The following is a 144,179-nucleotide window of genomic DNA, read 5'->3' on the forward strand; positions in this document are numbered from 1 at the left end:
AAGTACCAGTTATGATGGCAAATCAAGGCGCCAGAGATCAGTTCAAATTTGTAGGGGAAGAGAGTAACACCAATATCCATCTTGAAACATTTCTAAGAGAATTTACCCTGTGGCCACACTAGTGAATTACTATTCATATCTCAGATGAATTTCTTATATCTTCTCTGTCCAATTAAAAACTCATGAGGGAAGGCCTTTTATTGCCTCTTGGTGAGGCACGCAGTGTTTATAGAATAGATGGCTTTAATATATACTTTTAGTTCAATGCTGGTCCAAGTGTTAACTGATACCAAAGCTCCCCCTGGTGGAGGGTAAGATTATAGATTACATATTTACTGTTAAGTTTTTAAAACTAAGATTAGGGGCACTACTAAACCATTCAGGTTGTTTGTATTCAAAGTGGAAAGAGCAAATTAGTTGATAATGACATCAAGTCTCCTTTAAATCATAATATTACTCATATAACCAAAGTTATTATACTTTAAATAGCCAGAAATACTAATATGGTATCAGTTCTTGAATATTTACCATATGAGATTCATATAATATCCTTGAGGACTTTTAGATTTTTATGCTGTAAAAATACACCATTATTTTCAGGTACCCTCCCTTATGGAACCATGACTAGGGACTTCACAAAGAGACATAAAAGCACACCTATCTCCCTTTCTGACCGGATACCTTTCCCTCTAGCTCAGCAATGGCAGACTTCTTTCAGATAGCAGTGCATATCTCTGATTTCAGCTGGTCCTGCTCTGCACACTACGTGTACCAGAAGGGCATTTTTCTTCACAATTCTACCTTTATCCCAAGCGGACTGTATAAGATGTAACAAATCCAGTACCTGTCATGTTCTAAAACAGAGGACATGGAGTTCACACTACTCCTCGAGCAGACTGGAACTTGGGGAGTTATTCTTACTTAAAATAATTCCTACTTAATCTGGCAAATAACTACATCATCTATGTAACAGGTAATATCTAGAAATGCTTGCTCACTTATGAGATACTTGTCTATGATTTTAAGTCCAAAGGAATGTTTGAGAGGTGTGTTTTAAAGCAGAATGACTTTAGAGGACCTTAAAATATGCCACACTGACCTCGATAGACTGGCCCTAATGCTTCGCTTGTTTTTTAAATTTATTGCATTTAGGAGATTTTGGCCCCTCAGTCCCAGACATATGTATAACTGGATCAGCAGAAGGTAAGTATTAGGTAACTAAGTTTATTAGAAACTTAAAAGAATACAATTTGCAAAAAAAATTTTTACAATATTTTAACATTTTCTCAGGTTGGTCAGAACTTACATTTGAAATCTGATCTTTAAATGTCAATTTAGTAACTGATGGGGCCGACCACACTCCTGGAAAGTCTCAGCAAGGCGTGAACACTACTTCACACCCAGTTGCAATGAGACAGTGTCTAGATCCCTGAGCAATGATTTAGACTTTCTAGGACTGGTCTCCTTGATATTCAGTAACAAGGCACAGGGTTTCCCAAGCTTCTTTCCTTCTCCAGTACTTAAGTGGCTAATGAGCTGTTTCGCTCTACTTCATGGCATACATAAGTCATACCACTCTAGGTCCATGATCTACTTAAGCCCCAATTTCTGTAAAAAATGGAAAAAAACTGGGAAGGAAAAGAAAAGCACCACTATACAGCCAGCTAAAATTTTAACTTAGCAACCTTTTCCACATGACCACCACTATGCTACTTCTTGCACAGTTGAAGAAAAAGCAACTGACACATCCTTTATATGCTTTTTCACTTTCACCCACTTCTCTTAGATACTTCAGTCTACAATACTATAAAGCAAATCTGAAAATTTTACATAACATTTCATGGTGGACTTACACTCAACAAATTAACAATGGCAAAAGGATTTCCTTGATGAAATTACAAGCTGGGGAAGACTGGAAATAGTAAAAGTTAAACCCTGATACAGTGTTAAACTTATCTTTTTACATATAAAAATAATACACAGTGGGATATTTTATTCAATAAGATACAATCTTTAAGAGAGAATATACAAAACTATTGTATGTAGTATGATGTATTTTACTGTATAATAGGAATAAATATATATAGAACAGAAAGTGCGAGGTCTGCTCATAGAGAAATCACCATTTACTTAGGGGTTTAAAGCCAAGTGCTCTGCAAGTACCAGTCAGAAAGGAGCTACTGCTGCATTTAAAACAATGTGATCATTATAAAATAAAGGCCTTAAATCTATAAACAATAACAAAAACACACAAACCAAATGAAAATGTACTAAAATTTAATCATCCATAAAAGCTGTAATTTAATCTGACAGTAAAACACAAGAAGCAATATTAGAGTTGGTTTAGTATATTATATATTTTAGCTTTGAAAGCCATAGAAATCAGTATCCCAGTTTTTTCCCTATAAAAGACCCATTTTTTCCAAAGCATTATGCACAAACAATTTTAATTAGAATATAATGACAGAATGATATTTCATAATTTTTTAAATATAAAATGAAGTCAATGACTCAAAAAAGTTATCTGCTGCAATGAGTTTGAGGGGAAATTTTCATAATCTATACCATTACAGATATAAAGTATAATGGTTCAACTTTTTAGTGCTTGACAGGGAGGAAACATGATAAAAAGGTCAATATGAAATCATTTGATTATAGTAGCAATATCTAACATTTGAAATGCATCCATGCTCTTTTGTATAATCATATTAGAGTCAAGTATATTTATTTTCACATCTGTTATAACTGCTATTGCAAAGGAGAAATACTATTGTCTTATTTTCCAAGAGATATACACAGAGCAATTCTTTTCTCCAGGGAACTTGTGCAAACCAATATAAGATCTAAATTCTTCACATAATATATAAAACAGGAGAAGCCTCTTCAGATTTATTTTTTGAAGTCTGGAATGCTGGCACTTTCCAATTAGGCAACAGTTCTTCATTCCTGTAATCTAGAACATTGAATAGATACAGATATATATATATATATATATATGTGTTTAATCTCTTAATGTCAGAAAATGATAGTAAATAGATATCTAATATTATAGAAATTATTTTAGCTGATCATTAGATAACTAAATATATTAAACAGATATAGTAACAAGGTTATTTTAAACTCTCTTTTAAAATGTTTTTTAAAAATAGTTTTATTGTATTTAGTGTTTCACAATATATCCGGCAGTCCTGACTGTATAGAGGAAAACAGTGAAGATTTCTACCCCATTATCACCTTATTTTTAAAAGTTCCTTTTCTACTAAGAAAACAACTCACGCCTGCATCAATTTTCCATGGGAAAAATCTTTAATTCAACCATTTTATGATTATTATATTAGGGTCGTAAGTATTATTAAGTGTTAGCCGTTCAGTCATGTCTATTTCTTTGAGACCCCAGGGATAGTAGCCTGTCAGATTCCTCTGTCCATGGAATTCTCTAGGCAAGAATACTGGAGTGGGTATGGAGTGTATAGCCATTCCCTTCTCCAGGCGATCTTCCCAACCCAAGGACTGAACCTGGGTATCCTGCATTGCAGGCAGATTCTTTACCATCTGAGGTACCAGGGAACTCCATATCAGGGTTACCTCTTCCAATTTAGGCTAGGTCAAAAAGACATGATACAGAAATAGCTGATGCCTGTTTTCAAGGGCAGAAAATTCAAAGTAAGATTTACTATTCAGCAGAAAAGAATTAGGTTAAAGGAGTAATTTCCTGAAGACGAATTTCTTTCCTCTGTTTTCAAAAGTAGGACATATTAGAAACAGACTAACATGTTTCAATATGATTTTGCCTCACGGCTAAGGGTAGATAAGCTGCCCTTAAGGTTCACATACTCTTTCTAAAAACACTTAGTTGCTGTTTAAATTTATTCTGTATCTCAGTACCTTTTAAATGGGATCAACATGGCACTTCAAGCCTGTAATCACAGCAAAAAGCTCTACAAAGTATTCTGATTACTAAGTGACTACTATTTGGTATTATCAAATAGGCAGAGAGGTCCTGGGTAACATTAAATATATTGAAGGCTGAATTACCTATCAGAGTCTAAGAATTTATGCAACCAGGATGAAAGTCTTATTTCTAGATTTAAGTCTTTTCTCTAAGGTAAAACTCATAGTAATACACTGTAGTGTGTATGAATGAATATTCACAAGAGGCCAGAAGATGGCACCTCTTCCTTGAAACATAAGCTAAAAGGACACTTTCACAGAACTGGAAATTCAGTGAGAGTCAACTAAGATAATGATAAAAATGAGTCAGTCAACTAACTTATAAAAGAGTTAAATACATTTCAGAATAGGAACTGGAGTTCTCTTTTCTTTTTACCTTTGTACCCTTACCTAAAGAAACACAAATACCAGCAATTTTATCAAGAGTCCTCTTCAGAGAGCTGATGATTCATAGTTACTGACTCAAGATTTCACTAAAAGCCTAAAGTAACCATGTGGCCAGAAGCTGTTTTTCCAAAGTCTGACTACCAGAGGAAACCTAAAAACTTTTCTGCTTTCCCTCTACTTTATTTCAAAAGGGGGCATAATGATTCGGTTGTTTCCCCTAAGAGAGATTCGTTCCTATCTCTAAGGAAGCACATTAGTTAATTTGGTGCTCTGGAAGAGGTAATCTACTAAATGGACCCAAGGGACTTACAAGAGTTAGCACAGCCAACTCTCAAGTGGGGAGCAACAGACTTCCCTCTAAGTGGACCAAGTTTAGTAACAGTCCCATAATTAGCATCAAATTACATCATAAACCCCATGAAAATATTCTTTCATGGTATGGACATAAGTTTGAGTAAACTCCAGGAATTCATGATAGACAGGGAGGCCTGGTGTGCTGCAGTCCATGGGGTCGCAAAGAGTCGGATATGACTGAGCTACTGAACTGAACTGAATGTTTATAGAGTTGATGAACATAAGCAGAAACTGTTCAGGGGATTTAGGTATATAATTAAAGAAAAACAAATAAATGGCCCCACACAGCCTGGTTTCCCACTTGACAGGCAGCTTCAATGCTGCCACTAATTTCTCTCCAATGGGTTCACTTAACGAATACTTAAGTGCTACTTCAAGTCAACTACTACTTAAGAGACCTACAGAAGAAACATTTGAAAGAAGTCAACCCATGCTGCTGTTGCTGCTGCTGCTGTCGCTTCAGTTGTGTCCGACTCTGCGACCCCACAGACGGCAGCCCACCAGGCTCCCCATCCCTGGGATTCTCCAGGCAAGAACACTGGAGTGGGTTGCCATTTCCTCCTCCAATGCATGAAAGTGAAAAGTGAAAGTGAAGTCGCTCAGTCGTGTCTGACTCTGTGTGACCCCATGGACTGCAGTCTACTAGGCTCCTCCAACCATGGGATTTTCCAGGCAAGAGAGAGTACTGGAGTGGATTGCCACTTCCTTCTCCAGAGACCTACAGAAAAAACATTTGAAAGAAGTCAACCCATACCTGAGAGGAAATGACTACTAAAACTAAACTGACATACCGCCACACCCAGCAGAATTGCTCAAGTTACAAAAACTGGCAATACCAAATTTGGGAAGGATGTGGAATTCGTAAACTGCTAGTCCAGGTGTAAACTGGTACAACTACTTTGAAAAACTTCTTAACAGTTTCCACTAAAGCTAACCACATATACAGTGTACTGTCTGGTCATTCAATTCCTACATACAGAAATGCATATGCATACATGTATATGTGCATAAAGACTTGTACAAGAAAGTGCACAGGAATCATACTTGTTCCTGAAAAGAACTCAAATGTCCATCAACAGCAGAATACATAAATATACTGCTAGTGTAGTCATACAATAAAAATAAACTACTGCTATATGCATTAAGGATTAGTCTTAGAAACATTTTTTAATGAAATAAGCCAGACACAAAATAGCACATTACATGCTTTTGTTGCTGCTTAATTCAAAGAGAGGCAAAACTCACTTTTTCCCCAGATGAACCACTGTTTCACTTCAATTCAGTATGAACTTGGGTGTGAACTTGGAAGGCTTTCTATTCATTCAACCACTATTTTTTAACACATTCTCTACTAGGTACTGGGGGATCCTCTGGAGCAAAACAGACATGATTCTTGCCCTCCCTCAGACAGCCTAGAACCTCATTGAGAAAAAGACAAATTTTCCAACAGATGAACGTATCTACAAGTTATATAACACATTTAAAAATTACAGAAGCCTGGAAATACCCCAATAGGTGAAGTGGGAAGTGGTTAATGTTGGGGAAAGCCCAACCTAAGAGGATGAGAAAGGCGTTTGTTCTGCTTTTAGCACCTTACCTGGCTCAGAGCTGCTGCTTACTGTGGGTCTAGAGCAGCAGACACGATTTCTTTTTAGGCTTCTTCTTTTCCACTGGTGTTTTTCTATTTATCTGTCTGACCAGGTCATAAAATATCTAAATAAAAGCAAGAAAAAAGTAGTACTTATTCAACCAATATTTGAGACCTTTTTCCACAAAACGATCTTGATTCTGTTAAATATTAGTCTGCTTTCAGGTCTGTATTTTGCCGCTTTAACAGCAGGTCTCAGAAGCTCCAGCTGATTTTCAGTCAGGGTAAAGCAGGACTAATCTATTGACAATGAGAGAAATACATTTGCTCTTAGATATTCAATAACAAGTTAATAAAAATAATTAGTAGTGAAGAAATAAGAGAAGTCACATTCTTCACGGAATCTTCTATGCTTCACAAACCTAATTATACTTGCTTTATTTTTTAAAAATTTCAAACTTACAGAAAAGGTGCAAGATTAGTACCAAGAATTTAAGTATTTTCTTCACCCATATACACCAATTAGTGATATTCTGCGAAGTGTATATTTTTTCAAAGAGGAAATGCAGATGGCCAACAGGCACATAGAAAGATGTGCAACATTGCTAATCACAAGGAAATGCAAATCAAAACAGCAATGAGACACTACCTCCAATCTGTCAGAATGGCAAGCATCAAAAAGAATACAGATAACAAATGCTGGTGAGGATGTAAAGAAAAGGGAACTCTCATATATTGTTGGTGGGAATGTAAATTGGTGCAGCCACTCTGGAAAACAGTATAGAGGTTTCATAAAAAACTAAAAACAGAACTATCATATGACCCAGCAATTCCACTCCTGGGCACATATCCAAAATGAAAAACACTAATTTGAAAAGATACATACCCACCAATGTTCACAGCAGCATTATTTACAAGTGCAAGATATGGAAGTGTCTACTAACAGATGAATGGATAAAGATGTGGTGTACATATACAATGGAATACTACTCATCGTGGGCTTAATTGCTCAGTCGTGTCTGACTCTTTGTGACCCCACAGACTGCAGCCTGCCAAGCTCCTCTGTCCATGGGGATTCTCCAGGCAAGAATACTGGAGTGGGTTGACATGCCCTCCTCCAGGGGATCTTCCCAACCCAGGGATCAAACCCAGGTCTCCCACACTGCAGGCAGATTCTTTTACCTTCTGAGCCACCAGGGAAGCCCACTACTCATCACAAAGAATAATTAAATTTTGCCATTTACAACAATATGTATGGACTTAGAGGGCATTAGGCTAAATGAAATAAGTCAGACAGAGAAGACAGATATTGGGTAATATCACTTACATGTGGAATTTAAAAAATACAGCTAGTGAATATAACAAAAAAGCAGACTTGGGTGCAGAGAACAAACTAGTTGTTACCCATGAAGAAAAGAAGCTGGGAGGGGCAATATGGGGGTAGGGGGTTAAGAGGTACAAACTATTAGGTATGCTATAAGGATTTATCATACAACACAGAGAATATAGTCAATATTTTATAACTATACTGGAGTATAACCTTTAAAAATTATGAATCACTACACCATACACCTATAAAATATAATATTGTACAGAGAGCATGCTCAGTCGCTGTCATGTCTGACTCTGTGTGATCCCGTGGACCAGCTCACCAAGCTTCTCTCTCCATGGGATTTTCCAGGCAAGAATACTGGACTGGGTTGCCATTTCCTATTCCAGGGTTCTTCCTGACCCAGAGAGTGAACCCACATTCTTGTGTCTCCTGCACTGGCAGGTGGATTCTTTAGTACTCCTCCATCTGGGAAGCCCAATTTTGTACAGCAACTAGGTGAAAATTAAAGTGTTAGCTGCTCAGTCATGTCCAACTCTTTGCAACCTCATGGACTGGAGTCCACCAGGCTCCTTTGTCCACGGAATTCTCTAGGCAAGCATACTGGAGTGGATTGCCGTTCCCTTCATGTCTCCTACATTGCAGGCAGATACTTTACCGTCTGAGCCAAGGAAGCCCATACAGCAACTGTACTATAAATTTTTTAAAAATTAATGGTCCCAAGATCACAAGCCTAAATTAATTGTTGAGGGGGGTACCACTACCAAACAATTTATTCAAAGCAATAAAAGTGCTTCATTTATATTCTTTTCCTTCTGGCCCATCCTACTCAGTTCCATTTTCTTCAAACCATTTAATTCTATTATCTTATTTCTAAGAAAGCTGAAAACATAAGAGTTTATTAACAAAATGGTAGTTTCTGTTTCACAACTCCAAAACCCTCTAAGAACTTAATATGCATAGTGAAAGTTGCTTAGTCATGTCCCATTCTTTGAGACCCCATGGACTTTACAGCCCATGGAATTCTCCAGGCCAGAATACTGGAGTGGGTAGCCTTTCCCTTCTCCAGGGGATCTTCCCAACCCAGGGATTGAAGCCAGGTCTCCCGCATCACAGGCGGATTCTTTATCAGCTGAGCCACAAGGGAAGCCCATACTTATTATTATGCCTAATATGCATAGCCATAAACAATATCTCATTAGTTCCTCAGCTTTAATACATAAGCTATAAAGTGAAAAATAACAAAAGGATAAACTAAAATAGTAAATTAATCAAAACCACATTTCTTCATGCTAGCCAGTCTGGGTTTCTGGTACTAGACAAAATGATAACTAGTTTTGTTGTATTATCCTCAAAGATTTCTTTGGCAAATGGTGCCGACCTCACAGTAGCAGCTGGTTCAGTGATGACAGCAAGTTCAAACTATGGTTATTTGGTTAGATATGCTGAAAGTCCTCAGCCTAGACTCTTCCTCATCTTTCTGAACTACAGAAAAATCTAAGGGGAACACAGAATAGTTCCTTAATCCCTCTGTCATTCCTCAATTGGGATGTCTTGATTCCAATTATTATTCTAGCATCAGCAAAGAACAATTCATTGCTGATTAAGACTGATGTGATTCTGATACAGCTATGTACTACTTTCAGAACACAATTTGTTCACAAAATGATGTGAACAAGTTTTAAAAAATTATATATTATATATTCTACGATATAGACAGTAGAGAATTGAAGAGGGCAATTTAATTAAGCAGGATGTCCCTGTATGACCTCAAACTTGAGCCCAAGAGCTGAACTGTGTTAAAGTAGGATCCTTCTATCTTCTGGCACTCAGAAATCACACATGTATTTCCAAGGTGTTAGCTGTCTGAGAAACTATTAACTACCCGTAAAACTCTATAGTTGGATTATCAGGCTATCAAGATAGAAATATTAAAAGAAACAAGTTATTATACTCTCAAGAATTTTTAGCATGACATTTGTATGTTTTCCAAAAGAATAAAGAGCCTTAAACAGCTAATGTGTTTCACTTTGTTGTATCATTTTTCTATTTTTATTTTAAAAACATGCATGTCAATAGTTGACTTCAGTGAGGCTACTGGTTTCCAACGCAGCAGGCCTCTGAGGGAGGGAGGCCATCCCAGAGGGAGGCTTAGCAGCAAGTAAGTTCCCACAAACAGGTAATGCTTGAAAGGTAAGGAATGTCTCGTGTCCCCTCTGGTCCCTGGACCCTGGCCCAGCTCAGCTCTAGCCGGGCCCTATGAAACCTGTGGGGGTACCAGTGAGGGTGACCACAGGGATGCAGGAACTAGATCCAGTCATGTTGCAGATGGTGACCTGACACTACCATTTCCTTAGCCAAGCTCATCTATCAATCTTAATGTGCATTATCTCAAAGTTATCTCTTTGAGATAATTCTCAAAGAGTAAGACTAAACCAAAAATTAAAATTATGATTAGCCATGTTTTTCAAGATAACATCTAATTCTACAACAGAGAAAGCTGAAACTGGAAGCATTTCACACTTCCTTTCATTACTTGGCAGTGAATTAGAAGTAAGCGTTGTTGAAGATCACAGCAGAACTTGCCCCTCACTGGTATGTAAACTTATTCAGGGCATGACCAGTGTCTGTCCAGATGAGTGTTACTGGTGCCTAACACAGGGCCAGGCACAAAGGAACATGATGAATACTCACTGAATAAATAAAATCTGTGAATTTCTTATTTTTATGTATTTATTTAAGCTGGTTTTACCTGAAAGGCAAGCTTTGACATTCTTTATTTTTGTAAAACAGAGGATGTGTAGCAAGCTTAAATTTTTTTCATGCCAGATGTTTAAAATAATTTGGTCACTGTCTACAACCATAATATCAGTCAAGAAAAAGAGACTGAAAGGACCAAAGGCCGGAGAGGAATGGCAAGCAAAAACACACAGAAGCCTCTGATGTCCTAACCCAGCCTTAACTTTCACCTATGTGGTTGTTGAACTCGCTGACTGACTACCTGTGATCCTATAAAGGGCAAAAGAAAGTCAAAGTGAAGTCGCTCAGTCGTGTCCGACTCTTTGTGACCCCATGGACTGTAGCCTACCAGGCTCCTCCGTCCATGGCTTTTCCAGGCAAGAGTACTGGAGTGGGTTGCCATTTCCTTCTCCAGAGAATTTTCCTGACCCAGGGATCAAACCCGGGTCTCCCGCATTGCAGGTAGATGCTTTTACCGTCTGAGCCACCAGGGAAGTCCTAAAAATAAATGGCAAGCACACTGGCAAATGAGAACTTTTGCTCTACTACGAAGGGAAAGAAGTCTATTTCTTTTTTTTTTTTTTTGGTTTTAAAACCTGATGTTAAAATTAACAAAAGCAAGGGAAGCTCTTAACATTTTGCTTGGATGTGGTGGTGGCAGTTGGGAACTACACTCATCTTTTAGGGATCCAGTGAACTATTGGCCCTTTACACTCAGGCAGACAAGCTTACTTGTTAAGCATTCCTGTCCCCAGCTGTGTTCTCAGGATAGCAGAATGCTTAAGTCATGGACAGAAAAAGCCTTGTACACCTGCTCTAACAGGCCTAAAAGACAGAGTGAATTATAGCTCTGTATCCATCCACTCACACAGATTCTTCCTTTTGAGTCATACACCAAAGGAAAGCAGGACTCAAATTACATGACATCTTTCTGTACAACATAAGTTCGTTATAGTAACTACCTTGATTTTTGTATTTTTCTACTGAATTTTACAACCTATTTACACCCATCTGCATAGTTAATTGTTGTAAGACAGGGGTGATGTGCCAATTTTCACACACCACTTTCTGGTGTATCATTTAGAGGCTGAGCAGGACTTTAAAAAACACTTTCTTTAACTTAAACTTCCCCTTTGCCAACAAGGTAAATATATGTGTTCTCACTATAGCCATCAAAGTGATTTTATACAGAGAAGGAATACAGTTTCTAGGAATTACTTAGTGTTTTCCATAAACTGATGAAGATTGCTTAAAAGAACACTGCTTTTTCTTTTTAAAAAGTTGTTTTTGGCCATTAGCTTGAAAAAAGGGAAAATTAAAAAGGCACTCATTTGTGCTGCCTCACAGCTGTTGGTTACCTCATTAACGTTGATCTTTGACTTTGCAGAAGATTCTAAAAAGGCACAGTTACACCACTGTCTTGCTAAATTCTGACCCTGTTCTTTGCCAACTACTCGCTCATCTTCCAGGTCACATTTATTGCCAACCAAAATCATTGGAACCTGTGAAAGGAAAAAACATATAATAAGCAACTAACATACTTGTTACTCGGCTTATAAGCAAGCAACTACCCTCCACCAACTAAAATGTGTTAGGACTATTAGGTTCACCAAAGAAAAGTGAAAGTGAAAGTCGCTCAGTCAAGTCAGACTCTTTGCGACCCCATGGACTGTAGCCTGCCAGGCTCCTCTGTCCATGGAATTTTCCAGGCCAGAATACTGGAGTGGGAGCCATTCCCTTCTCTAGGGGATCTTCCCAACCCAGGGACTGAACCTAGGTCTTCCACATTGCAGGCAGATTCTTCACCGTCTAAGCCATCAGGGAAGCCCATAAGCTTCACCAAGTGCTTTAAAAAAGGTATATGTATGTGTGTTGGGGAGAAGATCAAAGGGGAAGAGACAGAAAAAAATGGACAAGATTCTACCACATTGATCTGCTAAAATTATTTTAAGAATATAATCCCAAAATTATATTATGATTATATTATATTATAAATTAATTACATTATGAGTCTCATGTGGACTCATGCTAATGGCTGAATTCCAAGTAGAAAAATATGAAGGAAAAGGAAACGCCTGCAATACAGAGAAGAACACACTCAATGGTCTGGGTGTGTCTTAAGTGCCTCAACTCACAGGACCAACAAATGTCAAAAACATGGCACAACCAACACAGTAATAAGTGTTACTTCTAGATCTGAAAACTACCTTAGGTGCGACATGAAGGAAGAGTAAGACTAAAAATAAAGCCACTGAGCAGCTATGTCTTCATCTATGATTCAATCTTTAGTTTATCACATGGGATAAAGAGATCAACATTATCAGAGTTCAGTGATGTGCATGTAATTGCCTATGAAAAGAGAACTCTCTTAGATGAATTAGTCATGGGAAGAAAGAGAACTATTCATTAGGTTATGGTTGGTCATGAGTCATATAGTGCAAATCCCTTCTGCCTACAATATTACCCAAAGTTATGGTGCTGAGCAGGTGCCTGTGTTCCCATTAATAATGAGTGAGAACACACAGAAATAGAAAGGAAGATAACATATGAAATTTTATATCCTAACTTATAAAACTTTTGAAAAGGAACTCTGTAACTGGAAACTGAGACAAACATGTAAAATGTAGATTTCACCTTTGCAAAAAGGCACAATGTTATTCATCAGATAAGAATTCCAAAACAGTATATTTTACAATAAAAAATTAACATTAAAACTCTGAAACAAAAATAAAATGATAAAAATTCAGTTAATTAAAATATTTAACATAATTCAAAGGAAATAACTAAGTAAAAACTGTACCGACAGAATTTTAGAAATGGGAACATAGCGTTACGGTTCTTGATAATGTTCCTTGAACACTGTTTTTGACATAAACTATCACCTTTCCAAGCAAAACCTGAGTCCCCCCCTTCTGCTACCAAGTATTCTTTGACTCCTTTTTTCACTACACTTGTGACCTATGTAGCACATGATGGGTCCTAAGTGCAGCGGAGAAAGAAGAACTTTATATACGTGTCCTTCATTTCATGGGCTTCATTTCTAACCATCTCATCAGCACATCTGTTGGTGTTTAGTTGCTAAGTCGTGTCTGACTGTTTTGCAACTCCATGGACTGTTGCCTGCCAGGCTCCTTTGTCCATGCAATTTTCTAGGCAAGAATACCTGAGTGGTTTGCCATTTCCTTCTCCAGGGAATCTTCCTGACCCAGGGACTGAACCCGTGTCTCCTGCTTGGCAGGTGGTTTCTTTACCACTGAGCCACTTGGGACGCCCTCTCAGTATATTATCTGTAGGTAAATTTAGAAAGCTTAAAATTGTTTTTGGTTACCAGGACTCTTTTAGGCACAAGGTAGATACCCTCCAAATCCTTACTGACAGAGAAAATGGATACTTTATATTTGGCCACAGAGAGACGGCCATACTCTATATATAGAGAGAAATACTTACATCTTCTGTGTCCTTAACTCGTAAAATCTGTTCCCTCAGGTCTTGTAAGTCATTAAACGTGGACTGAGCAGTAATAGAATATACTAGTGCAAACCCTTGGCCGTTCTTCATATACAAATCCCTCATTGCTGTAAACTGCTCCTATAATAAAAACATGCAATAAATTATAAATATGACTCCTTAAATGTACTGAATTGAAACAATAAAATGGAAACAATTTAAATCAGAATAATAAGTTAGCTACTGAATTCTTTATTACATTACAGTGACAGGAAACCTAAGACATGATACACAGCTTCTGGAAAACCTGAGGTCAATGTTCCTGTCTCCTAACTAAAAACAATAAACTGTAGAATTACAAGGGAAATATTAACCACTTTTTTTTTTTTTTTGGCTGGGCTACTGTGGCATGTGGGTCTTAGTTCCCTGACCAGGGATTGAACCCATGCTATCTGCAGTGGAAGGGTGGAGTCTCAGCCACTGGACCACCAGGGAAGTCCTCACTTTAATTTGTTTTTGTGTGATTTAGAAAAACTGTATATAACTTTTTTATATATACAGATTTTAATTAAATTATTTTGTTGCTACAGAAGATGATCTCCAAGGTAGTGTTTTCAGAAAAGTTGAAGGAGTAAACCCTGATGCCCTCCAACATTAACAGGTTGGGGAGATGAAGCCAAATCAGGAAAGGAGACTTTGAAACAATGAATGATACTGGGAGAAAACCAAGCAAGTATTGTTTCCTGGAGGTCAAATGAATAAAATTTTCACAGAGAAGGATAATGATCTACTGAATCAAAGGTTGCTGAAAAAGTCAAGGGAACTGAGGATATATGTGAGGGATGTATTCTGAATGACAGACCATGTGCTTGAGGCTACGTAAAGAGGGACTTGAGGATATGAGGGGTAGTCAAAGGTGTTAGAATAAACAGACTGCAGGTTCCAGAGAAGTTTATGGGTTTGAAAGGAAGTGAGCTGGAGAAACAGGATGGTGAGTGAAGAGCAAGACACTTGAAAATGAAATTCAGGATGGTATTACGTGATTGGTTATCATACTGTCTAGGGTAAAGACCATGGGAATGAATGACTGAAGCACAGTGGAAGTTAAAAAACTGACAAGCCAAGCTACTAAATCATCTATATTACCCATAAAGATTGTATTTGGATACCAAAATCACCAACACTTTGGACTAAAGCAGTGTTGGAGAAAGTAAGCAATCCTAAAAAAGAAAGAACTGATTTAGAATAAGATTAATGAGCATCAACTACTTTCCAACCTTTATGCAAGGCACTGGGGATAGACAAATATACAGAAAATTATAATACAGTGTGCTGACTGTTAGGATGGGAGAAATACAAGATATTTGAGAAAATAAGGGAGGAAAGCTTCCTTAATTTGGACAAGAGGAAGAAGAATGTCCTCACAGTTGTGGAAGCTGTGAAAGGAAGAAGTAGAAAGGTTTTTTTTAAAGTTTTTTAACTGTTGGGGTCTTTGGAAACAAAGGAGAATTATTGCTGATTCAGAAGCTAGGAAAATTGGGGGTTGGGGAAAGTGGCAAGAGGGAGAGACCTCAATTCAGCTGATACAGGGCTCCTGTTGGAATAAAGATCCATTTTCTCACAAAAGGACAGAAAAATATGGTATAATTCATATTCTAATTGCTCCAGTCTTCTCATGTTTTTTGATCTGAAACTTTCTGACCATTTATAAAATTATAATGGTGGATATTTGTGAATTTTAAAACAACTTAAAACATTTAAGAATGCCATTCATTTTAGAGCATTGCCTAATAGGAGAAGTCTATGCATATGGAGAAAAAAAAGAAAATCATTTAATGTGTGCATTTTTTTGTGGCAGAATAAAACATCATTAATTAATTTAAAAACTTAAAAAGGTAATGACAAGTGAAGATAATGAAAATAAAAGCAAATACATAGAGTTCATTAACTATATTATAGGTATTTTGTGCCAAATGATTTATAGCCACCATCTCATTTGATCAATGTTGTTGTTTAGTTGCTAAGTCACATCCAACTCTTCCGCAACCCCACGGACTGCAGCCCACCAGGTTCTCTGTTCATAGGATTTCCCAGCCAAGAATACTGGAGCGGGTTGCCATTTAGTTCTTCAGGGGATCTTCCCGACCCAGAACCAAAGCCGAGTCTCCAGCATTGGCAGGTGCATTCTTTATCACTGAGTCACCAGGGAAGCCCCCTCTGATCATTACAAGCACCCTATAATGTACTATCATCATTATACTCATTTGAAGATATGAAAAATGAGGCTTGAAATAATCCTAAAGATTTTTGTTAGAAAACACTTATCCCCCAAAAAAGAAAAGAAAACACTTATCCATCACCAGCCCCTTGAGATGTTAAAATGCTAATAAAAAGCAAAAACAATTTTTAAAATAAATGAATTACCATGGTATCAAGAGACAGTCTTATTTAAGCCCAGAGAAATACCTATCTTAACTAAAATTATGGATTTAAAACACCTTGAATACCTTTTTTTTTTTAAGAGCAGTAATAGCATAATCCTCACCTCAATACAGGAAAAAAGAAACAACACGCAGATTCTGTAGGTGAACTCAACATACAATTTAATAGTGAAATGTGGGCATTAAGTACATCAAAGAATTTAATGCACATAAGAAAATTTAAGAAGTTCTACATTTAGAGACTTAAGTTCTTAATCAGAACAAATGTTTTTACTCAGAGGAATCAATCAGGTGACAAAAGCCTGTTTACAAATTAAAATCTAACCAGAAAAAGGGAGAGAGAGAGAAACCTCTTACCGTCCCCGCTGTATCCAGGATTTCCAGCATACACTGTTGGCAGTCTACTTCAACTTGCTGTTGGGGTCAGCGTTGGGGGTGGAGGAGAATAAAAGTAACATCAAAATGTCAGTCTGTTTTCCTCCCACCTCTTCACTCAAAGTTCCTATTATGACTTTCTCTAGCAGTTTGTTGTATTGGTGGAGACCTAACTTGATGGTATAATAAAGAATAGGAGGTCTCAAACACATTCTACCAGGACTTTTAATGCTGAGTTTAGGTATTTTTCTGACCACTGAAATATGAACACTGATTTCTGTTATTATTAGAAGGCAGTGGTCATATTCTGCAATTTAAGAAAAACAGCAATAAACAGGTATAGTTCTAAAAGGAAAAAAAAAAACAGTGTAAAGTATGTATGTTTATATTATCTTCAAAACAAGGCACAAAAGTACCAGGTAGCTCAAAATATAGTCAAGATTTGGGGGTAAAGAAAACTCTGACCACTTATCACATTCAAGTCGTCAAAGTTTTACTAAAATATGCCCCAAATTTAATACAGAGGAAAATTTAAGTTGAAGAGATAAAGGGAACACAATAACACTGAACTCATAGTTCTCAAGACTTTAACAAAAAGGCACTTCTTTGGAAAAGCTGTGTGCATAAGGTGAAATTTTATGTACTAAATTCTGTTTTCCCAGGGTTTTAAAGAAGAGGAGAAAGCTGGCCAAAAGAAATTACCAACTATTAATGGTTTGGAAAATTTTTAATAAATACGGGATTAAGGAAAGTGCTTCAGCACTCAAGGTACAGATCTCCGTTTATAGTTGAAGCTTTAACCAGCAACTTATTTGGGGGAAACTTCAGTAATGCAACACTCTCTTCTAAAAATAAACTTGTTAACCTAAGGACTATTTTAAACTGCTTCTGTGTCAAATAAAGGATTGATGAAGAGGACCATGAGCAGTTCTACAAACTCACACTCCACCACTTATGGGACTAATGTGGTAATAATCTGCACAATCTGTGAGGGGGCATGTTCAATGAATAATAGTATTAGGTCTGTGGTTTCTCAATATATCACAATTTTGTTTCCAATTTGCTGATAATGAAACTGCTCTCCTCACAGACTTAATGAACTTAATTCAGCAAGAGTTACAGTACTATTTAAGGTAAATTCTAAAACATCTGACAGTACAGCCCTTTCTTATTTGTTGAAAGGCAGATTTAATCTTTTGGATGGGGGCACCTAGCAGGCTTTCTTACAACACTGTCTTTTCTACCCCATAACATACTTGGGAAATAAAATCAAGAAAGTTCTCCACAATTCTAGCTAGTCTTATAATTAAATAAAGCAACACTTTTTGTCAAGACCAACTATTAAAATTTATCTTCCTTTTAAATAAGTGTTACTTTTCAGAGAGTAGTTTTTGGTTCACAGCAAAACTGAGCAGAAAGTACAGAGCTCCCATATATCCCTTTCCTGCTCCTTGCTATCCTCACCCGTATCAGCATCCTGCCTACATCAGAGAGGTACATGTGGGAGGATCAATGAACCTACCTACATCAACACATTATCATGCCAAGTCCATGGCTGGCCGTTTTACTCTTGGTGTTGTGCTTTCCATGGGCTGGGGCAAAAATGTACAGTGCCATGTATCCACCCTTATAGAATTATACAGAATCCAAATATAGAATTTTTTAAGTCTAAAGATGGAATATTTTTGAAGTTATTTAATTAAACAAAAATAACTTTCAGTCACAGTATAACTTCAAGCATAAAGTGATCTTAATTTTAGTCCATAAAAAGAATAATTAAAAATATACCTAAAAAATATACTTATTTATATGCAATTTTTCTACATTAAGAAAATTCCCATCATTAATTGCATACATTAAAGAAAGATTAACAATCAGTAAGAACACAGAGCTCTCTATAGTTAAGCAGTATTCTATCTTGGTGAAACTTTTAAAAATAGATAGAGTATCTGTATCATTTCTCAAAACTATTTTCAAAAAAGCTATTCCATGGGTACTTGTAAGCATGTGTATACAAGTTTCACATTTTACCTTTCTGTAGGAATCTTCTATCGTTGGGTCATATTTTTCAACAAAAATTCCCTGAACAAATTGAACTGTCTAGAAAAAAAAAAAGCAGATAAAAGTTAAGGACTTAAAAGAAAAACCAGCCCCTCTTACAGGTCATTTAATGTCACAAAGTGGTAAAGATTAAGTGAAATTATGTGAAAACTCTGGGTGAACATGCAAACATAAAGTATCATTGTTTTTCCATATAAGAACACACTCATAATTAAGAGTATATTTATGAAAGGAGGTGGTCATGTTAAAAACTGTCAGCTGACATTACACCTTAAAATAATTACTATATTAAGCTTTAAAATACAACCAGGATACACATAAGGACATGGATTCTCATTCACTAAAATGTGAAAATTTATCAGTGTTTCCTATTACCTGCCTTTATATATCTATAGCAATTTTTATCTCATGCCCTCAAAGGATAGAGGCAAAAGTTATAAGTTTTAAAAAGTTTTGAAACAACCTTTCTAATTGTGGGGGGTAAAAAAAAGAGGGAATTAAAATTTATTGAGTTTATTAAATTTATAATCACAGTCACATTTCATATTCACCCCAGAAGTAGTTATTTTCCTCTTCTGCCAGCTGAGATTCAAATGTCATTCACACTTCAATTAGCCAGAGGAATATTTTATACACTATTTTAGCTTGAACTAAATAGGTCAACTTGAATATAGTCAGCTTCAACTATCTATAATTGTGGTTCCATCTCCTCAGCTCTCATTTACTCTTCAATCCACCCAGGATGGTTATGGCATCATCACCTTACTGAAGCTGCTTTGATCACAACCAGCAACCTCTGTGTTATGACTTCTGTGCGGTCATGTAAAGGTACTCTTTATAGCCAAGTACAAAGATAAACATTGTTCCATCTTGGATCCTTCAATCCTACCTACTCTTTCAAGGTTGAGAGGTGCTCAGAGCACTGTCCTGACTTCTCTCTCTCTAGTCCCTCCCTAGACAACCTCATTAATTCCTATGGATTTCTATTTTTAATTAATTAATTTATTTTAAAAAGGTAATTCATGGACATAGGAAAAAACGTAAAAGACACAAAAGCATATGTAATGATAACTAAACCTATTTATTACCACTTTTTCCAATTCTATTCCCAAGGAAGTGACTGATATGCTATTTGTAACTTACTGAACCTTGCAGAAACAGTGTCTGTTCTTTTGTAATATCTCCAACTTCCTTTCTTATCTCTATGAAGAAGACTGTGACTATTTTGTTCACAGTTGTAACTTTAGAGTCTGATGTTGTAGAAGCTCAATAAATAATAAATAAATACAGCATGTGTACAAAAAATGACCTTTATGCTACTTAAGTCTGGGGTGGGGTAGGATAGGAATTATTCCACTGGTACCTTTAATGATCAGTCTTCCCCATTAGAATGTAAATTCCTTAGAAATGAGAATAATTTCTTTCTTTTAAATCACAAACACTAACATTTGACATATAATAGGTAGTTAATAAATATTTGGTCAATGAAAGAAGAAAGAGCCACCATCATAAAAACACACATCCATGGTTACTGAATGAGTCTGTGTCCCCTGGTGAGCCAGATACTAGGCATATAAAACACTGCCACTTTTTCTCTTTAGTGACTAAAAATTGTAAGGCAAGAAAATATGAACGTCCTTTTTGTATTATATTAATTCATTATAGTTAGGTGGCTAACTTACCAGAGCAGACTTCCCCACGCCTCCTGAACCAAGGACCACTAGCTTGTACTCACGCATGATGTGGTCTGTTTAAATACTGACAATCTGAAAGAAAAAAGTCAAAGATTAATAAACATGCTAAGAATAGCCTAAGAATATACAACTGTTTCATAAAATAACATGAGATTTTCATTTTCGTTTGTTTGTTTGTTTTTCCTGAAAACTATCCAAAGTTCTGACCAGAGGTCTTCTTTGTTGAAAAATAGGTAATTCATGGGAAATCCCAGAATCCTCATATATTTTTGTTTTGTTATTTGGTCGCTAAGTTGTGCTTGACTCTTTTGTGACCCCACAAAAGATGCAGCCCGCCAGGCTCCTCTGTCCATGGGATTTCCCAGAGACCGAACCCATGCCTCCTGCACTGGCAGGTAGACTCCTCACCGCTGAGCCACCAGGGCTCTCCCATTCGTCCTTTAGTACAGAAGCAAACAAACCAGGGCTTCCCTGGTGACTCAGCTGGTAAGGAATCCGCCTACAATGAGGGAGACCTGGGTTGATTCCTGCGTTGGGAAGGTTCAGAAGATCTAACTGAAGAAGGGAAAGGCTACCCACTCCAGTATTCTGGCCTGGAGAATTCCACGGACTGTTCAGTCCATGGGGTTGCAGAGTTGGACACAACTGAATGACTTTCACTTCACTAAACAAACCCTAGAGTACAAAAAATACTCTGTTCAGTTCAGTTGCTCAGTTGTGCATAACTCTTTGCGACCCCATGAACTGCAGCACGCCAGCCCTCCCTGTCCATCACCAACTCCCAGAGTTCACCCAAACCCATGTCCATTGATGATGGCATCTGTGATGCCATCCAACCATCTTATCCTCTGTCATCCCCCTCTCCTCCTGCCCTCAATCTTTCCCAGAATCAGGTTCTTTTCAAATGAGTCAGCTCTTCCCATCAGGTGGCCAAAGTATTGGAGTTTCAGCTTCAACATCAGTCCTTCCAATGAACACCCAGGACTGATCTCCTTTAGGATGGACTGATTGGATCTCCTTGCAGTCCAAGGGACTCTCAAGAGTCTTCTCCAACACCACAGTTCAAAAGCATCAATTCTTCAGCGCTCAGCTTTCTTCACAGTCCAACTCTCACATCCATACATGACTACTGGAAAAACCATAGCCTTGGCTAGATGGACCTTTGTTGACAAAGTGATGTCTCTGCTTTTTAATATGCTGTCTAGGTTGGTCATAGCTTTCCTTCCAAGGAGTAAGCGTCTTTTAATTTCATGGCTGCAATCACCATCTGCAGTGATTTTGGAGCCCAAGAAAATAAAGTTAGCCACTGTTTCCCATTTCCACTGTTGCGCATCTATTTCCCATGAAGTGATGGGACCAGATGCCATGATCTTAAGTTTTCTGAATGTTGAGCTTTAAGCCAACTTTTCCACTCTCCTCTTTAACTTTCATCAAGAGGCTCTTTAGTTCTTCACTTTCTGCCATAAGGATGGTGTCATCTGCATATCTGAGGTTATTGATATTTCTCCCAGCAATCTTGATTCCAGCTTGTGCTTCTTCCAGCCCAGCATTTCTCATGATGTACTCTGAATACAAGTTAAATAAGCAGGGTGACAATACACAGCCTTGACATACTCCTTGTCCTATTTGGAACCAGTCTGTTGTTCCATGTCCAGATCTAACTGTTGCTTCCTGACCTGCATACAGGCTTCTCAAGAGGCAGGTCAGGTGGTCTGGTATTCCCATCTCTTGAAGAATTTTCCACAGTTTATTGTGATCCACACAGTCAAAGGCTTTGGCATAGTCAATAAGGCAGAAATAGATGTTTATCTGGAACTCTCTTGCTTTTTCAATGATCCAGCGGATGTTGGCAATTTGATCTCTGGTTCCTCTGCCTTTTCTAAAACCAGCTTGAACATCTGGAAGTTCTCGGTTGCTAAAGACTGGCTTGGAGAATTTTAAGCATTACTTTCATAGTGTGTGAGATGAGTGCAACTGTGTGGTAGTTTGAGCATTCTTTGGCATTGCCTTTCTTTGGGATTGGAATGAAAACTGACCTTTTCCAGTCCTGTGGCCACTGCTGAGTTTTTCAAATTTGCTGGCATATTGAGTGCTGCACTTTCACAGCATCGTCTTTCAGGATTTGAAATAGCTCAACTGGAATTCCATCATCTACACTAGCTTAGTTCATAGTGATGCTTCCTAAGGCCCACTTGACTTCACATTCCAGGATGTCTGGCTCTAGGTGAGTGATCACACCATTGTGGTTATCTGGGTCGTGAAGATCTTTTTTGTACGGTTCTTCTGTGTATTCTTGCCACCTCTTCTTAATATCTTCTGCTTCTGTTAGGTCCCTACCATTTCTGTCCTTTATTGAGCCCATCTTTGCATGAAATGTTCCCTTGGTATAGTACAGGAGACAGGAATCAAGACCATCCCCAAGAAAAAGAAATGCAAAATGGCTGTCTGAGGAGGGCTTACAAATAGCTGTGAAAAGAACAGAAGGGAAAAGCAAAGGAGAAAAGGAAAGATATACCCATTTGAATGCAGAGTTCCAAAGAATAGCAAGGAGAGATAAGAAAGCCTTCCTCAGTGATCAATGCAAAGAAATAGAGGAAAACAATAGAATGGGGAAGACTAGAAATCTCTTCAAGGAAAAAAATACTCTACATGCTTCCAAAAAAGAGCTTAAAAACAAGCCTCAAAGGATTCAGTCAATCTATAGAAAACTGCCTGTCAGGACAAGTCCAAAATTTTTTTAAAGAAGAAAAAAAAATCCCACCATTCAATAATATAAAATTTACAATATCCCCAACATCCAAAAAAATTAATACAGATGACAAAGAAAATATGAACTGAAATTAGGGTGGAATGAGTCAATTGAAACAGTCCCAGAACTGAGACAATGGAATTAGTCAATAAGAATTCTAAAATTGATATGATAAATATGCTCAAGGATTTAAAGGAAAATATAACGAGGAGAGAAATGGTAGACATAAAAAAATGAACTTTCAGTGTTCAAAAATAACATCTGAGATGGAATTATAACCAGATGGGCTTAACAGTATCTTAAACACTGCAGAAGGAAACTTCAAAGGAACTGAGATTAAGATAGCAAAAAGTTGATGTGGAGGAGGGTAGAGTGGAGAGACAGAGGGGGAAGGAGGGAGAAAAGAAAAGGAAGAAGGAAAATAAAAGAAGAAAGAAGAAGAAAACCACAGGACAACATCTAGCTATCAGGTAGGCTAATATGTATGTAACTGGAATGGCAGCGGCGGATTTTAAAAATAAATAATAAAATACTTTCAAAATTTGATAAATTATAAATCCATAGACCCAAGAAATTCAATGAGTCCTCTCCTTAGTATAAATACAAAGAAAAGAAAAAGGCACAATAATTAAATTCTTGAAAGTTGTCAAAAGGACAAAATCACAAGAAGCCCAAAGAAAAAGTTTAGATATAGAAGAACAAAGTTTTGAAAATATATAGATTTTCTCAAGAAGCTAGGCAAGACAAAAGAAAATACATCTTTCAAATGCTTCAAGAAAAATACGGTCAACCTAGAATGCTAAATACAATGAGTATAGCTCTCACAAATGAAAGTGAAATAAAAAATCCTCTCAGATTCCCCAAAAAGAAAGAAAAACTGAGGAGAGGAAAAATGCTCACCAGCATGCACTTAATATACCACAGGAAAGGAAGGGAACAGAACAAATAATGTTCAAGGTTCTTATGTTATATCTGTAGTAGTACAGTAATATTATTTGAAGGTAGGTAATTATGTATCAGGGCTCCCCTGGCAGCTCAGCTGGTAAAAGAATCCGCCTGCAACGCGGGAGACCTGGGTTCAATCCCCGGGTTGGGACGATCCCCTGGAGAAGGGAATGGCTACCCACCCCAGTATTCTGGCTTGGAGAATTTCATGGACTGTACAGAGAATTTCCATGGGGTTGGACATGACTGAGTGACTTTCACTTTTACTTTCAATTATATACTAATGATGCATACTGTACATACTAGAGCAACTACAGGGGTAGAAGGGCAGGGGAGAAAGGACTTGGTTAATAAGCCAAGAGCTGAGATAAAATGAAATACTGAACAAAACAATTCATCCACAAAACAGCAGGAAAAATACAAGCAAACAAGCACAGAGGAGACGGGAGAAATACAAAACAGGACAGAATTAAAAGGCAATTCGGAGAAGGCAATGGCACCCCACTGGAAAATCCCACGGACGGAGGAGCCTGGTAGGCTGCAGTCCATGAGGTTGCTAAGAGTCGGACACAACTGAGCGATTTCACTTTCACTCACAGTGTGAGAAGGAAATGGCAACACACTCCAGTACTCTTGCCTGGAAAATCCCATGGACGGAGGAACCTGGTAGGCTGCAGTCCATGGGGTCGCTAAGAGTCGGACACGACTGAGCAACTTCACTTTTACTTTTCACTTTCATGTGCTGGAGAAAGGAATGGCAACCCACTCCAGTGTTCTTGCCTGGAGAATCCCAGGGATGGGGGAGCCTGGTGGGCTTCTGTCTATGGGGTCGCACAGAGTTGGACACGACTGAAGTGACTTAGCAGCAGCAGCAAAAGGCAATTACATCATTATATTAAATGTAAATCATCTATTCTAACAGTCCAACATTCAAATTCAAAGGCAAGATAAAAAAAACCCAAGACCTAATTATATGTTATCCTCAAGAAACAAATACAAGAAAAGTTAAAAGTAACATTTACTAGTGACAAAGTCACAGCTGGTGCTAACATTACCACTGTGGTTTGTCGCCTGCATCCAAAATAGAAACAAATACTAAATTTCATTTAGAGGTTGTTGTTAGTGTTAAGTCCTCTGACTTTGCAACCACACAGACCAGCACGCCACGCTTCCCTGTCCTTCGCCATCTCCTGCAGTTTGCTCAAACTCATGTCCACTGAGTCAATGATGCCATCCAATCATCTCATCCTCTGTTGCCCCCTTTTCAAACTTCTGCCCTCAATCTTTCCCAGCATCAGGGTCTTTTCCAATGAGTTGGCTCTTCACATCAAGTGGCCAAAGTACTGGAGCTTCAGCATCAGTTCTTCCAACGATTATTCAGGGTTGATTTACTAACCTTACTAACATTTAGAAGTTAGTAAAAAATCTTTTTTCTTTTTCTGTATCAGGGCTGGGGACTCTAGATTATGACTCCCTACCTATTCTAAGCAGTTAGCATTTTAGGTTACTCTAGTCAGTGTTCTCAAACATTCTGGTTTCCGATTTCTTCATACTGTTCACGATATTCTTTATTCTCTTAAGAGCTTCTGTTTATATGGGCTCTCAGGAGTGGATGCTAGATTTTTTCCAGTCTTCTCCTGCATCTATTGGTGCTATGTTGTTTGTCTGTCTTCTACCAATATGTCCGCGCTCACCACTTCGGTTCACACACTGCTAAGCTACATACAGTAGGTTCTGTGCACGCTCAGTTGTGTGTGCCTCTCTGCGTCCTCATGGACTGCCGCCCACCAAGCTCCTCTGTCCATGGCATTTTTCAAGGCAGGAACACTGAAGCAGGTTACCATGCCCTCCTCCCCGGGATCTTCCTGATCCAGAGATCAAACCGCATCTCTTGAATCTCCTGATTGGCAGGCGGATTCTTTACCACTGTGCTACCTGGGAAGTCCATAGTAGGTTTTAAGCCTGTAAGCCTATGCAAAAGGAAGAAGTGAAATTTTTTTCACAGACTGACATGGTTCTATATGTAGAAAATCCTAAAAGGAATATGCAAAAAAGAAAAAAAAAAAAACAACTACCAGACTAAGAAGTGAATTTAGCAAGGCTTCCGGATAAAAGGTTGATACAAAAAAAGGAAATTATATTTCCATATACTGGGAAAGAACTGGAAATGAAATTTTTAAAATACCATTTATAATAGTATCCAATAAGAAATACTTAGATAAGTGTAACAAAATGTGTGCAAGACTTCTGTATTAAAACTACAAAATGTGTCTGGTTAAGGACTTAATGATTAGAGAGATATACCATAAGATATGTCCATATCATTGTTAAGATATCAAGTCTCCTCAAATTGACATACAGATTCAATGTGATCACAATCACAATCTTTTTGTAGAAACTGACAAGATGACTTCATTTATACGAAAATGCAAATAAGAACAGCTACCATAGTTTTGGAAAAAAAAGAAAACATCTCACACTACCTGATTTCAAGACATACTATAAAACAACAATAATAAAGACAGTGTTGTATTAGCCTAAGGACAAACATAGATAAGTAGAATCAAATCAAGTCCAGAATTAAAACCATGGACATGTATTCCATTCATTTTTGACAAAAGGGACTGTGGTACCCACCCTTTCAGATGCCCCCAGTGATCCTGGCCTCTTGGTAGTCCTAACTTGTGTTGTTCCCTCTCGGATTCATATCCTTGTGTAGTTTCTCCCCATGCTTACTCAAGATTGGTTATGTGACCAACAGAAAATAGCAGACAATACCTGTCTTCTAAGATTATCACCTAAAAGGCATTGCTTGGACCATGGTCTCTGGGATCACTCCCTTTGAGGGAAACCACCACCATGTCATAAGGACAATCAGCTATTCTAAGACGCCTCCTATCAAGAGCTAGTACCCATCTGTCAACTATGTGAGCGAGCCACCTTTGAAGCCTGTCTTACAGTCAAGCTTTAATTCAAATAATTGTAGCCTCAAGAGACCATGAGCCAGACTCTTCCAGTCAAGCCACTCCCAAATCTCTAATCCTTAGAAAGTGAGGGACAATAAATAATTACTGTTGTTTTAAGACAGTAAGGTTTGGATTCATCTGTTACACAAGAATAGATCATTAATACAGGGGCTAAAGAAATCCAGTGTGTAAAAGTCTTTCCAACAAGTCAAGCTGGGGGAAAAAAAGAACCTCAACTCTTGGTGCTCATACTAGCCAAAATCCAGAAACAATACAAGTCTACATCAAGAGGTGAATGGGTAAATGGTGGTATATCCAATCAATGGAATACTAGTAATAAAAAGAAACTACTTACAGATGCAATAATGTATATGAATCTGAAAAACATGCTTAGCAAAATCAGCCAAACATGAGACAGTGAATATTGTAGGATTCCACTTACATAAAACTCTAGAAAATACAAAACTAAGTTATAGTGACAAAAAGCTACTTGGGATCAGTGGTGATAGGGCAGGAGTGATGAATGACTACAAAGGAGCATAAGGGAACTTTTCAGGGTAAAGGAAATGACCTCTATCTTGATCATGATGGTAGTTACATGGGTATACAGATTTATCAAAACTTACTGAACTGTACATTTAAAATAGGTGCATTTTATTACATGTAAATTATAGCTCAATAGAATTAATTTAGGAAATTCAATGGGAAAAAGGGAGGAAATTCCTCAGACTAGCAGTTATATGTGAAAGTCAAAGTATTCGTTGTGTCTGACTCTTTGCAACCCCATGGACTGTAGCCCACCAGGCTCCTCTGTCCATGGAATTCTCCAGGCAAGAATACTGGAGTGGTTTGCCATTCCCTTCTCCAGGGGATAATCCCAACCCATGTATCAAACCTGGGTCTCCCGAACTGCAGGCAGATTCTTTACTGTCTGAGTCACCGGGAAGCCCCCAAACAGTTATATATATATACATACTGTTAGAAACCGAATACACCCCCTGAAAATTCTTATGGTGAAGCTCTCCCCACAATATGATGGTATTAAGAGGTGGGACCCTTGGGAGATAATTAGGATTATATGAGGTCATAAGGGCAGAGACCTCATGTATGGGATTAATGCCCTTGTAAGAGGCTGAGAGCTTGCTTCTCTCTGCCCTCTGCCATGTGAGGATACAAGACAACCAAATACAAGCCAAGAAGTGGGTCCTTACCAAACACCTAATCTGCTAGGGCCTTGATCTTGGATTTCTCAGCCTCCAGAACAGTGAGAAATAAATCTGTTGTTTAAGCCACCCAGACTATGATTTGTTATAGTGGCTGGAACTAGGCAACATAGTGAGGATAAATTAGTAGACTATGCAACAGACATGACAGCAAGAATGGCTGTTGTTCTGAATCAAATATTTACAAAATATCTCCCAGGTACCAGCTCTGTTAGTATATACTAGATACCAGGGACAAAAAATAAAAAGTATCTGTTCCCTTCCTCAAGGAACTCACAGAGGGAAAAACAAAAACAAAAAACTACAATATAATTGCAAACAAAGTTATTATAGAGACAAGATTAAAGGGTTGGGGAAGGATGGAGGAACAGAGAAGAGCCCAGGATAGTTTTTAAATAGAGGTTACATAAAAGATAAGTGAAAAGCTAAAGAGAAATGTTATAGGTATATAGTGAAGGGCATTCTAAGCAGAGGAAACAGCTTGAACAAATACTCCAAACTATTAAATACAGAAGATTCAGGGAATACTGCACAGCTCAGCATAAGTAAAACACAGGGTTTAAAAATAAGTTAGGAAACTGAAGCCAGGTATAGAGACTGGGTTATGCTTACAAAAGCATTTGCCACGTTAAAGAGTACTTTTTATCTAGTAAGCAATGAGGAGAAAACAATGATTTTTTTAAAAAAAGTAATGTATACACAAATATTATATAACTATAATATAGAAAACTGATACAGTATATAAAGGAGATCAAAGGAAAAGAGAGATCAGAGACAGAATAGCAGGAAGCTACTGTAATAGCTCAGGTGGGAAATGACACAGGCCTGTATCTAGCTCTACAGCTGAAGGCGGGCAGTGGTTTTCTGAAGGTAAAACTGACAAGACTCCATAGCTGATTAGACATTACTGAGGCTTTTATTAAGAGGATTGAAGAACAGTCAGGATAATTCTCAGATATCTACCTTGGGCAATTTAGGGGGCTGGTGGCACACCTCCTCCAATTAAGATAGGAAATATAAAAGATTTAAAAAGAAAGTTAAATCTTTCTGCCAAAAATTAAGTTTGAGATTCCTACAGGAAAAGGAGGTAAGTATCTGACAGATACAACTAACAGACCAAGTCTGGAAGCTCAGTAGAAACCAATAAGGACTTAGGAGTGGGTGTTACAAAAAGATGGTAGTAGTTGAAACCATAGCAGATGAGATCAAACAAGGAGAATATATTAATTCAGTGAGAACAGAAGAAAGCTAAGAACTGAATTCTGAGAAACAACCACATTTTACTATCTAGATGAACAGGAACCTGAGGAATAAATGAGGTGGGAGATGTTTGTACTGGATACTAGTAATCTTATTAACTCTTATCTGTACCAAATAATCCTTTCATTTCTATGGGGTGCAAAAAAGTTGACTATTAAACACAAGAGACAGATCCCCATATCCCTAACCCCCTTTCCAGGCTCCCAGTGATTCTCAGTCTGGGGATTGCTGTCATTTTAACAAGAGGTGAATTCATCATCTCTCACATCCAAAAATGTGTATCTTTTGAGAGGGAATCCTAATATAGCAAGGCTCATTTATGCTTCCCAAATTGCCTCCTAGGGCAATAGCATTTGGGGAAAAGCACTCAGACATGGCCAAATTATTTTGGGTATTCTGTAACAACAAAATATTTGGCCCCCGTCCCTCAACTCCAGGAGCAAGACAGTCAACTTACAAAGTTATTTTTCATGTTTGGTAAGCACAGACAATCATTTTCTTTACACCAAACAAGTACCATGGATTATAAATGTATACACATATGCACACATGCAAATACAAGAATAATATAGCTCAGATAAGGAATCACATACAAATACCAATGAGGAATAATGTCGATGAATATTTTCTTTTTAAAGGGGGTTAGTTCTAACTCATTACTGCCAAGTTAGAAAACCACTACGTTCTTCCAAGCAAATCCCATGCCTTTTTATGGAAATCTCCTGTGCCCTGCACTCCCAACACAGCACCAGAAAATTTCTCACTCTGGTTAAGATTCCCCGACAAATAAGGAGGATAAGAATAAACATTACACTATGTTTACATTTTAAGTCAATCTTGAATCCCTAACACTATGGCCCAAGTTATAATATAACAATTTTTTCATGCTTCAAACTTCAGTAAAACTACTTCTACATTTCACAAAATAATATAACGATTTTCCCCGTGATACAAATAGATCTGCTTTTTCTGTTTTTAAATATTTAAACTAATTACAAGATGAAATGGTTTCTCCTGTACAACTGAACCTATGAAACAAAATTCATTAAAGGAAATTTAGTTGTGACAAGAAATTTTGGATAAAAAATGTTTTACATTAAGGAACACTGAAACTTCTTAACAGTTATATTGTTGGTTATATTTAAATATTTACAGAAGCTGTGAATATTTTAAATCTGACAACTGACCACAACATATTGGGGGTGGGTGGGGATGGTGGTAAGTAATATGGAAATGATAGTAAGACTTAACTTTCTAAAATAAAGAACAACTTTATGTTGTTTGTACTTTGATGTTTGTACATATGTTTGTATGTACTTTGATGCTCCTCAAAGTACATCATAATGGAAAGTCAATCATTTCTGTAATGTGAAGTCATAGTACTATCCCATTGAGAGAGTATCTTCCTTGATACTTTCTCCTCTTGTTCCTCTTAAGACTAGTACTTTCGGGGGAGGATATATATATAGGGATATAAAAATCAGACATAATATACTTACAAATGAAGTTTATAAATTGGTCTTCACACTCTAAAACCAGGTAACTCAGCTCAACAGTACTTTCCTACCCCTTACCAAATGAAAGAAGATAAGCTCCTGGAAATAGAAGAGGCCAGCAGGGACTCTCAAAAAGAGCAGACAATTAGTCACAGATTTGAGTAAAATCTGACAAAAGGCAATAAATTCAACAAGCAGCAGAACAAAAGCCAAAGAAAACAGAATTAAGAGGATCTACAAAACACTGTAAAATAAATGTAATATCCATGAAGAAACCTGTGAAGCTATTAAATCTACATAAAAGACTAGAGAGACTTGCCTGGCAGGCCAGTGGTTGAGAATCAGCCTACCAATGCAGGGGACACGAGTTTGATACCAGGTCTGGGATGATCCCACATGCCTCCAGCAACTAAGCCCGGACAAAACTACTGAACGTGCGCTCTAGAGCCCTCAAGCCAAAACTACTGAAGCTCACATTCCTACAGCCTGCGCTCCATAACAGTGAGAAGCATCCCTGCTTGCCGCAACTAGAGAAACCCATGCAAAGCAATGAAGACCCAGTGCAGCCAAAAAGCAAATAAATTAAAAAAAAAATTAAAAATAAAATAATGCAGAAGTGGTGTTGTATGACTTCCGAAGCTAGAAAGGGTGCCAGAAATTCCTCTTGGATCTCTATTTGAAGTCATGCCTTTGGGCCCAGAGATAAAAGGCTTCCCTGAAGTGGCCACTTGGAAAAACCACAGAGATAGACAGAGCTGCCAGAGGAGCTCCAGCTGTGAGACCTATCAATAAAGAAAATAATTCCAGACAGCCACCATCTGACTGCAACACTCAGAGGAGAGACCTTAGGCCAGATCTACCTAGATGAGTCATTCCCTAATTCCATACTCAAGAAACTATGGAAGACAATACATGGTTATTGTCTTGAAGTGAAAGTTGCTCCATCATGTCTCTTTGTGACCCGGTGGACTAGAATTCTCTAGGCCTGAATACTGGAGTGGGGAGCCTTTCCCTTCTCCAGGGGATCTTCCCAACCCAGGAATCAAACCCAGGTCTCCCGCACTGCAGGCAAATTCTTTACCAGCTGAGCCACAAGGGAAGGCCAGTGAATACTGGAGTGGGTAGCCTGTCCCTTCTCCAGTGGATCTTTCTGACCCAGGGATCAAACCCAGATATCCCGCATCACAGGCAGATTCTTTACCAGCTGAGCCATCAGGGAAGCCCTAAACCTTAACCTACTTCCAACTTCTAGTTCTTTCTCTGAGTGTTCTCCATAGTTCTGAGTAAGATATTTATACTCCTATCTCCTGATTTTTAGTTTTAGATATTGCTATTATGGTAGGTGAGAATTGTAGCTCTCTTAACACACAGCAAAATAATATACTAAGATTACATTTCCTTTTTCATATAATGTGTGTTTATTCTGGAATTGTCTACCAATATTTTCTACCCAAACTTGCCAGATAATCTATCAATACCCTTCTCTCCCCTGCTCCTGTCAAAATCCTTCCTGCAGCTTGCTGTAATCTGTACCAGCTGCTCTCTAGGCCTGCAGATGCCTATCAATCTAGGACTTTGTTATGTGTTGGTATGCTTCAAAGTGCCTATCCACAGAGGTTACCACTACTAATTCTTCTTTTCTTTTGTCTACGGTTTTATTTTCCCCAACACCACGGAGGAATGCAATTCCGATATTATCATATCTCACAAAGTTTCAAGAGAAGCTAGAATTCTAATGTTTGGGGAAGCTTCCAGTTTGCTTTAAGTTGGGAATTAAACTCAAATTATTTGTGTGTGTTTACATGTATATATAAAATATATATATATATGTATATATTTTAAAAATTGGAGTATACTTGCCTTACAATGCTGTGTTGGTTTCTGCAGTAGAACAATGAGAATCAGCTATATGCTTACACATATTTCCCCCCTCCTGAGCCTCCTACCCCTTCTAGGTCATCACAGAGCACTGAGGTGAGTTCCCTGACCACTACTATTTCTACTGCTCCTCCAGAAAATAAGGAATTTGTCCCTATAAGTCAGCATCTTCTTTAAGTACACTGTCTAAATCAACTGAACAGTGTGAATATGAACTACAGGACTGGTGACAATAATTTTTCAAAAGAGAAAGAAAGAAAACACTAAATTATAGGTCATTTTCAGTACTGTGCCATCACTTTTTCGAACCGGCATCGAAAACTTAAAAGAAGAAAAACTTTTAAAAGCACAACGTCTCCTCTGCTTCTTAGGTTCTTACATTTCTTTGAGCGCTTCCCAGGTGCTGCTAGTGGTAAAGAACCTGCCTGCCAGTACAGGAGACGGAAGAGACATGGGTTCGATCCCTGGGTCAGGAAGATCCCCTGGAGGAGGGCATGCCGACCCACTCCAGGATTCTTGCCTGGAGAATCCCGTGGACAGAGGAGCCTGGTGGCTACAGTTCACAGGATCGCAAAGGGTCGGACGTGACTGAAGCCACTTGGCACAGTCCATTCTTTACTAAACGACACTTCCTTCTTTATATATTAAAGGATCACAAATACTACCACTCTAACACTTGTAAAATAATGACACTAGAACACTTCTAACACCATACACAAAAATAAACTCAAAATGGATTAAAGATCTAAATATAAGACCAGAAACTATAAAACTCCTAGAGGAGAACATAGGCAAAACCCTCTCCGACATAAATCACAGCAGGATCCTCTATGACCCACCTCCCAGAATATTGGAAATAAAAGCAAAAATAAACAAATGGGACCTAATGAAACTTATAAGCTTTTGCACAACAAAGGAAACTATAAGCAAGGTGAAAAGACAGCCTTCAGAATGGGAGAATATAATAGCAAAGGAAGCAACAGACAAAGGATTAATCTCAAAAATATACAAGCAACTCCTGCAGCTCAATTCCAGAAAAATAAATGACCCAATCAAAAAATGGGCCAAAGAACTAGACAGACATTTCTCCAAAGAAGACATACAGATGGCTAACAAACACATGAAAAGATGCTCAACATCACTCATTATCAGAGAAATGCAAATCAAAACCACAATGAGGTACCATTACACGCCAGTCAGGATGGCTGCTATCCAAAAGTCTACAAGCAATAAATGCTGGAGAGGGTGTGGAGAAAAGGGAACACTCTTACACTGTTGGTGGGAATACAAACTAGTACAGCCACTATGGAGAACAGTGTGGAGGTTCCTTAAAAAACTGGAAATAGAACTGCCATATGACCCAGCAATCCCACTCCTGGGCATACACACCGAGGAAACCAGATCTGAAAGAGACACGTGCACCCCAATGTTCATTGCAGCACTGTTTATAATAGCTAGGACATGGAAGCAACCTAGATGCCCATCAGCAGATGAATGGATAAGGAAGCTGTGGTACATATACACCATGGAATATTACTCAGCCGTTAAAAAGAATTCATTTGAATCAGTTCTAATGAGATGGATGAAACTGGAGCCCATTATACAGAGTGAAGTACGCCAGAATGATAAAGACCAATACAGTATACTAACGCATATATATGGAATTTAAACAGATGGTAATGATAACCCTATATGCAAAACAGAAAAAGAGACACAGGTGTATAGAACAGACTTTTGGACTCTGTGGGAGAAGGTGAGGGTGGGATGTTCTGAGAGAATAGCACTGAAACAAGTGTACTATCAAAGGTGAAACAGATGGCCAGCCCAGGCTGGATGCATGAGATAAGTGCTCGGGCCTGGTGCACTGGGAAGACCCAGAGGGATGGGATGGGGAGGGAGGTGGGAGGGGGGATCAGGATGGGGAACACATGTAAATCCATGGCTGATTCATGTCAATGCATGGCAAAAACCAGTACAATATTGTAAAGTAATTAGCCTCCATCTAATAAAAATAAAAGGGGAAAAAAAAATCAACTTTGGCTCTTTTGATCCTTCATTATTGGCTTCTTTTCTATTTCTTTAATATTTGCTTTTATGTCTATTATTTCCTTCTTTTCTTTATTCTGTCCTTTTTCTAATTTAGATTGAATGCCTGGCTCTTTCATTTTCAGCCTTTCTTCTTTTCCAATGAGTGTCTCAGAGCCTCCATCAGGGATCTCTTTCTTCTACCTAAAGTGTATCTTTTAGAATTTCTCTTAATGATATTCTACTGGTGGTAAATGTTTTAATTTTTCTGAAAACTTTATGTACCTACACTCTTAAATGATATTTTAGCTTTAATATTTATTCTCAGCACACCATAGTTATTCTTTTCTTTTGGTTTCAGGTTCAATTTTTCCTTTTAATAAACTAGTCTAATAGTAGATTTTTTGAAGGTAATCTGTCTTCTCCTTCAGACTATTTTTAAGATTCCTGATCATGTGCAAATTTAACTATGACATGTTTAGGTATTGTTTTTTCCTCTCCTGTTTAGGATACACTTCTTGAATTTATGCCTTTTTGCAGTTTTAGAAAGTCTCAATAATAAACTCTTTATTATTTCTACTTGACTTTTCTTCACATCTGTATTCTGCTTTGGTAACTGTTAGATCTTCTTGTGCTTTTCTTGTATTGGTTAAGGTTAATACAAGACTGGGCTGATACAGTAAGAGATTACTATGGCTTAAATAAAATTCAAGTTTTTTTCCTCTCTCACATGACAGTAGAAGGGGACAGTTCAGGACTGGTTTGGCAGCTTAGCGGTCTAAGCTAAGCTCTTCTATCTTGTTGCTCTGTCATCCTTAGAGTATTGCCCTGTGCCACATAGATAAAAATAGTCCACCACCATGTCCACATTCCAGTCTTTGGGAAAGAAGAAGAAGGAAGGAGATGGCGTATCTTTCTTCTTATAAGCATAAACCACAAAGCTAAAACCTATGCACACATAACTTTCACTTGCATCCAAATTGCTGAAACCGACACACAAACCTCACTATCAGAAAGACACTGAGACGGAAGCTACAGCTGGAGAGCCAAGTCTCCGACTAATACGGTGATTACTCAGATGGAAAAAGAGATCAAGGAAATTTGCCAATCTCTGCCCCAATTTCCAAATTCTCTTTCTTCTCTTACATATGTTCATCTGTGTCTCTGCATTTTGGTTATTTTTCAAGTCATCTTCCAGCTCACGAATTCCCTAATCTATTGTTAAACCTATCTATTGAACTTAAAATCTGTATTTGTATTTTTCATTTCCAAAAGTTCTTTTATTCATTTTTTGTCAAAGCCATTGGTAACTGTTCAAAGTCGTTCTCCTTCTCACAACGTTACAGTGAAATGTTCAGAAGTCTGAACTCAGGATCCATACTGCCTGACTAGAATCCTGCTCTACTATTTACTAAACTCTGACTAGAATACTGACTACTAAGAATCTGGGAATGACACTATTAAATAGAATATGGAAGACTATCACGCTATCCAAAAATATTCCCTAAAAAAAAAAAAAAAAAAACAGTGAATGCCTATCTTCTTTTAGCAACAGAGTAAATCATCAAAAAGTACATCAGAGTGGACTGCTTTTTATATGTAGTATAATCTACTTAGATGAATATTCTTCAGCAACTGTTATCATTACAGGCAAATAAAACATTTGTAAACCATGAAGAAAATCTTATAGGCAGTGACTAATACTTTCTATGTTGCCCCCAAAAGTTTTTTCCTTAAAAGATAAGTCTTACTAAATTAACTTTACTAATCTATGCTAAGTATATCAATTATAGAATCCTGATGTCAGAGTCTTGACATTTCCATAAATAGAGACATTTACTCTAATGTTATTCCCTTAAGGGCATTGCCATATAAATTATATAACCATAATCTGAAAATTTAAGACTAACACTAAAGCAAGTCATAGCAAATTTTTTTTAAAAGAGTGAATTTAAAGAGGCTTCCCAGGTGGCGCTAGTGGTAAAGAATCTGCCTGCGAATGCAGGAGACATAAGAGACCTGGGTTTGATCCATGGGTCAAGAAGATCTCCTGGAGGAGGGCATGGCAACCCACTCCAGTATCTTGTCTGGAGAATCCCATGGACAGAGGAGCCTGGTGAGCTACAGTCCTTAGGGCTGCAAAGAATCAGACACGACTAAAGTGACTTAGCGTGCATGCACATGAATTTAAAATAATTTCTAGAGCAAAACAGCATACCTGTCACAAATTTCTGAAATCTTTAGAGACTTCATTTCTTATAACCAATGGAAATGTTGTGATCTTTCCTACAAGGGAAAGTAAAACGATGTGACCAATAACAACCTCTATAGAGCATTTTATCATGTACAAAGCTCTTTCCTTTATATGTTTTAGTTTACCATATCAAAACTGTATATGATTTCCCCCACTATAAAGATAAGGAAACCATCTAAGGTTTAACTTGAATTAATGACTTAGGTGCAAAGTAACTAGGAAGCTCTATTCAAGCCTATCCTGATAGTAAATGCCATTCTCTTTTCAATGTATTCTGCTTTGTTACATAACAACAACAAAACAATATTAATAGCATATATTTACTGAGAACTTACCACATGCAAGGCACTACCATGAAAAATCCTCACAAAAGTCTTAATGAGGTTGGTACTATAATTTGCCCGAACCACACATCTAGTAAGAGAATCCACACTTCAAACTTTGGCAGCCTGGATCCCGAGTTCACACTAACTCACCTCTACTCTTATATGTGCATAGAAACTTGGAAACACATGGAATACCTCTGGAAGGAAACTGAGGAATTAGGGGACAAGGAAAGATTTTCACTATATGCCTTACATACATTTCTTGAAGGCAACAAAGAAGGGGTTGGGGTAGGAATTCACTACAGACATGGAATTTCATGGGAAAAAAGGTGCAGATTCAAGATAATGAAAAGCCTAATAAAAAATTATTTTATTTATTTATTTATTTTAATGTGATTTCCAGTTGGAGCTCAGGGTCGGGGACAGGAGTACCATTTGCCTCACTCTGTCTGAAAGTGAAAGTCACTCAGTTGTGTCCGACTCTTTGTGACCCTGTGGACTATACAGTCCATGAGATTCTCCAGGCCAGAATACTGGAGTGGGTAGCCTTTCCCTTCTCCAGGGGATCTTCCCAACCCAGGAATTAAACCCAGGTTTCCCACATTGTGGGCGGATTCTTTACCAGCTGAGCCACAAGGGAAGCAAAAAATTATTTTAAAAAAGTCCAGGTGGTTTGAACATTTACAATGAACAGTTGGGAGAAAGCCAGGGGGAAAGAATGAGTACAGATGTGGTTTAAACAGTGATTAGGCTAGCAAGTTACCAAAGACCCTGTATGATAAAGACCTGAAATTTCCCTATCAGAGGAAGAAAGCCACTTAAGGTTTTTCAATAGATCATTAGAGGGAAAAAAAGATTAAAAAAAAAAAAAAAAAAAAGCTCCCAACTTCTATGAGAAGTGTGGATAGGAACAAAGGATTGAGAAATTGGAGCATGGAGTCCAGTCAGGAGAACAAAGAATGGGGCTGGAATTTGAGACACAGAGAGGGTTAGCCTTAAAGTAAGGGGACATAGTTCAGCAACATTGTTGTGAACACCAAGTCAGATAATTCATATATAGCACTTAGCACAGTGCCTAGCTAAAAAACAACTACTATTACTATCACTGCTTTACTACTCTAATTAGAGTTACTGGTATTTGGAAAAGAATTGTGGAAAGGTAATGTAACACATGAGTGCACAGCACTGTCAGATTAGGAACCTCAAATCAGGAGGCAGCATAATAAAATTTATTGATTCTGAACTTTCCTGAATTGAAGGGTCATCAGTTCTCTGAAAACTGTTAGCATACAGACAGAAGCGAAGACAAAGGAACCCAAACTAAGAATCCCTGATCAAAAGAAACCCCTGGCATATCTGGATCCCTGTGTGAGCCTGGGAAAGTTATTTGTTAATATACAATTTCCTTATTAGGGAAACAAAGTTGGATTAAGATACTGGTTCCTGATAATTAAACAAAATAACGTAGTATTTTAAGTAGGTACAAAATACTCAGAACATGGGAGAAGTTAAATGCTTTCCCCTCCTAAAGTAAAAACATAGGATCAACATTTTCGTTTGATGAAAACACTGCCACATTAGAAAACCACAGCTCGGATTCTAGTTTACTAGTCTGTTTGCTTTAAGAACTTCAAATCTATCTTAGCCAGACTGTCACGAATTTCTGATTCACAGAAACTCTGAAGGTTCCTGTGGCCAGGGCATTGGCTCTGTGACAAGAAATAACACAGGCATAGACACCTTTGTCTCTAAAATTTCCTGTTGAGGACAGTCTTAGTCCTAACCAACTTCTTTGAGATGAGAGGAGGTCAGAAGAATATAATAAGAAAATTATTTAAAGCTTGCTTTCATGAGACAAATCAATTTGATCAAGTCTAAAAACAGACCATTAAATAAGAACTAAATTTAATCAGGGGATATTATGTTTTGTGTCTAATGCTAAGAAATACACAAAAAATACATAAATATTGATTTTTAGTTTCTAGGATTTTTATATTGAAGAAGAGTAACAGTGGGTTACTCTTAGAAATTAGAATTTAGAAATTAGAAAATTTCATTAGAAATTTTGTTTTCTTGTGATGGAACCAAATGGGGATTCTATAAATGGGAGATCCTAATTTAGCAATTAAGAGTTATGAATCGCTGACCACCTAGGCTTATAAATGGAATTCATGATAAGAATCAGTTCCAAACATTCTTTTTTTGTATGGCCATGAAAACCCTAGTAGATTAAGCTACCATAAGTTTATATCTGGATCACTGCAATAGCCTCTTATCGAGTCCCTTCACATCCAATTTTCCCCTCTCCAATCATTCTCCCACAGTGAAGATAGAATGATCCTTATAAAAAAGACATATTTCATCATGTTAGTGACCCTCTTCCCAAATCCCTCCAGTTAAGATACTTTAGTGATCTGCCACCACCCTTAAGGATAAAGGCAAAATATGTTGACATAGCCTGCAAGAGTCTGCACAATTTGGTCCCTAATTCCCACATCAGCATTATCTCCTAATGTGCTCCCTCTTTGCTCTACATGCTCCAGCCAAACTGGCTTTATACTGTTTTCTCCATCATGCCATGCTCTCTCCTGACAGACACTGGTCAGCTGGTAAACTGTTCTGTAGAAAAATAAAGCACGAAAGGGGGTACAGGGAGTTCACAGGGCATGAACATTTGTAATATGAAAAAAGTGATATTCGAGTAAAGACCTAAATGCAATGGTAAAGAACAGTCATGTGGACATCTGAAGGAAATGGAAAAGTCTTGAGATGACCGGTGACTTCTATAGAGAAAGGAGGGCACCCTAATTGGAGGGCAATGATGAGAGGATCAGTAGGAGGTAAAGTAAGAGATGAAACAGCTAAATATGGGCTTTCAGGCCATAGTAAGGACAGCAGCTTCTACTTGGTATGACAAGGGAAGTCACAGGATAGTTCTGATCAAAGGATGACAAGTTCCCACTGAAATTTTAGACAGATTTCTCTAATCTGTTGTGTGGTGAAAGGAAGGAGGAGATCAAGGGCAAAAGCAGGGAAAACTATTTGAAGGCAAATGAAACCCAGAAGATGGCAGCATGGACTAGTGGAAGTGGTAAGAATTAGTTATCTTCCAGATGCATTTAAATACAGGGCCTAGAGAAAAAAGGCTACTAAACAATAAACAGAAGACAGACACCAAACAGAGAACATCAACCAGGATAAACACCAAAAATCTACATCTAGGAATATATTCAAACTGCAGAAAATCAAAGACAAAGAGAAACTGTTGAAGAAGCCAGAGGAGGGAAAAAACAACTTCTAGAGGAGAAAGGATGAGAATTACACGAGATGTCTCTTCAGAAATTACACAAAAATAAGAGAAGAATAAGGGAAATGTTTAAGCATTGAAAGAAAAAACCCCCACAAAGCTACAATTCTGCAAATCCAGCAAAATTATCCTTCAAATGACAGAGAAATACAGACTTTCTCAAACAAAATTTCAGGGGAATCTGTTGTTTTATATATCTGCTCTGTAACAAATGTTAAAAGAAGTTCTTGAAAAGAAGAGAAATAATTTAAGCCAGAAACTTGAAACCAAATAAGAATATATGAAGGTAAAATTAAATCTTTTATTTTTCCTGTTCTTAACTGATCTGCTGCTGCTAAGTCACTTCAGTCGTGTCTTAACTGATCTAACAGACAACAATTTGAAATAACAGCAGTAATGAATCAGATGATTACAGCTGATGGATAAGTGAAGTGAATGACAGCAATGTTATAAGGGATTTCAGGAACTGGAAATAACTCTGTTATAAAGCACCTGTATTATCTGTGAGGTAGTATAGTGTTACATGAAACTGGACTTGGATTAGTTATAAATGTATATTTCAAATTCATGGGCAATCACTAAAAAAAAGTATAACTGATATGATAAGAGAAGAGAAATAAAAAATGCTCAATTAAAACCAGAAGGCAGCAGAAAAAGAGTAGAAGACAAAAAAGAAACAAGGGCAATGAACAGAAAACAGTCACACCTATGGTAGCTATTAATCCAGCTACATTAAAATCATTAGTCAAAAATCAAAAGTCTAAATACACCAGTTAAAAGAAAGAGGTGTCAGAGTAGATCAAGAAACCCACTTTGAATGTAAAGACAGATTAAAAATAAAGGGGTGGAGCAAGATGTACTATGCTAATACTAATCAAAAGAAAGCTGGAGTAGCCATATTAATTTCAGAGAAAGTCGACTTAAGAGCAAGGAAAATTATCAGGGATAAAGAGAGGAATGTATAATGTATATAAGTATGCATAATGATAAAGGGGTCACTTCTCCAAGAAGATAATAACAGTCCTCAAGGGCTTCTCTTAAGGACTTAAATAGCTCAACTGAGCTCTTAAATAGCTCAATTCCAGTTGAGCTATTTGAAATCCAGCAAGATGATGCTGTGAAGGTGCTGCACTCAATATGCCAGCAAATTTGGAAAACTCAGCAGTGGCCACAGGACTGGAAAAGGTCAGTTTTCATTCCAATCCCAAAGAAAGGCAATGCCAAAGAATGCTCAAACTACCTCACAATTGCACTCACCTCACATGCTAGTAAAGTAATGCTCAAAATTCTCCAAGCCAGGCTTCAGCAATACATGAACCGTGAACTTCCAGATGTTCAAGCTGGTTTTAGAAAAGGCAGAGGAACCAGAGATGAAATTGCCAGCATCCACTGGATCATCGAAAAAGCAAGAGAGTTCCAGAAAAACATCTATTTCTGCTTTATTGACTATGCCAAACCCTTTGACTGTATGGATCACAATAAACTGTGGAAAATTCTGAAAGAGATGGGAATACCAAACCACCTGAGCTGCCTCTTGAGAAGCCTGTATGCAGGTCAGGAAGCAACAGTTAGATCTGGACATGGAACAACAGACTGGTTCCAAATAGGAAAAGGAGTATGTCAAGGCTGTATATTGTCACCCTGCTTGTTTAACCTTTATGCAGAGTACATCATGAGAAATGCTGGGCTGGAAGAAGCACAAGCTGGAATCAAGATTGCTGGGAGAAATATCAATAACCTCAGATATGCAGATGACATCACCCTCATGGCAGAAAGTGAAGAGGAACTAGAGAGCCTCTTGATGAAAGTGAAAGAGCAGAGTGAAAGAGTTGGCTTAAAGCTCAACATTCAGAAAACTAAGATCATGGCATCTGGTCCCATTACTTCATGGGAAATAGATGGGGAAACAGTGGAAACAGTGTCAGGCTTCATTTTTGGGGGCTCCAAAATCACTGCAGATGGTGACTGCAGCCATGAAATTAAAAGACGCTTACTCCTTGGAAGGAAAGCTATGACCAACCTAGAGAGCATATTAAAAAGCAGAGACATTACTTTGCTAACAAAGGTCCATCTAGTCAATGTTATGGTTTTTCCAGTGGTCATGTAAGGATGTGAGAGTTGGACTGTGAAGAAAGCTGAGCACCAAAAAATTGATGCTTTTGAACTGTCGTACTGGAGAAGACTCTTGAGAGTCCCTTGAACTGCAAGGAGATCCAACCAGTCCATCCTAAAGGAGATCAGTCCTGGGTGTTCATTGGAAGGACTGATGCTGAAGCAGAAACTCCAATACTTTGGCCACCTCACGCGAAGAGTTGACTCACTGGAAAAGACCCTGATGCTGGGAGGGACTGGGGGCAGGAGGAGAAGGGGACGACAGAGGATGAGATGGCTGGATGGCATCGCCGACTCGATGGACATGAGTTTGAGTAAACTCCAGGAGTTGGTGATGGACAGGGAGGCCTGGCGTGCTGCGATTCATGGGGTCACAAAGAGTCTGATACGACTGAGTGACTGAACTAAACAGAAGGGCTTCTCTTGTGGCTCAGCTGGTAAAGAACCCGCTTGCAATGCAGGAGACCTGGGTTTGATCCCTGGGTTGGGAAGATCCCCTGGAGAAGGGAAAGGCTACCCACTCCAGTATTCTGGCCTGGAGAATTCCATAGACTGTATAGTCCATGGGATCACAAAGAGTCAGATACAACTGAACGACTTTCATGAATGAATCAATGTGTATGTGCCCAACAACAGTGTCAAAATACATGAGGCCAAAACTGTCCAAATAGCAAGGAAAACAGATGAATCTACCATTATAGCTGGAGAGGCTAACACCCCTTTATTAGTAATTGGCAGATACAGCAGCAGAAAACAGTTAAGTACACAACTGAACTGAACAACACTGCCAATCAACTGGACCTAACAGATAACTTTCACAATACCTCATGAACAACAAAATATATGTTATTTATAACGGCATACGGAACATTTAAATAGATAGACCATGTGGGACTTCCCCAGTGATCTAGTGGTTAAGACTCGGCACCTGCAACGCAGAGGGTCAGCGTGGGTTTGATCCCTGGTCAGGGGATCTAAATGGCAACCCACTCCAGTATTCCTGCCTGGAGAATCCCATGGACGGGGGATCCTGGTGGGCTATAGTCCACGGGGTCGCAAAGAGTCGGACATGACTGAGCGACTTCACTTTCACTTCAGGGGATATCTCATGTGCTGGTAGGGGGGTGGGGGAAAGACAGACCCCATAATCTAGACTATAAATAAGTCTCAATAAATTAAAAGAAATTTAAATCACACAAAAAGTATTTTTTCTGACCAGAGTGGAATCAATAACAGAAAGACATCAAAAAAATCCCCAAATACCCGAAAATCATAACATACCTCTAAATAATCCTTGATTCAAGGAAGAAACCAAGAGGGAAATTAGAACAGAATAAAAATACTAAACAAATGAAAATAAATACAACATATCAAAATTTGTATAATGAGCCCAGAAATAAACCCTTATATAAATGATCAAATGAATTTTGACAAAGGTATTAATACCATCCAATGAGGAAAAGGCAGTCTTTTCAACATATGTATTGGGAAAACTAGATATTCACATGCAAAAGAATTAATTGGACTCTGGCCTTACACTATATATGTAAATTAATTCAAAATAGATCAAAGATCTAAGGTAAGAGCGAAACTATAAAACTCTAAGAAGAAAATAAAGGGGAAAGTTTCATGACACTGGATTTGGCAATGATTTTTTGGATATGACATTAAAAGTACAGGCAACAAAAGCAAAAACTGATGAATTGGACTACATCAAAATTTAAAACTTCTGTGCATCGACAGACACAACCAACAGTGTAAAATGGCTACATGGAAGAAAGTATTTGCAAATCACATATCTGATAAGGGGTTAATATTCAGAATAAAAACTGCTAAAACTGAACAACAACAAAAAAAGCCCAAACAAAATGGGGAAAGGACTTGAATAGACACTTCTCCAAAGATGATACACGGATGGATAATATGTACACACAAAGATACTCAACATGACTAATTATTCAGTTCAGTCGCTCAGTCATGTCCAACTCTTTGCGACCCCATGGACTGCAGCATGCCAGGCCTCCCTGTCCATCACCAACTCCCAGTTTTTATTCAAACTCATGTCCACTGAGTCAGTGATGCCATCCAACCATCTCATCCTCTGTCATCCCCTTCTCCTACCACCTTCAATCTTCCCAGCATCAGAGTCTTTTCAAACTAGTTGGTTCTTCGCATGAGGTGGCCGAAGTATTGGAGTTTCAGCTTCAGCATCAGTCCTTCCAATGAACACCCAGGACTGATCTCCTTTAGGATGGACTGGTTGGATCTCCTTGCAGTCCAAGGGACTCTCAAGAGTATTCTCCAAGAACACAGTTCAAAAGCATCAATTCTTCAGTGCTCAGTTTTCTTTACAGTCCAACTCTCACATCCATTCGTGACTATTGGAAAAACCATAGCTTTGACTAGATTGACCTTTGTTGGCAAAGTAATGTCTCTGCTTTTTAATAAGCTGTCTAGGTTGGTCATAACTTTTCTTCCAAGGAGCAAGCATCTTTTAATTTCATGGCTGCAATCACCATCTGCAGTGATTTTGGAGCCCAAGAAAATAAAGTCTGTCACCGTTTCCCCATCTATTTGCCATGAAGTGATGGGACCAGATGCCATGATCTTAGTTTTCTGAATGTTGAGTTTTAAGCCAACTTTTTCACTCTCCTCTTCATCAAGAGGCTCTTTAGTTCATGGAAAGGTAAATCAAAACCATAATGAAATACCACTTTATATTCATTAGGATGGCTATTACCAAAACAAAACAAATGAAGAAACCAGAAAACAAATCTTGGGGAGGATGTGGAAAAATTACAGTCTTTGTGCACTGCTAGTGGGAATGTGGAAAAACGTATGGCAATTCTTCAAAAAAATTAAAAATACAATTACCATATAATCCAGCAATTCCACTTCTGGGTATACACCTAAGAGACCTGAAAGCAGGGATTCAGCCACATATTTGTAGCATACTCATGTTTACAGCAGTATTATTCACAATAGGACAAAACTGCAAACAACCCAAGTGTCCATCAGTAGATGAATGGAGAAACAAAATGCAGCATGTTCATGGGGCTTCCCTGGTGGCTCGGTGGTAAAGAATCTGCCTGTGTATGCAGGAGACCCGGGTTGGATCTCTGGTTCAGGAAGATACCCTGGAGAAGGAAATGGCAACCCAGTCCCGTATTCTTGCTTAGGATATTCCACGGACACAGGAGCCTAGTGGGCTACAGTCCATGGAGTCGCAAAAGTCGAACTTGGCTTAGCAACTAAACAACAACAAACAATTTTATGTACATACAATGGACTATTATTCAGCTTTAAAAAGAAACTGTGACACCTGCTACAACATGGATCAATTTTGAGGCTATAATAAGTTTAATAAGCCAGTCACGAAAGGACAAATACTGTAAGACTCCACATGTATGAAGTATCTACAATAGTTAATAATCAAATTCATAGACAAAAAGTAGAATGGTGGTTGCCAGAGGTAGGAAGATGAGAGTTAGGGTTTAACAGATATGGAGTTTCAGTTTAAGCTCTGGAGATGGATGAACAATTTCACAAAAATGTAGATGTACTTAGTGCCACTAAACCATACACTTAAAAATGGTTACAGTGGTAAATTTTATGTTATGTGTATTCTATCACAGTTTAAAAATAATGTAATTCACCATCCTAAGTTAAAATCAATCACAGGCAGAGGTGCCAGCAAAGACGACCAGATCCAACAGCCATTAAGGTAAGGGAAAAGCCAAATATGCGGTTTCTTGGAACAAAGAGAAAAAAATATTTCAAAGAAAAGGAACTGATCAACTGTTAAATGCTGTTGACAAGTCAAGTAAGATAAGGATTGAGAACTGACCACTGGAGGTCATTGGAGACTTGATGAACCATTTCAGTGAAATAACCTAGGGCCAAAAGCCGGAATGGATTCAAGACTGGGAGATGGCAAACTGGAAATAATATTAGATGATTTTTTCTGAGGTGTTTGCTTAAAGAATAGAGAAATGGGGTGGTCACTATGACAACAGAAAGAGGATCTGGGTTCAAAAGGGGTTTTATTTGTTCTATCTTTACAGTACGTAGAAGTTTCAGTACATCAAACACTTAAGAACTACTTAGTAACGTTTGTCCAGAATGAACCATTCTCAAGACTAGGTTTATTGCTTGACACTAGAGGGTACAGGGCTGCAATTCTGAATCTTGCTTCCCTCCACCTCCCAAAAGTATGCTATCTTATTTTTCCGAGGTCATTAAATTTTTTTTAGTAAAACTCTTTACCAAATAATACTGCAATAAATGTACAAAAATTTAACTATCTTTTTTGTTCCGTATGTCCAAGCATTCTGTTATAATAGATAACACTGCAGTGAATCTGTGCATACATTTTTATCCAGAGTAACCATTTTTTCTTGGGGTAACATTTTCAGATGGATCGTTATTAGTTTTAAGGTTTGTTTTAAGGTTAGGAGCTTTTTGAAGATTCTTCATGGAGATTAATAGTTTTATCAACTTATATTCCCATATCAAGAATATGTGGGTCTTAGGAATTCCCTGGTGGTCCAGTGGTTTGGACTCTGAGCAGGGAGTATGGTGTTGATCCCTGGCCAGGGAACTGAGATCCCCTAAGCCTCCACATGGCCAGAAAAAGAAAAAAAGTCCTATTTTTCCATAATAATTTTCCCTAAAAGTTTCAACTTAAATTTGCTCATTACAATTTAAATGTTCTTATTTTGTCAGCTGTATCATCAAAGATGCATTATGCTGCTTTTAGTTTAAATTTCTTCGATTAACTAGTGAGGTTAAAATGCTTTCCAAATATTTATCAAGTCACATCTTTTTTCTTTTGTGAACTGCCTATTATTTCTCATTTGTTTTAAAAAAAGTTATTTTTCCTATCTGTTATGTTTATTAATTAGGGACAGTCACTCTTTTGATTACTGCAAGTTTTCCCTGTAGGTGTTATTTACTTTTAACTTTTTATCATATTCAAGTAGATTTTTGTTAATCATGTTAAATCTGCATTTTCCTTTGCCATTTTCCCCTTTTACAATTTGGTTTATAACTACTAAGGAGTGACTATTGGTAAATTAAAGCAAAAGACTGGCTTTAGGAGTGAAAGTTCTGCTGTAAGAAGTCAGAAAGCTTCTGGTTTATTATCTGGTCTCTATTTAGAGGGAAGTTTATAAATATATATGCAATAAATAAATAAGTATATAATAAAATCTGGTAAAGGCAACTGGACTTGGATTCAGAACACCTGTAATTAGGTGCTGGCTCTACCACTTAGCAGCTAAAAGACTTTGGACTTCTTAACCTTACTCAACTCTCCTAAGCAATAAGTAACAGCATTTCTGAGGGCTTACCATATGCCAAGCACGACTCCAGGAATTTCACTTTTGTCAACTTATTTAAATACAACTCTATGCTATTATAGTCATCACTTTACACACAAGAAAACATGTAACCTAGAGAGGTTAAATAACTCATCAAAATTCACACACAATCAGTAAATGGCAGAACCAGGATTTGAATCTAGGCTTTCTGACTCCAGTGCCCTCATCCTGGCTCCTAATCACTCTTTAATCTTTAAAATGGGAATGACACCATTTATCTCATAGGTGTTGGGCAAGGATGAAAGGAGGCAATATACATGGAAGAATTTTATTGTGTGAAGTGGCAAACATGGGAAGAGTACTGTTAAAGATTTTTGTTCTGAATATCAGCAAGAAATCAGAAATACCGTATGACTTAATAAAACAAAAAAGATGGGAAATTCTTTACCACATACATTGAGAATTAAAATCCTTACGGTAACCTGTTAAAAGTACCATGGAGATAGCCCTTAGGCTCCAGCTATCTGGCTGGAAAAATTCTGCCTCAGGCTAGAAGAATATACAATTTATTCCATGAAAATGACAACATAAAGCATGATCCCAAATCAGTTAAATATGCATGTTCAGAAGCCCCATGAAAACAAGAGACTCAGTTTGTCTTTCTCCCTTAGTCTTGCCACTACTTCCTCTTCTGTGTAACAGATATAAACCCTAGCTTATATCCCTAGTGGTGTTATACCATACCCACTTCCTTTTTCTACCCAAATCCTCCAAGCCCTGTGGGGTGCATTTCAAGTCCCAACTTCAAAGTTACATCCAGTAACTCATGCCTATAGTCTTATTTATCTAACCTCTCATTACTTCTTTTACAAAAACTACTTAAGTCTTCAGTTATGTTTTCTATTGTTGAGATATAACTCACATACTGTAAAATAGTTTAAATTACATTCACAAGGTTGTACAATGATTCACCACTATGTAATTCCAGAACATTTTCACCACTCTAAAAAGAAAACCCCCACGTCCATTCTTTACTTACTCCCCCACCCCCTACCTCTAGCTTCTGGCAACCATTAGTCTGCTTTCTGTCTCTATGGATTTGACTATTCTTAGAGTTATGAAATAACAGAAATATGTGACCTTTTGTGTCTGGCTTCTTTCACTTAAAATGTTTTTCAAGGTTCACCCATGTTGTAGCATGTATCAGTACTCCATTTCTTTCTACGACTGAATATTCCATTGTATGGCTATACCATATTTTGTTTATACAGTTAATGGATCAGTTGCTTCCACTTTTTGGCTATTATGACCAATAATGTCATGAACACAATGTACAAGTTTTTATGTGAACCTGTTTACAATTCTTTTGGGTATATACCTAGAAGAGAATTGCTGGGTCATATGGTAACTCTAAGTTTAACTTATTGAGGAACTGCCAAAGTGTTTCCCACAGTGGCTACACCATTTTATATTCTCACCACATCCTTGTCAACAGCTGTTACTGCCCATTTTTTTTGATTACAGATATCCTAGTGAGTGTGAAATGGTATCTTATTGTGGTTTTGATTTGCATTTCCTAATGTCTCTGGCTTTAACTTATGTGATATATTTCCTCTAATTTATAGTCAGCAAGCTTTTCCTATAAAGGGCCAGACAGTAAATGTTTCGTGCTTTGAGGGCTACATATGGTCTATGCTACATATTCTCCTCTGTTCTTTTGTTTGTTTTTCAAACAACAAAAGCAAAAGCCATGCTTAGCTTGACAGCCATACAAAAATAAGCCTCAGACTGTAGTCTGGCAACCTCTACTCAAATTGTTTCATTAGCCTGGCCTTTCCTATCAATGTCAATTTTGTTGAAAGCAAAGACCACACTGTTTTATATTCCTTCATAGTGATCTGCACAGTTCAGTTTAGTCACTCAGTGGTGTCCGACTCTTTGCGACCCCATGGACTGTAGCACGTCAGGCTTCCCTGTCCACCAACTCCCAGAGCTTGCTCAAACTCATGTGTCATCAAGTCAATGATGACATTCAACCATCTCATCTTCTGTCGTCCCTTTCTCCTCCTGCCTTCAATCTTTCCCAGCATCAGGGTCTTTTCAAATGAGTCAGTTCTTCCCATCAGGTGGCTAAAGTACCAGAGCTTCAGCTTCAGCATCAGTCCCTCCAAAGAATTTGGAGGACAGATTTCCTTTAGGATTGACTGGTTCTATCTCCTTACTGTCCGAGACTCTCAAGAGTCTTCGCCAACACACAGTTCAAAAGCATCAATTCTTTGGCACTCAGCTTTCTCCATGGTCCAACTCTCACATCCATACCTGACTACCTGACTCTGATCTGCACAGAGTCCACAAATACAAAAGCAGAGGTTTTAAAAGTATTTGAACTGAACTTTTTGCACAAAGAATATCCCCAACTTAAAATATATCTTCCCACAGGTATTTACACAATATAAAAAAGCATACTAGTTATCCTAAAACTACACATAAGATTAGAATTATAGTTACATACTATGGCAGAACTTGTTATCTGTTCCTCTAACTTACTAGCCATAAAACAAAAGGTATATACTCTGGCAAATGTGAAAACCCAGTAATTTCAACAATTTGAGTTTTACATTCTGGAAATTATAGGTTGATCACAAAGAAGGAATTGATTCTACATAGAAACTCCTGGACAAAGAATGAAAACTAATATATCAGGGAGCAGACAGCTAGTTATTTATCTCTGGAAGTCACTGAACTTCTTCCAAGTCCAGATTTCTCATCTTTAATAGTAGAAGTGATTTCATCCGTCCTACCTTTCCTACAAAATTGAGAAGATCAAAGGAGACAAAGTTTATAAAATTTTATAAAAAGCACTACAAATAATATGACTCATATACTGTTAGAAGAATTCTAAGCCAAAACCAAGATTTCACTATTAAAATAAGTATAAACAAGAGTTCTCTGGGTCTTTAGACGTATAACAAGTATTTTTCCTAATGGTCCGCATGACATCAACAAACACTATGGTGATTCTCTTTTTTAAATCTTTCTAAAAGAGGAATGGAAATCAGAACAAACTGGTGTTACAGTCTGAGTCTCAAAAAGGTTAACCAAGTGCATAAAAACATTCAGACCAGTTCCCCGGGTCTTAGAAATCTAAGACAACATTCATTCTATGGCATCTTTACTTTATTCTAGCTAAAAGGAATAATATACCAAATATTCCTTTGAACACTAAACTGCCTGCTAAAAATTCATGGGAACCAAACAGTAACCTCAAAGACAAAGCCAGAATCAGCAGTAAAGTTTTGATCAACAGAAAAGAAGGAATAATATAAATATCTAATATTCTATGCTAAGTACTTTATACAGACCATACCATTTGATTTTTATGACCATAAGGTAGGGGTACTATTATTATTCATATTATAGCTAAAAAGCGACATTAAGAAAAATATCTTACCAAAGCTCACAGTAATCTGCATAGCAGGTATTAGAATTCAGATAAACTGTGTTTATCACATTTCATTTGGTTAGCAACCAATGCTAACATTTGGTTAGCAAAAGCTAACCAAAACCAAAATCTAAGAAAAAGGTAAAATTTCCAAAAGTGTGCTTCAATTCTTTTTCTTTCCATACGACAAAGCTGATAAAAAAGTAGTTAATGACCAGAAGACCAGGTAACAAAATAGGGTGATGTCCATGGGATTACCCAGGCAAGAATACTGGAGTGGTTTGCCATTTCCTTCTCCGTGGGATCTTCCCAACCCAGAGATCAAACCAAGGTCTCCTACACCGACAGGCAGATTCTTTTCCACTGAGCCACCAGGGAAGCCCACCTTAAGTATTACTAAAGTCCTGAGGCACAGGGTTCAAAGAGAGATACTACAATTAAACATCTACAATTAAATTTTCTAGAAGTTACAATCTTAGATCTAAAGCCCTGTTTCTAACAATGCCTTTTCACTGGCTAGAAGTGAACAATTGAAACATTAGCCGGAATCAATCTGTAATGCACACCAAACAGAGCAAACATCAACCTTACCTTGCTATCTAGATTTATACAGAAAAAAAACAATGGTCCCTAGTGCCACAAATATCTGTTATGTTTATCTACTATAAATGAGACACTGAGAGACAAAGGAAGATAAAACCAGTTACCCAAATTTAACAACAAAAATATACTATAATCCCATTTTTCAGAGTGTTGGTTTGATTAACTTACCAATTATATAGACTGTAGATAACAAAAATTGCTAGAAAAAGCCGAATACTTTTCAAAAAAGCAAACTGGGTCTGTGTTGAGAAGGTGCTCCACTTTGAGGGATGCACCCATTTTTTTAATTCTCTTAGTTTGCATTTACTGACATTTATTCACAAATTGCACACCAAGTTAAAAAAGGATAGAAAAAAAATCTGATGGAGAACTGACAGACAGACAGACACATGCTGTCTTTCCAAATCAGAAAAAAAAAAAAAAACATCTCCAGCTCTAACTGGCAGAGCTCCCCTGCTAAATAGACAGAAGTATACTAGTGGATACAAACAGGCAACAATGAAAAGTCTACCAAATTAATGTTATGTCATGAGAGGAAAAAGAAAGAATAGGAAAGGATCTGGTCAGTAACTAGAATTCTGTCCAAACTAGGGTGGTGGAGCATACAAAAGGAAACAGAGACGCTTACTATTAGCACACAAAAATGGAGCAAAAAGTACTGTGCAGTCCAAATATGACTCAAATATTCACTAGCAGGGCTGAGGCTGAAGCTAAAGCTCTAATACTCTGGCCACAAGATGCAAAGAGCCAACTCATTAGAAAAGACCCTGATGGTGGGAAAGATTGAAGGCAGAAGGAGAAGGGGACGACAGAGGATGAGATGGTTGGATGACATCACTGACTCGATGGACATGAGTTTGAGCAAAGTCCAGGAGAGGGTGAAGGACAGGGAAGACTGGTGTGCTGCAATCCATGGGGTTGCAAAGAGTTGGATATGACTAAGCGACTGAACAACAACATTAAGAATTACTGGTAACTGTCTAAATTAGTATCTTTTTTCAATACTTGGCCTGGTATAAACATACCTGTGTGTGGGTGTGTTCTGTAAAAACCCTCACAGCACAGATTTTCTACCTCACTGAAACCTCTGATACCATCATCCCTTCGTCATCTCACAATCATCTCCTCTTCTTCCCTCCTAAACCTGGACTCCAAGAGTGATCACCAGTGCAGCTTAATAGTAGCTAAGCACAGACACTGAACCTAACTTCCTGGGTTTTGAAGTCCAGCTCTGACACTTGCTCTGTAATCTCAGCAATATCTTGACCGCTCTGTGCCTTAGAATCATCATGGGGCAAACAGTGCCTACTTCACGGGGTTATTTTGAGTAAATGTATTAGTATCTTTAAAGCAAACTTATAAATATGCCTACCACAGAGGAAGGGCTCTAGCAGTGTTTGTTCTTTATCATTATCACCATTTTTGTCTGAGTTATTCTCTGCCTTGAATATCCTAAATATTCATTTCAAGGACTGATGCTGAAGCTGAAACTCCATACTTTGGCCACCTGATGCAAAGAACTGACTCATTGGAAAAGACCCTGATGCTGGGAAAGATTGAAGGTGGGAGGAGAAGGGGACGACAGAGGATGAGATGGTTAGATGGCATCACTGACTCAATGGACATGAGTTTGGGTAAACTCCAGGAGTTGGTGATGGACAGGGAAGCCTGAAGTGCTGCAGTCCATGGGGTCACAAAGAGTTGGACACGACTGAGCAACTGAACTGAACTGATGGTTAGTTGTATGTATCAATCTGGTTAGGTTGTGTGTGTGTGTGTGTGTGTGTGTGTGTGTGTGTTAGGTTGTGTGTGTGTGTGTGTTAGGTTTGTGTGTGTGTGTGTGTGTGTGTGTGTGCAGGCGCTAAGTCGCTTCAGTCATGTCTGACTCTTTGTGACCCCATGGACTGTAGCCCATCAGGCTCCTGGTCCATGGGATTCCCCAGGCAAGAGTACTGGAGTGGGTTGTCAATTCCTCCTCCAGGGGAATCTTCTTGACCCAGGGATCAAACTTGTGTCTCTTGTGTCTTCTGCACTGGCAAGCAGGTTATTTACCACTAGTGCCACCTGGAAAGCCCAGTTAGGCTACAGCACTCAGTTATTCAAATAAAGACTAATCTAGGTGTTGCTGTGAAGGTATTATGTGAATGTTGCTAACTGTCACGTAAAGGAGATTATTAATAATGTGAGGAGGCCTCACCTAATCAACTGAAAGCCCTTAAAGGACAAAAATGATGTTTCACTAAAGAAATTCTGTCGCAAGAATTTATGCCAAAGTTTCCAGCCGGTATGCCCTATAGATTTTGGACTTGTCTGTCTCCACAATCATATAAGCCAACTCCTTGAAGTAATTTTTTAATTTTTATACACACAGAGAGACAAAATGCATATGTGTATATATTTAATGTGTGTGCACGCACATGTTGTATCCTACTGGTCTGTTTCACTGGAGAACCCTGACTAATACAAATATCTGCTGTTTACTGATGCTGAGAACAAGATAAAGTCTGTTTCTGTTGCTTGCAACCAAAGAACTCCAAGTTCAGTTATATATGTCACCATTTGAGAAGGAGAGTCCACAAAGATCTCACTGTTCAACTACATGCTAATAGTTTAAGATCAAAGTTGTAAGTGGAAATTTTAAATTCTAAACCTAATGGCAATAAAACTAATTTTCTAGACTCCTCCAAAGTACAGAAAAACTAAAGAATGAAGGCATACTTAAGAAAAAAAGGGTGTCTAAAACAGCTGTTAGAATGTTCAGGCTCCTTTACACTAGTTCAGTCCACTACCTGTTTCTGTGTGGCCTATAAACTGAGAATAGTTTTCACATTAAAAAAAATTTTTTTTTAATAAAAAGAAAAAAAAATTAAGGAAAAACAGTATTTTGTGACACATTACATGAAATTCAAATTTCAGTGTCCATGAATAAAGTGGACACAGCTACGCACATGTGTTTACGTGTGGTCTATGGCTGCTGTGCCTGTAACAGCGGAACTGAGTACTGCAACAGAGTCAATAGGACCCTAAAAGCCTAGAATATTTATCATCTGTCTCTTTACTGAAAAAATCTTTGCTGAGTCCCAATCTAGTTTATTAGAAAAACCATAGCCTATCTTTAGGAGGAATGGGCAAGAAATGTTAGAAGCAGAGGATACAAGAAAAGGAATAAATTAATTGTAGGTATAATGTTTTGAAACCTTATCATGCACAAAACACTGTTTGCAGAACTTTACATATATTAATATTTTTAATACTTACAATATTCTTATGAGGTGGAGACCACTATCCTGATTTTATACATGAGGCAGAGGGGCTAAAACAAACCTGCCAAGCTCAACAGACATAAATTACAGAACCAGGATTACAACCCCGGCTGCTTGGCTTTAGCATCCACGTGGTTAACCACAACATCATACTGCTTTATCACTCATCTGCTTGTCTATCTAATCTGCACAGTACTAATGATGCTGATTTTCCTTAAAACTAAAGTATTACAAACTATGTAACTGAACCAACACTGGAATAAATGAAGACGTTTGTGTCAGTATATTCATTAGAGAACTTGAGGGACGACAAACACCTATGCCTGTCTTCTTTCTTGAAGACAGAAAACTCAGGAAGATGCCTCCCTGCATTCAATCATTGCCTTCCCCAAACTATACTTGAACTCAAAAGCTCAGGCAAGCTTCTATATGCAGGCCGAGATAAAGCATGTTCTCCTCCCACATGTCTTGCCTCATCATGACCAATTAAATAAGAATCTGGACGATGGAGCCGTGATGCTCATATTTCTTAAAACTTCTCAGTTAATCCTAACACACAGTCTTTCCAGGGATGAGACCTGCCACACTACATTTCTCTCCTTTCAAGGAGAAGAGTGGTGATCAAAACAAAAGAGTCCAGGGGAGGGGAGGGCAAAAGCAGAGATGGGGGAAACTGACAAAACTTACCTTCCAAGAACGGAATTTTCATTCAGTACCATAACATCCTAGTAAAGAGCATTTCTTTTTTTTTTCTTTTTCTTTTTTTTATAAAGAGCATTTCTAAGTCTTCGTGTATCAACTCTACATCTAAAAACTTAAAATAAACCAAAAAAAGTAGGTATAAAAATAAAACTAAATGTCTTTATATATGCATGTATGTACAGGAATTTCTATAAGATACATAGAAAACAGAAAACCATTATTTTTGCCTTATCTGTATCTCTTACTTGATCTGTGTTTTTTGTCAACTTGTATTTCTCTTTATAATGTATTACTTGATTAATTAAAAATAATTTTAAAAGTGTAACTAAAAGGATGTTCAAGGATTACTTTAATTATACTTTGAAAACAACTACATAAAGAACTAGTAAAAGTTACTTGGTACCCTCCTGGAAAGCAGTCTACTTGTCAGAGGTCTCCCCAACTTCTATGTGCAGCAGAGATGTATATTCTAACAAATCTATTAAAGAATCTTTTCCACTAGATGACTATTAACTAACTAAAGTCTTACTGGTACTAATTTATCACAGTACTGAAGTATGAGGGGAAAATATTTTAAATAACGAAAAATAATAAGGGCTTCCCTGGTGGTTCCGTGGTAAAGAATGTGCCTGCCAGTGCAGGAGACAAAGGCTCAATCTCTGGTCCGAAAAGACCCTACATGTCTCGGAGCAGCCAGCCCGTGCGCCACAACTCCCGAGCCCGCGCTCTAGAGCCTGGTGGCTGCAACTACTGAGCGCCCGCTCTGCAGCCAGAAGCCCGCAGGTGGGCAGCGTGCGCACCACGGCCCGGGAGCAGCCCCTGCTCACACGGCAACAGAGACCCACACAGCCAAAGGCTAACACACAAATACAGGTGTAAAAAACAACAGGAAAATGGGAATATTTCAGCGTTTTACAAACACAAATATCTACTACACATTCTAATTTTTATAATCATTTATAATGACCTCACGTAACCGTTAAATCTCTTTATATATACTATTCATTTAAATGAATCTCAAGTTTTTAATATGGCTTCAGAAACAAAGTAGGCAATGGGGGTAGTAAGACAACATCCAAGCAATCACACAGGCTTGGGAAAGGTCTAAAGTCATAGTGAGTTAATATCCAGCACGGCTTGTCATTCATTTGCTACTGTGATTCTGAGGAAAAGACCCAGCTTCATGTACATTCACAAAGTGTTTAAGTTTGCACTAAAAGAATAAAACCTCAAACCTGGTTAAATGCTAAATAAGCCTTAATAGATAAAACCACATTTGAGATGTCTATTGGTAAAGAATCTGCCTGCCAATGCAGGTAGACGTAAGAGACGTGGGTTCCATCCCTGGGTTGGGAAGACCCCCTGGAGGAGGGCACGGCAACTTACTCCAGTATTCTTGCCTGGAGAATCCCATGGACAAAGGAGCCTGATGGGCCACAGTCCACGGGGTCGCAAAGAGTTGGACACGACTGAAGTGACTTAGCACGCACACACACTGAAACATAACTGGCAAGAAAAACCAGACCATGAGGAACACGGTTGGTTTTCATCTGGCTCGATGTAGAACCATGACCCAAAGCAAGGTGGGCCTTTGTAATAAGCCTAAGCTAGCTGTGGTAAGAACTTAACTCCAACTCTTAGAAAACAGTCCTTTCTGAATTGCCTAGGTACCGAATATCATTTGTTGTTCAGCTGCTCAGTCCGACTCTTCATGATCCCATCAGCTGAAGTACGTCAGGCTTCCCTGTCCTTCACTATCTCCCAGAGTTTGCTCAAACTCATGTCCACTGAGTCAATGATGCCACCCAACCATCTCATCCTCTATCATCCCCTTCTCCTCCTGTCCTCGATCTTTCCCAGCATCAGGGTCTTTTTCAAAAAGTCAACTCTTCACATCAGGTGGCCAATACTGAGTATCATGTATTCTATTCATTATCATTTGCTTTTAACATAGTAGTGAACATGGTACTCTCAGAAGAGATTTTTCTTGACAGAGGTAAACTAAGTCTTCCAGAACACTAAGAGTGTTTTAAAGTCTCACTCGAAAATGTCTTAGGGAATTCCCTGGCAGTCCAGTCGTTAGGACTCCACACTTTCACTGCTGAGGGCGTGAGTTCCCTGGGCATGGAACTCAGAGCTCATAAGCCATGTGGTACGCCCAGAGGAAAAAAAAAAAGAAAAAATCAAAAGTATGTCTTAAGAAAAAAAGTTAGGTTACGGTTAGTAAGTAGGGTCAGAAACAACATTTAAAGATTTTGGTAATGGTGTGAGCAGTTAAATTTAAATAAGAAACTATCTCAGAAAAAAAATGCCTTCCAAAAAAAAAAGCCTAAAAACACTTTTACTTTGAAAACCAAAGCATAATTCTTTCACAATGTTTAACGGCTCTATTCTCATGTATTTTGAACTTTAGGAAACTAAACTTCTGAAAAATGCAAGCAGAAACAGCATATATTATGAGATACCTAAAATAAGGGCATTACCAAAAATGTAAAAAGAGAGATATTATATCTCCTTTTGAAAGGAATAAAAGTTAGATAGCAAAGAGAGTATATACCCAAGATACTTCAATCAATAAACCAAAGATTAAAAGACACACTGGACAGGAATGTTGTGGTTCCAACTATTTCCACAGAGCTCACAGCGCAACAACGTGTCTGTCCACAGTGCAAGTCAGAGGTGCCTTCAGAATTCTGAATTACTGCTCGGCACCGAAAGTTCTCAAACCTAAATGTGTCAACCCTCAAAAACTTGTATTATTCTAATATAGTTAAAATACATACACTTGCCTTCTTAAAAAAAAAAGGGGGAAACTTAGCCAAACTTAAACAGTAATTCAGAATCTGAAAAATATACAAAAGCACATCTGCCTATTAAAGAAACCTTTAGCATTTCCAGATATGCTAGTACAACACTATAAAGTAATAAAAATCTAGTGCCAACATCAGAGTTGGTAAATAAAAGATGAAAAAGAGAAAGCCTAAAGAGACTCAAGCATATAATGCCATTTCAATTCTTAAATGACCCAGCAATTCCACCATAAATGCGAATTTATGAAACAGAAAAACACAAGCAAACAAATATGTGTGCCAGATACAATCACAGACAAAAAAACAGGAAACAAAAGACCCTTCAACAAAAGAATGGATAAATGTACACTAATTCAGTAAATACTCCAAAAAGAAATGAGATAAATTACAAGAGTGACATGAAAAGATGACCAAAATGCTTTGGACAAAAAAAAAAAAAAAAGGCAACTTGCCACAGTTAAAGTTCAGCCTATTAATCTTTTTCAAAAGATACATAGATACAAGTTTATGAAACTGTTTATGTTAGAATATATACAGGAAAAAGCTGGATAAATATTCATATTACTAGTGGTTCCTTAGAGAAAGGAACTTTCATTAAGTTATACATATAAAAAATATTAAGATATATAGAATAAAATAATTCTATTTCTTGGAATTCATCTTAAGGAAATAAAGAATGCCTGGAGAAATTAAACTACAATCATATTCAAAAAAGAGTTTTTATTATAAAAAATTGAAAGCTATAGGGAGTAAGTTTTTTAAATGATGGCAAATTCACATAACAGAGTATTTACTATCTATTGATATTATTTATCCAATAAACACTAAAACATATCCGTTTTGACAAAAAAGTCACAATATACTTTTTAAAGGGAGCATGAACTATTATGCATCTGATTTCATTTTCTGAAGGAAAAAAGGTATGTACTGAAAACCACTGGGCAAGATGTTAGTAAATGTTAACAGGCTGGGAGGTAAATGAAGGGTGATTTTCCTTTTAGTTTATTGCACTCATTCCAACAGGGGCAATATCGCTCCTAAAGGGGTAAAAAAAAATCTTTACCTTTTAGTGTATAAAGAAAAAGATTAACATAACAATAAATAAACAAATACACAGGATACCCGTGGTATTAAAATTTCATGAGGGGAACAATTAGGAAAAAACATATAAAGACTAGACTGAGGGGAGCAAGTGATAATGATAAAAAAGGCTAAGAAACTATCTCATCAGTACTCTCACTTTTTTCTACAATGAACTAGGTATTACTTGAGTCTGAATAAGTAACATGTACATTGATTGAACTACTTAAAAAGGAACATACCACAAAAAGTTAAAATCTAACATTAATTTTTATGAGTAAATATAAAGTTTATTCTTATAGTCTTAAAGTTTTAAAAATACAATACAGAGTTTTAAACACATAACGTTAAAATAAAAATACAGAGGGACTTCCTTGGTGGTCCAGTGGTTAAGAATCAGCCTGCCAATGCAGGGGACATGGGTTTCATTCCTGCTCTGGGAAGATTCCACATGTGGTAGAGCAACTAAAGCCCATGAAAGAAAGTGGAAGTGCTAGCTGCTCAGTTGTGTGGGACTCTGTGCAACCTCATGATAACTCTATTGGCAAAGAATCTGCCTGTAATGCAGGAGACCCCAGAGTTCAATTCCTAGGTCGGGAAGATCCCCTGGAGAAGGGATAGGCTACCCACTCCAGTACTCTTGGGCTTCCCTTGTGGCTCAGCGGTTAAAGAATCTACCTGCAATGTGGGAGACCTGGATTCGATCCCTGGAGAAGATCCACTGGAGAAGGGAAAGGCTACCCACTCCAGTATTCTGTCCTGGAGAATTCCATGGACCTATAGTCCACATGGTGGTAAAGAGTCGGTCAGTACTGAGCGACTTTCACTTTCACTTTTTTTCACTTTGCAATCCCATGGACTGTAGCCTGCCAGGTTCTCTGTCCATGGAATTCTCCAGGTAACAATACTGAAGTGGGTAGCCAATTCCTTTCTCCAGAGGCTCTTCTCCACCCAGGGACTGAACCACAGTCTCCTGTATCGCAGGCAGATTCGTTACCACCTGAGCCACTAACGAAGCCCTTCCACCACAGCTATTGAGCCTCTGCTCTACAGCCTGGGAGCTGCAGCTGCTGAAGCCTGAGCACCCTAGAGCCGGTGCTCCGCAACAAGAGAAGCCGCTGCAACGAGATGCCCAAGCCACAACAGCTAGAGTAGCTTCTGCTTGCTGTAACTAGAGAAAACCCACGTGCAGCAATGGAAAATCAATGAAATCAAGGATAATTAACTCTTTTAAAAGCCAGCGCTAAAAAAAGAAATTCTAAGAGAAAAAGAAATTGAAAAGTATTGCATCAGAATCATCTGGGATCACTTGGTAGAGTAAACTACAGGTTCCCTGACCATACTGCAGATATGATAATAAAATCAACATTTCTATGGATGGGGCTAGTAGTTTTTATTAAATGAGGCACAATTCTATCATCATACCACTCTATGGAAATATGAAATCCAGACAGATATATACCCTATTATCCATTATCTCTACTAGGTACAAGGCATTGTGAAGAATATAAAAGAAATAAGCAAAATTCATAAATTTTGCCACTAAAATAGTCATGTCAGTTAAATCTGCAAAACCCAACATTAACTCCTGGCCTTCTCAGGCAGGGCAGTATCATTCACAAAGAAACACAAGTTTTTAACCCTATGATAAAGATTAAATGAGTAGGAAACAAAAATCACTGTTGGGTAATAACAACTAGGATGCTGTCAGCTACACTCAATTCTCTTCAGTTAATATTGTGTTTGGCATGTCAGCCTTGAAATATACAAAATTCAAAATTTTGCCTACCCCAAATTAAAAATCTCCCCTGTTAGATACCCTGGGTTTAAAATGTGAAACCACATATGCCAAGAATTACTTTGTATATAAAGAATGACTCTACCTAACTGTACAGGCAACAGTCACACTTAACTAAAGAAGAATATACTGGTCAGTCAAAACGGGCACAAAAGATTAAGATACTGCTTCATTCCCTAGCAATCGTCCCCAATTTCTTATAGACATCAATGCCAACTTTTGATGGTAGTAATGATGGCAGCAATAATATTTAAGAGCTTTTTGTATGCCAGGCATACTTATTCAATCTTTAAACATGTCTAAGAAATAGGTACTGTTCTTTTTCCATTCTACAGATGAAAACAACCAAGAAATAAAGAAATGAAGTAACAGCTGGTAAATACTAACATATAAATTTCCATGGAGTGTCTGCCTACTAACCACAAATGCAGTATCAAATGACCAAATATTCAAAGTGAGATGTGGCATATCATTTATATAAATAAGCTTATATCTTGTGATTAACAATCATCTATAAAACAGTATACAAATGAATGTAACTAAGGCAAACCTGAGTGAGAAGAATCAAAGTTTTCCCAAGTTATCATACATAGTACAATACTTTTCCCTCTTTTCTCACTCACTGCACCAAGAAAATGAACTTAAATTTGCCTTAAAGTACAGACTTTATCATTATGCATAATTCCATCCCAGGAATACATTTAATTCATTTGTAAAGCTTTTAACTCATTTTATCCCCAAAGAATCTTCATTTTTAAAAGGTTTATTAAATTCAATTTCATATTCTATAATGAACTCATCTTAGAACTCAATTATAAAATATATGAACAGTGTATAAAATTCAGGAAATAAAACTTAAAATTAAAAAGAAAAATGAAAATCATCTGTAATTCCAACTTCATGATAACTTTGGTCCTTTTGATGTTTCCTTTTCACCTACATTCTACATATGAATAGGAACTTGTAAAAATAAGAACTGAAATATATAAACACATTAATCAACTTTTTCTCTCTTAACAAAAGTGTCTTTTGGAAAATGGTGTGGACAAATGCTATATGACTGTGTGTGTGTGCATGTACATGGGTATTCAGTAGTATCTGACTCAACCAGCCCATGGACTGTAGCCTGCCAGGCTCCTCTGTCTATGGAATTTTCCAGGCAAGAATACTGGAATGAGTTGCCATTTCCTACTCCAGGGGATCTTCCTGACTGAGGGACTGAACCCACCTCGCCTGCATCTCCTGCATCAGCAGGCAGATTCTTTACCACCACACCACCTGGGGAGCACATTATATGACTGACTTTCTATAAAACACTGGCTTATAGGATTGAAAAAAAAGAAGTTTCTTATATTGTGAAAATTAACCACAAGGTGGAGAGGGGATGGTTGGTCCTTCACATAGAGTCATCTCTCTTTTTCAAGTACTTGAATGCTTTAAGAAAAAGACCACAATAATTAAAAAAATTTTATTCATTAAATAGGCACTTACTGCATTACTAAAACCTCACTTGTCCATCTTCAGCACACCAACACACAGAAGGCATTAATATATACATATATTATGTATTCCATACATAGTTATAGAAATGTTATGGTTGCAAAAGATAAAAAATGTGACAATCCATGTAGACACAAGCTCAACCCAATACAGTTGAACCTAAGCAAAGCCAGCCTGGAACACCACAAAGCAATGATTCTTTATATCCAATGCTCAGGGCCTACTGCTGACATACAAACACAAGCAGATGGCACCAGTGCTGACACAATACCAAGCTTGTTCTCCTGATGACAGTAGTACAAGTCTAAAGATAACAGGAATAACAGAATGACTACATCACCTAAAACCCTCCTAACAATGGTTTCGACTGCAGATTTTGGTTGGTACTTAAATTATAATGCTGTTATTTCTTCAATGTAAAAACCATGATATTTAAATAGCAGCAAGAAGTTACCATTTATTTAAAATTCAAAAGAATGTTTCACAAAGTTCATCCCAAGTGTGAAACTCCATATTCAAAAGGCGTGGGAACTTTTCTTTTAAAGAGTATATACTATTTCTCCAGTTACGAGTTACTTAAGTTCCAGATCTATCATATGGATGTAAAAGAAACATCATCGAACTAACCTAGTATCTGAAGATCTAAACAAATAAGGCTGGGTCTGAGACATAAGATTCACCCTTCAGCTCACTTGTCCATGGTTTTTCTTCAATTAATCTAATATTCTTAAGTAATGTATAAGTTTCACTTACACCAACTTTTAGATATACACATCAACAGGGCAAATTGATGCCTGTATTTTATATGCAAAACAATTTTCTGAAGCATGAAAATTTCATGCCAAGGGGTTACGTATGTCATTACTAAACTGATTATATGATTAAAATAAAGAGCAGCAGAATATAACAGTAGAGCAGTTGAAAACTCACACAGAAATCTAGCCCCCAAAACCCTAAAAAACAAAAAGAGCACTTTGAGGATTCCAAGAACCAAAATATCACATAAAGTTATTTTAGACTTGTCATATTATAACCTTAGTCTCAAACTACTAGAAACAAATTAAAAAATATGTCCCATTCTTCACAAAAACAAGGCTCTTCATTCTGTCCAGGTTTATTGTACTTCAGACCCAAACCAACAAAACAGATCCCATCCTGCATGAAGTACTGATATTGCCACAAATGGTGAGATTCATCATATCCTCTCAGAAGATCCCTCTAGGCCACCATATCTAACCTAAACTGTTCTTTCTACCCTTTAATGTTAATTTATCTCCGAATAACCCTCATTTCATTAATTTCCTTTCTTTTCTCTTTCACTTCAGTTCAGGGCTCAGTCGTGTCCGACTCTTTGCGACCCCATGAACCGCAGCACACCAGTCCTCCCTGTCCATCACCAACTCCTGGAGTCCACCCAAACTCATGTCCATCAAGTCGGTGATGCCATCCGACCATCTTATCCTCTGTCATCCCCTTCTCCTCCTGCCCTCAATTTTTCCCAGCATCAGGGTCTTTTCAAATGAGTCAGCTCTTCACATCAGGTGGCCAAAGTATTGGAGTTTCAGCCTCACCATCAGTCCTTCCAATGAATATTCAGGACTGATCTCCTTTAGGATGGACTGGGTGGATCTCCTTGTTGTCCAAGGGACTCTCAAGAGTCTCCTCCAACACAACAGTTGAAAAGTATCAATTCTTCGGCTCTCAGCTTTCTTTCTAGTCCAACTCTCACATCCATACATGACCACTGGAAAAACCATAGCTTTGACTAGGCGGACCTTTGCTGGCAAAGTAGTCTCTGCTTTTTAATATGCTGTCTAGACTGGTCATCACTTTTCTTCCAACGAGCAAGCATCTTTTAATTTCATGGTTACAGTCACCATCTGCAGTGATTTTGGAGCCCCCCAAAATAAAGTCTGTCACTGTTTCCACTGTTCCCCATCTATTTCCCATGAAGTGATGGGACCAGATGCCATGATCTTAGTTTTCTGAATGTTAAGCTTTAAGCCAACTTTTTCACTCTCCTCTTTCACTTTCATCAAGAGGCCCTTTAGTTCTTCTTCTCTTTCTGCCATAAGGGTGGTGTCATCTGCATATCTGAGGTTACTGATATTTCTCCCGGCAATCTTGATTCCAGCTTGTGCTTCATCCAGCCCAGTGTTTCTCATGATGTACTCTGCACATAAGTTAAATAAGCAGGGTGACAATATACAGCCTTGATGTACTCCTTTCTCGATCTGGAACCAGTCTGTGGTTCCATGTCCAGTTCTAACTGTTGTTTCCTGACCTGCATACAGATTTCTCAAGAGGCAGGTCAGGTGGTCTGGTATTCCCATCTCTTGATTTTCCACAGTTTGTTGTGATCCACATAGTCAAAGCCTTTGGCGTAGTCAATAAAGCAGAAGTAGATGTCTTTCTGGAACTCTCTTGCTTTTTCAATGATCCAATGCATGTTGGCAATTTGGTCTCTGGTTCCTCTGCCTTTTCTAAATCCAGCTTGAACATCTGGAAGTTTAGGGTTCACGTACTGTTGAAGCCTGGCTTGGAGAATTTTGAGCATTATTTTACTAGCATGTGAGATCATTTAAATGTACTCTAAATTTAATTAATTAAGATATTAATTTATTTGAAAGGTTAGAAACTTTATGCAGTTTTGAGAGATCTCATACTGCTGTTCTGCCTGAGTATTAATATCAGTTGGAGAAAAAAGTCCCATTATGTAATTTTTTTAACCTTACTAACCATTAAATGCCCCAGAATTACTGGATCGTATTTCTGAACAAATCACACACTTTGATATACCAGTGGTGGTGGTGGTTTAGTCGCTCAGCTGTGTCCGACTCTTTGCAACCCCACGGACTATAGCCCACCAGGCTCCTCTGTCCATGGGATTTTCCAGGCAAGAATCCTGAAGTGGGTTGCCACTTCCTTCTCCAATGATACACTAGTAGAAGACAGAAATAAACACATACTTCCCCCACAATGAAACACAGATTAGATGGACAACACATTTGGCTGCATAAACAGTTTGATTACTGTTGTTCATTTCAAAAAACTAAACTTTTAAACAGTTAAAATTTAAGTGATACAAACAGAACCAAAAGAAGATGATAGCCTGAATACAAATGGAAAGATCTAGAGCAAATTTCCTTTAAGCTGAAAACATTAGGGACTACTCAAGTAGTCAAAATCTTAGTGAAAATTACAATTTCTGGGTTTCTGGTCTTTATTTCTCTCCTTAGAATTTTTAATGTGTGATTTATTTTAAGCAATTTAAGCCTCAGGGAAGTGAGAGTTTTGCAGAGGAAAAAGATAGGTGAAGTCAATTATTTCTGAAGAGTTTTCTAGACTCATCTAGAAGAAAAAGAGTGTGAAGCACTGAAGATTAGAGGGAGAGAGGCAGTCTTCTGTCATTCACCTACTCACTCATTCATTCATTTATGTCTGCATACAAGGAAAACACAAATATTTACTGGTCTCTTATTTTGTGCTTTGTACTGCAGAAATCCTTTCTTCTGAAAGTTTGCTGTCAACATTATCCTCTACAATTAAGAGTTTGTGGGACTTCTGTGGTGGCACAGTGGATAAGAATCCACTTTCAAGTGCATGGGACATGGGTTTGATCTCTGGTCTGGGAAGATTCCACGTGCTGTGGAGCAACTAAGCCCATGCACAACTACCCAGCCCGCACTCTAGAGCCCGCATGCCACAACTCTGAAGCCTGAACACCTACAGCCCATGCTCTGCTACAAGAGAAGCCACCCCGACGAGAAGCCTGTGCACCGCAAAGAAGAGTAGCTCCCACCTGCCACAATTAGAGAAAGCCAGCATGCAACAATGAAGACCCAGTGCAGCCAAAAGCAAACAAATAAAATTTTTAAAAAGAGCTTGTGAATTTTCATATATATAATTACTGTGGCTTTCATCATCTTCAAAAAATGAACAATATTTATTTCACAGATTTAATATGCAGATGAAATGGGATGTAAGGGCTTTACCTTCAAAAAAAAAAAAAAGTTCCCTTTTTCTTATAAGGCTCTCTAGAGATTGGGACATTTATCAGTAGTTCTCAACCTATGAAAAATCTTTTATTCTCCATAGATTCCATGTCTTCAAAGACTTCTGTCTATCAAATGCACTCATATTTTATTAACCAGATATATAACGGCTAATAAGAACTCTCAAACTGTCAAAGACATAAAACTAATGAAACTCAATGCTGGGTTCCTGAGGCATAAGCACAATGTTTCATTTCATTAATAGCAAATCACCACAATGTATGGTAAAGATAGTGTGATGATTAGTCCCAATGATTTGAGTTCATATAATTAATTACTGGCCAAAGATACACAGTATCTCACCTGTATAAATCTATTGAGAGCAACTACTAGGCTTTTTGCAGCATTAAAAAGAATCCATTCCTATTTCTGCAGACCCCTGGGGAAAACACAATTTATGTATAAGTTAGTGATTTTCTATGTCTGGAAAACTACTGGTTACCCTGCAAATTGTTTCAAGCCAGATTCATAAGTAACACTATCTTCAAAATCAAAAGTTGTACATATTTATCTATAAAGGTAGGTAGTGCTATCCTGTGTACTTCCTTTGTTTTTATAAAAACAAAATCCAAACCCTTCACCAGAGACTTATGTGATCTGTCCCTTGCCAACTTCATCTAACAGTCCCCCCTCAGCTCACCCCTTCTCAGTCGTGACTAGCTGCTTCCTACTTCAGGGCTTCTACACCAGCTGGCCCTCTTGTCTGGGTCACTCTTCTTGCAGATCATCACATCTGGCTCTTTGCGACTGAGGTGTCAGAATAAACATCATCAGCAAATTTCTTCCTCAGCACTCAATCTAAACCCTTCCATCACTATCATTTCTTCTTGTTATAGCTTCTTCATAGCATCTGTGACCTCTTAAATTATCTGTTCATTTATTTATTTATTTACTGTTTCTCTCCAAAACCACCAAACCCCACTGGTATAAAGAATTCCACAAGAGCAGTCTACTCATTGCCCTATCTCCAGTTCCTAAAATAGTACCAAGTAACCAATAATCACTCAATAAATATTTGCTGGCTAACCAGCCAAACTGTTTAAGATTATTCTGGGGAAGGTTTATGATTTCTTTGTTAAGAACTTATTTAGCATTTAAAATTGCTGATTCAAAAGGAATAAGAAATAATGTTCTTTTGATTAAAAAAAGAGTAAGAAATGTACACAATAATCTATTCAACCAGTGGGCTTATTTTCTTTTATGACAATCCTTTGGGATAGAAAAATATGAAGATCTATTCATGTTTCACACACCTCATAGGTCACCTCATGTAAAAACTGAGTAAATTTTTTTTTTAATTTTAGCTTTATTGCAGTCTGACATTTAAAACTGACTTTTCTTATAATAATATACCATGAGCTGCTAGCCACTCAATCTAATAACATTTTTCCTGCCAAGAAGCAAGAAGGCTTCTAAGAATGTAAGAAGTGCAGATTGGGAAGTCATAGCTGACATCACAGGGACAGGGCCAGCATGGCCCAAATCAGGGAAGATCCTGTTCTCAGCTATGGCAGGAGAGAAGGAAGGAAGGAAAAGAGTGATCAGTCTGAGGAAAATCACTGTAGTTCTGATTTAGGTTGACAAACATGAATATCTTCAAATCAATTCAAGACAGAGTCAACTGGAATCTTATAGCTTGAGACATTCAATCCCTGCTTTGACTATCTGAGGTCTCTAGTAAAAGAAATTATCACACAGTTCACCAGATCTGGGCTTATGTAAGAAAAACAAGTGTTTGTGGGAAAAAACAAACAAACAAACAAACATATAATCCCCAATGCTATATGCTACATTTGCTTATTAATTTAAAAATATTTTCAAGAATACTTATAAAGTGGGGAGATGTGAATAAAAAGAATAATGACTTTATTTCTGAGTTTAGAAAATATTTGGAAACTAAAAGAAACATTACGAAAGGTATAAAACTCAATGGTTTAAAAAATGCAAACACCCTGAATGTAACACAAACCCGTATTTACTTTTTTAAAATTGGAGGTTGCTTCTTTTCCTAACTGGTAATATAAAAGGAGACAGAAGGCAGATAATTCACAGCTTATGTGAGTTTATTTATCAGTCAAAAAGAAATATGAATATCAATCTCTAGGCTAACTTGCTTACATAGTATTCAACCAAGTGGGAAGCACAACTAGCACAGAAATAGAGGCAGGTCCCAGAACAACTAGGAATGACATTTGCTCTCTTTTTTTTTAATTAAGAAAGTAAGAAGTACTGAAAGTGTTATTTTTTCTAAAGATCATATACTTAATCTCCTGTTTTTTGCTATTCCATATTTCACTGTCTTCAACATTATAATCCGCTTAATAAGAAACTATACTTCACTTTTCATCACTTCTGCTCACAAAACTGATGTCTCTAAAGTCCAGTCACATTCATGAAAGCTGGAAAACCACATATAGGAGAATTTTACCTTACAGTTAAATATTTTAAGATAGAAAGAAAGTGAAGTTGCTCAATTGTGTTGTACTCTTTGCAACCCCACAGACTGTATGTAACCTGTCAGGCTCCTCTGTCCATGGAATTCTCCAGGCAAGAATACTGGAGTGGGTTGCCATTTCTTTGTCCAGAGGATCTTCCCAACCCAGGAATCAAACCCGGGTCCCCCACACTGCAGGCAGACTCTTCATCATCTGAGACACTATGAAAGCCCTATTTTAAGATAATACCTCCAGAAATATGTCTAAAAGTGAGGATTCTCTGTTGGCTAAGAACTCAAAGTGCGAGATAAGTAAATTTCTGTAGAAGACTATATATTTGTCAAAGAAATAGCATAAACATATGCTTTTTACTAAAAAACAGGAATCTTTTACTGATCAATTTTTTAAAAAAATTTAGGAACAAACGAAGTGTACAACCAGAGAGTCCCATTTTCTCTCAGATGTTACACACCTAACTCTATGTAGCCTATTCATTAGACTCAGACTCTTTTCTTTTGAATTTCATCTCCAAACTGGATATATCTGAAGATCTAGAGATCTTCACAATGGTTGATTCCCAGCAACGCCCCCCAAACCTTTCCTCTTGTTTTCTGTTCAACTCTCAGATCTTGGCTTACCTTTCACGTTAATTTTAGTAAAAGGAGATCAAATGCTCCTATGTGTTTAAACCAGTCTCCCTGTCTTCAGTCTCTTTCCTCCTCAATTCATTCTGCACTCTGCATCTAGATTCATTTTCAAAAGATGAATGCTCTGATCGGATCTTATTCCTCATATCAAACTTCCTGTGCTCCCGCATAAAGCCTATACTTCTCAACCTAGCACTAAATGACTTCCAAAGTCTAGTCCCGATCAATCTTTATGCCCTTACTGCCATTATTTTCTAATTATACAAGCCTAGGCTTCTGTCAAATCAATCTTCTGTCCTCCAGCTTGTCCTGAACTTTCTATCTTGGCTCATGCCATTCCTACCACACAAAGAATGTCTACCACTCCCTCTCAGCTGCCATCGCTGAAGGCCCCTTTGCATCTCTGCATTTATTTATGTAAATAAGGACATACAAAAGAAATGTTTTGCCCCACCCAGCAAAACTGGCCCAAAATTTTCAAACCCAACAACTGCCAGCTTTTATTAAATGCCTATTTTGTGCTCAGCAGGCTTAAACAGTATTTCTAATCCTCTCAACAATTCTATAAAGTAGGTGTTATTATTTACTCTCCTTTTACAGATGAGAAACCAAAGCTCAAAAACATCAAACTAACATTTAGTAGATATCCTCAAACTGTATACTCAGTAAGTTGCCTCAAATCCTACACTGAGTAAGTGGCGAAGCAAAGATTTCAACACAGGCTGCTTAACTCTACAGCTACTGCTCTAAACACTAAGTTGTGTAGTCTGAGGGTTTTTTTTTTTTTAAGTCTGAATCATATGACTATCCTTCTCTGTCTGAAATAATTTAGTTTTACATATTTCTACTTGCTACACACTATAAGATAAGCCTTATCATGTTTGTTATTTTAGTAAAGGGAGAAGATTAAATACTATTTCAAGAGAAGAACAATACTGAAATTGTAATGTCAAGGAACATCCTTTTTGTCACAAAGATTACTTTTACTAAAATATTTTCAAAGAAATTCATTCCAAGCAACTTTTTCAAAGATGACTGCAAATTAATAATCATACATTTTGATGGTTTTACAGATTATTAATAATATGAGGATTTTGTGATCACCACCTAAGAAGTGTTAATTGGTATCTATCAAATTGACAAAGATTGTAAAAACTGACCTACTCAATGCCATTGAAGGTGCAGTGAGACATACATTCATACACAGGGTAACCACCCTTTGATCCAGTTATCCCACTTCTGGGAATCTACCCTAAAGGGGGAAAAAAAAAAAAAACAAAACCAGAGATGCAATCAAAGATAAATGTACAAAAATGTTTGTCCCAGTGTTATTTAAAATAGTAGTATTATAAAGATCAACCTAAGAGTCCCACACTAGGAGAACAATAACCTGTTCAGAGATAAAAGCAGGAGCAAAACCACATTTATAGAAGGGGTTTTTTTTTTTTAATTGAAAAGAAGAAAGGAGAAGAACTAAAAAAATATAAATCGAAATGTTTGTAGAAATTATCTCTGGGCAATAGGTTTATGGGTAATCTTCAATTTCTTCTTTACATTTACGCCCTTTTCAAAATCTGTTATCACAATGAACATGAATTAGCTTAAACAAGAAAAAAAGGTTTAAGCAGTTATAACCCCTGAACATGGCCGAAACAAACAAGGGCATATTGCTTGGACTAGAAACTACACTTCCTACTGCAAAGAAAGCGTCAAACTTGTTTTCTTTCCAGCTTTTATTAGGCTCACTTGTACTTTTAGATTGTGTAAAGAATGTCATCCAAAACTCAGTAGTACTCATGAAATCCCACAAGGCTATCTAAAAGTCAGCCAATACTCCAACAGAAAGCACCACAGTTAAACGAACTGTTTTATTGTATGCCTATTGAGGATAATAAATGTCCAATTAATCCTAACTCAAAACATGCAAAATGGAAAAACCAGAAAAACTATTCTCGTTTCACAAATTAACTAAATATACTGTTGTTGCCTTATAAGCACATCACAGTTAGGTCTGGGAGGAACCTGAAAATAAAGCTAGCAAACTACCAACATCACTAAAAATGCGCACTGATGCATTTGACTATTATCTTACAGTGGATAGTTAACTTCAGTGGCACAGGATGATTTTAATCACTGTAGAAAAAATACTAAGCTGTCCTTCCAAAAAAAAAACCCTCCAAAGCTTCTCACATTAAACATTAGAATTAAAACTGTTAGCTGAACCAGGAAAAAACTCACCTACAATGTAGCATTTATGCAGAAAAGCAATTTGAAAAAAAGAAAAAGACCAATGGAAGTAAAATAGGCAGTTGAACAAGCAATTCTTATTTTACTATATACTTTAACCAGTGGGAGACTGGTTTGCTCAAATACTAAAAAGCTGTTAGAAAATAAGACCACAGAAATAGTTGTCAGCAACTGAAAGAGAATTAAAATATCACAAAGATTTTACTGAAAAAATGAGTATCATTCTATTTTTACTCAATCATGAAAATACAACATTTATTTATAAAACATATGTCAGGTTCTGGCAAACAAAATAAATTACTAGACTATAAATTCCTTAGAGTAAAAACTACAGCCCCACGTCTCAGTTTTCATCAAACAGCCTAATACTGGGTCAGTCAAACATCTGTTCAATGACTGAATCTGAAATCTATTAATGAAATTATGCAATATTTCCACAACTACACAATGAAATTTAAAAGGTCGTTTAAAGACATCAATGATTTGGGATAGACACTGAAAACTACATAAAACCCACAGATTAGTGTTAAATGTCAGCTGCTAAAATAAGTTATGGTTGCTTAATATTCTATACAATACTTGTCTAGAAACAGAATGATCCTATGAATTTTAAAATATCATGAAAAATAGTGAATGAATTTACTCTCTGGATCACACATTTGACAGATCCGAAATGTTCAGTCTGCAATAAGAATTCCTACTACTACTAACTTAGAATCTTATATAAGTGGCATCTGGGCTTTGTCCAAAGACACAATTGTACCCAGTTCTTTGTGTCTCTTCAACTTTATACTTTCGTCACTGATAACTAAGCTACAGCTCTATCCTAAGCAAAGTTATGAGTGAGTATAACATAGCACTGCAAACAAGCATGCATGTTACAGGCATACACATGTACTTGTGAATTCAAAGTAAGTCATCTCAAGTTTTAATTAATCCAACAGTGTCTTTTATCAGTTATGGGTAGTTTAGTATACTCCTATCGTTATGAGATATAGCCTAATTTAAATATATTCTGAAACCAAACATAGAATTATGCATTTAATTCTAAATTTGGTTAATTTTACCATTCCACACTTGACCCACTCTCCATCAATGTGAACTAAATAAACAGGGTGGAGACAGGAAACTATCTCTATCCCTGGAAAAACTGGATATGCAAAGAAATCTTCTTTTCCAGATTTATCTAATCTAAATTTATACAGCCTAAATAAGTCATTTGAACTTTAAAAAAGCCATTAGTCTAATAATTGAAAATAATTTCATAAAATATATTTAATCCTCCATGTACTTATATTTAATCCTCCTCATGTACTCTGAAAATTATAATAAAAGGGTGGTTTTTAGACCACTTAACCAAAGTACACTATCTCAACTCCACCTTAACCATCACACACAATTTCCTTTGCACCTTTGCCTCTGAAAGGCCTATTTTCAAGTGGAAATGAGAGCATGGCACAGTTCTCTGCTGAGCTGCTTAATGGATCAGAACATTGTGATAAACTAAGTTTACAGGTTCAATACTAACCTGGATCTTTTAACTTTGAAACAAACTGCTCTCTTACTCAGTCATCTCAAAACTGAGTGCAAACGGGCCTGGAGAGAGCGTGTGTGAATGTTCACTGCATACCCATAACCACTACTACAAAAATTCAGCATGTAAAATGGCCAACACTTTCTCTGTATATGAAAGTGCAAAGCACAAAAAACTACCATTTGTAACCTCCAAATTCCAGACACACACAAAAGGGAAAAAAATGGACCCTTCATCTGTCTCAGTGACATAAGAAAGCTTAAGTATCTTAATTTTAAACAGTAATCATTTCCATAAGATATGAATTTGGCATTAAGTCATATAGCAGTATATGACATCAGAACGGGCAGAAAATACTTGGCAATATGCCATAACTCTTTTTAAAATTGATGAGTTCAATTTGAAAGGAACATTAGGAGGAAGTAAGTTTATGTTCACAATTTTAAACTCACCACAACATTAAGATATAAATGCTTTATACAAGATATTTTTCCTGACCTTCTAAAATGAGAACTTTAGAACTGGAGCTCAGAGGTTATATGAGGTTCAGTGGACATTTGCCGGGCCCCTAGCAGGTGTGAGACCCAATGCTCGGTGCTTGCAGGTAAACTCCATTAGCTCAGCCCGCTCGCCTTATAGATGCTGGAGTTTCTGCTCATGTCAAATCAAGCCTTTTAGACTTCTGAATTAGAAATGCTGAGCAATGCCATCACAATGGTATAATTCTATTAAAACAGACTGATATCATCCTTCCTCATAATCTAAATAAAATTTCAAAGAGGCAATGTTGACTTAACAGAAACAATAGTCTCTGTGTTTTGAATAACTTATAAAGAATTACAACAATTTAAAAATTCAACTATGAGAGTCCTCAACTAAGTGCTAGTTGCATAATTTACTGCAAAGAACAAAGCATGAGGCACCAGAGACCTAAGATTCTAAAGACACACAAAGCAGAATTAAACCAACTGCTGATACCACTGAAAGTCCTCTATAAGAAAAAAGAAGTATCAATATGAAAAATTAGATGCTTGACTCGGATATCTATTCTTTATAAAAGATCACCAACCCCATACTAACAAAGTTCTTGAGTAACAGTAAACACTGGCAAGATTTTAAGTTATTTAACTATGAGATCACAATTTATGACATAATATAAAACTTCCTGAAGGCAGAGACCCTGTCTAATCCAACTCTTATCCCCAACAATTAGCACCCTGTTATTAAAATGTTAAAGAGAGAGTTGAACGAGTGTTATGAACTCATGTGAGCTAGCTACTGGAAAATTCAACCTAATGATCTAAAAGGTCTCTTTTTATAGTTCAAATTGTTTTAAGTATTAAATAATATTCACTCAAGTGACACTGCATGAAACTTCAGATCAACAACTGTGGCTGTCACTTTAGTACAAACTACTCTCTGAAGGAATTAATAGATACACCAATAAGATACGTATATTTACATACTTTGATTCAGTAGTCCTTCTGGAAATCAATTCCAAGGAAATATTCAAAATGAAAGAAAATGTTGCAAACACAAAAGTGTTTGTTTCATTGTTATATCCAATAAGGGGAAAAGGAAACTATCTATATGCCCAAGAGCAGGTAGACAGACTAGTTTGCAACCATACAAAAAGGTTTAAAATGAACATTAATCTAACTGGCCTTCCTGCTTCCACTCCCTGCTGCCTTCCCCAAGTTGACTTCCACACAGCAGCCAGAACAGTTCCCACAGACTTAAGTCAGAACAGTTCTCTCTTCTACCCAAAACCCTCCAGGGGTTTCCCATTTCATTCAAAGTAAAATTCAAAGTTCTGACCATTGCCTACAGGCTTTACAGTGGCCTCGGCCACTTCTCTAATCTCAAGCTCTCTCATTTTCCCTCCAGTTTACTGGCCTTCTCCAAAAGGCGAAGTACACTGAGTGGTCTCTGCCTATTATCTTCTTCCCCTAGAGAGCATAAATTCCTCACTTTCTTCAGGTCTCTACTCCAGCATCATGTCTTCCCCGACTACCCTTCCTTGCCACTCTCTGCATCCTCTAACCCCACTTTACTCTTCTGCGTATCTCTTACCATCTCACTTATTCTGTATTCATATGGTTATGGCCCATCTCTCCTGATTAGTATATAAACTCCATGATAGCAAGGACTTTGTTTTATTCACATAATAGGCATTTAAAAGAACTTGTTAAACAGATACTGAATACTGATACAATAATTATTAACTACACAAAAAACCATGCATATAAGCAAGAGAATAGGAAAAATGATCTGTGAACATTTTTCAAGTGCTGATCATATTGCTAAGGAGTTTAAACAACAAAAAATCTAAGTCAGGCATGATTATGATTTTAAGCTGTCAATAGTGACTATGACAGTCTTCTCTCCCTCAAAGCCATTTGTTTAGAATTATTATGAGAACTTTCCCCATAAAACTGTTAGTAACAATCAGTCTTAAAATCTTGTTTCCAAAGACCCAAAGTTTAGTCTGTGAGGGTAGACACTCATGCTTGAGGTCACACAGAAGGGGAACAAAGGCTTCTGAACAGTTTTAATATAGAACTGAATAATACTCAGAGTTTACATTTAAGACTAGCACCCATGGTTGGCTTTAGAGAGTCCCTGAAGATGTAAAATTCTGTGCCTAAATGTCTCTTACTTCTTTACTGAGGAGAGAGTCTATATGTGCATTTCATTATATTCTCAAAGGTGTCAGTGGCCCAGAAAAGGTTAATAATTACTATTTTGTATGTTGGAAGTGAAGTGAAATCTAATTTGAGCTACCTCTCAAAGGATAGAAAATATATAAAACCAAGACACATCTTTGCAATAACACATTTCATTCAAGAAATACCAAGTGCCTACCATGTGCCGGGCATGGTGTGATTTTGAACACCTTACACTTAACCATATTTTGTAGTACATAATTCAAAATACATAGGAACAAGATTGACTGAAACACCAGACTAAAAAGAAATCCAGCGAACACAAATATAATTTCAAACAGAAAGTGGTACAGGAAATCATAATAAAGACAGAAAAGAGCTCAGGGCCTAATTTAGTGCTTATTATGTCAAAATATCTGCAGATATCAGTTACATCAAAAGAAAAGAAAAACTACACACACGTGTGCCCACCCCCACACAGTGACAGGAAACCAAAATAAAGTTTCCAAATCCTGTTTCCAGCAGCATCCCTTCTGAGACTGCCCTTCAGCATGCTTTTGAAGGTAGGAGCTCCATGGTAAAACTAAGAGCTGATACTTGACTCCTACGGTGATAAAAACAAAAATCATCTCAAACCCAGGAAACAGAAAACTGTGGCCACCTGTACGGCTGTGACCCATTAACCTCCTGCCCTGTTATTCCCTTTCTTTTTATACCCCACTTCCTTCAAAGCAGTGACAGAATGGTCTTCTCTCCCAAAACGGAATGACTCCTGAACGCTAGTTCTTTTTCCAAGAGGTCAAAAGGTCCCCTAAACTCTGCTTCTTAGCCCTGTGAGTTGATGTCTTCCCCTAATCTTTTCCCCATAGCAGTAAATTACACAATTCAGCTGAGGACACCGTCCTTAACTTCCTGAACAAGGGGGCAAAAAGACACTCCTACCAGTCCCAGGCTGAAGGAAGACAAGAATCACACGGTGACCTCTTCCCTAACAAAATTCAGGGAAGCAGAAACCCAAGAAAGGCAACGCTGAAAAGGCGAACACATGGCATGCTACGGAAGACGTGGGGGACAGAGGGCGGGAAAGGGGCTGAGAGGTGGAGTGGGGTGTAAAGATGTCAGCTCTGTGCACTAGGGGAATGAAGAAATGGGAGATCCCGAACCCTGACAAGTGAACACAGAAAGGACACCGCTCCCGTCTACCCACACTTCTCCAGAAGTCAAGGGAGGTCAGGAAATTCACCCAACCCTCCAACTCCCTTCTTCGCGTGCCCCCCAAAGGGTGAACTGGGTTTGAAAGAAGAGCTGACCCCAGTCAGGGTACAAGCAAGAAGAAAAATGAAGCGATGTCCAATCTAGTACCTCTCTCAGGCAGCAAGGGGCGAGGGCAGTGTGTCCGGGGAGATGGCGAGGGAAATGGGCTTGTGCCATGACACCTCGGGGAGTTGGAGGGTGGGGGACACAATGTCCTCTTTCTCTCCCACACCCGGCCCGGGCCCCTCCCGTCCCTCTCCCGCAGGCCCAGCCACAGTCGACCCGCTCGGTCCGCGGGCGTGGTTGGCTCCGGCCCCGGCGGCGGCGGCCGGGCCTCCCCGAGTCCTGGCCCCTCCCGCCGGCCAGGCCCCCGGGCCGCCGCCCCGGACACCAAGGGAACACGGAGGAGGAAGGGGGAGCCAGGGGACTGACCGGCGACAGGAGCCGCCTCGGCCCGGACTCGTCCGACCCGCGCCCCTCGCTCCCTCGGGGGCCGGCTCCGGCTCCCCGCCCCTCACTCACCCCCCCGGTCCGGCACCTCCTCCACCTCCTCCTCCTCCTCCTCCCTCCTCTCGGCCGTGGCTCCTGCTCCGGCTCTACGCGGCGACGGTGGCGGTAGCGGCCTCGAGAGCAGCGGCGGCGGAGCCTCCAGAACGCGCACGCACGCAGCACGCAGGCCCCGCCCCCAAGCTCCGCCCCGCCCCTTCGAGTCGGCGTCGGCAAGGTTTCGGCCCCGCCTTCCCCGCGGCTTTCCGGAGTCCGCTTAAAGGGGCCGCTCAGGAAGGAGGTGGAAGCGCTAAGAACGCCGCGGGGGAGGAGTGGGGAGCTTCGGCTTTTAGCTTGGGCTGGGTTGGCGGGGGCGGGGAGGGAGGCCGGAAACGAAATGAGAAACGGTTCGAAGATTCAGGAGGAGAATAATTTTGGAGGGAATACGACGGTTTGACAAGTACTAATTGAACATCTAGTAGGTGCCAGGCACTGTCCTAGGCGCAGAGAATAATGGAAGTAAAGGCCTTCGAGGAGCTTGCATTCTAGTGGGAGAGAAAAGACAACAAACAAATACAATTTTCGGAAAGTGTTAAATGGAGTGAAGAAAAATAAAACCAGGAATGGGGTGACTTCATAGATGGCCAGGTATTGCCCCTCAGAGGAGCTCTATAAGCACATACACGTATGACATGAAGGAATAAGCCTAGCAAATACCTCGGGAGGGGAGTGGAAGGGGTGGGAGTCGTTCCAAGCTGAAAGAACATGGGTTGTACACGCAGAGGTAGGGATAGCCCGGCATGTTGCAGGACCAACAAAAAAGGCTAGTATGGCTGAGTGTAATCAGCTAGCCACAGAGCAGTAGTAGGTTGAGAGAGGTGATGGGGGAGGTCAGATCCTATGGAGCCTTATGGGCTGTTATTAAGAGCAACAGAAAGTCATGGGAGGGTGAGCAGAGGAATGACCGCATCTAGTGCACATTTAAAAGAGTTACTCTTGCTAAATACACAACAGGGAAGCACAGATGTCTTCAAGGAGACCAGTGAGGAAGCTCTTTGTGGTCCCTTGGACTAGGATGGCAGCAGAGGAGTGAGAGGGGGTATATCAGAATATACGTATTCAGATACACTTTGACTTGGAATGGATTTGGCAGAGAATGTGTGAACGAACAAAAAGCTCATGGCTGATTCTTAAGTTCAGGACCTAAAGGGTAAGTTAGTGGTGGTATTATTTAGTGAGCTGGAGAAGATTTAAAGAGAAGAAAATTTGGAATGGGGGAAGTAGGAATTCTCTTTCGTACGTTACATAAAGTGCTTGTTCTACATCCAAGTGGAGATGTTGAGTAAACAATTGGATGGATATATGAGTCTGAAGATATGAATTTGGGAATCATCAGCACATAGATGCTTTTTAAGCCTTAGGTCTTACATAAAATCACTTAGGAGGGAGAGTAGCTAGTGGAGAGGACAAAAATGAACTCCAACCTTTGGAAATTCTGTAGAAGAGTAGAAGGAACTACCAGATAGGAGCCACACCAGGAGAGGGTGGAGTGTTGGAAGATAAGAGAATTGTTTCAGGAAGGTGGGAGTGATCAGCCTTATCAAATACTGTTGAAATAAATAAGGTGAAGACTGAAGGTTTGAACACTGCATTTGACCTGATGAAGGATGCTGATGTCCTTGAGGAAAGCAGTTTCAGTGAAGTCATGGAGGAGAAACTCTGATTAGGGTGTGTTAACAAGAGAGGGGAGGTGAGGAAGAAAAGTGTTTATAGCAAGTCTAAGCAGCTCTTTAGGACCTTTGCCCTCAAGATCCACTGAGAGGAGTACTTGAGATTGTTGTTCAGTAGCTCAGTCGTATCCAACTCTTTGCGACCCAGTGGACTGCAGCGTGCCAGGCTTCCCTGTCTTTCACCATCTCCTGAAGCTTGCTCAAACTCATGTTCATTGAGTCAGTGATGCCATCCAATCATCTCGTCCTCTGTCCTCCCCTTCTCCTGCCTTCTATCTTTCCCAGCACCAGGATCTTTTCCAATGAGTCAGTTCTTCACATCAGGTGGCCAAAGTACTGGAACTTCAGCTTCAGCATCAGTCCTCCCAATGAATACTCAGGGTTGATTTCCTTTAGGATGGACTGGTTTGATCTCCTTGCAGTCCAAGGGCCTCTCAAGAGTCCTGTCCAACATCACAGTTCAAAAGCATCAATTCTTTGGCACTCAGCCTTCTTTATGGTCCAATTCTCACATCCGTACATAGTAGTAGTAGTAGTGCTAGTCACTCAGTAGTGTCCAACTCTTTGTGACCCCATGGACTGTAGCCTGCCAGCTCCTCTGTACATGAGATTCTCCAGACAAGAGTACTAGAGTGGGTTGCCATTCCCTTCTCCAGGGGATCTTCCTGACCCAGGGATCGAACCCAGGTCTCCTCCATTGCAGGCAGATTCTTCACCATCTAAGCTATAGCGAAGCCCCCAGAAGACTACTAGGAAAACCATAGCTTTGACTAGATTGACCTTTTTCAGCAAAGTAATGTCTCTGCTTTTTAATATGCTGTCTAGGTGTGTCATAACCATTCTTTGAAGGATCAAGCGTCTTTTAATTTCATGGTTGCAGTCACCATCTGCAGTGATCTTGGAGCCATGAAAATAAAGTCTCTCACTGTTTCCATTGTTTCCCCATTTATTTGCCATGAAGTGATGGGACTGGATGCCATGATCTTTGTTTTTTGAATGTTGAGTTTTAAGCCAGTTTTTTCACTCTCTTCTTTCACCTTCATCAAGAAGCTCTTTAGTTCATTTGGGATTTAGGGGAGATACTTTAAAGATAGGAGTTGTTTCCTTATGTTGGTATGCTGGAATGATCCTTTAGAGAGGTAAAGGTTATGGTGCAGAAGATAAGAGGGGGCCAGGAGAGAAAGCTTGTCCCTCAGTGGGTGAGAGGCAATGGGACCTAGCATAGAAGTGGAGGAGTTGACTGTGGATAGGAGCAAGGACAGTATTTTAGGAGAGAAGGCAAAGTCTATGGGCACAAACACGGTTAGGTCAGGTAGTAAATTTGGTGATGGCCTATTCAGGCCGTGTCTGTGCAGGAAGCATGTGGGGGCTGAAATCCAGCCTCTGTTTTTCCAACCAAGTTTTGAGGCCAAATCAACCTGGAGGAAGGGGCACCTTTTCTAATTGCTCCAATTGCAGAGGCAATGCCTTTTAGAAAATCCTCAATATCATACACACACACACATACACAGTCTGTGTGCTCCTTTTCCCAGTTTGTACCAAATAATCTTCGCGCAAGATGCCTCAGTGGGTTTGATGAGGTAGATGAGGGCTGTTGGGCTTTCTTTTATTCTTAGCAATAGAAAGCTGTGAGTGGGGAGGGGCTGTTGGGTATATGAGAATGGAAGCTGTGAGAAGGATGGAAGAAGTGAGAAAATTCCGTCAAAGAGTGGAAGTGTAGTATGGACAAGGCTGAGGGTCTTCTTGAGTTGGTGGTCCTATATTTAAGTGAGACCACTCAGCAAGGTTGTATGGTTTTTCTCCAGCCACATTCCATAGCTTGCAGTGTTGAAGGAGAGGTAGATCTGGCCAGGGCTGGTTTTTCCTGATGGAAGTCATGAACAGGGGAGGAGTATAAGTCAGGGAGTAGTTATAGTGTTAGACTTTAGAATCTAAGCTGGGAGGAAATAGCTGTTTTGCTGTTGGTCGCTAAGTTATGTCTGACTCTTTCCGACACCATGGTCTGTAGCCTACCAGGCTCTTCTGTCCATGGGATTTCCCAGGCAAAAATGAATACTGGAGCGGGCTCCCAGAGGGCACGTGAAAAAGCAGTGGGGTCAATGGTTTGGTGGTCCCTGTAGGAAAGAAGAGTTCAAGAAGAAGCTATCAAGTAAGTGGAAGCAAGGGGACTTTCTAAGAATCAAGCATGGGAAAGGGTGAGTGAGGTGTCTGTGAGAAATGAGGTCCAAGCAGGTACCTCAGAGCTGAGGGAATACCAGGCTCTCGGGCTCCTGTCTTGTCATAGTCCTTGTGATCCGCAGACCTGGGGGAGGTTGAAGGCAGGGGACTGTGTGGCTTTACGAGCCTTGGGAGAGTCCCTCGTGCCCTGCTTTACTCACCTGAGCATTTGTGTAGGTACTTTGTCCTGCCTGATGTTTGACAGAAACTAAATATCTTTCCTCCTTACTTCTGCTTTCCTGCTTCTGGCATTATCTTTCTCAGTCACTCACCCACCAAACCTTAGCCACCTTTAATCCATCTTCCCCATCCCTGCACCCAATTGATCCCCAAAGTGTAGTGACCAACACCATCCAACAGAATATTCTGCTGTGATGAGTGTTCTTTATCTGCATATCTAATACATGTGGCTATCGAACATTGACTGAGGAACTGGATTTTATAACTTGTTCAGTCGCTCAGTCATGTCCGACTCTTTGTGACCCCATAGACTACAGCACGCCAGTAACAAAGTTTACAACTTTAGTGTATGTAAATTCAGTTTAGATAGCCACATGGGGCTGGGGGGGTACCGTATTGGACAGACAGGTATAGACCTGTCCTACCCAGTGTCTTTTCCATCAGCCCCTGCCTCTGTGTCCCCATCGCCAGTGCCCTCAGGCAGCTACTGATTACCCCTCGTCTAGACTTTGGCTGTGGTTTCCTGTTTGGTCTTCTGCTGAGTTGCTTTCCCTTCAATCCATTTGGTGTTCTTGCCAGAACCATCTCCCTAAAGCAGTGGCCAGATCACGGCTCCACCCTATTTTAAAATTATCAGTAGTTTCCTGTCAAATTAGGTAAAACTGATTAATCTGACATTTGTCCAGTTGAATGTCTCCATCCCCCTTTTCCAGTCTTACCCTGCACTTCCCCTTTACATAATAGAGTGCTGGTTCTCAAGCAAAACTGAACTGCTTGCTATATTTCCCACCAACCTTTTACAAAGCAGCTAACTCACTTGCGTAAGTTGTCTCTGCCTGGAACAGTGCCCCTCATTTCTTCTTCCAGACCCCCAAATCTGTTGAAATCCTTGAAGGCCTGTCTTACATAGCAGTTTGTACCTGGAAACTTTTCTGATTTTTGCTCTCCTCTTAAATACAGTTTCTGGTTTTTGTTGTTGTTGATGTTTGTTTGTTTGCTGCACTGCACGGCTTACTTCCCTGACCAGGGATCAAACCTGGGCCCCGGCAGTGAAAACACCAAGTCCTAACCCCTGGACCGCTAGGGAATTCCCTACAATTTCTGTTTTTAACCTCACCTGTGGCACTCATAAGTAGCCTGGTCATTTCTTTTATGTATTCATTGTATTGCTGTTACAAAATATTCCTTCTTACAGATCACTGCATTCTGTATCATTGCCCCTTTCAGGGTCAGTCTTGTATCTGATATATATGAGGTACTCCTCAATTAGCCTGTGAATTGAGTTCTAGAAGAGCATTCATGTTCCTGTAACCCTAAGAGTAGTATCACTAGCCCTAAAAGAGAATGTCTTTATACCCTGGAAGAAACAAAGAGAAAAAGAAGCAGAAGGAGCCAAAACGCACTGATGTTACAATTGAGACTTTCTTAAGTTGGAAGGCCAAGAACTCTTGGAAATTGAAATGAAGGAAAGAAAAACAAGCAGGAAAAAATTAATGAAATGGGAAACAGCATTCAAAATAGTCAATAATCCTGACACATCCTGATACCCTGTTCTTGGAGGATGTTAGAAACAATATGGAGGTGGATGCTTCTTTGTTCCAGGACCTGGAGGAGGATGAGGAGGATCTAGACTACATTCCTGCTGACCCTGACACTGACTTGACTGACTGATGGACTACCCCTGTCCTTGAGAGTTCTGACTGCCACAGCTTCGGTGGCTATGCTGAGAAGGTGGTGATTTTCCTTTCTTTTTTTCCAAGAAAAAATAATTTTTAGGAAAATCTTCTTCTGATAGCTTTCATCACTGAACTTAGTAAACTGATCTTAAAATTAAAAACAAAAACAAAACCAGCAGATTTTCTAATATGAGAATCCAACTTTTGAAGAGAAACAGACTGTATTTCTTTTCATGTTACTATTTGCTGAGAGTTTCTTCCAAATGCTTCCCACCTTTTACAGGGTAGTTTTACAAGTCACTTCTAACTCGTAATCCTAGAGAACATGGGCATGCTTGGAACTCGCAGGATCAGCTTAGCTACTCAGAGGGTCAATTTATGGAAAAGGCCTATAAGAAGCATTCAGATGGTGATACAAATCAATAAAAAGAGGTTTCCATCTAATAATTGTTTAGAAAATGTATTTTTAGACTCTTAGAAACCTGAAGCCTGAGACTAGAATTATGTTTGCTCTATTCCACAGTACCAAATATACTTTTCCTTTTGGTGCAGTGGTTTTAAGGATTTGAACAGCAGATGCTACATCTTACACACACAAAAAAAATAATTCACATGTGTAGGACCTTATATCTGTGTGTTCGATAAGCCTTAACCAAGTGCTTGCTACTTGCTAAGCACTTACGCTTGTTACCAGGTATACAAAGAAAGAAAAAATGTGGTACCTGCCTTCAAGGAGGAAACGGTAAAACTCTGACCTGACATTGGTATATCATTTTACTGTTTTCAAAATGATTCCACAGTACCTAATTTAATCCTACCAACAATGTCATTAAGGTAGGTATCAGCCTCATTTTGAATTAGGGAAAGTTGTTCAAGGTGACTACAAGAAATGTAGAGAAGTACAAAGCTATTAGGTGCTAGCGGTAAAGAACCTGCCTGCTAGTGCAGGAGACATAAGAGATGCGGGTTCGATACCTGGGTTGGGAAGATCCCCTGGAAAAGGGCATGGCAACCCATTCCAGTGTTCTTGTCTGGGGAATCCCACGGACAGAGAAGCCTGCCGGGCTACAGTCCATGGGGTCAGAGAATCACACATGAGTGAAGCAACTTAGCATGCACACACACACAGAGCTATTAACTGGTGGGATATTGAGCTGGAACTCAGATCTCTGGGTGTCAGAACATTGGTTGAATTAGAATGGAAGCTTCCTGAGGACAGGCACTTGATCTGTTTTGTTCATTGCCATATTTCCAGAACCTAGAAAAGTACCCGGCATATAGTAGTTTCTCAGTAAATATTTGAGGAATGTGTGTATGTGTGTGTGTGGTGTGTTGTGGAGAGAGAGTGAGAGGGGGGCAGTGGGTGAGGGAGGGAGAGAGGATACAAGCCAAACGTCTAAATCATTAGCATATTTGTATATTTTAGTTATGTGCTAAGTTGATCTTTTCTGTATTAGTGCTGCCCAAAGTGTGGCCCACAGACTGGCGCTGGTCCACAGAACTGCTTAATACCAACGGTAGTTCACTGGGGCTGCTATAACAAAATATCACAGACTGGATAGCTTATAAACAACAGAGATGTATTTCTCACAGTTTTAGATACTGAAACTGAGATCGCGATGCCAGCATGCTCATGTTCTGGGTAAGGCCTTCTTTTTGGTTCTTATCAGCACCTTCTTGCTATAGCCTCAACTGGTGGGAGGGGCAGAGGAATCTCTCTGGCATGTCTTTTTTTTTTTTTTGGCTGCACAGGGTCTCCATTGCTATGCAGGCTTTCTATAGTTGTGGTGAGTGAGCTGCTCTCTAGTTGCAGCGCACGGGCTTCTCATTGCAGTGGCTTCTCTTGTTACAGCGCGTGGGCTCTAGGGCATGCCGGCGTTAGTAGTTGTGGTACATGCGAGCTTAGTGGCTCCATGGCATGTACAGTCTTCCCGTACCAGGGATGGAACCCATGTCTCTTGCAGTGGCATGTAGACCCTCAACTGCTAGACCACGGGGGAAGTCCCTTTCATAAGGGCACTAATTCTATTCACAAGGGCTCTACCCTTGAAGTCTAAGTACCTCCCAAGTGCCCAGCTCAAATATATTTTTAGTGTAAAGTTCTATGCAATTCTTGGGGTTTGTTTATCTGAAATTCAGATTTAATTTCTCATCCTGTATTTTATCTGGCAGCCCTAGGGTGATTAAACATGTAGGCTCTGGAGTCACACTGTATGACTTCAAATTCTGACCCTACCACTTACCAACTGTGTGACCTTGGACATGTTACTTGGAAATTAGGGTTTCAACATAAGAATTTGGGGGGAATACAAACATTCAGACCATAGCACCAACTGACCTTTAGATAAATACAGAAAATGAGAGTAAACATTTAGAATATTTTGCGGCTACTTGATATTGCTCTGACATATAAGTGCGTGGTCAGTAAACCTGTCTAGTTGAGTAGGGCATAGACCAGCACAGATGTTGTCCCACTTGTGTAGTGAATCACATGAGGGATGAGCTGTATGCTAGTCAGACAACACCTAATTTTTCTTTAACCTTTTGACCCTCATCACCCATTTCTCCCATTTCTGGCAATTGCCAATCTATTCTCTGTATCTGTGAGTTTGTTATTGTTGTTGTTTTCTAGATTCCAAGTATAAGAGAGATCATACAGCATTTGTCTTTCTTTCACATATTTCACATAGCATAATGCCCTCTAGATCCATCCACATTGTCACAAATGGCAAGATTTCCCTCTTTTTATAGCTGAATAATATTCCATTTTATATACATACACCAGATTTTCTTTATTCATCCATCCATGGACACCCAGATAAACATAAGTGTTTGGTGGTGTGTATATTGCCTATTTATTGTTTTACACAACAGATTTGATGTGCAGTGTCCCTTTCTGATAAGCCAGCTCATCCTTTTCCATTTCTTTCCGTGAACATCGTCATCTGGGAGGAAGCAGCTACTCAACCGTGTAGCTCTAAAACTCCAACAAAGAACCTGAGATTTCTGCAGCAAGCAAGTTGGTGAGCACTGCAGCAAGCAAGTAAGGGTGAGTACCAGGCAGGACACTTCTGGCCCCTGAAGAGAAAGTTTGATGTGAGCAGGAGGCCAGAATGTGCCAACCATAGGCAGAGACTTCTCTTATCAATAGAGAAAAGCTTGCACTTAACCACCCTATCAGAGGAAAGACTGGCCCCAGACCAACCCAGCCTTCAATAAATGGAGGGAAGAGGAATCCAAGAGGCCTGTTCTAGTTTGTGGATGAGTTAACATCATTTCCTATTCTGTAACAAAACTCAAGCATATGTAAACCACAAATTAAGCAACCTGTATAGATACAGACATATGTATGCCTTTTTAAGAAGGCAGAAGAGTGTGGTTAGGGTTGCTAGGTTTAGCAAATAAAAATACAAGATGTCCAGTTAAATTTGAATTTCAGAAAAACAACAAATGTATTTTTAGTGTAAATATGTTCCATGCAATACTTGGGGTTTGTTTATCTGAAATTCAGATTTAACTTGACATTCTGTATTTTATCTGGAAACCCTAAGTGTGATTAAACATGTAGGGTCTGGAGTCACACTGTGTGACTTCAAATTCTGACCCTACAACTTACCAACTGTGTGACCTTGGACAAATTACTTCCCCTCTCAGAGGCTCAGTATCTGTGTATGTAAAATTTACCTCATAGAGTTGTTGTGAATATTAAATAATACATAAACATTTGCAATGGTAACTGACACATGGTAAATGCTAAAAGAAAAACTACTAGCTGTTTTTATAGGAAAGATAAATCATTATTTGCTAACAAAACATCTTAAAAAATAGAAAAAAAATCTAGGCAGAGATTCCCACCCCCCATTTTCATGCAACTTTCAATACTGCTTACAACAAATTAAAGTAATATGGCTTAGATCCATTATCTATGGCAGAAGGGAACACCCAACCAGCATCTCACAGTATCATCAGGCTTTCTATTCCTTCCCTTGAGGCACAACACTTGGACCCACTCTTGGAGATGTCTTAAGCTCCAAACTTCTGTGAGAAATTTGGATAAACCTTGATGGAGTATTACTTGAGTATTTACTAGGTGAGTATTTACTCAGGAGCCAATGACATCTCTAGGGTGGGATTTCATCAGGATGGTACCTACTCTTAAGTAACATGCAGATGTCAGTCCTCTGTAGGTTACTTAAGAGTAACCACCTTGTACAGACAGTTACAGTTCTAGCATATAGAATTTTATTAGCACAAAGTTAAAAATTGGACAAGAAGAAACATGGTGAAATGTGAAGAACAGTAGACCTGGAATCCAAAACTCTGGTTCTATTCCTCAGCACAAGCCACCTAATATTTGAGGGGTGGGGGTGAAGTAAAAAAGAATAACTTTATTGCTTTGCCAGGCAGGTGGCCACAGCAGGCTAATGCCCTCAAAACTGTGTCCCCACCTGGAGGGGGTAGTGAGGAGTTTCACAGTAATGGTTTAAAGAGTGCAGGATCAGCCAATGAATGTTCTTCTAATTGATTTATGGGGAGGTTAAGTGGGAGTCACCATCATCAGTCTTCTGGTTCTAATCATCTTGGATCTATCCCACCTAATATTTTTAAATATTTAAAGTATTAAATATTTAAATTTAACTTAAATTTAAATATTGCTCCCTCATTTATGAAAATGAAAACATCAATGCTACCTAAAAGGGTAATAGTTAAGCTAAATGAAATAACATAATGAACAATACAGTACTGGGAACAAAATAAGCATTTGGTAAATATTTGTTAACATGAATTTGCTTATTCATTAGAAAGAAGAACATATCCCAGAGCAGTCTTACAGAAAGATTGAAGCCCGGGATCTGTACTACTTTATATGGCTGAGCTAAAACAGTAACTCTTTACTCTGTCCCTGTCTGCTTCTGGATAAGAACCAATCATTTCAAAACAATGATACAATCTAAGGGGAATTCAAGCAAGGACTCCATCTTTCCCATCTTCAGTGGTGTGTGTGTGTTTGTGTGTGTGTGTGTGTGTGTGTGTGTGTGTGTGTGCTGGGGTGGGAGGGGAGCAGTGGTAAGATAGGAGAAAGGCCAGGGAAGGGGTTGGAAATTTCCTTTCTATTCAAATAATTAGTTGAGCCAGATCCTAAACTGTGTGCATAAAAACTATTAGTTTTAGGTCAGAAAGTGGAAAACACACTTCTAGTACATTGACTTGAGGGAGCAAATCCCAAATTCAAACCAGATTCAGAAATTATGATCTCAGCTTTTCCAGAGTTCGTACTGATTAGGCTTGTTACAGATTAATCAGAGGTAGAATGTACTGGGGGACAACATAGAAGAAAAAAAATAGAATTCATGAGATTACTCAAACTCAGAGAATGAAATTTCCTGTCTTAGTGCTTGCTGTTAATAAATGAGATTCAAGGGAAAGTGTGGTATTTTCTAAGGAGGACTGAAGGGGTGAGTACTAGGGTTTTGCCAAGGGGATTACCAAGAGCGTCAGTTGCTTTGGGCTGGAAAGTCATGAGGAGTGCACAATTTTGCAAGGCAATGCAGAGATGATGGTAAACTACGGGAATAGAGCTGCTAGCTGTAGAATGAGCTATATATGACTCTTTGGAACATCAGTTAATTACCATTTACATATTGAGTATCAACTGTATACTCTGTTGTTGTTCAGTCATTAAGTCGCTAAGTTGTGTCTGACTCTGTGAACCCATGGACTGTATAGTACACCAGGCTCCTCTGTCCTCTACTGTCTCCAGGAGTTTGCTCAAATTCATGTCCATTGAGTCAGTAATGCTAGCTAGCCATCTCATCCTCTGCTACCCCCTTCTCCTTTTGCTTTCAACCTTTCCCCACATCAGGGTCTTCTCTAATGTGTTGGCCCTTTGCATCAGGTGGCCAAGGTATTGGAGCTTGAGCAGCAGTCCTTCCAGTGAACTTTCAAGGTTGATTTCCTTTAGGATTGACTGGTTTGATCTTCTTGCAGTCAAGGAACTCTCAAGTGTCTTCTCCAGCACCACAACTCAAAAACATCGATTCTTCAGCACTCAGTTTTCTTTATGGTTTGACTCTCTCCTCCATACATGACCACTGGACAAAACTATTGCTTTGAATATATAGACCTTTGTCAGCAAAGTGATGTGTCTGCTTTTTAATACGCTGTCTATGTTTGTCATAGCTTTCAACAACGTCTTTTAATTTCATGGCAGTAGTCACCATCAGCTGTGATTTTGGAGCCCAAGAAAATAAAATCTGTCACTGCTTCCACTCGAGAGCTTAATAAACACTTAGGAGACTCAATGAGACATAGAGCGGAGCAATAGGACACTATGTCTAATTTAGGGGAAAGTAGCCTATGAGCCTAGTGCAAGAGAAGAAAAAGCTAAATGGAAGGCCCTGGAACTAGAGGGTTAAGAAATCTTGAATGACTAATAATTTGAATTTCAAAAGTAAAGGCTAAATTCTAAAACAAAGAATAGCAATAGATTTGCTACCAAAGAGGAAGACTCTTGACAAAAAAAATTCATTAAGTGTCAGGTATGCTGGGGACATGATTAAAGGCCTTGGCCTGGGCTTTGAATTTGGCAAAGGGCAGAGGGGAAGTGTTTCTCAAGCCCTTCCCTTGTCTCTTGCAGAACTGAGGTGCATGGTGTAAAGGAAGAAAAGCCAGGGCATGTACATCACAGGACAGGCACCTGAAATCCATGATGATATTCTTGCTGGGAGTTGTAGCGTTTCTCACCACCTCTCTCTTCACCCTTTGAGCCATAATTGCCAAAATGAACAGATTATCACGATTTCAGCCTATGCAGCTATCTCACTAATGCTCATTTGCTGACTTTAATGAGTTCCAGAACCAATTTGTGTGATCCTACAATCAACTCAGGTTTATCACGGAGAGAAAGCACTGTCTTTTTTTGCCGAATACAGATCCATTGATATGAAAATGAATTCAAGTGGGCATTGTAAGGCCCCAAAGTTCCCGAACACCATTGAGCATAGATATGTTAGATGCTGGCTGTCCTGATGAGCTGGCTTTTGTCCAATACCTGTCTGGCAGACTACATTCACATATCCTTTTGTTCTTTCTTCACATTTCACAGCTTTCTCTTCTCTGCCTAAAAAGGAAAACGCACGTCTTCAAGCTGTTACAATAAAACTACTGGCAGTGTGTAAAGTGAGAACAGAGCCTTGCTTTAATTTACTGCACCATGCAGATTTATTACACATCAAGATAATAATAACAATACCTAACAACACTGGGACTTGCCGCCTGATAATCTCCTCCCCTGCTCTAGTAGGAGGGAGTTTGGAGGACCCCGCAGACTCCCTGTATGGTGCTAAGCGCTGCCGGACACACTCTTGGCTCAGGGCCAAGAGATGATGTGGTACTACTGGGCCGTGCAGTGCCCAGATGTACTGCAGAGCTGGTGAGGAGATGTCATGTTTGGACAGAAAACGCCAGAAACCATTTGCCAAGTCTACAGAGAAGTGTTTTCACAATTGCTCATTGCCGGGGGAATGAGCATCCTCCTTCTTCTCAAGAGAAGTTCCTCTACCTGAAATGTGATGAGAACACAGTTTGAGAATTGTTCAGGTGAGAGAGTCCTTCAAAAGGAATTTGACCTCCTTTAGGCATCACTCCACTTAAAAGAACCTGGGACCTTCAGAGTTACATCTGTTCAGAGTTTCTGAGGAACAACTAACAAAAGGCAGGGTTAAAGATGGTCAGCCCTTTGGCCCAGGGTCGCCTTCAGGATGCCAGTGTCACTTCCGGCCTTCTTCTTCGACTCCTCCCCATGGCTTCTGAGTCCTGGTGCCCCATCTGTCTTGGCTGCTTCTGGGGAAACTGCTCAGAGGCACGTGGGCACACAGCTGGCCTGTGGCAACAGTGACATCCTCACAGAAGACAGCGTCCATCAGATGTGCCCTCCTGCTGCTCCACTTGCTCTGAAAGTCTCTCATTAAGGTTTCTAAGTTTTAAGATAATAGAAACTTAATGAGGATTACTTTGATTTTCTCTCACCAGCTGATGCTTTTGTATCCAAAGCGCTGCTGCCCCCAGCTGCACTGCTTGAACAAATTGCATCGTGAGCAAGCAAAAGCTGCAGCCCAGGAGACTGCTGACGTGACCTCAGAAACGCACAGTCCAGTCCTGTTGCCCAATGTTTTTGCTTTTATACCAAGAGCTTTGCCTGTCATAGCATTTGGATTTCTGGCCATCTTGGTGACCATGTTAGACCTTCCTTCTCCCTGCTCCCATCAAGTTTTAAACAGAAACATCTTTAACAAATCATCAATGACCAATCAATGAATTCTAACCTCGTGGGAGGCTCAGGCCCCTGCTGCTTCTCTCCTCTCCTTACCACTTTTTATAACAATTAAAAAATCAGTCCAGCCACAATCCATTACCTGGTTGTACTCTAAGACAAGGATTTGCCTTCCAAGGGCAGGTCCAAGACAGAAATGGTTGGAAAATTATGTATGATTAACTCTCCCAGGAAACAAATGACCCCAGTAAATATTTTTTGAGACCGTTAGGCCCCAGGGATGCAAAGACATTATCCCTGTCTTCTGTCTAGAGCTTTGGTTTTCTTCTCAATAAACAAACCTAAGTTTTTGTTTGTTTTTTGTTAAGTGGTGGTCGGTGGGGTAAATTGGCCATTGGGGATTTTTATCCTGCCAAAATGATGGCCAACCACAAAAATGGGCAAACCACCATTCTTAGCAGACTGTGTCCAGTACTTCACAGCATAGGCTGGCTGGTTTGGGGCATCCCCTTCCTCTGTTGGCTGTTAGCAATTAGGACTACTCAGCAAATCCTGAATCTTGGAAATCACTTCAGTCCTGTGGTTGCTGATTTCTGGCAAGTAAGATACCATGTCACTTTTCTGTCTGAGGTTCGGTGTTTTATTAACACTACCAACTTGAACCTTTGGCAATAGGTCTTCATCTCACAACTAAGCCCAAAGCAGTCTAACCGAATGGAAACCGGAGCATCTGAGAGGTTGATGAGACACACAAATGGAGAGAAATATGGTCCTAGTGAGGTTAAGAGAGGTGACAGTCCTGATGCTTCAAAGCACATTGCTGATCTTTTCTGATGGAAGGCCCAAGACTATTTCACCTCAACAACTGTTTTGAGGATGAATTTTCAAGACAGGCAATTCACTGTCCAGCCATTTTCTGGAATGGCTGTCAATAGGCTAGCCCAGAGGGTACCAAAGAAGGCAAATGACAATGCAAGATGGAAAGCAGATAGAAACTGTCACTTGGTAAACAAGTCAAGAAATCAAAATTTTGCCAGAAGTGGGCTCCCAATTTTATTTCTTTTAGTGTGGTTTTTTTTTTTTTTTTCATTTTTGGTTTTGAAGAATATAAGCTAACTGTGGACATCCTGGCCATTGGAAGTAGAACTAGTAGAACTAGCATCTGATAGGAACCCTGAGAAGAATTCGGATCACAAGGAGATGAGAGTGAGGAAGAGGCTTCCGCCCCACAAGAAACAGCTCCTCGACTCACAGGATGCCTGTGTCACTGACGGCGTGTAGGAGTGCAGACAGCATGCAGAAACTCGCCAGCTCCAGACGCTGCCCGGTAGGGGAGTTTCACTGTGGGCACCAGGCGCAGGCCGGTTTGCTACCTTCATCAGCCTCTAGGTGCTGACTTCGCTGATAGAGTCTCCACCGCAGCCCAGGGGCCCCTTCCCACTTCCTTCTTTTCTCACTGCTCTTCTGTCAGAGAAGCCAAGGCCCACTCTAGCCTGCTTTGCATCTCTTACATCAGAGGGTCGGGATGGCAGATTGCAAATGCTCATTGAAATCTTTTCCTTTTGTGTTCTTGACATTTGAGCAGAGAGACAAGAGAGTATGTGGCCTAGGAAGCAAATGAAAGTCTACGTTTTCAAAATGAGTCTGAAATGAAGCTCATTTGAAAATGGAGGGGGAGGCAAAGACAACCGTCAGGGCAGAAGCTGATCTCATAGACTCTCAATCTTAGAAATTTTACTTGTTTTGTTGGAAAGGGGGAAGAAAAGCTTGATAGCTCCTTTGCATGGCAGGGTATGAATAAGAATCTAAAAGATGGGTTCAATTATTTTTTTTAAATCGCAGTCCTGAACAGTTCCACTGGGAGGAGTGGGTTTTGCAATGCAACACAACTGTTCATGCCTTGGACTTGGAAGGAGAAAGGTGAGGATATCTTACAAAGGAAAAAGTAAAATAATTGTTATTGAAAAACTTCTACCATGACAAAAAATTAAAGTGTAATCTACAAGCCAAGGAACATCCTGTCAAATCGTCACTGCACCTCAGCTGACACGCTGCTGTTTGACTCAGCTCTGCCTAATTTTGGCACCTTTCATCTCAGAAAACATGGTAAATACTAATTACTTTTAACAGCATTCTAAAGTCGGTCAAGTCATTCAAGCTTATAGTGATGACAGTTTGAGCAATAGGTAGCAATTTTCCTTTGTTGTCATTATCCTTCCCACATGCTGGGAAACTGAGGCATGGAAGGCTTCAAGGTTCTGGGCCAGATTGGTAGTGTTCCAGGAACCAAGCCTTGAGAACTTCCGTCGTCTCTAGGAAGTGGCTTTTTGATTCAGCAGCGGTACTTTCCAATGTCAGCACTTGTGTGTGTCAGCAGCTAAGATGACTCCTGTCCAAGGGGCCCCAGATTCTTGGCCTCTGCTTCATCTCAGAGAAGTTCTCTGGCAGTTGAAGAAAACAGAGTGGGTGGGGAAGTAGGGTGAAGCCTCAGTGAGTCTGATGGTTAGGTGACTGAATGGATCTTAGCAAGGAAGAGAAGGGCTTTGTGACTGTGAATTGGTATAACTGGAGCAGATTGGACCAGACACTGAGGTTGTTAAGGACAACGCTGATAAGAACGCTGATAAGAAGCTGGCGGACTTGCACTATCTCCTCTCTTGATAATGAAGCATCACAATGCTCAGGCCAAGCCTGACCCTTTGCCTTACTTGTCCTATTACCTTGGGTGCTGCATACACCCTGTAAACTCTGCAAAGGGGCCATACTGGGGTAGATTTTCCTGAAGCCTTTGTTTCCACCTTCAATAGTGATCAACGCAGCATTTACTCTTGGTTGATCAAAGTGGTCTTAGATTAGCTAGATAATTCATTATCAGCCTGACTTTGATCATTGTTTTAAAGTGCTACAAGACAAAAATGAACAATTTCCACCAGGTAGAGAAGATTAAATCTATCTTCATGATCCCTTGCTTCAGAAAAGTGGGAGAAATATAAACTGACACACCATTTTGTAAATGTCCATACCCACAGAGTAGTCCAAGTCTCTATCTCACAGGAAAGGGGGAAAGAGGAAGTGGGAACTGACGTTTGAGTGCCTGCTCCACGCTGGTCACTTCAATTTAATCTAATCCTCCCTCACAAGACCCTACTATAGAGGTATTATCCCTATTGTTAGAAATAACTCTCTTAGGTGCTCACATTTAAGAACCAGGAGGCTAAAATAAAAAACCCAGGACTTCCTAGCTTCAAATTCTTTTCATGAATATTGTTTACATGCTGAAGTGCCCATTTTAAATGAAGGCTGACTGTATCCTGAACTCAGCCTATAGGAGGGAAAGGACAGTAGTTGGGTACTGTCTTCATATATGCCTACTGGCTGAGTCGTTTCAATCCTGTCTGACTCTTTGCCACTCCATGGACCATAGCCCGCCAGGCTTCTCTGTCCATGGGATTCTCCAGGCAAGAATACTGGGTTGCCATTTCCTCCTCCAGGGGATTTTCCTGACCAAGAAATTGAACCAGTGTCTCCTACGTCTCCCTCGTTGGCAGGAGGATTCTTTATCACTGATCCTCCTGTTGAGCCCCATTTCCAGGTGGCGATAATGATAAAGAACCCTCCTGCCAATGCAGGAGACTCCAGAGATGCAGGTTTGATCCCTGGCTCAGGAAGATCATCTGGAGGAAGGAATGGCAAGCCACTCCAGTGTTCTTGCCTGGAGAATCCCATGGACAGAGGAGCCTGGTGGGCTATGGTCTATGGCGTTGCAGAGTCAGACGCAATTGAGCAGCTGAGTGCGTGTGCGTGCGCGCGCGCACACACACACACACACACACACACACACACACTTTATTTATTTACTTTTGGCTATGCTAGGTCTTCATTGCTACAAGAGGGTTCTCTCTAGTTGCAGCGAGTGGGGTCTACCTTCATTGTGGTGCACGGGCTTCTCACAGTCGTGACTTCTCTTGTTGCAGAGCACAGGCTTTAGGCACACGGGCTTCAGCAGTTGCAACACACAGGATCAGTAGTTGTGACAGGTAGGCTCATTAGTTGGGACTCACAGTCTCTAGAGACCAGGCTCAGTAGTTGTGGCACACAGGCTTAGTTGCTCCTTAGAGGCATATAGGATCTTCCCAGACCAGGGATCGAACTAATGTCCCCTGCATTGGCAGGTGGATTCTTACCCATTGTACCACTAAGGAAATCTGGGGTACTGTCTTCTTATATAAGATGGTTATCAGAATTAGCCTTTCTGACAGGAAGGGCCAGGATGTCAGACTTGTTTAAAAATCCTATTTGGCTGAAAGATCTGATTCATTGAATGAATGCTTTTCTTTCCAGGGCATGGGATGCAGGTCCTTCCGAAAGGTGACTGACCTATATAGGGAGATACTCTATGACTTTGTTGAAAAATCCAATTAGAGTTTACCCTTAATCACTTGTCAATAAATGTAGGGATACCTTAAACTGGAAGGATCTTAAAAGTCATACTGCTCTCTCCCTTGTCATAAAAGTAATGATACAACTTCCCTGGTGGTCCAGTGGTTGGGAGCCCACCTGCCAATGTAGGGAACATAGGTTTGATCCCTGGTCCAGGAAGATTCCAGGTGTTTTGGGGCAACTAGGCCCATGCGCCACAACTACTGAACCTGTATGCTGCAACTACGGAAGCGCATGTGCCTAGAGCCTGTGCTCCACAAGAGAAGCCACTGCAATGACAAGGCCAAAAACCACAACTAGAGAGTAACCTCTGCTTGCCACATCTAGAGAAAGCCTGTGAGCAGCAGTGAACACCCAGCACAGCCAAAAATAAATACATAAAAAATTTTTAAAAAGTAGTTACAGCTAAATCTATTGAGGGTTTATGTGCCAGAAACTGTGCTTTAAGCTTTACATATGTTATTTAATCCTTCAACAATCCTTTGAGGAAGGTTTTTATTATTTTCTTCATTTGACAGATGAAAGGCACAGAGAGGTTAAGTAACATGCCCAAAATTACACAGGAAGGAAGTGGCACAACTGGGATTTGATCTTCTAAACCGGGGCACCTATCAACTACACATTTTGCTGCCTGTCATTCAAAGAAGATTTTACATAGGCAAGAAAGGTTGGTTGTGTACTTGGAGAAGAGTGTTTTCTCATTTCCTGTTTCTAGAGGAATAGCAAGCTTCTGCCACATGAAGCACTAGGTCCCTTTACCGGCATTCATGTTAACCTGCTGGAGAAGCCTGCTGAGTTCAGCTCCTCATCTTTCACTGCAGAGCTTGGCCTCTCTTTTCTCAGCTGGTCTTTAGTATCTTCCTCATGTGATGGGAGTGAGGGGCAACTGCAGACTAAGAGCTTCCTTCTTGGCTATGGGTTCCCCATCCTCTGGTGTGATCATTGTCCTGGATACCCACAGGCAGTGAAAAGTGGGTGACACCCCAGTCCTTGGACAGGAAAGATCCCACCATCATCATGGGCTTCAACAGAGAGAGGCAGGTCAATTACTTACACTGAACACTGTGGATGAGGTTCACGGACATGGACCTCATTTGGGAGAGACCAGGTCTTCAAGGAGAGCTCTTGGGGATCCCACCCCTGCCGCTGTGGAGAGGGACTGAGGGGGCCTCTGGTGACCTCAGCTTCTGATACTGTGTGCTGAAACTCACATCTGCCTCTCTTTTCCTGTGTAAACCAGGATTGCAAAATTACTCACTCCACTCAGATATGTAAAGAAAACACAGTTTCTTTTTTCTCTAGGTCATTCTGTTTTCCCTTATAAGTCCCCACCTGCTCGATAACAAAAGGGAAAAAACTAATTTTAGTTTCACAGGTTCTAAAGCTTTGTCATTCAGTTTTTTAAACAGTTTCCTTAGGTTTAATTCTGTGTCTTGGGGTGAGGCTCTGTCTTTCAGGTTCTTCCATTCTTCTGCCTGCTTCTCTGTAAATGGTACTACTCATGCTTCTGAGACCAGGCCCCCGGCTCCCTCATCCCATTGCTATGCCCCTCTTAAACGCAGTGCCTTAGCAAGGGCTTTTATGGGCATGCGAAACAGTTCTCCTGCCGAGGATGTTCTCTTAATTTATTTCATTCTCTTCAGGCAGAGATGTAGAGAGGAGAGGACAGGGGCTTGGGTGTGGTGTGCCACTGTCCACTCCATCTCCTTTTCAGCATCAGGCTGCAAGGGGAGGCCTGCTAACCTTTATCACAAGCAGAAGAGTATTCCCTTTATGCTAAGGAGGAAACTCTAAAATTAAAGTGCTTGGTTCTTGAACCTCTAAAGAGAGTGAAGTAAATGTGAAAGTGTTGTTGCTCAGTCAGGCACCTCTGTCCATGGGATTCTCCTGGCAAGAACACTGGAGTGGGTAGCCATTCCCTTCTCCAGGGGATCTTCCCAACCGAGGGATCAAACCAGAGTCTCCTACATTCCAGGCAGATTCTTTACTGTGTGAGCCAACCAGGGAAGCCCTCTAAAAAGTTTAGAGTCTCCAATTCATTTTTTCCAAGCTTGTTGTTAGTGGCTGTCCTGACCCGCCTGAGGCATTACACCTCTAGGCAAGCCCCTGGGATGCAGGCTGCAACAACAGAGATTTAGAGAGGAATTGAAGTGCAGTCTTTCCTCCATAACAACAGGATATTTATTCCAGGACCCACTACAGATACCAAACTCCAGGGATACAAGTCCTTTATATTAGATGGTGTCATGTTTGCATATAACTTATGTACCTCCTCCTGTACACATTAAATCATCTCTAGAGTATTTGATACCTAATACAATGCAAACATTATGTAAATAGTTGCCATGGTGGCAACTCAAGTTTTAATTTTTGGAACTTTCAACTTATTTGCTTTTTTCCTGATTATTTTCTATCTACATTTGGTTGAATCCCTGAATGTGGAAGCTGCAAATATGGAAGACTTAATGTACTTTGTTTACTGAATATTGTCTTCATTCTATCAATATAGGCTTGGATAGCTTAAGGGGAAGAGAAGTTCCAGAATGTGTTTAAAAGTGCTCCTCAAAGGAGAGGCAGTGTGGCAGTGTTTAGATACATGAATTCAGGGCTTTCCTGGTGGCTCAGATGGTAAAGAATCTGCTCGCAATGCAGAAGACCTGGGTTCAGTCCCTGGGTTGGGAAGATCCCCTGGAGGAAGGCACGGTAACCCACTCCAGTATTCTCGCCTGGACAATCCCCATGGACAGAGGAGCCTGGTGGGCTGCAGTCCATGGTGTTACAAGAACACTGGAGTGGGTTACCGTGCCCTCCTCCAGGGGATCTTCCCAACCCAGGGATCGAACCCAGGTCTTCTGCATTGCGAGCAGATTCTTTATCATCTGAGCCACCAGGAAAGCCTTTATTTATATTACTTTATTTATATATAAACTCAATTTCTCCATCCTTAAAAATGGGATAATAGTAGTATCTACCTCCTGGAGTAATTACAAAGTTTATATCTGTGAAGATATATAAAGAACTTTTTTTTTTGCTATCTCATAGTAAACACTCAAACAATGTTAGCTGTTCATTTATTTATTTAATTTTATTGCCACACCGTGTGACTTGCAGGATCTTAGTACCCTGATCAGGGATTGAACCTGGGCCCAGCAGTGAAAGTGCCAAGTCCTAATCACTAGACCATCAAGAAATTCCCCAATGTTAGCTATTTAGATTCTGAACACAAAAAAAATATTGGATTTTAAGCCTTAGAAGCTCCATATGTATGATATGCAGGGAAAAGCATGGATTTTCAATATAGACAGCCTAAGTTGCATAATGTTGAACAAGTGATATGGCCACTATGAGGCTTGGTCTGAAGAACGAGGATGAGTGTATCGTAGGACAGCTACCAGGATTAAATGAAATAGTGAATGTGAGACACTCGGCAAGAAGTTGGGCAGATAACAGAGGCTCAACCAATATTTCTCCCCCTTTCTCCTTAGGTCAGTAACATGCTTTTTTATAGTGGTTTACTGTTATATCCTCAACCAGAAATCTTGAGCTTCTATAATCCCCTAACTGACTGGTGCACAGAAGTCCAACAGATTCACTGACAGATTCAAGTAAGCCTCCAAATCTGGGACTCAGGACCCAGAACTTTTTCCTGTCAAGTGCAGCTGGTCAGAGGACAGTTTCTGTCTTCTACTTTTCAGATCTCATAAGATAAATATACGTATTTCTCCCTTCTTTGTCGTACAGTTTCACTGAGGTCCGTTGGAGGCATTTGCATCTGCTTTCCTCATATTGCTCAACCCACACTTGGAGAGAATTGTGTTTGCATAAATACTAGCAGATGAATTTTTTAAATATCACTTTTTCTGTCCTGGCACTCTGTGAGAGAAATGAGCAAATATAAACAGAAGAGTATCAGACTAGAAATGTAGCAGATGGGTTCCTGCTGGGAATCTGGACTTTCCTGGAGTTTACACACTTGGGAGATGTAGGATTATGACAAAATCCACTTGTAATGCTCTTGCTTTTTGTTTCTTGGGCACAATATTAATTGCTTAATGACTAAGCTTAACGTACACTTTCAACCCGACTTTTCCCATTGGGAAGCAAGCAGGATGCTGTAAGCTCTCTATGTAGGAGGGATTCTCTTCTCAAGCCTAGCATAAATCCAATTTGATTGAGATATCAAGGAGAAGGAAAAAAAAAAAAAAAGAAAGAAAGAAAACAATGTTTATCTTCACTCCATGCTGCAAGGGCAGGGGAAAAAAGGAAACACTTCACTTCCCATGTCTAATGGCCTCATGCTTGTGACCAAGAGTTTGTTATGGATACTAAAAAATGGGAACAGATTGTACATACTTCCTGACCAAGCCTGATTCCGGTCATCTCAATTCAGACTACATATCCTGAGAGACACATCTATACCCGAGGAGTTGATCATCATCCTTAAGTCAGCCTACAGCTTTGACCCAGACTTGATTAGATGTTATCTTCATTCATTCATTCAACAGTTTTATTGAGCATCTATTATTGACTAAGCACTGCATTAAGAGTGGGAATATAGCAATGAAGAAAATAAGTATAGTCTCTGACTTCACAAAATTTAAGTCTAGTGGGAAAACAGATACTTATGATACAGTCATTCCATTACACAGGTATCTTTAAAAAGCACAGTAAAGCAATAGTTTCTATTCCCATCAACTGTAATATGTTCCAAGAACTGACCTTGGAAAAAATGGGAGGTAGAAGCTCCCTGTGACCTCCTGCTGTCAGAGCCTCCACAGGGTCTTTAAGACCACCCCATGGAAGAGGTACTTATCCACTGCTGGACTTGACTGACCCCTAGCCTTCATGAGTTAGGATCTCTTGAAAGAATGCTGTGAATGACTTCTGGATCTCAGGGAAAGCTCCACCTTTAATCAATAAGTATTAGCTTGTTTTTTTATTACAAGAATGATTATCAATAGATAAACAAGACTTAACAAGGGAGGCACTGTGATATAGGGAGAAGACCACAGGCTTTGAAGTCAGCTCTGAGTTCTAATCTTGTCTCAAACATTTGTTAGCTATGCCCCTTAGTTGAGTTATTTTACTTTTCTATGGTCTAATGGCCTCATATCCAAAATAGGGAAAAGAGCACTTGACTCTGAATTGTTAAGATTCTTAAAATGAAATAATCACGAAAAAAGTACTTAGCATCCTCCTCCATTATGCTCAGGAACTCTATTCTGTATGACGCAGTAATTGCCTTTGGAAGAAAACAGCATTTGCATGAAATACTTAATGACCACCATACAACTATGAACTATTTGGTAAAGGATAAATTACCTCCATAACTGTCTTTGCCCATCCTAACTAGTACCAACTCTTTCTGCTTCTGTAGCTCAAAACATATCTCTCCAGCAAGTGTCCCAACCAGGGAATTCCACAAGAAATCAGAAGGTTCTAATATGAAATCAGAATAAGAGTAAGATACTTTATAAATATTTTAAAAGGAGAGCCTCAGCCTTGTCACACTGAGTGTAGTCCTGTCCTTTATTTTACTGTTCTTTTCATTCATTGAAAATATTATCTGTTATCTTCAGGATGCTTGAAAATGTGGGGCTAGAGATAGAATTTGTGGGCCACATTCAGCAGGAAATACACAGCTATATGCCGTGACATTACCTCAAGCAATGTCTGTGTCCTTCAGGACTCCTGTACCAGAAAACCATGAGTTTTATAGCTGAAGATGGGTTGATCCTGAAAGAAGTCTGACCGGCAGCTCCCTCTGATTATCTGTCTTATAGATTCCTCCTGAAACTCTCAAGTTACCAACAGGAATATTATTATGGCTAAGTGATGGGGCTAATGTGAAAAGCTCCAAATTTTATACACTTATTAAATCAAGACATAGTTTCAAAAAACTGGAAGCATATATAATGTCCAAAACATAATCTATGAATTATATGTCAGCCATTAATAATTATCATGGTTACCTAATTTTCCACATGATAACAGAAAAAGATATATTTAGCAAAAAGCAGTGCACAATATTCTATACACAGAATGAGAGCAACTGTGTAAAAGATTGAATCTATGCCTATGAAAGCCCTGGAATGAAACACACTAAAAGGTTAACATTCTGAGTGTGGGAACTATGGCTGGCTCTTTCACTTCTACTTTTATTTTTGTATGTTTATATCATCTTAAAAGTGCTTCCCTGGGACTCAGATGGTGAAGACTCCGCCTGCAATGCAGGAGATCCAAGTTCGATCTCTAGGAAGATCCTCTGGAGAGGAAAAATAAAGACTTCTGAAGCCAAGAATATGAAGTTCCCTGAGATGATTTTCACAAATCATTTCCAAAGAAGATTTTCAGCAATTCACTGGTTGGCTCACTGAGGTAAGGTGAATTGAGCAGAGGCAGCCTTCTTCAGGAACTTAATGGGGATCAGGAAGCTTGCCTTGATCCGGTCTTGGGTTCTGGTCTTTCTTCACAGGGGGCTGTAATTGTTCTTTTTCTAGCTGCACAGCCTTGTTAGCGTTAGGTCCTTCACTTCCTCTCAAGATCAAGCTTTGATCTTTCCAAGTCATGGCATCTGCCTGTGCTCTTCTGTGGGGTGAAGGTGGGAGTGCAGGGGCCACTGAGACGAAGCCAAAAGCTGAGTCCAGCCCTCACTGCAAGGTCACGTGGAGCGGAACATGGCTGCAAGCTTAAAAACCCAAAGCAACTCCTGTCCCTCTCCTCTCTTTTTAAGGTAGTCACCAAACTTCCACATAGCTTGTGAGCAAACCCCATTATCCTCATGATCTGAGTCAGCCTATCTCAAGGAACATTTTATTTCTCTTCAGAAGATTCTCCTGACAGCCATGCCACATCCACAGTCTTACTTGCATCCCAGCCCTTGTCTCTTGCACATGTGGCTTTTCCTTCTGGCTTCTTGTGACAGTTTAAAAGTCTTTGAGAAGGACTGTGGGCTGGCCAGGCCCACATGAAATCAGACCCATGAAATCAGACCATTAGACATGTTCCAAGAACTCAGCCTACTCCACTCCCTTTTTACTTAGAAAAGTAGAAAAAGTAGGAGTTATGTCCTAAGCTTCCAGGTCACATGCCCCTGTGACTTCTAAGCCAAGCTGATCTGGATGCAGTAATGTCCCCAGATCTCGCAGCAGAGTTACAGCCTTATTTGCCCACTGTGTTCACTCCCAGTGCCACCTGAAGCCTTGGCCTTGAGCTTGCCGTTCAGCTCAACTATTATGCTTTGAGATAAAATTTTTGGGGAAATGATGCATCCTAAAAATCCCCAACAAAGAAGTACAAAGAAGTAATTTAAATTAATGTCTTGACTCTTGCCACCCAGATAACTTATAACCAGAAAGGGAATGGCACTGGATCAATAATCACTGTTTCCCTGATTAGAGCCTTACAGCAACCTGGACAAAGAATTCCAAGCCCTAGGACTCAGAACTTGTAAACCAGAGAGGACAGCAGTCAGATGACTTGTCCAGCCAGGTTTTACTGGACAGTTCAGTGTTAGCAGGTCCAGAGGGGGCTGCACTTAGCCTGAGTCAGCCAGGGTGTGACAAGCCACAGTGCCGATTTCACCTTTGCAAGCCAACCCAGTTCCCTGACCCCTCCACCCCCTCAGCTGCTGTCAGCCACCTCTGCCAACTTGTTCATTTTGTTTCTATTTTTCTCCCTCTCCCTCTGTCTCTGGGCAGCCACCTCCTCTGCTATTTTCCCCCAGCAACACACCCGCTGATCTTCAGAGTGCTGCTGTTGAGTTTGGTGACTCATTTGTTACTTAGGTATTTTGGGTTCATTACTCTTCAGCCACGTTACCGAGAAGAACCACACGGAGCCAAAACAGAGAAGAGAGGAAATGGGGGCGTGCAGATGGGAGGGGATGGGGCAGAGATCCAAGAGCTGCTGTGGAAAAATTCAGCAGAGGTGCTGTTGTCAAAGCTTGGACTCAGAGAACAAGGCCATTCCAAAAGCAACAAGGGGAAGGAAACAGCGCTTTGATTAAAACTTCATTGAGAGTCCTGGATACACACCCCAGAGCTCTCCCACAGGGAGGTGGTGTGTTCAGGAATCCAGAAGAATCGTCATTGCTCTTTGGGAATATTTACGAACAACCACACCCAAGCTGTTGGCCAAAGCAAGGTGGAAGGGTGCAGTTACGGGTCAGCCAAGTACCGCCTACAAAATACAATGCAAATCATTTGCCCTAAACTTCCCCAATAACCACGTGCCTTTGGCTCAACTATCTAGATTTGTCTTGTGGACAATATCTGGTATGAAGTTGCTGTTGTCCAGAATAGACAGATACTGCTTATGTTGTCAACGATGGGAAAATCCTGTGTGATCCTTCTGGTCAGCCAGAAGATTCATGAATATGTATATTTCAGAGGCTCCCAGAAAGTTGCTTCAAAATTAATTTTCCTGAAATGGTTCCCCCAAAACTGTGCATCCCATGATGCTTCTGCTTGCACTGTAAGCCTGCCTTGTTCTATTTTCAATCTTTTTAGTAAGAGTATTGAGTTACTGTTTGTGACATTTGTCATCCGTTCCTAGTTTGGGATGTGCAAGATTAGCATGCTGGGAGATATTAATTCCTTTCTAATTATGCATTCTTTAATTTGACAAATATTTTCTAAATGCTTAATGTTGGAGGCAGCTCTTCAGGTCCAAAGCTGAGGAATGAGATGGAGAAATTCCAGAATAGGATTGTGAACCCTATCTGAGAGAAAGAAACTGATGAGAATAGAGTGAGGACTGATTCATGACAAATCTCAAGATTATTGAGTTTTGGGCTATTAATTCCTTCTTACCCAGCTTGGTATGTTAAATGAGTTCATTGTACCTAACAGCTGCTATATGAAAAGCATTTTCCTGGAAATAATAAGAAATATAAAAAAGGTATATTGTGAAAATCATGTATTGGGATGATGGAACAGATAGATAGAAGGATCTAGGTCTCTGATGGCACATGCCAACATCTTAACCAAGACAATAACAAATCAGTAATCACGTAGATCACATTCTCTGATTTATTAAACAAAAAAAGCTTACTTTAAAAATTTAATTTCCTTGGATTAGGATATCTAAATATTCTTCTAAATAATATGAGTAATAAATCATAGTTGATGGGCCAAAGGAAAAAAGATTGTGATTAAAATTAGTATAGAGAGCTAAATAATTAAATATATCTCAAAGCTTATGTTATACAGAGAAATCTATAAAAACTTGAAAACGCTTATTATAAAAGAAAAAAAACTAGAAATTAATGAGTCATTGTCCAACTCAGGACACTGGAAAAAGGGACATCAGCATACACACAAAGAAAAAGAAGAGAAGAACTGCTGTAGAGGAGAAATTAATCAAATAGAAAACAAAGTTGCAGTAGAAATGATCAAAAAAACAAAAAGCAAAACAATGATCAAAAAAACAAATGATCAAAAAAGAAAAAATCACTACATATATGTAGAATTTTTAAAAAGAAAAGAATTAAAAAGAATAAACTTCATGCAACTAAATTTGGACACTTATATGAAATGGCCAGTTCCCTAGAAAAAGGAAACCTACCAAAACTAACTCAAGAAGAAATAGAAAACTTAATTAAACAGCTATAGTTATATTTTGAAAATTGAATTGGTAGTTTACAAATGAAAATGAAAGCACAGCTCTCCAAAACCCATGGGATGTAGCAAAAGCAATTCTAAGAGGGAAGGTTATAGTGATACAAGCTTACCTCAGGAAACAAGAAAAATCTCAAATAAATAATCTGAACTTACACTTAAAGGAACTAGGGAAAGAAGAACAAACAAAACAAAAGGTTAGAAGAAGGAAAGTAATCATAAAGATCAGAGCAGAAATAAATGAAATAGAGATTTTCATTTATTTTTTATTCAAAATGTTTATTTTTATAAATGTTTCATTAAATGTTTTAATAAAACTTTTAATAAGTGTTTTATTAAATGTTTTAATAAAATATTTAATAAAATGTTTTATTAAAAAAATCTTCATAAACAATAGAACAGATCAATGAAACTAAAAGCTGGTTCTTTGAAAAAATAAACAAAATTGAAACCCTTTTAGCCAGACCCATCATGAAAAAATAAAGGGAGAGGGCCCAAATCAATAAAATCTGAAATGAAAGAGGAGACATTACAATTGATACCTCAGAAACACAAAAGATCATGAGAATACTACAAGAAACTATATTCCAATAAAATGGACAACCTAGAAGAAGTAGACAAATTCTTTAAAAGGTGAAATGTCTCAAGAACTGAACCAGGAAGAAATAGAACATATGAAGAGACCAATGAAATTAGATCAATAATTTAAAAACTCCCAACAAAATTCAGGACCAGATGGTTTCACAGGTGAATTCTATCAAACATTCAGAGAAGAATTAATACCAATCTTTCTAAAACTATTCCAAAAAATTACAGAGGAAGAAGTACTTCTGAATTCATTCTATGAGGCCACCATCATCCTGATACCAAAATCATAATACTCAACAATGAAAAACTGAAAGAATTTCCTCTAAGATGAGGAAAAAGACAAGGATGCTCACTCTTGCTGCTTTTATTCAACATAGTATTGGAAATCCTAGACATGGCAATGAAAGAAGACAAGTAAAGGAATTCAAATTGGAAAGGAAGAAGTAAATCTGTCAGTGTTTGCACATGACATGAGGCTATATACAGAAGAATCCTAAAGATACAACCAGGAAACTACTAGAGCTCATCGATGAATTTGGTAAAATTGCAGGATACAAAATTAATATATAAAAATCTGTTGCATTTCTATACACAAACAATGAAGAATCAGAAAGAGAAATCAAGGAAACAATCCCATTTACTATGATGTCAAAAAGCATAAAATACCTAGAAATAAATGTACCTAAGGAAGTAAAAGACCTGTACTTGGAAAACTGTGAGACACCACCCTTATGGCAGAAAGCGAAGAGGAAATAAAGAGCCTCTTGATGAAGGTGAAGAGGAGAATGAAAAGCTGGCTTAAGATGCAACATTCAAAAAAAGCTAAGATAATGGCATCCAGTCCCATCACTTCATGGCAAATAAATGGGGAAACAATGGAAAAGTGACAGACTTTATTTTCTTGGCCTCCAGAATCACTGCAGATGGTGACTGCAACCATGAAATTAAAAAGTACTTGCTCCTTGGAATAAAAGTTATGATAAACCTAGATAGCATATTAAAAAGCAGAGTCATCACTTTGCCAACAAAGGTCTGTATAGTCAAAGCTATGGCTTTTCCAGTAGTCATGTACGGGTGTGAGAGTTGGATCATAAAGAAGGCTGAGCACCGAAGAACTGATGCTTTTGAACTGTGGAGTTGGAGGAGACTCTTGAGATTCCCTTGGACTGCAAGGAGATCAAACCAGTCAATCCTAAAGGAAATCAATCCTGATTGATTGCAGGGACTGATGCTGAGGCTGAAGCTCTAATCCTTTGGCCACCTGATGTTAAGAGCCGACTCATTGAAAAAGACCCTGATGCTGAGAACAATTGGAGGAGAAGGAAAAGGGGACGACAGAGGATAAGATGGTTGGATGGCATTATTGACTCAATGGACATGAGTTTGAGCTAGCTCTGGGAGATGGTGGAGGACAGGGAAGCCTAGCATGCTGCAGTCCATGGAGTCACAAACAGTTGGACTGAGCGACTGAACAACAACAAAAAGATGGAAAGATAAAGCGTGTTCTTAGATTGAAAGAATTAACACTGTTAAAATGACTTTACTAACCACGGTCATCTACAGATTCAATGAATCCCTATCAAAATACCAATGGCAGATGTCCCTGGTGGTGAAGTGGATAGGAATCCATCTGCTGGTGCAGGGGACATGGATTGGGTCCCTTGTCCACCGAGCATTCCACTTGCCACAGAGCAACGAAAGCCTATGCACCTCAAATACGGAGACTGTGCACCAAGCTACTGGAGCCTGAGCTCCCTAGGCCCCGCGAGCCACAAATACTGAGCCCGCATGCTGCAACTACTGAAGCCCGTGTGTCTAGATCCTGTGCTCCACAGCAGGAGAAGCCACTGCAGTGGGAAGCCCACACTCACAGTGAGGAGTAAGCCCCACTCACGGCTACTAGATAAAGCGTGCACACAGCAATGAAGATGCAATGCAACCGAAAAATAAATGAATAAACAAATGGTAAAAAAACAAAAACAATGGCATTTTTCACAGAACTAGAGCAAATAATTTGAAATGTGTATGGAAACACAAAAGGTGCTAAATAGCCAAAATAAGAAAGAAGAACAAAGCTGGAGGAATCACACTCCCCGACTTCAGGCTCTACTACAAAGCTCTAGTAATCAAAACGTATGGTACCAGCACAAATAGGGACGCATAGATCAATGCAGCAGAATAGAGTCCAGAAACAAACCCATACACTTACGGTCAATTGATCTATAATAAAGGAAGCAGGAATACACAGTAGGGAAAAGAGTCTCTTCAATATGAAGTGTTGGGAAAACTGCAAGCTACGTGTAAAAGAATGAAATTAGAACATTCTGTAACACCACATACAGAAACTAACTCAAAATGAATTAAAGACCTAAATGTAAGACCAGAAACCATAAAACTTCTAGAGGAAAACATAGGCAAAACACTCTCTGGCATAAATTGTAACAATGTATTTTTGGATCTGTCTCCTAAAGCAAAGGAAATAAAAGCAAAAATAAACAAACAGGACCCAGTTAAATTTAAAAGCTTTTGCATAGCAAAGGAAACCATTGACAAAATGAAAAGACAATCTACTGAATGGGAGAAAATATTTGCAAATGATATGACTGAGAAGGAATTAATACCCAATATGTAGAAAGAGTTAATATTACTCAACATAAAAAAAAAAAAACAACCTAATTTTAAAAATGGGCATAAGAACTGAATAGACATTTTTCCAAAGAAGAAATGCAAATGCCAAACAGGCACATGAAAAGATGCTCATCATCACTAGTCATCAGGGAAATGCATCACCTGACACCTATCAGAATAACTCTCAGCAAAAAAGAACACAAATAACAAATGTCGACAAAGATGTGGAGAAAAGAGAACTCTGTATCATGTTGGTGGGAATTTAAATTGGTATAGCCACTATGGAGGTTTCCCCAAAATCTATAAAACTAAAAATAGAACTTCCATATGACCCAGAAATCCCACTTCTGGGTATATATATCTGGAAAAAACAAAAATACTAATCCAAAAAGATACCTGCACCCCGCAATGTTCATAGCAGCATTATTTATAATTGCCAAGATATAGAAGCAATGTAAGTGTCTGTTAACAGATGAATGGATAAAGAAGATGTGGTATATATTTAAAATGGAATACTACTCAGCCATAAAAATGAAATTTTGCCATTTGCAGCACCATGGATAGCCTTAGAGGGTATTATGATAAGTGAAATAAATCTGATAGAGAAAGAAAAATGCTATATGATGGCACTTAAATGTTGGAATCTAAAACATACAACAAAATAGTGAGTATAACAAAAAAGGAGCAGACTTACAGACATGGAAAACAGACTAGTGGTTACCAGTGAGGAGAGGGAAGGACAAAGAGGCAATATGGCATAGGGAATTAAGAGATACAAACTATTATGTATAAAATAAGCTACAATGATATAGTGCACAACATGATGAATATAACCAATATTTCATAATAAGTATAAATGGAGTGTAATCTTTAAAAATTGTGAATCACCATATTGTACATCTGTAACTTATGTAAGATTGTACGTCAACTGTATTTCATTAAAAATTAATTTTAAAAGTCAAACTTTAGATGTAATTTAAAAAATTAAATTAAAATTTAAAAATCTACCTACAAAAACAATTAGGATTAAGATTTATGGTCTGTTAGGGTTTATCCCAGAATTCAACACTAAAACATTAGAAAATTTTTTTTTTCTAAATTTTAATACTTTTGGAATAATATGAATCAGTCATGGATGTACATGTGTTCCCCATCCTGAAGTCCCCACCCACCTCTCTCCCCCACCCGCCTCCCTCCCCATCCCATCTCACAAATTAGAAAATTTATTAACATAATTCATTATTTTTATATATTGCTACATTTATATATTAGAGGAGAAAAATAATTATCTCAATGTCTGAAGAGAAATATATGATAAAATTTAATCATGGTAACAATTCTTAGCAAATGCATTATAGAAGGACCTTCCTTAACATGAAAAAAGGTGTCCATCCACAATTTATAGGAAAAAATACACCTAATATGTTTAATAATTAACTTTTTTAGAAGCATTTCTTTTAAATTAAGGAATATGGCATGATTTTTATCATCACTACATTATTAAATTGAGTAATGAAGGGCCTAGTGAACCACTCTAAGATAAAAAGAAATTAAATGTATAAGGATTTGAAAGAAAGAAACAAACTTGTTAGTCACAATAATGAGATTATATAAAAATTCAAGACAATCTACAAACTACTAAAATAAAAGTTCAATAAAACCCATAAATACAAAATTAAAATGCAAAAATCAGCTGTATTCTTACCTATAAGAAGAAAAACAGAGACTATAATAATAATAAACAACAATGACCATGCTCCTTAGCAGCAAAAAATTAGGAAAAGAAAAAAAAAGAATGTAACCAAAGATGTATATCACAATTGTGCAAATAGCTATATAACCATATTGGAAGACGTAAATAATGTTAATACCTACGTGACTACTGAGAGATGCTATATTTTGTGAAAGGAAGACTCACTAAAGATGTCAATTCCTCGTGAGGTAATTTAAGTTCAGTGCAATTCCAATCAAAATTTCTGAGTGTTGTGTTGTTTTGATTGATTAATTGATTTGAATGGCAATTGGTAATTTCAACTTAAGTTCAAGAGGTAGAGCACTGAGAAGACCATAGACAGACAATATATTTTCAAAGATAAACAAAATTGGGAGAACTTGTCCTGTTGCATATCAAGTTAATTTAAGTCAATAACAATGAAGTTACTGTGAGGTTGACTACTGGAGAGGCAAATAACCAATGCAACAGAACAGAGAGACCAGAAAGTGCCCCAAACATATGTGGAAGTTAATCCTGTGGCCAATGTGTGGTGCTGCAAATCAGTCAAAACATGGGCTAAGATAATTGGTTCCCTCATAGAAAAATAAAGTAAAATTACACAATTACCTCAGACCATAAACAAAAATTAATTCTAGATGGATTAGACTCCCAAATGTCAGTCAAGCTTTAGAATTTTAAGAAGATGTAGAAGAATATTTTTATGACCTTGGGAAAGGGAATTGCTTTTATTTTTCAATCATTCATTTATTTATCTTGCAGGATTTTCGTTGCTGCCAGGGGTATTTCTCCAGTTACGGTCAACAGGGGCTACTCTTCCAAGAGTGCTCAAGCTTCTTGTCACGTGGCTTCTCTTGTTGCGGAGCACAGCCTCTAGGCTCTGGGACTTCAGTAGTTGCGGCGCGTGGGCTTAGCTGCTCCATGGCATGTGGGATCTTCCCTGACCAGGGCTTGAACCTGTGTCCCCTGAATTGGCAGGCAAATTCTTATCCACTGTACCACCAAGAAAGCCCCAAAATTGTATTTAACATAAAGATACAAAAAGCACAAATCATAAAGGTCCAGACTGACACATTTCAGTATATTAATATAAAACTTAACAAGAAGACTCAAAGTGATAAGTCAAGTCAGCAGCTGGGAATGTGTATGTATAATACATAGACCCCCTCAGATTACCATTATCAATAATATACTCCATAAATTATTAAGAATAAGGCAACTCAATAGGGGGGAAATAAGCAAGAGATGTGAACAGATACTTCACAAAAAACAACACTAAAACTAGTGAATAAACATAAGGGGAAGAAAGGTCAAGTGTATTAGTAATCAGAGATATATTAAAGCAACCATGTATCACTTTATACCTATCAGATTAGTAAAATTAAGAAAAAATGTTTGTGTGTTGGTGAGCCTGTGGGAGCTTGTATGCATACAGTTTACTATTTCTACCCCCTGCCACCTAGAATGTAAATTCCGTGAGGGCAGGGATTATTTTTTGGTTCGCAGGCATAATCTGCAGTGCCTAGAAGAATGCTTGCACTGCAGGGAGGTGAAGGCAAGAGGTGGGAAAGTGGAAGGTGCACAAAAACTAACTCCATTCATAAGAATGTGATTTACAGAAGGTATCCTAGGAAAATTTTTTTACACATGCACAAGAGATCATGTCCAAGTGTTTATCATTTCAAAATAGCAACAAGTTGGAAGTAAGAGAATAGATAAATAATAGATTGTGGAGTATTTAGACAATGGAATAATATATGCCAATTAAAATGCATAATTTAGAACTAAGGTGTATCACTGTGGTTAGAACATTATATTTTTCTCTATACTTGAAGTATATTGCTCAAAATATGTCATTAGAAGAGTTATACTCTGTCTTGAAGGGATTGAAAAATGTTGAATATACAAAACTTCACTATAAAATGAAATATGAAACTGTATAGTCATTTTTGCTACACAAAAGTTAAAAAAATAAAACTGGATATGGTAAGAGGTACAAAATGATATGAAAAGAATCTCTTCAGAAAAAAATCAGAGAGGTGTTTATGTATGAAGTTGTGCTTAATATTTAATTGTTGGAAATGGAGCAAAGAGATTCTTGGAGGAAATAAAGGCCTAAAGAGAAGAAATAAAGCATTGGAGAAATGTAGGACATTTCAGGGAGTGTTTGGAAGTTCAATTTGACTAGAATATAAGATAAGTACAAAAGAATGGTGAAAGATGGTTTGGAATAAAGTTTTGGAGAAATTTAAATGCCAAGTGAGAGTCCTGGTTGAGAAAACCCAAACCACGTTAGGTGTATTGTAGTACCTGGGTCTGTGTTTCAAGTACTTAGGCTCCACTTGAATTTTCCTTGGGAGATCAGCTTAAGATATATTCCTAATGAATTAAGGTTTTTTCCACTTAAAAATTAGAATATCAGCAAGACACTAAAATATTAATAATATATTAACATACTTTTTAAAGAGAATAATACAGTTTAGAGAAAGATGTAAGTAAACAAAGTTATCTAATTTAATGAAGTGCTGTTTTTCACATTTCTTTCACTGTTATCATTACTTAGTTTATCTACAATTTTCCCTCTGTCTCGAGTATAAAACAGTTTTTTTTAATTGAAATATAGTTGATTTGTAATAATCTGTTAATTTCTACTATACAGCAAAGTAATTCAGTTACACACACATAGAAACTTTCTTTTAAAAATATTCTTTTCCATTATGATTTACTATAAAATATTGAAGATAGTTCCCTGTGGTATACAGAGGGAGCTTGTTATTTATCCATTCCATATACAGTAGTTTGCATCTGCTGACCCCAAACTTCCACTCCATCCCTCTCCCGTATCCCCTGCCCCTTAACAACCCCAAGTCTCTTCTCTATGTCTATGAGTCTGTTTCTGTTTCATAAAAGTTCATTTGTGTCATATTTTAGATTCCACATGTAAGTAATATATGGTATTTGTCTTTCTCTTTCTGATTTACTTCACTTAGTATGATCCTCTGTAGGTCCATCCATGTTGTTGCAAATGGAATTATTTTGTTCTTTTTTATGACTGAAGAGTATTCCATTGTCTGTATGTATCTCATCTTTATCCATTCATCTGTCAGTGGACATATAGGCTGTTTCTGTATTTTGGCCATAGTGTACAGTGCTACTGTAAACATAGGGGTGCATGTATCTTTCTGAATTACAGTTTTGTTTGGATATATGCCCAGGAGCGAGATTGTTGGATCATAGGGCCACTATTTTTAATTTTTTGAGGAACCTCTATACTGCAAAACACCTTTTCATTCACTTATTTTTATACTTGAAGGCTCAGTCTTCAAATGAACAAATAAATGAGCTGATTTGTTCATTCATTCATTCTACTAATATTTATAACAGCCTAAGCCAAATAATACATGGTCCTTACTTTCTTGGAGCATACATTCTAGGACAAGACATATATATATATATATACAAACCAGCAATGAAATAGAGGTGATAGAGGTGTGCATAGGCTATCTTGTAGAATAGAGGAGCAGCGGCTAATCAGGGAGTTCAGGAAGGCTTAGTAGAGGAAGAGATGTTCAAGAAGGATGTGCAGCAGTTAGTTAGCTGGACTAAGGAGGAGAGGCTAGGAGAGCTCTGAGGAGGAGGCTGGGGGTATAAATCATCCTGTGTGTATTGTTAAGTGTGATCAGAAAAAGAAAGTCGTAGAGTACATGGCTGAATGAGAGTCAGAGAGGCAGGCAGGGCCACACCATGAGGGATCAGGAGTTAAAGTGGTTTTGGTTTTGTTTTGGTTTGCCACACCTCACAGCATGCAAGATCTTAGTTCCCTGACCAGGGATCGAACCTGTGCCCCTTCATGGAAAGCATGGAGTCTTAACCACTAGACTTCCAGGGAAGTCCCAGGGTGTTTTAATTTTATCTTGAAAGCTACTGGGAAGCCATTTAATTAATTTAAGCAGCGAAATAACATGCTCTGATTTGTACTTTAGGAAGATTATTCTAGCAGATTGGAGAAGAAGCGATTAGCAGACCACTATAGTGATGCAAATGACAGATGACAAAGGTGTCATTAAAGTAGATGCATTGGAAATGGATCAACAGATGTTAGGAGGCAGACTCTAGAAGCCTGAGTAACTGATCAGATGTGTAGCTGAGGGAGGGACGGGTCCGAGGGCATGGCCTCACTTCTGGCTTGACAACTACGGGGCTGGTGAAGCTTGTCACTGAGGAAGGAGGAGAAACAGGTTCTTGGGAGAAAATGATGCGTTTAACTGAAATCTGTTATCACCAATGTGGAGAGAAGTTTGAGTTGAACGCATTTAGCACAGATTTGGGACTGAGGGTCATATGTGGAAGCTGAAGCAGTGTACTTGATGGAAGACCACCCAAGAAATGTCATAAGTAGACCAGGAGAGCAAAAGGCTGAAGACAGAGCCTCCTTCTGTCTGATCAAAGAATAAAGCAGAAAAAGTATGAAAAAGGAGGAGAGAATGGTGTCATGAAAACCCAAAGAGAAGAAATGTCAAGGAGGGAGTTTCCCTGCTAATAAGGACTGTAGAGAGGTCAGGTCAGATACTGCTGGTCTCATGGCAGTCACTGGTGACCTTAAAGAATAATTGTATTGGTATAAGAAGGATGATGTCCAGATTTCAGATCACAGTAGCCTTTCAAATGAATAGGAGATGAAAGTGGAGACAATAATAAGTAGCCTCTACAAACCTGGCTTTGAAGGAAACAGAAAGGGTTAGCATTAGGAGAGAGGAGCAGTGCGTGGATGAGTAAAAGTTGTTTTTAAAGAGAAAAGATGAAAATATTTACATGCTGTCAGGAACGATCAAGTGAAAGGGAAGCTTAGAGTAAGGGAGATAGAGGGGATGATTAATAGAGTAAGAGTTTCCTGAGGAGGAGGCAGAGATCAGATGGAAGGATTAGCCTTGAACTGGAGAAAGAGTCATCCTGAAACAGGAGGAAAGGATAGAATTAGAGTTTTCAGCTTTTAGGTGCTGGGGAGGGAACTCAGGGAGTTCCAACCTGATGGCTTTTGATTTTCTGGTAGGGTGGAAATGAAGATGATTTGCTGAAATCTTGAGGGTTTGGGAGAAAATAAGGAAAGGGTGAAAGAGAAGAATGACAGATTAAATAGGTAGAATGTTAGAGAATGGCTGATATTCATGGACCAAGAAGAAGAGATCTGGGAGGAGAATGCTGGAGAAGATAAGAAGGCAAGGCCACTGGTGTTAAGGAGTCAAGGGCATGTAAGATCATGTGACATAAGTCTTCCACATGGAAATCAGAGTTTCACAGTTTTATGGCATAAGAGGTGGTGGAGAAAAAATAAGAATCTGAACCAGATTCTAAGTCCTAGGTGGAGCTTCAATACCTTGGTCACCTGATGTGAAGAGCCAACTCTTTGGAAAAGACCCCAATGCTGGGAAAGATTGAAGGCCAAAGGAGAAGAGGGCAGCAGAAGATGAGAAGGTTTCATAGCATCACCAACTCAGTGGACATGAATTTGAGCAAACTCTGCAAGGTGGTGAAAGACAGGCAAGCTTGGCATGTTGCAGTCCATGGGTCGCAAAGAGCTGGACATGACTTAGCAACTGAAAAGCAACAGTTAAAGGTTGGGAGACTCATGATTCCAGCCAGTGATTCAGAGGAAATACTATTATAAATGATCATATTTGGTTTGTTCTTGAAGTTTCTTTGATTTAACATAGTAACAAGGTTTCAACTCCTTAAATACAATATATAACTTTTAATGACAGATTTCAAGCAAACCTATTTTAAGTACAAAGAAGAATCTATTTGGTAGTAATTTGCCACCACATAAAAAACAATCTGAAGGGAGGAAGGAAGTGCAGTGCCTTTTCAGCATTCCCAGTTAGCTACTGTCTGTTCATGCCTCCTTTCTCTCCAATCCATCAGCAACCAAACAATATTTACTATGTTTCAGATCTCCATCACTGGGATGCACACGATATATCTCAATTCATCAGCTCCAAAACACACATCTCTTGCCCTCCTCTCAGTTTTTTAGTATCTCTGAAATCCACTGGGATACTTCTTACACTGATGTCAGCCAGGCTTCAGTCACGATGTAGTCGGTACGGTCTGCCCAGGCTCAAACTTACTAATAGCTGTCCATGTTGTTATTTTTTCAATTGAGTTAAGTACATTGTTGGTAATAACATGTTGAGCTTGGTTGCCATTTAAATTACCAAAAATTACACTTTCGTTTGTTGTTGAAATGAAAAGTGATTAAAAAAAGAAGAAAGCAAAGTGATTGTATTTGCAGAAGGCATGAAAATAGCAGGACATGAAACTGACATTAGCAAAGCAGATATTTATCACTGGAGAAATTACAATTCCATATGTTATTGCAAAAAATAAGAACCAAGTGTTTTATGGGACCCATGAAAGAAAAAATACCTACAAACAAATAAAATTGTGCTACGTTTTGTTATTGGTATAGACACAAAAGAATGGCCTAGGATAAGCCAAGCAATACAGCTGAAGACAGAGAGAATAGTTCCATATTTCAAAGTCATGAGAGGCTGGTGTGACAGATTCCTGGTCATAGAGTTGTGGTTAAGGCATCATGTCACAGTTTAGTTGGCAGGATTTTTTTTTTTTCTTAGTAAAACATAAAATGATGATGTGTCTTAAATGTGTTTTAGAATGGATGTCCTAGAACTATCCAAATATTTTGTTTTAGAGAAACAGAATGTCACATCCGGAAGAAGAAATTCCTTCCTTTCCAAATGAGGAAACTGAGTCCCAGGATGTAAGAGGCTGGCCCAGGCTTGCACCACACAGCTTGTCAGAGGCAGAGGAAATTTATTTACTGTAGAGGATAGTATTGAGCCTTCTGGCAAAGAAGCAAGGAAAGATAAAACTTACCTAAAGGCTTAATGGCCCAGACCTCTGTTAAAAACCCCGTGATTGCTTTTTTTTTCTATTGGAAAGATGATAAACAGGTTTAGTAACTACTAATCTTTGACAACATGCTTCTGATTTAAGCCATCATCTATATCAATTTAATCCCCTTAACCACTGTCTTCACTGGCTTTATGGCTTAACTATTTCATAGAGTACACAGTCTGTGTCCCGTTTTCTTTTTCTCAAGACAATTTCAAGGTATATAAGGCAGTTTTAAAATCGATTTGGATAGCAATCTATTATTTGATGTGACATATTTTTTGAATACTTAAGAAAATTAAATTTCTAACTGTCAGTCTTCCCCTGGAGCTGGGATAGTTAAGGACAGCAGGTGTACAAACTCGAGAGGCACAATTAAGCCAAGGACAGTGGTGGTATCCTGTCCTGTCCAACTGATGAAAGCATCACGGAGTAATTAGAGAATTATCACTTCCTTCCCCTTCCTTTGGCTCCACGCTGTCAAAGAAGCCAGCTCTTTGTTTACCAGCCACAGCTCCTAATATTGGTAAGAAAATACAGCACAAAGTGTGAAAATAAAGATGAGAGGTATTTAATTTTCTAGTCTTGCAGTGGAAGGCTCCCAACACTTGTGGTAAGAATTTCATGGCCAGCAGTTGGAATACTTTAACCAAATAAGATTCTCAAAAAAAATTTATGCTTGTTTTGGTTGTAATAGCTGCTATTGTTTTATTCTTACTAAATAATGGTATTCCGGTCATTAGTCATACCAGGCAGTTATAAATTATTACTATTTATAAATGAATCACTCTAAGGGACTTAGGAGGATTTAGAGACAGTAGGAGAAACCCTATTTTTTTCTTCTCCCCTCTTTGAGGCTCCTTTTATCACTAAGTGTTTCCAGTACAGGAGAGGTTTGCCTTTTTTTTTGTAGTAAAATTGATCCCTAGTGTATCTTTCTATTCATCCTTCTGATCTTTCTTTTTCGTAAATAAAAACCTTACAAGTTGTAAGCAGCTAATAGCTGGTTACATTTTTTAGAAAACTAGATTAAATTAATTCATTAATGGTAGCTTCCAGTTTTTCCTTATTAGCTCCAGAAAATTCACCCACCTTTGGTCCCTTTTAAACAGCTGGGAGATTGGCATGTATTTGACTTTACACTCTGACGCGACATCCTGGAAGTCACCCACAGCTAAGTCAAGTTCAAAGGACGTTGTAAGGAGTACTTCTTACAGAGGAACTGAAAGGCAGGCTTGATCTGTTTGCAAGGCCCACACCACATGGCTAACTCAACTTCTTTGAGTTTATCTCCTGCATGTTGAATACTTCCTGAAAATCATACTTTCTCTTCATCTGCTTCACCACTTTGACTGTGGGGTCTGACAAGCAACTATAAGAAATAATGGAGATGGATCCAAAACATTGGACCAAGCTTCCCAATCCTTTCTTTATGCATATTTTTTCTGTTAAAACATTGTTGAAATCAACTGTGCAGAAACTCCCTGGTAGTCCAGTTGTTGTGACTGTGTTGTGACTGCTGAGGTCTGGAGTTCAATCGCTGGTTGGGGAACTAGGATCACACAAGGAGCAGTGCAACCAAAACATATACATATATAGTGTATATATGGTTGTGTATTCATTATTATGTAGCATTTTCTTATGTTACTAATACTCTCAAGAACAACTATTAATAGCTGCCTAATATTTCACTGTGAATATAACATACCTTTTTTTTAAAAAACCTATTCTGTGATTATAGATTTAAGGTGTTTTCATGATTTTGCAATTATAAATAAAGCTGCAGTGAACATCTTTATGCATTCATCTTTTTCCGTGAGAAATAAGATTAACTTCTTTCAGGCTAGCTGGGGTATTTTTTTTTTTTTTTAATATACTGGATTGGTAATTAGTGAGTGAATTAGTGACCTAGAAGGAATAAATGTGTTTAAATTGACTGTATTTAAAGAAGAACTTTTTTTCTTTTTGGAAGTATATATATTTACCTATCATCATCAGGGCTGGACTCCTTGTCCCAGAGCATAATTGAGCATGTGTTCAGCAGCCTGGGATGAACACTGCCCTTTTTCCTTTTTCCAGAGTGGGGAAAGGCATGGGGGGTGAGTGAGAGAGGGGGAGTTTAGAGGACCAGCAGTAATTCTGTGCCTGAAATCTTCTGCTCTGTGACCAGGAAATAGTCAAATACTGAAAAATATTTTGTGAATATCACTTTTTCCCACATTTCCAATTATATGATACATTCCATGAAAACCGAGTGAACCCCAGACCTCTCTGCACCCTTCCTCCCCTTGCAGTCATTACGGGACTATACAATTGTAGGATCCAGAAAGCCAGCACAATCAGGATCTGGGCCAGGAGACCGGGTTCTGGCCTGGGTGGGAGTAATCCCTAGCTTGGCACCTAGGAGCTTCAAAGGATAATTTGATCCGAAAGCCCTTAGGTCACACTTTTTAACACAGCTGCTCGAACACACACCCTATAAACAGGAAATGCCTTGGGAAGTACAACTGAAGATTTATTTCTATTTTTTAAGAAACTACTAAAAAGCCTGAGCTGAGGATGACATTTATCTGACATTACAGTTAACAAGCTAGAAGTGCTTCCCCCAAAGCCTTGGTTTTATGTTTTGGGCAATTGTGGGTCCACTGTTGTTTAGTAGGTACTAAAATTCTTCCAATTAATCTATCACTTATTTTGCCTTGTAAAATGGGTATCTCTAGTCAGGGGATTTGTAAGTTGCATAGTTCATTTTTGCTGTCATAGAAAAAGCAAAAAGATTTACTAAACCCTAAACCAATATTTAGATACCACTGTGCTTGGAATAAGGACAATTTAGCACCAAGAAAAAGGAAAACCCTAAAAAACAGAGAATGAGGTGGCTCTAGCTGGTTGAATAGCATCAGGAAAGATTAAAATTAAGAACTGCCTACTTCTAGAAATGAATTACCTGTGTGGTGACAACACTACTCATCTACCCCTGTGCCAGCTTCCTCTCCTGCCCTGGCTGTGTTCCATTTGTTTCAGTCACACAGCCTCATCGTCTAGGCTGTTTCACACCACAGGCCTTTACACATGCTTCACGGCACCTGGAATGCCACTGTTCCTCTCTTCTCCTCTCTTTATTGAAGTCCTGCTCATCCTTTTTCTTTAAAAAAAATTTTTATTGGAGTAGAGGTACTTTAAAAAGCTGAATTAGTTTCTGCTATGCAGCAAAGTGAGTCAGATATACATATACATATGTCCCCTCTTTGTTGGATTTCCTTCCCATTTAGGTCACCATAGGTTACTGAGTAACGTTCCCAGTGCTATACACTGGGTTCTCATTAGTTATCTATTTTATGTATAGGATAAACAGTGTTTATATTTCAATCCCAATCTCTTGATTCATCCCACCCACCCCCACCTTTCCTCCTTGGTATCCACACATTTGTTCTCTACATCTGTGCCTGTAGTTCCTGCTTTGTAAATAAGATTGTCTATACCAATTTTTTTCAGATTTCACATATATTTGTTAATTACAGTATTTATTTTTCTCTTTCTGACTTACTTCACTCTGTATGACAGTCTCTAGGTCCATCCATGACTCTACAAATGACCCAATTCCATTCCTTTCCACTATGGGCTTCTCAAGTGGCAAGGTGGTAAAGAATCTGCCTGCCAATGCAGGAGACACAAGACTCAGGTTCAATCTCTGGGTCGGGAAGATCCCCTGGAATAGGAAATGCCAACCCACTCCAATATTCTTGCCTAGAAAATTCCATTCCTCCAGGACTCTGGAGGGCTACAGTCCATAGTGTTGCAAAGAGTTGAATATGACAGTGACTTAGCATGCACACAATATTCTGTCATATATGAATATTCATACACATATTCTTTATCCATTCCTCTGTTGATTGATATTTAGCTTGTTACCATGAAAACACAATCAAAACATGGATGGAAAACCTAGATAGACATTTCTCCAAAGAAGACATACAGATGGCCAAAAAGCACATGAAAAGATGCTCAACATCACTAATTATTACAGAAATGCAAATAAAAGTACAATGAGATATCACTTCACACCGGTCAGAAGGGCCATTATCACAAACTCTACAAACAAAAAATTCTGGAGAGGGTGTGGAGAAAAGGGAACCCTCTTGCACTGCTGGTGAGAATGTGAATTAATACAGCCACTATGGAAAATAGTATGGAGGTTCGTTTAAAAGCTAAAAACAGAACTACCATGTGACCTAGCAACCCCACTACTGGACATATACTCAGAGAAAACCATAATTAAAAAGATACATCTACCCAATGTTCATTGCAGTCCTGCTCATCCTCAAAGGCTAAGATGTCAGTTAACTTTGTTATAGCATGAAGACAGCATAGAATGAGAGATGCATGTGGGCATGCTAAGTCGCTTCAGTTGTGTCTAACTCTTTGAAACCCTGTGAATTGTAGCCTGCCAGGCTCCTGTATCCATGGGATTCCCAAGGTGAGAATACTGGAGTGGGTTGCCATGCCTTCCTCCAGGGGATCTTCCTGACCCAGGAGTTGAAACTGGGTCTCCTGAAGCTCCTGCACTGTAGCCAGATTCTTTACTGCTGAGCCACTGGGGAAGCCCTAGAGTGAGACATAACTGGATTTAAATCTTGGTACTCTTTTAAACTAGATGGATGATCTTAGGCAAGTTAAGTTGAGTCTGTTTCCTCCTTAGTTAATAGAGCTAATACCTTGCTCACTGAAGTGTAATAAATATTAAGTCATAAAATATACAGTGCTTGGCATACAGTAGATACTCAGTAAATGTCAGTGTCCTTTTGCCATGCCTATCTTCCAAGCCTTCCTTGATTCTCTAGGCAGCATCATTTTATTCAAAGCTTAGAGTATGAGCTTGTGTCTTATCTCTGAGTTCCCAGAGATATACTATATTCAAATTCTTCATGACCCATTTAAGTCATAGGGCTTGCAGATGGAATTTTTAATTCATTTATTTATTCAATAAATATTTGTTTGAGGAAATCAGCTGGCAGTTCCTACCACTGTGTTCTTAATATGTTTTTTCTTCCTTTAGAGTAGGGCTTCTCAATTTTGATGTTGTTGACTTGGGCCAGATAATTCTTTGGTGTGGGGGGCTATCCCATGCACTGTGGGATGTTGAGAAGCATCTGTGGCCTCTGTCAGCTAGAAGCTGGTACCAGCTCCCCAACCCAGGTGTGACAACACCAAATGTCTCCAGACACTGACTGCTCTTGGTTGAGAAAAACTGCTCTGGAACGTTTGCTCCCTTGGCTATCCTCTCTCTCTCTCAGTTCAGTTCCATTCAGTTCAATTGCTCAGTCATGTCTGACTCTTTGTGACCCCATGGACTACAGCACGCCAGGCCTCCCTGTCCATTGCCAACTTGCAGAGCTTGCTCAAACTCATGTCCATTGAGTCAGTGATGCCATCCAACCATCTCTTCCTCTGTCATGTCCCCTTCTCCTCCTGTCTTCAATCTTTCCCAGCATCAGGGTCTTTTCAAATGAGTCAGCTCTTCGCACCAGGTGGCCAAAGTATTGGAGCTTCAACTTCAGCATCAGTCCTTCCAGTGAATATTCAGGACTGATTTCCTTTACGTTGGACTGGTTGGATCTCCTTGCTGTCCAAGGGACTTTCAAGAGTCTTCCCCAACACCACAGTTCAAAAGCATCAATTCTTTAGCGTTCAGCTTTCTTTTTGGTCCAACTCTCACATCCATGCGTGACTACTGGAAAAACCATAACTTTGACTATATAGACCTTTGTTGGTCAAGTAGTGTCTCTGTCTAGGTTGGTCATAGCTTTTCTTCCAAGGAGCAAGCATCTTTTGATTCCACGGCTGTGGTCACCATCTACAGTAATTTTGGAGCCCAAGAAAATAAAGTCTGTCACTGTTTCCATTGTTTTTCTATCTATTTGCCATGAAGTGATGGGACTGGATGCCATGATCTTAGTTTTTTGAATGTTCAGTTTTAAGCCAGCTTTTTCACTCTCTTCTTTCACTTTCATCAAGAGACTCTTTAGTTTCTCTTTACTTTCTGCCATTAAGGGTGGTGTCATCTGCATATCTGAGATTATTGATATTTCTCCCGTCAATCTTGATTCCAGCTTGTGCTTCATCCAGCCTGGCATTTTGCATGATGTACTCTGCATATAAGTTAAATAAGCAGGATGACAATATACAGCCTTAACATACTCCTTTCTCAATTTTGAACCAGTTCATTGTTCCATGTCTGGTTCTAATTGTTGCTTCCTGACCTGCATACAGATTTTTCAGGAGGCAGGTAAGGTGATGTGGTATTCTCATCTCTTTAATAATTTTCCACAGTTTGTTGTGATCCACACAGTCAAGGCTTTAGCATAGTCAATGAAGCAGAAGTAGATGTTTTTCTGGAACTCTCTTGCTTTTTCTTCCCTTGCGGGCTTCCCTTGTGGCTCAGCTGGTAAAGAATCTGCCTGTGATGCGGGATATCTGGGTTTGATCCCTGGGTTGGAAAGATCCCCTAGAGAAGGGAAAGGCTACCCACTCCAGTATTCTGGCCTGGAGAATTCCATGGACTGTATAGTCCATGGCGTCCCAAAGAGTTGGACACAACTGAGAGACTTTCACTTTCACTTGCTTTTTCTATGTCCAATGGATATTGGCAATTTGATACCTGGTTCCTCTGCCTTTTCTGAATCCAGCTTGAACATCTGGAATTTCTCAGTTCATGTACTGTTGAAGCCTAACTTGGAGAATTTTGAGCATTATTTTGCTAGCATATGAAATGAGTGCAATTGTGTGGTAGTTTGAACACCCTTATGGCAGAAAGTGAAGAGGAACTGAAGAGCCTCTTGATGAAAGTGAAAGAGGAGAGTGAAAAAGTTGGCTTAAAGCTCAACATTCAGAAAACTAAGATCATGGCATCTGGTCCCATCACTTCATGGGAAATAGATGGGGAAACAGTGGAAACAGTGTCAGGCTTTATTTTTTGGGCTCCAAAATCACTGCAGATGGTGATTGCAGCCATGAAATTAAAAGATGCTTATTCCTTGGAAGGAAAATTATGAACAACCTAGATAGCATATTAAAAAGCAGAGACATTACTTTGCCAACAAAGGTCCGTCTAGTCAAGGCTATGGTTTTTCCAGTGGTCATGTATGGATGTGAGAGTTGGACTGTGAAGAAAGATGAGAGCCGAAAAATTGATGCTTTTGAACTGTGGTGTTGGAGAAGACTCTTGAGAGTCCCTTGGACTGCCAGGAGATCCAACCAGTCCATCCTAAAGGAGATCAGTCCTGGTTGTTCATTGGAAGGACTGATGCTGAAGCTGAAACTCCAACACTTTGGCCACCTCATGCGAAGAGTTGACTCATTGGAAAAGACCCTGATGCTGGGAAGGATTGGGGGCAGGAGGAGAAGGGGACGACAGAGGATGAGATGGCTGGATGGCATCACCGACTCAATGGGCATGAGTTTGAGTAAACTCCTGGAGTTGGTGATGGACAGGGAGGCCTGGTGTGCTGCGATTCATGGGGTCGCAAAGAGTCGGACACGACTGAGCGACTAAACTGACTGGCTGACTGACTTGAACATTCTTTGGCATTGCCTTTCTTTGGGATTGGAATGAAAACTGACCTTTTCTAGTCCTGTGGCCACTGCTGAGTTTTCCAAATTTGCTGCCATATGGAGTGCAGCACTTTAATAGCATCATCTTCAGCCCCTTGGAATCTTTCTCTTGTGAAAATATACTATATTTTCTAGTCTTTCAATTAAAAACTAGCCAATCAAACCAGAAGCCCTCTCCCTTCACTGTCAAGCTCTCCAAAAGCATAGCCTGAACTTTTGGTCCCTTTCTACCCATTCTTACACCTACTGCAGTCAGGCTCCCCCACCCCCTTCATGAGATGCTCGCTCCTACTGAAGTTCCTACTGATAAATGGCTAAATCCTGTCTCCTCTTTCCACTGCTCACCTTACTTAACCTTCCTGACATTTGATGCTTCAGAAATTCCAGGATGTCTTTCTTTCCTGTTCTTCTTTGACCCTGTTTAACAAACCCAAGAGGGGTCTCCTTTGCTCTGTCTTTTAAATTCTGTCATTCCCCAGGCCTCTGTTCTTGGTCTTCTCTCTTCTCTTTCCCTGGCACATGTTCACTTATTTTCAAGGCTTTAATTCTTACTTAAGCATCAATTCCACAATGCTTAGTTCCAGCCCAGATTACTCTGCTGTGTAATTCACAGACTTTTTCTCATCTCCTCATCCTAAAGTTGTTTCTCCTCCTATTTTCCCATGCCCCATCTCTTCTGCCCAGTGGATTACAGTATACCCTTCTGGCCCTGGTGATGCAGACTCTAGATGGGCACTTAAGCAAAGACATTCATCTTAGGTAACTCAGTCATGCAAGACTGAGTTGGTTCCTTGGTGGCCCACCTCACAACCCTCTGGCGGTAGCCAGCATGGAGCAGTGAACCTTAGTATTATATTAAATGGTTTCCAGAAAGCACTTGGAACACAGTGGATACTCAGTACATGTTAACTCCCTTTCCTGTTACTTTCTTCTGGAAGACACACTCTAGAACATTAAGAGTTGTATATGGGTAGTTAGATTATATGGGGTGTTTTTTTATGTTCTCTAATACTTTCCCCACTGAAAAGAAACTATTTTGCAACTAAAGAAAAATGTTTTGTTAAAATGCTCTTAGACAACTGATCATGCTACTTGGCTTTATTGGCTGTTCATTGTCCCTTGGTGAAGTCCAAAGCTCTAAGCATGTCTTATAAGATGACTTGTGATTTGGCCTTGATCTAGTTATGTAAGCTTATTTCATGTGCTACCACTGCCCCACCACTCATCACACACTCTGGCAACTCCAAACCTCTTCCAGATCCTTGAGCTGCCGCCTATTTCTGCAGAAGTTTCTTCCTCTGCTTGATGACTGACCCATGTCCTCCATCCCTTCCCTTCCACCCCACATCCATCACAAGTCCACACTTAGAATTCCCTCAGACACCTGACCTACTCTCTTTTCTTAAAACTCTGTTCAAACACATACTTGTTGAACCCTTTCTTTTTCTTTTTCATTCTGTCTTTTTCTCTCCTTTTTTTTTTTTTTCTTTTTAAGCATATATCCTTCTCAGCTTTATTATATCTGGGTTCAGGAGTGATTTTGCCTGCTAAACAAAATTAGTTCCATTTTTTAGTTTTCAATAGTGGTTCAGGGCCTTCTTGCCTATGAAGGTAGATCACATTATTGTCTGTTGAATTCCACACAGTCAACCTCTCTAGGATTTCTGATGTGGCCAGTTGGACACTCCAATCTCTTCCTTTATTTTCATTTAAGAGAAGAGATTGGACTTAGACCCTCTTTTCCACTGGGCTGCAACAGATGCTGGTGCACAAGCTTGTCCCTGAAGGTCTGGGCCAGCTTGATTTAGTTCTTGATCTACATAGATCGTTAACAAAAAGTGTAATGGGTCCACAAACACAATTTCTGTGGTAGTGGTGCGTGCAGTGAGCATAAATCATAAGTTTGTCCTGGATCACTGGGACTGTCTGTAGCTTCTGCCAGAGTCCAGGCATAGGCACAGCCAAGACTCTGGGGCCGATCAGGTGCTTATAAAGGAGAGAGAGTCAGTCGTCTAAGTTATCGGTTTATTAACATCCAGGTGGAAGAGATCAATACAGCAAAGTGTGGGGAAAGGGGGAGGTGCTTCCACCCTCTCTCCAGGAGTGCTCCTCTCCCCAAATCTCCATGCATTCACCAACCTGGAAGCTTCTGAACCCTGTTCCTATCTCCTAAGTCTCCAAGCTGAAAGTAAACATGCTCTGCTTTGTTGCTCTTTGTCCATTTAGACATTTGTCAGGGTACCTAGGGTACTTGATTATATTTATTTGTCCTCTGTCTCCCTCTAAGAGACAGTATTACTCCTTAAGGGCAAGGACTGTGTCTCTTGTTTGGCAATAGAAGATGCTTATTTAGATTTTATCTCACTGAGAAGCACTGGGATAGATTTTAGGGTTGGAAGAGAGAAAGGAAGTAAGCCACAGCTCCCACTGGGGCTTGCAATGGGATCATGGAAATGAATGTGATTAACTGGGGTAAAGAAAGAAATCAAATAAAAAGCTAACACTTTAGGACTTTACTGGTGTCTCAGTGGTAAAGAATCTGCCTGTCAATGCAGGAGGCACGGGTTAGATCCTTGATCTATCTGGGAAGATCCCACATGCTGTGGAACAGCTAAGCCTGTGCACCACAATTAGTGAGACTGGGAGCTGCCACTGCTGAAGCCAGTGCACCCTAGAGCCCATGCTCTGTGACAAGAGAAGCCACCCCAGTGAGACGCATGCACACCTTAACTATAGAGTAGCCCCCCTCACTGCCATAGAGAAGAGCCTGCACAGCAATGAAGACCCAGTACAGCCAAAAATAAATAAATACATAAAAACTAAAAAGTTAGCACTTTATATTTTTTATCTCTCAGTTAACCCATGATTTACTTGGTAATAAGTACTATTATTCCAGGATGTCTGGCTCTTGAGAGTCCCTTGGACTGCAAGGAGATCTGACCAGTCATTCCTAAGGGAAATCAGTCCTGAATATTCACTGGAAGTTCTGATACTGAAGCTGAAACTCCAGTACTTTGGCCACCTCATGCAAAGAACTGACTCATTTGAAAAGACCCTGATGCTGGGAAAGATTGAAGGCAGGAGGAGAAGGGGACGACAGAGGATGAGATGGTTGGATGGTATCACCGGCTCAATGGACATGAGTTTGAGTAAACTCCAGGAGCTGGTGATGGCCAGGAACGCCTGGGGTGCTGCAGAGCATGGGGTTGCAAAGAGTCAGACACGACTGAGCGACTGAACTGAACTGAAGTACTATTATTTTGTAAATATGAAGAATTGAGAGTTTAATGAAGTTAAGTGACTTGACCAAGTAGCTGGTAAATGTCCAAAATCCAATGTCCTAATCTAAATACAATAATATATTTGATTTTCAGTTTGAAGTCCTCAAAAATCTATTTGGGGAAAATTGCCATCAGGGGTCATTTTGATCACTTACTCTGCAAGAAACCTGGATTCCTGCAAAAGAATACCCAGACTGATAAACAATCAATTGATTAATCCAGAGTTTCCAGGGGCTGAGATCTCTTCAACTCCACTCTGCCATCTCCAACTCTAGAAAAGCATTAAAAACAGAAGTTTTCCCCCGAGTTGCTGGACCCACCTCTGCTTGCCCCAGGGAAACTCCTGGGTCTCAAGGAGCCTCAGAGGACAAGGAAAATCTGACCTGTGCCTGGTCAGGCAACTGGAAGTGATTACTTCTTGGGGCACAGTTAGAGCATTAAGCCATGATGATACAGATCTGGGGGCTCTACTAAAGATGTTCATCTTAGGTTACTCAGTAACCCAATGATGAATCTGTCCTTCCTCCTCCCCAGGCCCTCTTCCTAAAGCTCTGGCTGCAGGCTCACGTGGAGACTTACCTCCTGATAGCTTTGCTAATGACTTTAAAGTCTGATTGAGATCAGGTAGCCTCCAAGCTGGCACCAACACCCATTATACTCTCCAAAGATAAGGAAACCAAACATTAGCTAGCTGGTGGCAAACAGTGCCATAAAAGCGTCCACGCCTTCCTCCCCTCAAGGGAGCAGCAAAATGCCACTCCTGGCCTTATTTGGATAGGGAAATACAGAACTGAATATGACCTCAAGTAGACGGTTTAAGGTGACTTTAGTCCCGAGAGGCTCTCTTACAGGGATAGCTTTCATTTACCCTGGAATCAAGTGCCTTCCTTCCTTCCTTCCTTCAAGAATTCTCCAGATAACTTCACCTGCTCGAGCAGCTTTACTCTCCAACCCTGGATTATACATTCACTTACATAGCACTGAGAACTCTAATCATTATACACAGATATAGGATGCAGCTTAGAGAGTATTTCTTAGTATTTCCTTGATGTATTTTGTTTTGTGTCTTGGGTATCCAAATAGTTTATATCCCCTTGTGGCCTTGGCTTGCAGTCACTGGAAGCAGGATTTTGGTTCCCTGCCAGAGATTGAAGTCAGGCTGTGGCAGTGAGACGGCTGAATTCTAGCCACTAGACCACCAGGGAGGGCTTCCCTGGCTTCCCAGGCTCAGATAGTAAAGAATCTGCCTGTAGTGCAGGAGACCTGGGTTCGATCCCTGGGTCGGGAAGATCCCTTGGAGAAGGGAATGGCAACCCAGTCCAGTATTCTTGCCTGGAAAATCCCATAGACAGAGGAGCCAGGTAGGCTAGAGTCTATGGGGTTGCAAAGAGTTGGACACGACTGAGCTACTAACACACACAGACCACCAGGGACCCGTAGTCAGGGACAAGGCCCTGGCCCATTGGCTTTGTACAAATGAATTCCCACAAAAAGACAGAAAGTAGTGAAACAAGTGAAATGTTTATTAGGCGGAAAAAGGGTACATGTGAATCGATTCACACGGGCGGGCTTAGAGAGTTTCTCTCTCGTTGTGGTTTGAAAGATTTATTCCAGACATTTCTTCCAGGTTTCCTCTGGCCGATAATCTTACTTTGCCTGGTTCTGAGTCTGTATTTGGTTTATCTCAGGTCCTCCCCCGTGCGTGCCTATCTCTGAGCCAAGATGGAGTCTAGCAAAGAGGCCTGTGGTTAGGTTGAAATCATTTACTATGGGGTGACGCCCCCTTCCCTTTTGACTTTCGAGGAAACATTCTTGGCGTGTGTAGTCAGGAATGTCTCCTCAACCTGGAGAATGAGAAATATGTTGTCTCTTTATCTCGTATCTGGGCAGGGCTAAGCTCCTCTCTTGCTCCTGTCCCTTACTTCTGACCCACCTCCACAGGGGACAAACTCCAGCTGCTCAGCCTGGGGCCCATCTAGCTCTTGCCTCACTTGGGATCAAACAACCAGCTTCTTCACTGTTGCCTGGTGTGGTCCTCTGACTGGAAGCCTGAGAATCACTCCACCCTTATTAGAAATGCAGACTTGCTGGCCCCACACCCATCCCACTAAATCAGAACAAGATCCTCATTTTAACAAGATCCTCAGGTGATCCTCAGGTGCACCTTAACGCCTGAGAAGCTCTGGGCTAGAATGTTGTTTACTGACACACAGTCTCTTCTGTGATGCCAGCATGGTGGTCAGGATGCAGGGCAAGAGCAGTTTTCTATGTCCACCGCTCCAAGATTCACCAGTGTGGACAACAATTCCACCCATCCTTTCTGTATGGTTTTGTACATACTAAATAATCTTCAGTGCCCTGTGCAGATATTTTTATTAATGGTAAATACTGATAATCATAAGAACAAGAAATGTTACTGAGCATTCGTGTGCTAGGTGATTTATGTGTGTTATTCTTTTAATCATTATCATATTAGTTTGCTGAGGTTGCTATAACAAAGTACTACAGACTGAGTGGCTTAAACAACAGAAATTAATTTTCCCACAGTTCTGGAGGCTAGAAGTCCAAGACTGAGGTGCCTGCAGGTTTGGTTTCCTAAGACCTCTCTCCTTGGCTGTCTCTTTACTGTGTCCTCACATGATCTTGCGCCTGTCTGGTGTCTTGTTGTATTCAAACTTCCTCTTCTTATAAATCAGATTGGATTAGGGCCTCTGCTAAAGGCTTCCTTTTAACTTAATTACCTCTTTAAAGAACTTATCTCCAAATAAAGTTATCTTCTGAAGTACTGGAAGTTAGGACTTTAACATATGAATTTTGAAGGGGTATAATTGAACCCATAAAACTGTAAAGCAGCTGATAATTATAATCCCCATTTTATAGATGAAGAAACAGAGGCTTTCAAAAGTTGATTAACTTGATTAATGCCACATATCTAGTAATGAGAGAGCCAGAACTGGACCTTTTCTGTTAACACATTTATTTACCAAACATTTATTGGATATCTGCTATGATGTATGCAGTGGGCTAAGTGATAGGGATACAGAAATCATAATGGCCTGCTCTCATAAACCTTATATTTTTGTGAATTATTTTTTATTCTGGAGTCTCTATGCTTGCCCTCTCAATTGCTATAGAGATTCATTTTGTATAACTCCATAAAATATTTATTGCCAAATCCAAGAAAACTGTATAACAATCTTAAAAAAAATACCAGATCCTGAATCTAGCCTCACAAACGTCTATCTGAGACTGAGATTATATTTGTTTCAGGTCAGTCCTGGCCATTTCCTCCAGTGACCAACTCATCAGAGTTTGCCTGGAACTGTGGTCTTGGACTTCCTTGTTTTTTACCCTGGTTTTAGAATTTGGACTTCCATGGTTTTAGCATTGAAAGTCCTATGTCCCAGGAACTTCAGCTCCAGGCAAACCATCAGAGTTGATTTCCCTAATATTTCCTGATTTGGGCCTTGCTAGGATAGGAAGCAGCAGGAAAGAGCAGACATCACATAAATAGAGCCCATTTTCAGATTTGAAATGGATTAACAGGACAACAAAACTTCAGTTTCACCCAGGCCTCTCTCTACTGCTGAGCCAGAAATTGTATGTCAGCCTTTTGCCCCCACAGATTGGAACTGAATCAGGGGTTAATGGACAGTCTCTAGCTTCCACTATTCTTGATGTAAATATGAACACTGCGAGTGAACAAGGTATAATCTCTTGAGGTTCCTTAGCTGAAGGTCCAGGAATTCCCGAGTACCAAATATCCAACTGCGCTTCCTTAGATAACCCCCATTTCAGGTAACAACAGGTGACAGACCCTAACCGGCCACCACGGTGGCCCAGGCAGGCGTCTCGGAGCAGCCGTCTTGGGGAGCGTGAGCCCGCTATGCTTTGTAACACGAGAGCCCTCGGAATGTGCAGAAGGAGCTCCTGAGCAGCAGCCAATCCCCCTGCGTAGTGGATGACCGTGGCGGGCCCTGCTGACCTGCTCCGGCACTCTCCTGGTGCTGATGCATTCCCACTGCCCACTGCCTCTGAGATGCAGCTACGCGCCAGCCTGTGGGAATGACAGGCTTCTCAGCAGCAGAGGTGCAAAGTGCGCTGCGCTCCAGCCTCTGCTTTTTGTTATCCTATTAGAGCTCAAGGCTTCAACGAAGGGTTCAGAGAATAAGGAATAGTCAGGGAGCCTCAAAATTAATTAAATCTCTGTGTGCATGGGTGCTAAGTCACTTCAGTCCTGTCCGACTCTTTGCAATCCTATGGACTGTAGTCTGCCAGGCTCCTATGGACAGCAAGGATACTGGAGTGGGTTGCCAAGCCCCCTTCCAGTATATCTTCCTGACCCAGGGATCAAAACCAAGTCTTCTATGGCTCTTGCACAGAGCCAAAGAATTCTTTACTGCTAAGCCACCAGGGAAACCCCAGTTAAATCTATGAAAACTCCTAAATAAGAGATTTAGGCTTGTAACAACAGCAAAAAAAAAAAAAGCCAAAATGTATGTTGTTTTATCTGTTCTCTCGTGAAATCCAAGTGGATGTATGGCAGCATACATTCTCCTGGCAGAATGGCCTGTCACAAACACAAGGGCCCTCCATGAACTTTCTGATTTCAGGGAAAGGGGGTTTCTTAGCCATATTTACTTCCTTGTTTCCATTTACTCACGTTTTTTTAATTTCAAGTTAGTCAAGAAGTTAACTGACACATGTTTCACCAAGAACATGTGTGCAATTGTGGTCTAATAAAAAATATATATTTAGTCTTTGTCTCAGATTCTTGGCATAGAGCTCCTAAAGCCCTTGGAATTTCCTAATATGAGCCTCTTCTGTTATTTATAAAGAGCCTTTTTTGATCACACCTGAGTTTTTGCTAATGGCCTGACCCATGGTGGGACCTCTAGACAGCCTCAAGATGGAGGTTGGTCACTAGAAAGATCAAACTGTCAGCCTCACTCTCTGACACCAGGGAGAGGAGGGGTCTGGAGATGGGTTACAGAAACAAGGGCACCCAGGAAGTTTCCAGGTTGGTGAACACAATAATGTGCTGGAATGGTGCTGTACCCAGAAAAGACATAAAGACTCCACGTACTGCCCCACCCCCACCTCATACTTCGCCTTATGTATTTCTTCCACGTGGCTGTTCCTGAGCATCCCTTATAATAAACTGGTAAACAGAGTGTTTTCTTAAATTCTATGAGTCATTCTAGCCAATTATGGAACCTGAGGGGGGTGGTTGTGGAAACCCTCAAATTTGCAGTTAGCCAAGCAGCATAGCTTGGCACCTCATCTGTGTCTTGTGTCTGAAGTGGAGGCAGGCGTGTGGGACATGAACTCCAGGAGTTAGTTTCAGAATCGAACTAAATCAAATTGTTGGTGTTGGAGAACTGGAGCATTGATGTGAAAAACTCCCAAACCGCTGATGTCAGAGGCAGAGTTAAAAAACATAATTTGCAATGAATATACTAAGTATCAAGGAAGAGACATAAAAATAATAGGTGGTCATTCAGAGCTTACAATCATTTGAGAATTTGGATGCATATGAAAAAAATTCATATTTCAAAATCATTTTGGTAAGTACCCAAGTGAATGGCTGTAACTTGTCCTTGAATTCTCTTTCAACTTCAATGTAATTTCAATTTGTATATATTCTAAGGTGGGGACTTCCCTGGTGGCTCAGTGGTAAAGAATCCACCTGCAATGCAGGAGCCACAGGAGACTCAAGTTCGATCCCTGGGTTGGGAAGATCCCCTGGAGGAGGGCATGGCAACCCACTCCAATATTCTTGCTGGAGGATCCTATGGACAGAGGAGCCTGGTGGGCTACAGTCCATAGGGTATCAGAGTTGGACACGACAGAAGTGACTTGGCATGCATGCGTCCTCTAAGGTGCACAGATTGTAGATTTATAAGAAGAGATGTTTCCTGCCTCCATGTTACCTCAGAGACCCTGGGTTTCAGACCCTGCCACTTTGACTAGTTGCAACTCTGGCACATTGGCTCACACAGCATTTGAATATCCAAGCCAAATGAAGGTTAGATTGGCAAACTTTTGCACGTCCTTTGGGAAATTAAGACACTTACTTGCACCACACGCTCAGGACACCACACTCAGCAATTTCTTCCCTGACATTTTATGCTTTTTTTTTTTCAAGTGGAAGTTACACTGCAGAGACTCCTCCTGTATCTGGGCAAAGACTTTTTCTATTTCTTGCTAATCAGAACCTTCCAGGGAAACCTCTGAACTCCCACCTCCCACAAATACATTGTGACTTCAAAAGTGCTGAAAAGCAGGAGACTTTGAGACTTCTGAGTAGACAGTAGAATTGCCTGTGCACCCAAGGGTGATTTGAGGACCTCTGGGAAGGTGTCCTGGCCAGAAGTGGGCTTCCCTGTTGGCTCAGACGGTTAAGAATCCACCTGCAGTGCAGGGGACCTGGGTTCGATCCCTGGGTTGGGAAGATCCCCTGGAGAAGGGCATGGCAACCCACTCCAGCATTATTGCCGGGGAAATCCCATAGACAGAATAACCTGGTGGGCTACAGTCCATGGTGTTGCAAAGAGTTGGACATGCCTGTGCAACTAAGCGCACATGCATGGGGAGTTCTCCTGGTCAGAAGGATTCCTTCCGGTGGGACCCGGAGGCATTTCCGTACTCAGAGGCCCTTGAAAGTGACCATAGCTTAGAGTTCTAGAACCACTGAGGCAGAAGGGACCTTAGGGATGACTTAGCCCACCTCCTCATTTCACAGTTCAGACAGGACTTGATTTGCCTGGGGTCTTATACCCAGGACAGTGGCCAAGCCAGGCTCTTTCTAAATAGTACCAGGACTATAAGATAAAAATAAAATAAAAAAAAAATGGTAACTTCCCTCACAGTCCAGTTAAGACTCCATGCTTCCACTGCAGCGGGTATGGGTTTGCCCCCTGGTCAGGAAACTAAATCCCACATACTGCTCAGTGCAGCCAAAATAAAATAAAATAAAAAGAAATAAACATTACCAGGACTCATTCAGCAATATTAGCCTATCTCCTTAATCTACAAGAATCATTTGCTAACTATGAACTTGACCCTTGGGAGGATGACGTACCCCCTGGAGGGGCTAAGTTGTCGGGAAGAAGGAAGAGGCCCCAAGAAGATGAGGGGGCACCAGCCACAGTTCCTGCAACTCCCCTGGAAATACGGAGGGAGGCGAGCCCTGCCCCACTGCTCCTGGGTCTTCTGCTTCAGGGCAGGTGTAGTAAGAAAATGACTGCGTTGCTCTGGAGGTTCGTCTTGTCTCCTCAGCTGTCATGATAAAATACCACTGCCTGGGAGGCTTAAATCACAGATACTTATTTTCTCCCAGTTCTGGAGGTTATGAGTCCAAAAACAAGGTGTCACAAAACTTGGTTTCTGGTGAGGCCTCTCTTCCTGGCTTGCTGGGGACAGAGGGAGGGAGGGAGGGAGGATGGGGGAGAGAGAGATAGACATCTATCTACTTATCTCCAGTGTCTCTTCCTCTTCTTACAAGGCTTCCCAGGTAGCACTAATGGTGAAGAACCCAATAGAGGAGACATAGGAGATCTTCCTGGGTGGGGAAGATTCCCTGGAGGAGGGTAAGGCAACCCACTCCAGTATTCTTGCCTGGATTATCCCATGGACAGAGAAACCTGGTGGGCTACAGTCTGAAGGGTCACAAAGAGTTGGACACAACTGAAGCAACTTAGCACTCACCTCATCTTATAAGGATACCAGTCCTATTGGGTCAGGGCCCCACCCTTTTGACCTCATTTAACTTTATTACCTCCTTAAAGGCCCTACCTATCTCCAGATACGGTCAAAAGGAGGCATAGGGCTCCAAGATAAGCATTTTGACAGGCCACAGTTCAGTTTCCAGCAGGGTTGTCATTTTACCCTGTGGAGGATCTCAATGTTAGTAAGACATTTATCTTGACCATGATGAGACTGTCAGAACCAGGTCTGCCATTCTAGTCTCTTCTACTTTCAGTGGACTGATTTTGTGGCTTCATGGTACACAAAATGTTACGCATCCCCCTCAGGAAGCTTCCCCAGCCACCCTGCTCCCAGGTGAGCCAGGCGCTCCTCTTTCTACCCCCACAACACCCGAGGAGAGAGCTCTTAGCTTTGTATTCCTGACGTGTAGTTCTATGGTGGCCTGTTTTTTGTCTCCTCCACTTAATGGTGGACTTCTTGAGGGCAGGGCCTCTGTCTCATCCCATTCATGTGTCTGTCAGTGTCTTTAACCTTTAGATAGTTGATAAATGTTTGAGGGATGAACAAAATGCCTCCTAAAACTATTGGAATCGAGCTAGACATACGCTGAAACTAATAAAGCTTAAGGATCAGGGCCCCTCATTTGCATGAAGACTGATCTAGCAATTTCAAAGTCACAATTTGGTATACTTTTCCTTAAAGAGATTGCTAATTCCCACCCCCTCCAAAACAAACAAACAAACAAAACAAGACATAAATTCTGTCTCAGTAAAACCTGGGTATGCCCCTGGATTGCTAATGTTGGGTGTGGCTCTCTGCTGTATTTAATATTTCTTCCCTACACAGCTTGCCAGTGGAGGGGAGGGAAACACCTCAAATACATTTTTCTTTCCTAAGGCTGTTTTTGAGAGACATAATCTTGTCGCTAAGCCCTCTATCTTATTATTATTTTAATTTTTACTGGAGTACATTTGATTTACAATGTGTGTTAGTTTCAGATGTACAGCAAAGTGAACCAGCTGTACATATATCCACAGTTTTAGTTTCTATTTCATATTGGCCATTACAAAGTATTGAGTAGTGTTCCCTGTGCTAGTCAGTAGCTTCTTATTAGTTCTATAGTAGTTACAGTAGTGTGTATATGTCAATCCAATCTCCCAATTTATCCTTCCCCCTTTTATTCCCTGGTAACCATAAGTTTGTTTTCTGTGACTCTACTTCTGTTTTGTAAATAAATTCATTTGTATCCTTTTTTTAGATTCCACATATAAGCAAAATCATATGATACTTGCCCTTCTGTGTCTGAGTTAGTTCACTCAATATGACAATCTCTAGGTTCATCAATGTTGCTGCTGCTGCTGCTGCTGCTAAGTCACTTCAGTCGTGTCCGACTCTGTGTGACCCCATAGACGGCAGCCCACCAGGCTCCCCCGTCCCTGGGATTCTCCAGGCAAGAACACTGGAGTGGGTTGCCATTTCCTTCTCCAATGCATAAAAGTGAAAAGTGAAAGTGAAGTCGCTCAGTCATGTCTGACTCTTAGCAACCCCATGGACTGCAGCCTACCAGGCTCCTCCATCCGTGGGATTTTCCAGGCAAGAGTACTGGAGTGGGGTGCCATTGCCTTCTCCATAATGTTGCTGCAAATAGCATTATTTTGTTCTTTTTATTGGTGAGTAATATTCTGCTATAAATATGCATCACATCTCCTTTATCCATTCTTCTGTTGAAGAATGTTTAGGTTGCTTCCATGTCCTAGCTGTTGTAAATAGTGATACAATGAATACTGGAGTGCATGTATCTTTTCAAATTATGGTTTTCTCTGGGTATATGCCTAGGGGTGGGATTGCTGGGTCATATGGTTCTTCTATTTTTAGTTTTTTAAGCAACCTCCATACTGTTTCTCCATAGTAGCTGTACCAATTTACACCCACAGCGTACGAGGGTTCCCTTTTCTCCACATCCTCTCTAGCATTTATTGTTTGTAGATTTTTGATGACGGTCATTCTGACACTTGTGAGGTGATACCTCAACGTAGTTTTTATTGTATTTCTCTAATAATTAGTGATATTGAGCATCCTTTCATATGCTTTTTGACCTTCTGTATTTCTTCTTTGATTGTTTTTTTGATATTGATCTGCATGAACTGTATATTTTGGAGATTATTTCTTTGTCAGTTTCTTTGTTTGCAAATATTTTCTCCCATTCTGAGGGTTGTCGTTTGTTTTGTTTATGGCTTCCTTTACTATGTAAAAGTTTTTAAGTATTATTATTATTTAAATTTTTATACATTTTTAAAGGTTATATTCCATTTACAATTATTACAAAAGATTAGCTTTATTTCCCATATTCACCCTCATAGCCTCTCTGACACCCAGTGGTTTGTATGTTCCACTCTCCCACCCCTATACTTCTCCTCCCCTCCCTCTGCCCACTGGTAACCACTAGTCTGTTCTCTGTATCTGTGAGTCTATTAAGCCATCTTTTGATCAAAGGAAATGAAAATACTGGAGCTGTGTGCCTGGCATCATGGAATATACTGACTTCTAAAGTATTGTGCATGTGTGTGCTCAATCATTTCCGACTCTTTTCAACCCCATGGGCTGCAGCCTGCCAGGATCCTCTGTCCATGGAATTCTCCAGGCAAGAATACTGGGGTGGGTTGCCATTTCCTTCTCCTCCAAAGTATTAAGAACTAGATAAAATGCCCACGGGTAATTTCAGGAGGATTTTCTTCCCTCCAACTATTACTCAGTGCCTTTCCAGAAAGGGGAAGCCCAGCCATGTGGGGCAGCCATGTGGGACAGCCCTCACATTCTGAATCTGTTTAGGAGTTTAGTCATCTGCCTGGACATGGCTTCAGAGGGCAGGAATCTTCACACCCGCTCAGTAGGAAGTCTGCCAACCTGAACTCTCAGTCAGTCAGTTCAGTTGCTCAGTCGTGTCCGACTCTTTGCAACCCCATGAATTGCAGCACGTCAGGCCTCCCTCTCCATCACCAACTCCCGGAGTTTTCTCAAACTCATGTCCATCGAGTCGGTGATGCTGTCCAGCCATCTCATCCTCTGTCGTCCCCTTCTCCTCCTGCCCCCAATCCCTCCCAGCATCAGGGTCTTTTCCAATGACTCAACTCTTCACATGAGGTGGCCAAAGTATTGGAGTTTCCGCTTCAGCATCAGTCCTTCCAATGAACACCAAGGACTGATCTCCTTTAGGATGGACTGGTTGGATCTCCTGGCAGTCCAAGGGACTCTCAAGAGTCTTCTCCAACACCACAGTTCAAAAGCATCAATTTTTCAGCACTCAGCTTTCTTTATAGTCCAACTCTCACATCCATATATGACCACTGGAAAAACCATAGCCTTGACTAGACGGACCTTTGTTGGCAAAGTAATGTCTCTGCTTTTTAATATGCTATCTAGGTTGGTCATAACTTTCCTTCCAAGGAATAAGCATCTTTTAATTTCATGGCTGCAATCACCATCTGCAGTAATTTTGGAGCCCCCAAAAGTAAAGTCAGCCACTGTTTCCACTGTTTCCCCATCTATTTCCCATGAAGTGATGGGACCAGATGCCATGACCTTAGTTTTCTGAATGTTGAGCTTTAAGCCAACTTTTTCACTCTCCTCTTTCACTTTCATCAAGAGGCTCTTCAGTTCCTCTTCACTTTCTGCCATAAGGGTGGTATCATCTGCATATCTGAGGTTATTGATATTTCTCCCGGCAATCTTGATTCCAGCTTGTGCTTCTTCCAGCCCAGCGTTTCTCATGATGTACTCTGAGTGTAAGTTAAATAAGCAGGGTGACAATATACAGCCTTGACGTACTCCTTTTCCTATTTGGAACCTGTCTGTTGGTCCATGTCCAGTTCTAACTGTTGCTTCCTGACTGCATACAGGTTTCTCAAGAGGTGGGTCAGGTGGTCTGGTATTCTGATCTCTTTCAGAATTTTCCACAGAACTTTCATTACTGCTTTGTGTTAACCCACTTCTCTCATTGTCTCCACTGTCACCGTCTTGCTCCCTTGACTGGTTATTGCACTAACTTCCCTTCTTCCTTCGGCTCTTGCCCTCATTAATTCATCCTTCACACAATACCCAGAGAGACCTTTTCAACAATTCCAAGCTGATCTTGTAGCTCTCCTGCTTGAATCGCTTAGTGACTCTATTATGCTCAAGATAAAGCTCAGATTCTGTGGCATTAGATAGAGAGCTCTCAGGCGCTGGGTGCTGTCTGCCTTTCCCTCCTGTCTCCCTGCTGTCTCACTGGCATTTCAGGGCTCACCTCATTGAGTTACGCAAAGTCCCTGGAAAGTGCTGAGCTCACTCCACTGTCTGGGCTTTGGCACACGGAGCCAGCTCTGCCTAGAGGCTTCCCTTCTACTTTGCCCTGACTCATCTTCTCTTTCAATTTAGGTTAGTGCTATCTACAGAAAGGTTACAGGAGCCACACGATTTCTAGGAGCCATGTTTTTAGAAGTAAAAAGGCGCATGAGCACCACAGCCTAACAATAGTATCTTACATGATGCAATGGCAAAGGAATGTAGTCCTACCAAAACAATAAAGTTGTGTTTAATAGAAAAATATTCCACACTGTTTCAACTTTTAAATTTCAACTTATTAAAATTACAAGTCCTGCTCTTATTCCTCAGTCATACCAGTCACAGTTCAAGTGCTTAATCACCCCATGTGGTCACCGTACGGACATCAGAGGTTTAGTCGTCACTTTCTCTGATACGCCCAGTTGGCACTGGGTCCCCTCCCAAATATTACTACAGTATTCTGTGGTTAACTCAAGCTAGTGCTTATCACCCTGTGATAGAATTGCATGCTTACTTGTCTCTGTTTTTCATTATAACCTTCTTGACAGTAGGACTTTGCCTTACAAAGTTATCTTGATATTTTCAGCAGCCAACAATCCTGGCTAAGATAGCTGCTCAGTTTGTGTGAATGATGTTGAATGCCTGAACAGCAGCAATCTCCTCAGAGCCTTTAAGGCACTACAGAATCTGGTCCCTGACTTGTTCTCCTCCTACCACCCTCTCCTCGTTCACTGTGGCAGCCACACTGGGTCCTTATCCTTCCTTGAGTGGTCTGTGTATGTGCTAACCTCAGGCCTGTAGCACAACGTGCTCTGTCCCCAGAAAGCCGTTTCCCATCATTGAATGTACCTTTAAATTTTTTTCATTTATTTATTTTTGGCTGTGTCAGGTCTTAGTTGTAGCACTCAAGATCTTTGATGCGTTATGCAGGATCTTTTCCTTGTAGTACACAGACTCTCCAATTTGTGGTGCATGCACTCCAAAGCACATGGGCTCTGGATTTCGGCTTAGTTGCCCTGTGGTATGTGAGATCTTAGTTCCCCAACCAAGGTTCAAACGTGTGTCCCCTGCATTAGAGGGCAGATTCTTAATCAGTGGATCACCAGGGAAGTGTAAGTATCTTTAAAGTGGCCCCATTCTGCCAGTCATTTTCTAACCCCTTAACATTGTTTTCTGCCACATTGCCCATCACCACCTGACTCTTCCTACCAGAATTAATTATTATTTACTTATTGTTGATTCCTTTATATTTACTTGCATTATTTACTTACAATTATTGATCACTACTAGAACAATAGATCACTGTCTTCCCTGGTGGCTCAACTGGGAGAGAAACTGCCCGCAACGCAGGAGAGCCAGGTTCAATCCCTGGGTTGGGAAGATCCCCTGGAGAAGGGAATGGCAACCCACTCCAATATTCTTGCCTGGAGAATCCCATGGACAGAGGAGACTGGCAGGCTATAGTCCATGGGGTCACAAAGAGTTGGACACGACTGAGTGACTAACACTTTCACTTTTTCACTAGAACACAAGTTTCATGAGAGGAGGCAGTTTTTTGTGATGTCCAATGCTGTCTTGCCAGAACCTAAAACTGTTTGTGGCACCTAATAGGTGCTTATTAAACATTTACTGATTGCAAGTTTAGACTGTCTATCTGAGGGGAGCTTAGGGAAATGGAAAAGGCATTAAGAAGCAGAGTTTCAGAAATTTCAGTATTTCTCCCCTTCAAACTTTAAAAAGTCCAAATGACTTGAAAGTTATTCAACTTTCAGATTTTCTTTGGCTTGTGGTGTAAAAGTTGCTGCAGGAGAAAAGGGATAATTGTGAATTTTAGGAGGTAAAGTCTTCATGAGTAAGTCCTGTTTTTTGCCCCTAGAACAAGGGAACCCCTGATCCTCTAAAGGCAAAAGGGTTGGATGGGTAGAATGTGGCTGTTGGAATCTTTCATGGCAGTTGGTAAGGGACACCAGTTGGACTGATGCAGGGACTCCAGCAGGTTGCTTGGGAGAGAAAAGGACAAGGTAGGAAAGATGCTGGGAAAAGCATTCAGACCGACACTGGTCCTGAGTGGCAGTGAGACAGAGCAGAAATGTGAGCTAGAGGCAAAGATCTCTGTCTGTGTCTGCACACTGATCACTTTGAAACACGACTCAGTGATGTGAGGCGAACCACTCAATCAATGCTTCGTCCTCACTTGTGAATAGAGATACTTTGTATTTCACAGGGTTGTTGTGAAGATGACATGACGTGATATATATGAAAGTGCTCTGTAAGCAGAGAAATACAAGTTTTTAGCACTATAGGCATTTTCCCATCAGTTCTCTTGTCTATCTTCATGACACATTCAATCATTGCATTTCTTCATTGTTTATAACTCAGGGCTCTTATAAACTTTTATTTTGTTATAAAACTCAGCCCTTTCCTCTTGAATGTCCCTCAGGGTCCAGAGAAATATCCATCTGGCTTGGATAACCAACATAATTTGTGACTTAATGGACTACACTTTGGCAT

At 39.6% G+C, this 144,179-nt stretch overlaps 1 protein-coding gene across 2 annotated transcripts; it reads right to left on the reverse strand.

The window, feature by feature from the left end:
* Window positions 1-2,260: 2,260 nt before the first annotated feature.
* RAP1A (RAP1A, member of RAS oncogene family) lies at window positions 2,261-78,915 on the reverse strand. 2 transcript variants are annotated; one of them, XM_061121157.1, is made up of 8 exons: window positions 78,788-78,915; window positions 20,356-20,439; window positions 18,644-18,712; window positions 16,595-16,651; window positions 13,797-13,937; window positions 11,708-11,851; window positions 6,290-6,405; window positions 2,261-2,953 (listed from the first exon to the last, which is right to left on the reverse strand). In XM_061121157.1, exons 2-7 carry the CDS (start codon window positions 20,410-20,412, stop codon window positions 6,319-6,321), a joined length of 555 nt encoding a protein of 184 aa, XP_060977140.1. In that variant the 5' UTR covers window positions 20,413-20,439; window positions 78,788-78,915; the 3' UTR covers window positions 2,261-2,953; window positions 6,290-6,318. The 2 variants fall into 2 exon arrangements, with proteins under 2 accessions (XP_060977140.1, XP_060977141.1); XM_061121158.1 differs by lacking the exon at window positions 78,788-78,915 and adding an exon at window positions 71,725-71,743.
* Window positions 78,916-144,179: the final 65,264 nt, after the last annotated feature.

Source organism: Dama dama, chromosome 20 (assembly GCF_033118175.1).
Source record: "Dama dama isolate Ldn47 chromosome 20, ASM3311817v1, whole genome shotgun sequence".
NCBI lineage: Eukaryota > Metazoa > Chordata > Mammalia > Artiodactyla > Cervidae > Dama > Dama dama.

What these genes read in the sequence shown, in the direction of transcription:
- RAP1A (XM_061121157.1), bottom strand. Translation starts at nt 20,412, where the DNA reads ATGCGTGAGTACAAGCTAGTGGTCCTTGGTTCAGGAGGCGTGGGGAAG. An exon ending in TAGAAGATTCCTACAGAAAG is followed by an intron (nt 16,652 to 18,643) that starts GTAAAATGTGAA and finishes TGACCCCAACAG; the next exon opens with CAAGTTGAAGTAGACTGCCA. An exon ending in TCCTGGATACAGCGGGGACG is followed by an intron (nt 13,938 to 16,594) that starts GTAAGAGGTTTC and finishes TTTTTATTATAG; the next exon opens with GAGCAGTTTACAGCAATGAG.